This window comes from Abramis brama (assembly GCF_963993115.1).
Source record: "Abramis brama genome assembly, chromosome: 3".
Classification (NCBI taxonomy): Eukaryota; Metazoa; Chordata; class Actinopteri; order Cypriniformes; family Leuciscidae; genus Abramis; species Abramis brama.
The window spans coordinates 22,650,667-22,794,323 of NC_139965.1; the positions used below are offsets into that span (position 1 = coordinate 22,650,667).

The window sequence follows — 143,657 nt, forward strand, 5'->3', positions numbered from 1 at the left end:
TAGTACTCAATGTCAGCTTGTAGAAATTAAAGCGTAAATATCAACGTTAGAAAATTAAGTAAAACCAACTCAACTTTCTGATACTGGTGTTCCCATCATGCACCGGGGCATGAATAATTAATAAGGTTGCATTTTCCACTGTTTTCCAGCTGTACTTACACGGTTTTATCATTGTTTTTGTTGTTAGGTTTAGTAACTTGCTGTTTTGTGATATGTGGAGTTCATTTTCTACTCAAAATGATACATTCATACTCAAAAATTATCAATTGAATGTTACCATTATTGTGTACCAAGTATTGAGATCTCTGTGCTTGAATCCGTATCACATTACTTCTATTGTGCAGATTGTCTACACAATAGGCTATCTATTCATTATTTACTTAATAAAGCATACACTTTTAAATCATGGCTTAATTCAGTGTTATGTTGTTTGAGTAAAATGTACTTGAAACAGAGTATTGCAAAGTAAAAAGTAGAAATTACTCAAATTTAAACTGGCCAAGTTAAAATTATTTTCTTTGTTCATTTTACTTAACTCAGTTAAGTAGATTTTACATAATTCCATATCTGAAATTTACTTTAAAAGAAGAATTCTACTTTTTTTTTACTTGCAGACCCTTTTTCATTATTATCATTAAAGGTATTATCAAAAAAAATTCAGCAAGGATGCATTGAATTGATTAAAAGTGAGTAAAGACATGAATAATATTATTCATAATTAATGACATTAATAATATTAAAAATAATCACAGTTTCCATACAAATAAGCAGCACAACTGTTTTCAACATTGATAATAATACTAAATGTTTCATGAGCACCAAAATAAGCATATTAGAATGATTTCTAAAGTATCATGTGACATTGAAGACTAGAATAATGGCTGCTGGAAATTCCGTTTTGCCATCAGAAGAATAATTGTAATAATATTTCACAATATTACTGTAATTTAAACAAATAAATGTAGCCTTAAGAGTCTTCTTTCAAAAACATTAAAAATATATACTTTTGAGCATTAGTGTATATAACTTATTTATGTAAATGGCATAAGGAAAAGAGGGTTACTTTAACTCTTTGAGAGTGGTCAGGATTTTTTTTCTTGACAGTTTAATGAAAGTATTAATATAATCCATAATGTTGGATTACGCAATCTGTTTTTTTTCTTCTCAGGTCTGTTGGAAAGGTCTTAAAGTACGGCCCATGTTCTTATCTCACCTCACCTGAGGAGAAGACTGTTTCCCATATCTGTATCTAATCAGCATTACGTATACCACCTCCTCACCTAAGGTGCTTGACAAATATCTTATCCAGCCTATAACGGAAGATTTATGTGTCTGACCGGTTTGTCAGAGACTAAAAGATGTTTAGCTCTCAGCTAGTGTAGTAACATCAATTAACATTGCATGCATAAAATCACAGGTGATGGCATTATCTTTTTTGGAAATAGTAATCCTGAGTATCTTGTTTCCCTCTGCCTCTGTTTCACCCCACCTTGCTTTCCTTCGATTTGCTGCAAGACCAGTCTTGCTCAGGGTGTGGTGCGTCATTAGTGTTAGCTGTCAATCACTCTTTCATTGCTGTGCAAATGCTTCCTCTATTAACCACATTAACCTGACAGAAATGGACACGTGCTCTGTCAAAGCGTGGCACAGGCGCTCAGAAAGGTGGGTTTTGACGTCTGGGGTCTATTATAGAATATTTTCCTTTTTATCAATGCATTTTTTTGTTTGTTTGAAACTGGCTCCTTTAATAAATAATATAATTGCAGAGACCATTTAAGTACTAAGTCAATACACTAAATGTACCATATCCAACTTCCTCTTCAGCTTTTTAAAATTCATTATGACCACAAAAAAAAAAAAAAAAAAAGATTTTTCTAAGGGAAATTATGGTTGTCATCCAGAACATTTCATTATACCTCATTGCGAGCTATGAGGGAAGATCAGCGACTACTGCTTTGGCCTCATGCCAGTCTTTTGATGTAGATATGTTCTGTTGACAAACAGGAATCCATGCGTTTTATTTTATTTTGCTCTGAATAAATAAAGTGAAAAAAGTTATGAGGTTGGCCTACACACCTCCCTCTTAGAATAGCATCCAAATCTTGATAATAATAAAAAAAATAGCGCAAGATAGAATGTTGATAGATTTGGCAGAAACATCCTGCCTACGGTGTGCAGATTTGTCGCTATACCTTGTTTTGCTCTACCTTTTAGTTTTTATAATGTTTGTCTGTGCACAGAACACATGAGCTCTTGTAATACACAAACAGATGTTTCTGTTTAAACAGGTTTCATATTCTATTCATATCTTATAAAATTAGCCATACATTTGACAAGTGGAACTGGCAGACACAACAGAATGTTATCGGATGAGTCTGGCCACCCCCCTGTTATTGGTATTGCGTGACAGGCAATGCTCGTCTAGGTTGACTCACACACATGCGTGTCTGCAGCCCTGGTGGCATTTCAACCAACCGTAGCGGCTGTTTAAAAAAAAAAAGGGAAGAAAAATGTACGCCCACTCACTCACCTGTGCATACACAACGTCTGAGGTATGACTGACAAGTCAACACGCAAGTGAGCGATGAAACATGTTTTGATGTAGGCCTGTGAACAGATTGAAAATGAAATAGCGCACTCAAAAAGAAAAACATAGGTTATGTTATATTTGCTCACCCTTATGTCGTTCAACTTGCAAATAAATTGCTTGTATTAAAATAATTATAATACTGAGGAAATTCCGTTGTAAAGAGAACAACATTTTAATGAGCATAAACAAAACACACCGAACAACATAAATGCAGCCAGAACATGGCAGAAGGGTGAAATAATGAAATATTACTTTACATCAAACATTTTATCTTGTATGGGACAAAAATGTTGCATGTTGTTGGTGTGGACCGCATATATGCTCGTGAATTTTCATAAATGTTGGCCTACAGTATGTATAGCCTATAGGCCTTATTCATGGCAGAGGCGATTGTTTAGCGGGAATGAAAGCGAGGCTTTTTTTTTTACAGCAGATGCCATTGAAAACATTTTAAGTAGCCTAGCCTATATCCCTCAAAGCCTCGCTTTCTATCGCTGTTCTGCATTGTTTTCTTGTTTACACAGCCTAAGTGGAAATGCAAATACTATGGAATATCTATATTTCAGAGTAAATTTGTCAATTCATAGCCATAATTACCACGTTCTTCACATTCACTGTTTTTATTTCACCTGTTAGGCAGTGCAGCCTGTGCAGTGTGTGTGTGCGTGCAGGAGGGGAGCGGCTCCCTCGGAATGCATGTAAATAATACGCACCCCCCAGTTTCCAGAGCAACCATTAATCTCGTTTCCGGGTTTATGATGAAATAGTAATATGCTGTCAACGAATACAAAAAATGTAAAAAATATTGCGGTTTAACGAATTAAAAAAAAGAAAGAATTAAAAAAATATTATCATGATCATTCAGTCAATTTCATTCATTCGAATTTTGGCCTTAATCTGCAAACTGGCAACCCAAAATATACCATGGTAACAGTTTGTTTAAGCCTCAGTGGTCGTTGCTAAGTGATGGTATGTTTCTCACCAGAAAATTCAACACCCCCAGTCCCCCGCCCTCTTCTCGACACCCACATTCGCCCTCTTAACCCCCAGCATAGTCAGAAGTCGTCTGACGATAAGCGCAGCTCTTTTGAAACCAAAGTGGGCTTGATTTTCTCCCTTTAAACACTTTAAAAAATTGGTAATGGATAATGATTTACTTGCATCTAACTTGGGAACACGCCTGAACTGTTATCAAGGTTAATGAAAGTACGCGCTCTTCCCAGCAGCCCCCCTCCCTTCGCCCTCCGATTAGCCGCGGCGAGCTTTTACATTTTCATGAGAATGACATTAGGAGGTGAGGGGGTTAAACCCGAGAAGAAAACGGAGAGAAACGACGGCAACGCTAATTTTCCGCACAGCGGGAAGCGAGAAAAGGGAACAAAGTGGTCCAAGGGAGCCTCTCCGGATTCAGTGGCTTACTACGTACACCTGCGATCTCAAAAGCGACGGACAATGTGCCTCCGAAACGGCCAATTACGACCGAGACAACAACCAGTTTTCAATCTGGACAGAGAGGGTTATGTTGAGGTGGACAGTGAATTTGAGGGGCAGAGTAACGTTAACGTTAGATTATTTCGCCATTAAATCGTTCCATTCGGCCTGTTTCTTTAAATATTTATTCATCGTCTCTAACTTTTTACGACACAAACGTATTATTAAAACTACATAAATAATACAAAAGAAAAACTAAATAACTGCTTTAATTAAAAGTAAATTATGTGGCTTAAATGTTTAACACAAAATGTCTGAAAAGTTTGATAAATGTTTTTAAAAAAAATATATATATATATTTGCAGTCACATGAGATAATGCCTGATCATGGATTTTAAATTTGTTTGTAAATTGCAAATAAATAGTGGCAATTAAAAAAAGTTTATAATAAAAACGGAAAGGTTTTTCCTTTGGGCTTTAACATACTGTCAAAACGATCCCTGTTCACATGATCTGAAACAAAAACGTCCATTTATTGGCGATGTCATACACATGCCATGCGCATGACATAACTGTTTTCACAAATTCACGTTTTTGTGGTTTACAAGAGACAATAACGGTATCGTTTTCAAAAACTTGCACTTTGAAACCCTTTTTTCAAAAGTTTGCGTTTTCAGGCCGCCAAAACGCTGTTGTCATGTAAATGAACAGCCAAAAACATAAAATATTTTCTGTTTTTAATTGAAAACGTTGGAAAACGACCTTAGGCTGGTCATACACTTCAAGAATTTAAGCTTGGTTTGCAACCCCTAATGATCTGGGGAGTGTGGCCCGATTCGAGGCTTCTCGCAACCAACTTTTTGTCCAAAAAAAAATTGTTTTGTTATTACGATTATTTTACTGCTCCCGACCTCTTCGGAAGCTCACGCGATCCCAAATCTTAAATCAAACTCTTGATCGGGCTGCCTCTGACGTGTACCCGCGATAGCCAATGAGAGCGAGCAAGCTTCACCAACCGGATGTTGCGTGCTTCTATACCTAAAACTTGTCAGCCAAAAAAAAACAAACAAAAAAAAAAAACACTTATTTTACTGCTCCGAATTTTTTTTTTTTTTTTTTTTTTTTCCTTTGTTTTTTCTCACGCAGGGATAATTCAGCTGACGACGTTGATTATCCTCCATTTGTTTTCTTAAGTCAAGTTTGATCTCGCTAGTCTACTATCGACAGGTGTGTGGTCTCACGGTCCGGACGAATCTTCTAGTGTGTGCGGTTGAAAAATCCACAGCCAATCAGAACAGCGTGTGAGCGGGCTCTCGCGGCAAGTGCACACTCACAGCACCAGAGAGTAATCTTGACGGCACTCTCAAGAAAATGGATCAATCAAATTCACAAATATTACACCATTTAAACTTTTTTCAAATACATAGGCTACAGAGTTACTAAAACAATCTTTGCCAAATAATACACTTGTTGGTTCACAGTTTGAACGTTCTTGGTTCCATTTGTTTAATTTCAAGATCTGAGGTGAATTATCCATTGTTGCTTTTAGGCTACAGCTACAAAGCTGGGAGCACTAAATGATATTCAAAGTCACATTACACGCTTTTAACATTAAATAAAGCACAAACAGTACCTGAGATTATCACTGCCACACTTTGTGTTTGTTTTTCCAGCGCGACGTCGCAGAAAAACAGAAATCTTTCTAAAAATAGAATCGTCGTCGCGGCTGGTTAGGACAAAAACTGATTAACATGGAAAAGATGCCTTTTATCGCGTGCTGCGGAGTCGCGTCGTGTGTGTTAGGACACGGTTAGAGGCCACCATGTTGCCAACAAATACTTATTTATCTTGGTAGTTATGACACTTTCACTCACATCAAATTAATTATGGCTGACTGCAAACAGTATTTACCACCGAAGGGATTGGTAACAGAACTTTTGTCCCAGTGATGCTAAAGGTCTAAGATGACATCAAATTTAATTTGCATGTGACTTAGGAATCAAACAAACATTTATTTAGAATCAAATATTTATTTCAGAATGAGAAAACTTGAGACCAGACGTTGTATTTAAAGGTTTTATTCTGTAAAAACGGCCCTTATAAGAGCCACAAAAACCAAGAAATATACACTGTACAAAAAAAAAGGTATTTACAACCTAAATTAAAACCATAAAAAAAAAAAATTAAACAGCAAGCTGCAAACTCACTTCAATGGTAATGTAAACTGTTTATCACTGTGCTTAAATCACCATTTAACCAAAATATTAGTAACTAACCAAGCTTTGTTGCGGCCAACTTAATTTTTGACTGCCACAAAATGCCACCTACACACACTTTGAGCTCAAAACAAACCTCAAGACCTTGACATAACTTTGCATTTTGTTGTCAAAGGACAAAACAGAGCCCAACAGAAAATTTCAGTCAAGTCCACTGAACTCACTGGTCAACCATACTGTAATGGCAAAAGCAGACTTAATGCTGTGGTAGAATGAGAAAGACCAGATGAGGTAGAGAACCTAGTCTAACGAAGTGCATCGACTGACAGCGAAGATCAGTGCATTCGAGTTTGACCCATAAGAGGGAAATACTGGAATGCTAGGCAAGACAAACTCAACATTTAGCAATCTGTAAATATGGCTAAAATATTGAGCATTTACAGGAGTGCAATTTCATTGTAGAGACTACATTAAAAAAAAAAAGTTCACAAACGTATGTGCACACTGGTATGGTACATATGCATTTTCAGTTATTATTAAAGTATGAAAACAAAGCATATAGAGACTGAATGACTTTCCTCTCTTACAAATTGGGTAACAGTATCAAAGATTTCTAATTGGATGAGGCCATGTCAAAGCTGACCGATACCATCATTTTCATGCCATTTATTTGAAGAAAGCCCTGAGATTGTCCAAAACTATATTAATACCCAAATTTAAAGAAACTTAAAAGGTCAACTTTGACCAATCACTCAGTTATTCCACGTGCTGAGCCAGTTTGGGCATACAAGTGGGAAACAAAACAAGGGTTCACAAAACAACAATTTACACTCCTTAAGGTCTCATGTTGTCCATCACTGGCCATTGCGATCAATATTGGCTGACCTGTTTTGTACCCCAATTAGATTTTAAATCATGATTGCCCACTGCTGCATGAACAACGCATGTTCTAAACATTGCACAGAGCACAAAAGAATACTGTTTAAAAAAAAAAAAAAAAAAAAACTATTATCCATTCAGGAAGAAAGAGGATGCCTGTGCTAAAATATCTGGAATTGAGAAAAAAAAAAAGCCAACTTAAAGGGTTAGTTCACCCAAAAATGAAAATCCGGTCATTAATTACTCACCCTCATGTCTTTCCAAACCTGAAAGACTGATGTTCATCTTCGGAACACAAATTAAGATTTGATGAAATCTAAGAGCTTTCCATCCCTCCATTGACAGCCTACGCAATTACCACTGTCAAGCCCCAGAAAAGTAGTACAGACATCATTAAAGTAATCCATGTGACTGCAGCGCTTTAAACTCAATTTTAAGTGACGCAAAATATGAATCTCCAACATGTGTTCAAGAGAGCACCACAACGCATGTGTTGTGTTGACACGAAAATGGACGTTGTTACGTAACTGAGATTAAAATTTTGTAAATAAAGAGGTAAATTATGTTTTTTTTTAGGGCTGTGAAATGATTAATCGCATCCAAAATAAAAGTTTGTGTTCACATAATATATGTGTGTACTGTCCATAATTATTTTGTATATATAAATACACACGCATGTATATATTTAAGTTTTTTTTTTTATTTATACATAAAATATTTATATTTATATATAATACAAATTATGTATAAATAAAAAAAAATTCTTAAATAGATACATGCATGTGCGTGTATTTATATATACAAAATAATTATGCACAGTACACACACATATTATGTGAACACAAACTTTTTTGGATGCGATTAATCGTTTCACAGCCCTAGTTTTTTTGCTCAAACAAAGCACTCGCGTCGCTTCATAAATTTGAGGTTAAACCACTGGAGTCAGATGGATTATTTTAATTATGTCTTTACTACCTTTCTAGGGTTTGAAAGTATCAGTTGCGTAGACTGTCAATGGTGGAACAAAGCTCTCAGTTTTCATTAGTTTATCTTCAGAACACGAATGAAGATCTTTTAAAGTCTTGCGGGTTTGGAACGACATGAGGGTGAGTAATGACAGAATTTTCATTTTTGGGTGAACTAACCCCTTTAATTGTCCATAACGCCATGAGTTAGGAAGTTAAAGGTGATCGGTCATAGTGTGATGGCTGCAAAAACAGGAAGAAAACAGGAGACTGAAAAAGCTAAGTTTGCTAGACAGTTTCAGCAGACAACTTCAGATCATTTAAAGCAAGGAGGTAGTAAACAATCAGAAGGGTTCAGTAATCCATACAGTCTATGTGTGGCACTACAGGTCCCAATAAGGGTCCAACTAATAGGAGTTCAGGGAGCATTCCCCAAACTTCAGATATGAGTGAGGGGAACAGTTCCACCTAGATAGTGCTGTTGGACACCAGAGTAGGCCCTCTGGTTTGAGCTATCGCTGGCATCCCCACCTGGAATGTACATGCTAATCATGTCCCTCAGGTCCCCTTGGAAAGCGCCACGGTGGTGGTTTGGTACTCCAGTAGGTGAATGGGATAGGGGTTCTGATTTAACCATAGACATCACTGGACTGGGCTGCTGAGGGCTGCCACTATACGACATTTGGCTGTGGACAAAAAAAAAAGAGACAAAATAAGCCATTAAAATGTGATCAACAAAAGAAGATCAGGGCAGACGACACATGAACAGCTTTGAGAATCTGTATCTTTCCACATATAAAACATCTCTCTGCATTTGTTCAAAGTAATGAAGACAAGCAAATAACCGGTCTATACAGGTTAAGTCAGCTTAGTTGTGGTGAATCTGAGAAAATCTATAGGCAAATGCTAAATAAATATAGGCAATGATAAGAAAATCTATAAGCATATTATGACTAAATAAGCAGTTATGGTGAAAAAAATCTAGTCAAATGCTGAATAAACGCATTTATAAATCAAATAAAGTGTCATGTTCAGCACAGAAAGCTTAATTTACCAACTACAAAAAAAAACATAAGAAATTACTTTTATATAGCCTACTACAATTAATATTTTAAAAATCAATTTTGGTTTGATAATGCAAATTTAAAGAGACCAATATGAATTGTTCACAAATGTTTGATTCTTCAACTTTTTTTCACAGTTAAACACGACGAAAACTGAATCAGTTAACATAAATGTATAAGTTTGCGGGCGCCACACATAACTAACTTAGTTTTCTAGTTCCCCAATTTGTCAAGCTTCCCCAGTACTGTAACTGCACTAAAATCCCTTGATAAAACAAACCTGTAAGGGCTGGCGCTGTTCATGTACGTCTGTGCCGGCGGGTATTGGAGAGCTGACAGGTCGTAGCGGTGCAGTTGCTGCGGGTATCCGAGTGCCTCGCCCTGCATGCCCATATAACCACCGGCGTGACCCCAGCCATAGCCGTCCATTCTCGGGCTGCCACTCTGTCCCTGTGCCACGGCTGAAGCCAACAGGTTGCCGTGTGCGAGAGGATATTTGCCGACGTGATTGTCCTTCTTCATGAGAGCTTTGGTCTTACGCCGAGGTTTGTATTTGTAATCGGGGTATTCCTTCATGTGTACAGCCCGCAAGCGTTTGGCCTCATCGATGAACGGTCGCTTCTCCGCGTCCGTTAAAAGTTTCCATTCCGCTCCGAGGCGTTTGCTTATCTCAGAGTTGTGCATTTTGGGGTTCTCCTGTGCCATCTTCCTCCGCTGACCGCGAGACCACACCATAAACGCATTCATGGGGCGCTTCACTTTGTCCATAGGATCCCCGCCGGGTGGACAAGAAGTTTTTGATCCGTGGTGCGCAGTTCCAACCCCGCTGACCGGAGGAGGCATCCCTGGACTGTTCTGGTGGGGATGAGGTTGACCCGCGGTCTTCAGTTCATGCTCCATCATGCTATACATCATGCCTCTACTCACTTTGAGTTTCAACCACTCAATGCGTAAAGCAGCCAATTAAAAGTGTCCAAGCGAACCTAATCAGGTCAAACAAATCCGGCGCAGGTGAAGTCTCTTTAGCTACAGCCGGGATTGTCTCGCCAAATTAAACTCCAAAAAAGGAGCAATGAGAAAACGATTAATCAAAACATTTATAGCAAGTTTTTAAAACCAAAATAAAGTAAAAAGGTCTCGAAAAGTTTCTCAATCTCTGCTGTTTGTCTCTCTCTCCAACTCTGTTGAACAATATCCACAAGCCACTTGTTGAGCAGAAATAGTTTGCAGTCCACACTGAACCAATTGTATAATTGTATTCCACGTCTGTCCAATCAGCGCTCAACGCAACCCTTTGCTCATTTGCATAACAATGGTAGGGGTGTGGTGTTGTACGTCGAAGATCACTTGTTGCAGGAGGTAAACGGCACGCAGAGACAGCTAGAGACTCATTTTATTGATCAGAGAATTCAATTCTAAATATATATTACTGATAATTATTGCATATTTCAGTATAAATTGTCATGGCACATGTTTTTATAGACTTAAAAACAGACAAGCCTTTAAAAATTAGACACAAATGTTGTGTAGCTAATTTTGGACCTGGTTTCTTTGAATCACTTTCCATGACTTAATTAGTTTCACTTTGCACCTTTACAATTTCTTTCTCTTCTATTGTCATTTCTTAGCCCTGTCATGGTGGGGTCATGAGAAAAAATTCTGTGAAAACGAACAGTTTGTTTAAATCTTGTGCGTTTATTGAGCTGTGTTTTCAGGGTAAATTTGTGTGAAATGGGAATTATTACAGTACACACAATATATAATTACAGCAATGTGCCATTACTCCCTTTTATGACATGTGAATGTCAGAAACTTCTAAAGGTGTGGATTGCTTCTATAATTGCTTGAGAAAAGGTGTGGGTGCAAAGCTTTATGTTGTTTCTTTCTCTTTTTTTGTAGACACAGGTGTGAGTGCCTGTGAGTTTGCAGGTGCTTTGTGAACCATGCGAGCGGCTTCTGTTCGTGACTGACAGTTATGCCTTAATGCCAATCAAACCACAAATTGTGGGGCTTCATTCTTATAACCATGTCCAGAAAACATTTTTGGACAAATAGTAAACCTCTTTATGGAAAGTGCCCGACTCATTCTGCCGTCCGTTGTTTCTTTGTCCCATTTGGTTGAGACAGAACCTAGACAGCTCAGAGAATTTCTCAGAAATGTTAAGTGTAGCCCCCTACAAACACAGATAGCTCAAAGACCTCATGTTTGCATACACATGTGCTCCACATGCCTCTCTTTGACTGTTGTATTGCTTTTTAAAACCAGTGTTTTCATGGGTTTGAATATGTATGTCCAAAACAAGTTACAACACAGTTGTTTTTCCAAAGCGCACACAAAAGATAACCACCCATATTCAGCTGCATGGGCTCTAAGCTGCTCAAACACAGATACCTGAATGAACCTGTAAAGGAGAATCAACACGAGTGCTATGACTGAACTAAATAAATACGGCATCTAGACTGTTTTCGCTTATTTGATCTTTCTTTTAGTGTGTGCACGCTCTTTTCCCCTTGAATTGCAGATTTAAAAAATCAAATGGTCAAATAATATTTAGAGTATTTATGGATACTATGCTAAAATGTAACTTTTATGTAAATGTAAAATATAGAGTTATATTAAATATCTTAGTTATAAGTAACAAATTCTATCAATTATTACTTCTTAAAAAATTTTCAACGAAGAATGTGTTTATTGATCATCAAGATATCTAAGAAAGTTTACAGTCATTTCATTACAAACAAAAGAGAATCCTGATCAAAATATTCTTTTCTTAAAGAAAAGTATTTTAATGATATCTTGGACAAGCACTTTGTCAGAGAATATTCACTCATGACCACTGAGAAGCTTTAATATGCATGTTTAAAAGGACAGTGAATTTGGCATATATTTTTTAGCATTTATGTGAATTTGCATCAACAAAATTTGAATGGTTAATTGCAAATCAGTAAAGTCATAAAATTAACACACATTATATATAGCTTTATATATATATATATATATATATACAGGCTATATATATATATATATATATATATATATATATGTGTGTGTGTGTGTGTTACACACACACATATATATATATATATATATTATTTATTTATTTTTTGAAATACCATTTAGAATTTAATTAAACTTTAAGACAGATGGGATATCCTTTTAAGTTAGAGTGTATTTGTGTAATACCTTTTTTGAGTTGTTGTTGTTGTTGTTGTTGTTGTTTTAATCTGTGAACAATGAAAAATTAAATGCTAGGTAATTCATTGGGACAAATATGACATTTTGATTTGAAATAGGAAACCCAATAGAGTTAAAAAAAGAAAAAAATTAAGTGGCCCAAAAATGAAGAGACTGAGTACAATGGCTCGAAGAAAGGAGGACGGATGAGGAAAAGCTTGAGGAGAAGGGAGAATGGCAAAGATAAAGAAGAAAAGAGAGACTGAGAGGGGAAGAGGGCAACTTGGAGAGAGTGCAGTTTGTCCCTGAGTCCTCCCTGACAGACCGAGTGAATGGGGCCTCTATTCTCTCCCTTCTTATGTAAATGGGGGCTCCTAGCCATCCGTCACTGCACAGAAAGACCCTGGCAGGCCCTTTACGAGCCTCCTGCTCGCATAATCCCTGAGCCCACAATCATGCGCCCAGCAGGGGGAGAGGGGGAAGTGGAATGGGGGGGGGGGGGGGGGGGGGGGGGGGGTTACCATGCAGACAGTGAAAGTTTTTCGGAGGGCCACCTACACTGAGCACACATAATCAAAACATTTCTCATAAGGTGTATAGCCCTGGGCGAGATGGAGGGGAGAGGTTGTTATGCCTCCAATGGAGGGCTGTGATAGGAGGAAGAATGTTGGAAAAGAAGACTGAGGGTATAAAAGGGCAGGAAAGAGAGGGGATTGGTACAATGAATTGAATGAAGGGGACGTGGGACAGGGGTACATGATGCGGGAATTAACATAGTGTTTGCGTGATGGACAGGTGAATGAGGGCCTGCACTTTATGTCAGGGGATGTTGGTGAAGCGATCTCGCTGAAGTGATCAAAAGTTGCAGCCGTGGAATTACAATGACACAGGCCTTCAGGGAGTTCGGATAACTATTGGCACATATGTGTGAATAAAACATTTCCTAATACATCCCCATGTGCTGGAATGGCAAGTCCAATGGGATTGGTATGCATCCTGAGTTTGTGGCACAGCTGAAAGCTCCTTTCTCTCCTGTGGATACAGATGGTGTACAGATCTGCCCTCCTGTGGACGCACTCAGAACTTGCCATTTCAAGAAGTGCCCTTCTCAGGAGTTTTTCACTGAAAATGGACACCAGATTCAGCATAATGAATGATATGTGAACATTTAGTGCTTACATATCTAATTTAGGCCTGGTTTCACAGACAGGGTTTAGATTAAACCAGGATTAGTTTAATTAGGACTTGATTAGTAGCTTTTATAAACTTGCCTTAGCCTTAGACAAAAAACATCACTGGTGTGTATCTTGAGACAAAACAATAGCAGTGACATATTTTAAGATATGCCAGTGCAGGTTGCTTTCAGTTAAAACTGCTCAAACATGCATTTTAGTCTGGGACTAGGCTTAAAGGGGTAGTTCACCCAAAAATGAAAATTCTTTCATTTACTCACCCTCAAGTTGTTCCAAACCTGTATGAGTTTCTTTCTTCTATTGAGCACAAAAGAAGATATCTTGAAGAATGTTTGTAACCAGACAGTTGACGGTAGCCACTGACATAGTGTTTTTTGTTGGTTTGCTTTCTATGGTCAATGGCTACTTTCAACTGACAAAATTTAAATTTTTCGGTGAACTTTCCCTTTAAGCCTTGTCTGTGAACCGGGGGTAAGTGTACTTATTGATTGAGCAAAAGTTTAGTTTTGCCCAAATGGGAATAGTTACGTCAAATAAGATTTAAGAGAACATTTGCTCATTGATCGCAGTGCAAATAATTGCCATAACAGAAGTTAATTCCATCACTTTAATTGTAAAATATACATATTGTTACCAGCAGGTTTAGTTTAGTTAGGTTCAGTTTTTCAACATACCAGTATCTACATATCCTCGAAACTACACTACAATAAAAAATGAATCATGGCATAGTTTATTACTATTATTTGCATATATTTGAATTTAAGTAATCTGCAGGGTTTTTATTTTTTACATGTTGGCCTTATTCAAATTCCTTAGAATCAACATCAATGTTACTTGTGAAAACAATTAAATGGAATCCATTAAAAATTATGAACATGGTTCAAATATGGCGGGCTGAGGAACAAACAAGATTCAGTTAGTTAATTAGAGCTTATAGGATTGTAGGCAGGTATGATTTTGTATAAAGTAACACCCTTTTTTTGTTGTTTGTAATACTTTTTTTCTTGTCCTCTGGCACTGTTCTTATTTTATTATGCTTTATATTTGTTTCACTTTGAATGATGATCTGGTTCATGGCATTAATAAAAAAAAAAGAAAATAAAAAAAGATCCAGTTAGTTAAAATATGAGATTGGTTTACATAATCAGTTGGATCTATCGATAATAAACATAAACCTAGTTATTGTGTATTTAAAACATATTCAGTTTATTAGTTCTATTACATAAACCTAGCTTTTGTTTCATTCATGTATTACCGACAGCTATGCATCACAATCAGTTGTTTTTGTTGAGAGTTATAGTTCACCCATAATTCTGTCATCATTCACTCGTCACCTCGTTTCGCTCCTAACCTCCTAACCCGTAAGACTTTTGTTTATTTTTGGAACACAAATGAAGATCTTTTTGATGAAATTTTCTTCTGTAAACTTTCTGTACCTCCATTGACAGCCTACACAACTACCAAAAAGTTCAAGACATTTTGAAACTAATCCATATGAATTGAGCGGTTTAGTTCAAATTTTCTGAAGAGACTGATTGAATTTAGGCTTTTATTCACACACATGGAAGCTCAATCATGTTCGCTTGACTTGTAAGATTGAGATTCCACAAAAACCAATGAAGTTTGTTCTCGTGCATCAAGCAGGTTCGGTTGAGCTTGATTACGTTCACTGATCAATGTTTATATGTGAATAAAAGCCTAAATTAATCTGCTCATATAAAGTAATGGAGTCTCTTCAGAAAATTTGGCCTAAGCAGCTCAATTCATATGGATTAGTTTCACAATCTCTTTATGAACTTTTTGAAGCATCTAAATGGTAGTTGCATATAGCTGTCAATGGACGCATAGCTTCATTTGTGTTCCGAACATGAACGAAAGTCTTACGGGTTTGGAACATGAATGTGAGTAATTAATGAATAGTTTCAGGTGAACTAATGCTTTAAAACTAATTCAAACGGCCATGCAATTACGTCATTTTAAATGTTATTTATCTTAAATTTATACCTAAATATTTGAATGCATAAAATATTCTAGTAAAATGTATTATATTAACGGATTTAACACTTCAAAACATTAATTGTGGTACCATAAGTTCCAGAAGCCATCATTCCTGTTGTCTGTAGTTGTTGCTGTATGTTTATCATGTATACTATCGAATGATCAAACAGCCATAGGCCAGAAACACTGACTGGAATGTTGATAAAGAAACAAACAGCAAGGTATGATGCGTTTAGCCTCAAAATAAATGACAAGCTCAACCAGGGCAAGACCTATGGACGTATTACATTAAAGGTTTTCACTTGTTTGACAGATCTATTGATTTATTGTATAAAATAAAGACAATAAACAAGTAAGACAACTTAGCATGTTAAAAATGGGAAATACCTTTATTTCAGACCATTAAAATAAATACTATACAGAATCCAATGTAGAAAAGACTTAATACATTGCTTCTGTCTCAAAAAGGTTAATAATTATCACATTTGTAATAAATTTGTTTAAAAAAATAGCCCTAACCACCCCAAATGTAAACCCCACATCCAAACCCACCCAACAAAAGACAGGCATTTTTTGAACAATACGAAGACATAATGATCTCTATATACTCTACTACTGCAGTTTGGTCCTTTACATATTTAGACCCCTCCAACACAGTTTGGTGAGGTAGGTTATGGGAGCAGAACTCCTCAATAGGACTTTGATGCAGAGAAAAATCTGAGGCAATACAATGGTGGGTTACCCAGTCATATCAACCATTCCAAATTCATTTCCAATGCCTTCAGCCATTCATCCCGCCAGAGTAAAGCCTATTTACAAAAACCGAAAAAGCTACAGCCACGCACACAGGACAACAAAAGATGTAACAAGAATTGGACAGTTTGAGAAAATTACTTGACCACATTTTTCAATTCTAGAATCAGATTTGTTCCCACAAACCAACTTCCTTTTGAACTGAAGCATCTTTTTTTAAATCAAGCAGATCTTAACCAACTCAGATGCTTCTGTAAAAGGAAAATGGCAGTGACTTGCAATTTGGAATAAAAGTCCAAGTCCTCCATATAAAACACATGAATCAGTTTACATCCTTTGCCCTGTGCTAGAAAAAAAAAAAAAAAAATCTTCCAATGTAGAGTCACATCTCAAATATGGTTAAACCAACACTATCAAGAAAAGCAGGGCATGTCTCCAATCCATTATGCCAGTCAGTGCATTAACATTTACACCACACATGCAAATAAGCCCTGCAACACCTCCTTGATCACTAGATGGCACCATTTTAAATGGGCAAGATTAAATGAGCCTTATGAATATTGTATTCATTTTGAGTATTCAATGAGGCCAACATACTGGATTTATATATTTTTTTAAAAACACACCATCAGAACCAACAGTACTTGATTTGTGAGGGATTTGCATGAAAAGAGATGTGGGTTGGAATGAGACTAAAGAGGGGAGGGAAAGAAAAAAAAAGTAGGGAAGGAGGAAAGAATGGGGCAGGGGTCTTAGATCAGATCAGCAACGTTCATGGGCATTTCCTCCACAGTAGTATTGTAGAAGGTTTCAATGTCTCGCAGCGTGCGCTTGTCATCTTCGGTGATCATGTTGATAGCAACGCCCTTTCTGCCAAAGCGTCCACCACGTCCAATTCTACACAAATAAAAGCACTGTTACTAAACAGGGACAAAGGCACGAATCAGACAACCACCATCACAGAAAAGATTTTAGACTCACCTGTGAATATAGTTCTCCCTGTTGGTTGGAAGGTCATAGTTGATAACCAGTGAAACCTGCTGCACATCAATGCCTCTTGCCTAGAAGTAAACAAGTACTGTGAGGAATGGTAATGAATTGAAAAACAAAAAGCAGTCAACTAGCAAACCCAAGTTAATTACAAGCAACAGTGCGTTTGAAAATTGTAAATGTCAACTGCTTTATAGTCGTGTTGAGGGACTTGGCAACCCAGGCACTGTGGAGAGCAGTTAGAATAATCTCCCAAAGAACTTTATTCCCATCACAGCACAGCACGCTGGTGGAAGAGGGATCCTTGGTGTGACATCTCAGAACTGTGGGTAAAGAGGAAGATGAAAGGTTGCTTACCAGCAGGTCGGTAGTAATGAGGACTCGGCTGGAGCCAGAACGGAACTCTTTCATGATGACGTCTCTCTCCTTCTGCTCCATGTCACCATGCTATGAAGCCATAGAGTGCAAAAAGTTAAAACCACAAAGGCATTTTGGAAAACTATATAAACACCAAAACCCGTCACTCACTCACCAACGCAGAAACTGTAAAGTCCCTCGCATGCATTTTCTCGGTCAGCCAGTCCACCTTCCGGCGTGTGTTGATGAAGATTACAGCCTGAGTGATGGTCAGGGTTTCATAAAGATCACACAATGTGTCCAACTTCCACTCCTGAAAGACAGAAAAAAGCTTAGCAAATGGAGGGAGATAAAACCCTGCTCTTCCAATAGGTGGCGCTGTTTTCAGACTTAAGTCAAGATCATGTTCCCAGAGTCCTACAGGCTCAAAATGCACTGGCAAGCAAAACGCTTACCAGACACTGAGCACTGCAGAGAGTCTGGGATCAGTTGACACGCATGGGGATCATCACAAAACAGCATTACAACTTTAGTCACAAAAAACTAAACTAGAACTGCAAATGAACATCTTTGAAGATTTTAGGGTAGAGAAAGGAATATTTATTACTCACTCACCTCCTTCTCAACATTGATGTAGAACTGCCGGATTCCCTCAAGGGTCAGCTCTTCTTTCTTAACTAGGATACGAATAGGATCTCTCATGAACTTTGTGGTCACCTCCAGCACCTCCTGAGGCATGGTGGCAGACAAAAGAATCACCTGGGAAAAGAAAAAAAACATGCATAAGCTTACAAAACGAGTCAACACTAAGCACACCTTTTCATGTTATAGGATAGGCTATTTGTTAGGTTAACAAATGTAGTCATCGTGGTCAGATCTACAGAAATCTAAGCTGATCATTGTGCGGAGGAAGTTATGGACTGATTTCACAAACAGGGCTTAGATTAAGAAAGGATTAGGCCATTTAAGTATTTTATAAACATGCCTTCAAAAAAACATTACTAGTGTGCATCTTGAGACAAAATGGCAATGACACTAAGATGTGTCAGTGAAAGTTGCTTTCAGTTAAAACTCAAACATGCATTTTAGTCTGGGACTAGGGTTAAGCCTTGTCTGTGAAACCAGGGGTTAATGCTCAGCCAGCTTTCATCTACTTTGAAGTAAAAAAAAAAAAAAAACTGCACAGCAATTAGAAACTCATTTAAGGTATGAAGTGTCAGCTGCTTAATAGTCATGAAGAGGGACCCCGAGAGCCCAATCATAGTGGAGAGCAGAAACATTTCTCTACCAAAGATCATGATTCCCAATTCAGCATAGGAAGCTGGTAGGAGAGGGAACTTTGGTGTGGGCACCAAGAAATTGTTAACTGAAAAGTATTAGCTTACCTGAGTATCTGTGGCCAACTTCTGAAAGATCTCATAGATTTGGTCCTTGAAGCCTCTGCTCAACATTTCATCTGCCTCATCCAGCGCAAACATCTTTATATATTTAGGAGCTGAAATAGGAAAATAGGTGTCATTTCTAAGACATTAGGCATGCAGAATACTAATCTGTGAACCATTGCAATAAACAGAACAGGTAGTTGAGAAAACAATGAATGCTAGAACAAGTGCCCATAATCTGTACTTACAGAGATATCTGCGGTTAAGCATGTCAAACACACGGCCAGGGGTCCCAACCACTATGTGGGGCACATCAGCCTGAAGCTTCTGAACGTCATTACGGACATTGGTGCCACCGATGCAGGCATGGCAAGATGCCCCCATGTAGTCTCCAAGAGCCAGGACCACCTTCTGAATCTAAAGACGACAAAGACAGTTTAGCAAATAATAAAAACGATCTTAAAAAAAAAAACCATCTGTGCTCATGAGTCACTGCACAAGAAACAAAATGGATGGTGAATCATGTTATAAAATAATTTTGATGCGCATCTGTGCCCATAGCATGAAACAGTCTTTGTCTCACTGTGTTGAGCTGACTGGGATGAATATGGCCTTAATTTCCTCTTCCCCTAACAGATATCGGACTTTGCATCACTGACAGACGCAGCCTTGCCCAGTTGATAGGGGACATGCTTAAACTTTCCACACTTTTTCATTTGAAGACACAGAAGACAAAGACAGAATCTGTGTGCTATAGCAAACCTGAATGAGTAATGCTTTTCACCTGTTGGGCCAGCTCTCTGGTAGGAGCCAGCACCATTGCTTGTGTAGCCTTCAGGTCCACGTCAACCTGCTGCAGAATGGAGATGGCAAACGTGGCCGTCTTTCCTGTGCCAGACTGAGCCTGTGCAATGACATCATACCCTACAGACAGAAAACTGCAGAATATTAACCAATGGCCATTCAATCACATGGAGTTTCAAACTGACTGTAATGTTAAAAAGTACTAAGGAAAGCACTTGTGCCCATACCATGAAACAGTCTATGCCTCACTGTGTTGAGTTGACTGGGATGAATATAGGCTTTATTTAATCTGCCCTTACCAGATATAGGTCAGTGTCACTGACAGACACAGCCTTGCCCAATTAATAAGGGCATGAATAAACTGAACTCATAATCCAATAATATAAAATGACTAAGTATAGATGGACAAATAAAATTCTACATACCCTTGATACAAGGGAGGATTGCCCTCTGCTGAATGGCAGAAGGTTTCTCAAAACCATAAGCATAGATTCCTCTGAGAAGAGCCTCTCGCAGATTCATATCATCAAAACTATCGACAATCTCCTTCCAGTTGCTCTGAAAAAAAAAAAAGTATATATTTATAGTTTACGCTGATGTGCATACAAACGTGTTATTTTATATCAATATAATTATAGACAAATTAAGTGGCTCTTAGACACCAACCTCAATGATACCATCTGGCTCCATCCCCTCAGGGCCATTGTCTCTGGGTCTGAAATGAGAGGCTGTAATTAGTACAGCTTTGATGTAAAACTCATTTCACATTTTCCAGTGTTGAGATGTGAAAAGTCAGCTAAAGGACTAAACAGCAATTAATTGGATTTTATCCAATAATTCAGTCACTCGGTCCCCCTAAAGTGTTGGGGTTTATCTACACACAAACATCCCATACATTTATTCATATATTGTTAAATGTTTAATTAGTTCAAGTAAAAACGAAAACTTACTCAGACTCATGATGACTTGTGGGGAAAAAGAAAAGAAAAGGTTAGTCAGAATGACAGCCTCAGTCACTATTCGCTTGCATTGGATCATTCTCCATAAAACGAAAGTGAACGGTTACCAGTGCTGTCAGTCTGCCTAATATCTCCTTTAGCATTCCACGGAAAAGCCACGGTTTTGGATTACGATTATTTATAAAACATAGCGATATTTTACAGTTAAGACACTGACATCGTAAATTAAGAATATGACCAAGAGGCAGCCATTTTCAGTCAGCGCCATTAACAACGTGGCTCTAGTAATTCGTCGGAAACAACAACCGATCATTACAATTACAATGTTCTCTCTTATAAAAGCGGTTTAAAATAATACCGTGCGTCAACTCCGTATTATACCAATCCATGTATACATTTAATTATAGACCCAAAGTATTCAAGTAAGTTAATAGTTTCACAGACGACATAGTTTCCCTTTTCTTTTAAAATTTTAAAAGAATAATCAGCATCTTTAGCATTGTATATACATTTTAATAAGAGAGGCCTATGTGAGGATAGGCCTTGGGCCTACATCGCAAGAACACTCTATTGTCTAACTTAGCCCAGGAAAGGCACATGGCCTACACATTTTCTCCTTTGTAGGCCTACATCTGCGAACAAAACACATGTTTTCTATTAAATGGCACCTAATACGGGGATATTTGGTGAAATACATTAAAATTAACGTTAAAATGTAGATAATATGTTCAAAACGAGGATAAGGGAGTGACCATGTGCCGCATGGACGCGCCGGCCACACGAGGAACTGAACAAGCGCGTGAGACACGTTGCGTCACAAAAACCGGCATTCTAACGGAACGTCGAATAGACGTTACAAAAATCATTCGAAAAGACTTTCCAATAAACATTACGAGTATAATCTTAAGTAAAACGCATGGTAGTTACGCTACATGGTGAAAAAACACTTTTCTGGGTAATTTTTTACGAGGCGGGAACAGGGAGAGAACGAACGTGCCAAATCGGCTGATAATGCTAGCTTTTAAAACGTTGATGAAAAACAAATATTCTCTATTTTCCAAAAAACATATGAAATCAATAACACTGACTAAACATTTCCCGTTAAACGATCAGCACTTACATAGATATATATATAAAAAAATCTTCGAGCACGTTTCCTTACCTATCTTCATGTTCAGACGACATTATTACAAAGGACTGTAGACTGGCGGAAACGCGCAAATACTTAAACCGTGACGACGACCAAAGTCCATTGATTGGACAACTTCCCGTTCAATCAGATTATAGACCCGCCCAGCGTGTCTTCCAATTGGTCAATAAACGATTGGTCTCTCCCTATTATAAGCGCCTGTTTAAAGACGTCACCAAACGAAAAAAAGAGAACAAAATCCTAGCTGGAAGTTGAAAAATGCTATACTAACCACGTTTTTTCTTTAAGAAATGTGATGTTTGGTTTTCTAGCATCTACATTTTTAAAATGATAAATACCTAATTTTATATTAGTAAAATAAAATTCATAAATATAAAAGGTTTTGCTCACTTCCAGAAAATATAGTCAGAAGTAACGCTTCCCTTATTACCCAAGAGCTGCAAGTGAGTCATCTATTATTCACAGAGCTATTGTAAATAGTGGTTCATTTAATATGTGAGATAAATATGCTTTGAGAAGAAAAGAAAACAGCTTACTGGGATTATTTCCAGTTTCAGTAAGGGTGAACAAAGCTAACATGATGAGAATACTACCATAATAAATCCTGGCCATTTCAAAATACAACATTAATTACAATGTGACTAACAGAATAACAATTTAAGTGTTCTGATGATTACCCAGATCGTTATTTTCATAAGACGATTTATTAAAAACAAAACTGCAGACATGATTTGTCACTTGCATCAGGGCACAGTTACTCTCATCTTTATGCACAGAACAAATACAAAACCCAAAACAGAATCTTCCATTTAGGCAGTATGTCACAAGGGCAAGCCAGGCAGTCAACCGTGGATTACCTCAGATCTCTCAGTCAAGATGTTGGCCTCAAGTACGAAACCAACTGAAAAGGTTATACAAAATAAAAATAAAAGTGAGTGATGAAGAAATATCCTCATTGTGAAGTCTCTCAGGCTTTTTGGACAAATGTATCTCTTTCCTCACTGGTTGTGCAGTCTTTACACAAATATCACAGTGAGAGCTTGCAATGACACAGTTCTTTGTACATGAGTCTCCTCAGCTTGGGCATGTCCTGCTGACGGAAGCTGAAGGGCTGACCCAATGCGAGACACTTGCAGTACTAAAGAGGAGGTGGATAAATAAAGAGAAATAAAAGGTCAATCTTATGACATCAAACAACACATATTCTGACAATATGTCTGTGCATCTGATTTTTCTGTGCATTTGTGGAGTACAGTTTGTTGTATTTTGGAAGAAGCATGTTAAAAACTTCAACCCACCACAGTCTATTTTAATGGATTTTACTCTAGATAAACAATTATAAATCTACAGCATTGTGTCAGTTAATCTAAATCTTATCAACCACCACTCATAAAACCCCAGACCATGGTCAGCTATATGAAAATGGTGTATGTACAAACCTGCAGGACAAATGCCCCACAGTCACTGTCATTATTCTGTCTGCCAACATTCTGTAACATAAAAAAGAGGCTTTATTAACTGTCATTGACACATTTGAACAGCATTAGAAAAAAAAGAAAAGCCGTCACAACAAGTAGCAATTTTTGGAAATGTTCACTGCAGTGTCTGGACTTACCATTTTAAAAAAGCCTTTCCACCCTATCAGGAAGTCTCTCTTGTCTTTTATCATGGCTTCTGCCTGCAGGTATTGAAAAATATGCTGTGGAGGGGAAAAATGGTCACTTAGCTAATTAGAGTTACAAACACAAAGGTTAATTATTATATTGTTTTAGACATTGCATACAGGTTTAAAGAAATGTCATAGTTTGTGGAGAAGATTTTGAGTGTACTATAGCGCATACAACACTATATTTTTATGTGGCTTATACCTTGGGGCAGCGGCGATTAAGAGTTCGCTGAGAATCGAAGTATGTGATGGAGCGCCGTTTAATATCAACCGAGACCAATGACCAGTGCACTTCTAAATGAATGGGAATCAACAAAAGATCCTTCTGGAAGATGTCCACCTGAAACATGTTTGAACGTGTGTTAATAAAAGCAAGAACAAGAAAAGTTCTGCTGATTTGCTTTAAAGGGATGGTTCGGAGTAATTTCAACCTAGGGTCCTTTGCACCATGACCTCGAGCCAAACACCCCCCCAGAAGCTTTTTTTCCCTTGGTCGAACATTATTAAATTTAGAGCTTATTTAGAGATATCAGCCGAATGGCTTAGTGCAGGCGCTAATGGATCCAAGTTTGTATCTCGTAAATTGCCCCACTAATAATGCCCGGAATGGTACCAAACTTCTACAGTAGTACAAATAGGTTCTGTACTCATAAAAAAAGGCATTGGAAAGTTTGTAAATACATCAGGAGTTTATTTAAATAACACTTGCCTGATGGCTCATGCTACCGCTAACCTGGACGTCAAGGTCACTTCCGTGATTTGGGAAAAGCCTGTAAAAGTCCTGGCAGAAAGCGATGCATAAGGATGTAGTGTAACAACGTCCAGGAATGCACTAATATTTTGTTGGTAGTACCAGTTTGCAACAATTATTAGTTAACACTAAGTTGTCAACACTTCGGAAAAAATAATAAAAAATGCATCGCTTTCTGCCAGGACTTTTACGGGCTTTTCCCAAATCACGGAAGTGACCTCGATGTCCGGGTTAGCGGTAGCATAAGCCATCAGGCAAGTGTTATTTAAATAAACTCTTGATGTACTTACAAACTTTCCAATGCCTCGTTTTACGAGTACAGAACCTATTTGTACTACTGTATAAGTTTGGTACCATTCTGGGCATTATTAGTGGGATAATTTACGAGATACAAACTTGGATCCATTAGCGCCTGCACTAAGCCATTCGGCTGATATCTCTGAATAAGCTCTAACTTTAATAATGTTCGATCAAGGGAAAAAAAGCTTCTGGGGGGGGGGGGGTTGTTTGGCTCGAGGTCATGGTGTGCAAAGGACCCTAGGTTGAAATTACTCCGAACCATCCCTTTAAGTATTAGCACTGAAGAATGGATCCACCAAAATATTATCAGATGTGTACATGTATATTATCTTGCTATATACATAACAATCTTCAAAGGTTTGGGGTCAGTGAGATTTGTTTTTTTAAAAATGAACTATTATTTAGCAAAGATGCATTACATTGATCAAAGTGACAGTAAAGACATTTCACAAGCTCACACTTACAATACAATTATTGGGTGTAAGGTTTATTGCGAATTTTGCGTGCTGTCCGGGGGGAGGGCTCCGAGCTCGGAGTTCAGCCCGAACCCAGAGTACTCCCCCCTAGAAGTGTGGAGAAGGTGTGGTGGAGGGATGCTGCTAAACTGTCAACGAATTGAGGTGAGACTGCTGAATATATATACACCTCTTATTGTTGATTGCTGAGTGCTCTCCACTCGTGTTAATTATCTGAACGTGCTCCTCCCGAACTTTGTAAATAAAACATAATTTATAATGTTAGAAAAGATTTCCATTTCAAATAAATGCTGTTCTTTTGAACTTTCTATTTTTTAAAGAATCCAGCACAATGTTTTCAACATTGATAATGATAAGAAATGTTCCTTGAGCACCAAATCAGCATATCAGATATATTTCTGAAGGATCATGCGACACTAAAGACTGGAGTAATGATGCTGAAAATTTAGCTTTGCCAACAAAGGAATATATTACATTTTTAAAATATACTAAAATAGCAATATTTCATAAGATTATGTTTTTTTTAATTTAATCAAATAAATGCAGCCTTGATGAACACGAGACTTCTTTCAAAAACATTAACATCAAATTTTTTTAATGGTAGTGAACTTTTGTGAGGTAGTGAAGTTTACAGTTTTCTTACATTCTTTGTCCACCGTTTCACTCCATCATAACCTTTGGTCCTCAATTTGTCATAAAAGAAACTGTTGAAGAAGTGCACCTAAAAGTAAATGAGATGGCATTAGATACAAAAAAAAAAAACACTGAACAAGTGAATACAACTGAACTATAAATAAAGAAAAAATTCCATAGGAGAAAAAAGAAAAGAATATTCACCTTTTCAGGCACTGAATCCATCACAAGGTCTCCATACATGTTCATGATCTTAAAAAATCAGATGAAATAACAATGTGTGCATTAAGCAGGCATTGAGAAAGACTAAATAATGAAATGCTTCATGTATAACTCAAAACTGACCTGGTCATTGAGCCAATTCTGTCCGTAGAGGGTGCTAAGATCATCCATTGTGAGAACATGACGCTTGTAATTCACCCGGAACCCTTTCAACATGGCAGTCCCTGATGACCTCTGGTAGGATTGAATTAAATGTTGCACCACAACCTTCCTGTGGGCACATGGTAAAGAAAAGAAAAATACTTTAGCTTTCCTTCTAAAGATCTATGTGATACACAATAGATGCACAAAGACAAAGAACTAAACGAAAAAGAGTGTATTTGAGGTTGTGCATTAGTGAGACCTGTGAGTCTGAGAAAAGTCCTCATTGAAGATGCCCTGCAGTTCTTCGACAATATCATCTGTTTGTACAGGAATTAGACTTCCATACTTTCGAAGGTATTCATCAAGAAGACCTGAGAAATAAATAAATGCATGCATGAGGTACCACCACCACTGAGTTTGGGACATTTTACACATTTTAACACCAAGATCTGTGAGGACTGAGGAGTATTACATCCACTTTGGCCTGCAATCTTGGCATAAACCCTATATTATCTAAATATGCTGGACATGCTTCCATATCATAACCTAAAGATATAATATGAGATAGGATGTATGTTTCTGCAGCTTCTAGACAACAGGAGTTCTACCTTGGACATAAGCCCTGTGCTCCTCTGTTAGGACCATCTCCATCTTTTGAGTGGTTGGCTTCACGAGATATTCCCGAACCCCAGTCAATACTGAATGTGACTGAGAATCCCCATGATAACCATTGAAACCAAAAAAGGGATTTTCTGTGGAGAGAGAACAAACATTAATATAATGCAATTTCAGCTATAATTCTATTTACTTTAAATCAGTGGGGGGGGGGGGACCAATCAATCACTCCTTTACGACTGGCTGCACATCCACTGTCCTCGCTGCTGCGGCAGCTTGCGCTCGCTTATCAATGCATATCTAAATTCGCGCCTACGGTATCTTTGTAGAACTTCAAAAAAAGAAAAATAGATGCTGCAGTCAATGAGCAGCCGGCGGGGGCTGGCTGCAGGACGACTCAACTTCCACGGACAGTTTTTAATGTTTTATCAGACAATTACTACTCAAGATTTTGCTTTAGTATAATTTTCGGGACAATTAGGGCTGGATTCGGGACAACAGCTTAGATTTCAGGACGTCTGGTCACCCTAAACCTCCTAGTACTCCCTTGCGGCCCCTTGGGGGTCCACATACCCCAGTCTGAAAACCCCTGCTCTAAATAACAATGAGAAAAGGAAAAATCTCACCTGGTTCTTCTCCACTTGTCGTCTCCAAACCTATTTGTGATGAGCCCAAGGTGTCACATCCCTGTTCTTCTCTCTTGCTGGCATAAAGGCTATACCGGCGCCACCGCCTTGCCCGTCGATACCCTAAGTTGCCAACCCATTGCGCCCGCTGTCTCCACGTTTTCCAATTCTGCACAAGCCGGTTGCGTAACCTTGCACTAGACCGTAGTCTTCGCCAGCGCTTCAGTCTTTGCTGCCTAAGTCCAAGAAGTCGAATCTGGAAGGGATTCTCGGGAAAGTCTCTAGCTTGGAATTTGACCTCCCCTTCATGTGAGGACATCTGCTGCCGATAATTGTTAGCGAGCATGACTTGCGGTTGTGATTCAAATGGCATTTGCCAGTCTTCCACTTCATCTTTCTCTTCCCAGGAACCACACTCAGAATCAATCTCTTCCTCATCTTGTTCTTCTTCTTCAATATCTTCTTCATTCTCATCAAATCCAAGCTCTTCATCAACTTCTACCGGCTCTATGTACTCCCCAGTCCAGATTCGCTCCTTGTGAGCTATTTTGAGGTGAATGGGGCTGGTGGTGTTGGGAGGGGAGTTTGGATCCATTAGATCACCTCCCATGCCCCCAACACTGCTGGCTTCCTGGCTCACAGTCAAGGAGAGTTCCCCTTGCCAGCGGTTCTGGGCCAGGCTTCCACCACTGTCTCTCATAGTCCACTGGCAACCTGCTACCTGCGCCAGCTTGCCGTCTGCAAGAGTGAAAAAATGTGAATTGGGGTAAATTCAGTACCCTGAATTTTGTTTCTGATGCAGGTGGATAATTTGCATTATACAGAGATGTTATTTATGACTGACTGATAACTGGTCTTGTATAATATATGGTGATTGTCAAAGTGGAGAACATATAAGATATCTTACATACATCTCATTTTACAATTTAGATATAAAAAATAAAAAATATATTTTTTACATTTTGTTTTCATTTAGTCTTATTAAAAAGGATCAAATACAAAAGAGCAAAACACTTCGGACAGAAAGCAAGTATTAGAATTAACCAAACGTGATTCATGAAATTTGCACATATATTCATGCACAATGGTAAAATGCTACTATCAACAACAAAATGAGCGAAGATATTATACAGACTCACATCTAGCATGCCTAATCAAAGCCTTTCAATTGTCGTGTCATATCTAGAGAACAACACATATTTTGTGTGTTTTGCAACGACGTTATAAGCCGAATAATTTACGGTTGCTTACTAGGTAGTTTTCGATCTCTGGCATGTGCAAATTCGCTAATTAGCTGACTAGCTAACAGCTACCTACTGTTCAGTCTCTTGAATTATACCCACATATCACTCACCTTTTACGTGCAGTTTTAAACCAATGTAAATGAAAAACACACGCGGCAGCTTTGCCTTTATTTTCAATGATTTGGAGGCAAAGAAACCAGATTGTGCATTACGAGGATTTCCACCTCAATCAATGAATACAGTCGCGGTCTTTGCACGAAACCATGAACAGCTGCTGCGCGCAACTGATGACATCATTGGCCTCGTGTAATGGCGTTACAGACCCTTGCAAAATAAAGCATAAAAATAATACTCATATAAAGATACTTGCAACATGTTAGGATATAAATATTGGATTGAATCGTGTAATGAAGGAAGAGTAGTAAAATAAAAATGAGTGCACCCTTCTTCCACTCTTGTACCCTTCTTATAGACTAATTTAGATTTTTCTGTATCAAGTATACTTAGATATTTAATAGGTTTCAAAAAATAACATTTTAGTAGGTTATTGAGTAGGTCTTCAGTAGCTGAATGTAAATGGCTATCCTTCAAATACATAGTCTCATACTCATCTATTTTGTCAGTGATCTTTTTCTATGCTGCCAGTATCGTGTTTCCAGCCTGAAGTAAGATATGGTTAAGAACATGCTGCATATTTCTAGGCCTGAGTCACAATATGATGGGAAGGAAGAACTTAAAAAAAACTGCACTAGTCTGGCTAAATGATGAGTCCTCTGAATTGCAACATGCAGTTGACTCAAGAGATTCACAACAAATGGGATTTCCCAGAACTCAGCTGTTATATCTGTTATATCTTACTGATATGGTCCATTATTATATACAAAGTTTTCATCTTGTGTGTGTGTGTTTTTGGTTTTTGGTTTATTGACATTAAATTATTGCAGACAGCAATGATTGCATACATTTAGAGCAGATTTCATGCAGTGAAGTTGCAGTTAGTTTTATACAATCTAGTGGGTCATATATGCACATTTTAAGGATCACAAAAAAAAGATGGACAACTTCTAATGGTAAAGTTAGCATGGACAGACCATGATATTTCAATATTTATGATATATAGGCTACATTATAAATACAGAACAGGAAGTGAATTGTTCATTAAAGTTATTTTTTACCCTAAAGGGTGATTACGTAGGGTAATGTAATACATGATTTCACGTGATCATTTGCATATGTATGCGTGTGTGTGTCTTTTGTGACAAGAAGAAAGTCCATAAATATCCAGTCAAACTGGAAAGACAGGATCAGAGAGGCATGACTGAAAATGACACTGGGGAAAATAGTCTCTGTTTTCAAGTTCTTTTAATGATGCAGGGCTTTATGTAGTCATTTGTAAGTGTACAAATACAATAACTCCCAAGTTTCCTGTCACACCTATTTCATTTGTTATTAAACAATTGTTGATGCCTTTTATGTCAACAACTAATTTTTTTAATGTATGCCTATAACAAGAAATAAGCCCATATTTCCTGGACAGCTGAACACATGGCTGCTTTGGAATTTTGCGTTTATCCATTATTACCGCAATCTTAAACTCATTGTATAGCACCACATTTAAAATCATTTATTAGTAAAATGTAAATAAATGGAAAACCATGTTGTCAAACTACATAATATTCAAAATAAATATAAGTTGCAGACACAAATAGACACAGTGTAAAGTTTTATTTATTATAAAGAGTATGAAACAATAATAATACCTTTTTTTATAATTATGATGGGTAATCAAAAAAACAATAACGTGGTTTTCAAGTACAGGGGAAGAATAGTGCCTTTTTTAAAAGTAGATTTTTGAAATCATGTAGCATGATAAAATAAAAAAAACGGGGGGAAGGAAGAAGATAAATAGCTACACAATCTACATGATTGTCAAATTTGGGGAGAAAAACAACTGAATGATGTAATAGAAAGGTATAAATCCAGCAGGTGAAGCGGGGGAAGTATTGGTGAAGGGCGGAGGACGTGAGGAGGCGGTGTGACGGAGAACTCAGCACGAACGCTTTGAAATCACATAGAAACGTCAGACGCAGTCTAAAACACCTGTCCGTATTTTACAAACTCTTATACCTTCAGATAAATTATAGTCAGAATACTACTTTTTTATAGGCTGTTCTAGTATGGCGGATGTTAACATTATAAACATACGTGAAACGTGGACTTAAAGGACATCTTATACCAAGAGTGCATTTGACACGAGCTGAACAAGAAGTGATTCTATTGTGGACAATAACGTCGATCGTTTGTAAGTATACGCTTTTGTTTACTAAGTAGCATTCTTATTCTGCAACAAGTGAATTATATCTTGAAATAAGTAATATATTTAATCAAAGTGCATGAGAGTCTAAACTGGTTGGTCAAAACTAAGTATTTACTAAGGAATTATTTTTTGAAAAAGCGTCATTTCCGCTTTGGTGTTACGCTTCAAACACTCACCTGGGCACAGGTATCTATCTAAGTCGTCCTTATCTGTTGTAATGGCTGATTTATAGTACAAAGTGAAACTATGAGTAGGCTATTATTATTTGTACGTTTGCGTTCTGAAGCTGCATTAAAGACTTTCCTTCGTATCCCCTGCAATAAATCCCCTGCAATTTATTCTAGTCTATAGGATAGGCTATACGTATAATGTTAATCTTTATGCAGTTTTTCCTACCTACAGTGTGTGTAGTTTCAGTTTCAGTGTAGGCCTATGTGTTTTTTATATTTGTTGAAATTACACATTTTGTAAAAAAAGAAAAAACTGAACTGACATTATTAATGCTGTATTATTAATGCTGTCATCTGTTTTGCTATTTCATGTTTGTGTAAAAAAATAAAAAATAAATAATCCCAGCACTCATTCTGAATATTGAGTGGCCAGGCAACCTTAAAGACTAGGCCTACAACAAATCTCTCAAATAACTGTGATATAATAATTAGTACTACACTGTTAATTGGAAAATTAGTAATATGTAGTATGACCCCACATATTTATTTGTGACTAACCGGTCATAAGTCACCTGCATATGTTTGACACATTTCTATAGTTTTTGAAGGATTAAAGTCACACCTTTTAACAAAAATCCCAAACAAACAGAAGCTGTCATTTGTTTCAATGCGCTGGGTTTACACAGTCCTTCATAACTTTGTAAATGGCCACTCTTTTCTGCTTTCAAGACATTGCATTTGATGTAATGCTGTAGAATCTGTCTGATCTATCAGTTCACACCCAGTTTCAGACGAGACTATGAAATGTGAATGGAAACAACCAAGCACGGCTTCATCAAGTTGGCTAGTGGAAAACAGGCCTGAATGTTGCAACCTGTTAACTGAAATGATTTGTTGTGTGATAATCTTTCAGTGTCCTCTTCGAAGATCATTTTTCTCTTGTCATTCAGGGTGTGGATTTTGGGTGTGTAGTCTTAGAATCTTATTTTGACGCTCTCAGGTTACCTGCTCAGACAAGCCCCCATAGTTTTAGAGTGATCTCTTCAAGTATACTGGCTGATTATTCACTAAAGGTCATGTGTCTGACTCTGAGTTGGTCTGTATGTTGTCCTAGTTCTGTAAACACAAGAGTGCAGAGAGTTTCTCATTTTCTCTTTGTACGCATGCTGATAGAAGTTCACATATACATGAAGGCAATGACAGTTATTCTGCACATAACTTTTAAAACAATGCTTTGCATACTTGTGCATACAGTATGAAGCTGTTAGAGGGGGAGAGGGGAGATTTCCTTGCCAATACAAACAAGTTAGAATACTTTAGAGAGGTATTCAGTGGTCATTCATAGCATAATTGCTTTATGAGTTTAATTGCATTGCACAGGTAAATCATTCTCTTTTACACACACACGCCTGAAGTGGTTGGCCACATTCCTTTCTCCTCATTGGCATCTGCTGAAAAAAGTGGTTTGTTTGGTTTATAAACTTCTCTGCTTCCTTGATTCAAGTATCAGATTGTTTTGTCCCGTCTGTTGCTATGGTTATATCACTGTCAGTCATTGCTGTTTTGGATAGAGTTGTAAATCCAGAAACTTTGCAGCATGAAAAACAAAAACTTTTATTCAAATTGTATATGGATTATAAACAGAAAACGAGCAAAGAGCGCTCCTTTTATAATCACTGAAGCTTGGTGTTTTGCGCCATTTTGAGTAGATTGTGACTAACTTAAATGCCTCTGATTGGCCATTGCGTTCACATGCTCAACAGGTATGTCTGTGATTGGCTACAATGATCAACACTTCGAAAACACATTGTAAATAGAAACCTTTGAAGCTCTTCACAGAGCGTTTATAAGAATACACACAGGAGCATTCGAAAGCTGTGAAAGCACAGTTAATGTTAATGTCAGCATTTACGAAATCAAATCAAAAATTGTATCTGTTAATATTATTTAATGGACCTGAGCTAACATGAACTAACAATGAGCAGTTTTATTTTTATTAAATTATGTTAATAAAAATTAATAAACATTGTAATGCATTGCTCATTGTTCACTGTAAGTTAGATAATGCATTAACTAATGTAATCTCAGAGGACCTTATTGTAACGTGTTACCAAAAATACTATTAAATGTATTTTGAAAACAGTTTTAAATGTATATAAATCTTTATTTAGTTTATTTATTTAGTTAGTTGATAATACAGTTGAACTACAGTTGAAAATGACCTCAAACAGCCAAACTGGCAAATTTTCAGAAATGAGTTATGTGCACCATCCCTGTAAATCTAAACTGAATAAAGTAAAAAGGGATTAAAGCACCTTGCACTTTAAGAGGACTTTCTCAACAAAGCTCTCTTGTTTTTTTGGCTGGCTGCAAATTCCCAACAGGCATCCATAGCAACCCAGTGAAACCTCTGATTCTAACAGCCGTGCGGTGTCTGTTCAGAAGAGATATGTAAATGCAGTACTCTAGGTGTATATAACTAGTTTCTATGAAAATAAATCCAAAACTGTAAAGTGCTAACCAGAAAAATAAAGAATCTATTTCAATCGAGTAACACTCTCAGATTTTTTAGGCTTATCGTACTTCCTTTTTTGATCTTATCTCATTGCTCTGTTTGCCTCTCAGAGTTGCTGTGGGACAGTCTAATAATGATGGATCATGACACTCAGTGGCTGTACCAGCTCCTCGCTGAAGTGCAGCTAGAGAGATTCTACCTAAGGATGCGAGATAGACTCAATGTGACACGAATTGAACACCTGAACTACGTTAAAGAAGCAGATCTTGAACAGATTGGCATTAGTAAACCAGGTTTGTCTTGTAAAGCAGTTTTTTATTTGAAGATCATGTTATTTTGATTTGTTTTGTGTACTTAAATCTCTTTCAGGGCTAAATATAATGTTTCTGATATCATTATTACCTTTACAGTTTTTCACAATTGCTAAGACACGTTTCTTGAAGCCTTCACTCATTTTCTCACAACATTAAACAAAACCAAATCTTCAAACTAATTACATAACCCTCCTGACTTTTCTGGAAAAAATCAAAATCAAACAATTGGCTCAAATCATTTAACCTGTTCTCAAAATCAAAGCTTTCAGATCATACACACATCAGTCAATATATGAACACTACAGAACATTCATTAGACACTACATAACAGTATCCAGAGCATGTAGTAAAAAAAAGTATATTGTATACAGTAAACAAATTTTACAATTAAGTAAAAAAGTATAGTAATCACAACTTGGTAAGGTGAATATATTGTACAGTGTATGCATTTTGCAAGTATAGTGCTCTATATCCAGCACTTGCATACTGTAAAAAAGCCCAAAAGGTCAAAGAAAACTAAATGAAAAGCTTCAGTACAATCTTTTTTTTTTTTTTTTTACTGCAAAATCCAGTCCAGTACAGTTTTTCACAATTTTTAAAACACTGACTAAACTCTGTCCTCTGAACATAATTCTCAATGGCCAAAACCAATTTGTCAAATAAATCGCTCTTTCTTCAAAACCTTAAACAAGTTCATGCAGTTAGACACCATTTGCAAATCTCATGCATTCTTATTGCAAAACTCATTCTCACTCATTACAACACATTTTGCACTGTGATGCAAAGCAGTAACACAAGTGGCAAAAGTGAACAAAAGTGAAAAGTGTTTACACACAATGGCCCAAAATTGTTCACACTTGTTTGTAATGATGTGATCAAGCCAACTGTCCAAAATATAAGCCAGTGTGCACTGAATGTTGATACCAACTATGGAAAGACTGGATCTGGCACACCAGAGGTTTTTTTTCTTTGCCTGGCAAGGGACATAATTGCCTGTAATGTGGAAAAGATTCTCAGGCCGAACCCAGCATGAAGACGTGAGGCAGAATGAATCTCCCTTTTACCTTGATTTTTAAGTTGCACAACTCTTTTGAGTGTACTGCTGTTTCTTTGACCTTTTGGACATGAACTTGAAATATTTGACAAATATGTTTAGGCAGTTGAGCATTTGGTTCAGAGAATGGGGTTTAGTGTTTTAGCAATTGTGAATGTAAACTAATATACACTCTTAGAAAAAAGTTTCAATCGGGTTCTATAGCCATAGGGTTCTATATAACCATAGGGTTCCTGACTCAATTTTAAAGAACCATTTATGCCAAAAAGGTTCTATATAAGAAGAAATGTCTTTAATGATTGCAAAATTCTTTCATGTTTAGTATCAGTGATAAAGCATGTCTACAAAAAAAAGATTAATTTAAAAATGAATTAAAACTAAATCCATAAATTCATCCCATGATGGAAACCCCTACAAGGTTCTATATATTAAGTGCCTGACAGAACCCTTTAAAGTTCTATATATAACCTTTTATTCTAACTTGTGACATGTTTTGTGTGTCTGTTTGTTGGTTCTTTGTTTTGAATTATTTTCTTAGCGTTGTATTTATTAGGGTTTTCCTGTGATTAATTTTTGTGTGTGTGTGTGTCAAAAGGACAGCGACGATTATGGGTAGCCGTCAAACGTTACAAAACCAACATGCGACCACGGTCACAGATGCCGAAGGTATAGTAGTATTTGACATCTTTAAACACCCTCTCTGTTTATTCATTCACTTAGCCTACCTGTGCTAATCACTGTCTGTTTTCTGCTAGCCCTTCAATGCTCGCACCCCTGAGGGAAGTGAGCAGAATAGTGGTGTTGGGTCAGGCCAGGGGCCAGAGACAGGCCGCACGTTCCCCTCTCTTATCCAGAACAGTGAACTGATCTTTGGGGACAGGCTAGGCTCAGGTTCATTTGGGGTAGTTAGGAAAGCAGAATGGCACACACCGACTGGACGAGTGGTGAGTACTCTATACCAAAAATGAGTATCTACGTATGTCCTCTTTTTGTCTATCAAGATGCTTAAACACAGGAATAAATGTCACCCTAACTGTCATGTTTCCCTCTTTTTAAGTTGCCTGTAGCAGTGAAAACCTTGAGGAGTGGATCGTGCAGACAGGACGACATGGTGACTGAGTTCCTCCAGGAAGTTACAGTCATGCAGTCTCTGGACCACCACAACATTATACACCTCTATGGTGTTGTCCTTACTCATCCTCTTAAAATGGTAAACAACTTTTCATCAACTTTTTGCTACATACTGGCGGAACAATGTAACTTGCAGAAAGTACAATACAAAATACATTTTTTATATTAGTATAACATCTTGGTGCATACACTGCATTACTTTTCGGTCATTTGTATTTTACTTTACATTCTTTTTTTCTTTTTTTTACATTATTTTAATCCCTCTTAGATAGTGGAGTAAAATAAAACTGTATAAATTTGATATTGTTTAAAGATGTACACTACTGTTCAAACATTTGGGGTCTGTGTTTGGGGTCTTTAATTTGAATTTAGTTTTTTTATATATATATAAACAAGGATGCATTAAATTGATCAAAAGTGACAGTAAAGACATGTATTATGTTACAAAAGCTTTCTATTTCAAAAAAAGGCTGTTGTTTTGAACTTTCTATGTATCAAAGAATCCTGAAATGTTTTTTTTATCATGGTTTGCACAAAAATATTAAGCATTGATAATCGTAAGAAGTGCTGGTGATGCTAAGATGGATGACATAATTACACTTTTTCTTTTTTATCAGGTAACAGAGCTGGCTCCTCTCGGTTCTTTATACGACACTCTGCGTTTACGACAGGGAGAATATCCTCTTTCCCGACTCTGGCTCTTCAGCACACAGATTGCTGCAGGTATGGAGTACCTAGAGTCCAGACGCTTCATTCACAGAGACCTTGCCGCCCGGAATGTGTTCTTGGCTGCAAGAGAGGAAGTGAAGATTGGAGACTTTGGACTAATGAGAGGCTTGAATCTGAACAAAGACCCCTATATCATGACGCCACACAAACGCATCCCCTTTGCATGGTGAGAAACTGAGTTTAAGCACAAAAAAGAGTTCTGAGTACAATTTCAGAAAGCAAAGAGTAGAAACAGTGAGCTTCATTGTTTCACTATTACCCACTTAGGTCAACGATAGTAATTCCATCCTCCTTTCTGTAGGTGTGCTCCTGAGAGTTTGCGTGTGGGTTCTTTCTCTCATGCTTCAGATGTCTGGATGTTTGGTGTCACATTGTGGGAAATGTTCACTTACTGTGAGGAGCCCTGGTTGGGACTGTCTAGCAGACAGGTATATAGTTGGTTTGATGCAGTTAAACTGTAAAAAAAATGTGTGTTCTGTTTATGAAGTGCAGCTGTAAACGCCACTATATCCATTGGTGACTAATGGATGCGCGTTGTCGTGTAGATTTTGTGTCGTATAGAGCGGGAAGGTGATCGGTTGGAGAGACCTCCAGACTGTCCGCAGGAGTTGTACACTGTAATGCGCAAATGTTGGGCCTGCAGTCCTGCTGACCGACCGACCTTCTCACAGCTCACCACCATGGTAGCGGATGTAAGTGTTAAGCCTCTGCCTCTCATTAAAAAAATAATCTCATTAATATACACTACTGTTCAAAAGTTTTGGGTATATATTTTTTACCAAATAAATAACAGCCTTGATGAGCATTATCTTACCAACCCCAATCTTTTGAACAGCACCACTGTTATTGATATTACAAAAGATGTATCTAAACTCAGGATGCATTCTTTCTCTAATTTCTCTCTCTTTAATGTATTTTCAGGCACAGCCAATGGAGGTTCGTGCCATAAAAGATCTCATAGATCCCAGAAAACTCTGTCTACAGGCGAACGATCTAGTGACTGTAATAGACCATGGGTAAGAGAGCCCATGGGCAAACTATATTTTAATTGATTTTTGATTTGAATGTATTTTCTTTCTTCTTTTATTTACCCCCTTCTTTTTGTTTATTTTCTATATTGTCTATATCATTTACCTTATGCTCTTTGGCAGTATTGTTAACAGTCATGCCAATAAATCTTAGTTGACTCTGACTCTGATAAAGGTCGTTGTGGGTAATTATTAACCTTTCTCCCCTCCCTTTGACTTAGTAGCATTCCATTCATAGTTCAACCCTTAATTTCAATCAACAGAGAAGTTTTGTCAGACTCTCGTGCAAACCACACTTGGACAGTACAAAAATTCAACAAATTTTGAATTTGACAGAACAAATTCCTCATAATTTTATAATTACAGCTAAACTAGGTACCAATGACTTTAAACAGTTTTAGATACAGTATATATTAGTAACATTTGATACTATTGAAATAATTACCATATGCAATATGCATTAGCAAATAGATTTCCCAATATATTGAAGTTTGGAGTGCAAATTAAGAACACAGATGTTAAAGCCGGCCAAGACTTGACAGAGAAGGGAAGGTGCTGTGGATTATTCATCTAAATGTATTTGTAAATTAAAAGTAGAGAAACCAAATAGGGCTTTGTGGAAGTCATCTTAGATGCTATAAAACTGACTATATGCTATGCTCTTATGTTTCCTCATAGGCTGGAAATGTGTGAGTGGAAGGGGCAAAACCAGAGAACTCTAAGTGTTGGCTGGTTCCCCCCTGTGTTAGCTGCCCCTGCTCTCACAGCAGCAGCTTCTGTGTCTGGTTCGACACGCAGCTGGGCCACCCCAGAACGAACAGATGAGTGAGTGACAAATTTAAATGAAGTTGTAAACAGTATGGGTTGAATTTACTAAAGAGCTGAATGTCAATCTAATGGGACTGTTTATGTGACTTTTGCCATGTGAACTTTTCAGCACCAGACGTTGGAGGATTCCAGTAGCAAGAGAGAAGGCTGTCTCAAATCTGAAGAAAATGTCAGGTTAGAACTTAAAATATACTGTAACAAACTTCTTACTTTATCATTTTGAGTATTATTGAAGGCCTGAACGTACTGCAAAATAGGCTATTGTCTTGAAGGCTATACACTAGCATTCAAAAGTTATGGGTTGGCAAGATTTTTTTAAGAAATTAATTCCTGTATTCCTAAAGGATTCATTAAATTGATCAAAAAGTGACAGTAAAGACTTTCACATTGTAATAAAAAAATGTTTTCAAATAAACGCTGTTCTTTTAAATTTTCTATTTATCAAATAATTTTGCAAAACATGTATCATGTTTACCACAAAAATATTAAGCAGAACAACTGTTTTCAACATTGATGATAGTAAGAAATGTTTCTTGAGCACCAAATCAGCATGTTAGAATAATTTCTGACGGATCATGTGAAACTAAAGACTGGAGTAATGCTGCTGAAAATTCAGCTTTGCCATCACAGGAATAAATTGTAAGCCGTGCTGAGCATAAGAGACAAAATCATAAAAAAAATCGTACCAAACCTCAAATTTTGAATGATAGCGTATCCAATCCCATTCTGTGTCTTACTCTCATTCTTCAGGCATATCGATAAGCCTGGAGTCCATCCTTGATGTTTCAAAAGACAAAGGTCAAGGTGCTGGTGGGAATGAAGCTCAGAGACCCGACCCACGCAGACTCATGCAGAGTAATTTGATGAGAGACCCCCGCAGGTTTAGTGATGCTGTTGTCATCCCACCTCCACGCCCACCACCCCCCAGCATCAAATGCATCAGCCCACCAACCACCAGCTTCAAACCCCAGATGATGTTCCATGATCGGAGAACAGCAAACCCAGCTGGCTGGACCCCTCAAACTCATCCACAGCTACAGACACAGTTCCAATTCCAACCACAGCAGCAGTGTTTAGGGACTAACAACCTTGTCAGGATGGCACATCTGGCCAAGTCAAGCCCTCAGTTAGATGATGGCCTAGAGAGAGAGCAAGAGAAAGAAAGAGAGCGGGAGAAGGGAAGGGAGAGGTATCCACCACAAGTTAACAAGGAAGCAGTCATAGCGCAGGTATGCAGATTTTTTCATGTTCAACAATTTTTATATCTTATAAATGTGATTTCAGTACTATTTATATAAAATTTAATAAAGAACTTTTTTATATATATATATATATATATATATATATATATAATTAGTTTATATATATATATATATATATATATATATATATATATATATATATATATATATATATATATATATATATATATATATATATATATTAGTTTATATATATATATATATATATATATATATATATATATATATATATATATATATATATATATATATATATATATATATATATATATACACAGAGACTACCATTCAAAAGTTTGTGGTCAGTAAGGTTAAAATAAATAAATATAATTTTGCCGGTAGAACCGGTGTCCTAGTTACACCCCTGGTCTCCACCTCCAAACTTCTTTGCCCTTCACCATGTTGGTTCTGCCACCGCTCATTTCGTTTTATCCATATCCACCGGAATGCTAGCTCTGCCTTTTTGGTAATGTTTGCTACCAGCTGTTTCCTAGCCCTGCCATCAATCCCAAGCAGTCCAAGGGTCCTTCAAAGAGACCAGAGCACAATATCAGGTTTGAGGCTAATATGGATTATTTCCTCTGGAAATTTGAGCTGCTTCTTAAGGTCTGACCGCATCTACCAGTCGTTTGCCGTGGCCAGGACTCCTTTACTCCTCATCTCTGTTGTCTCACTCTCCCCAGACCTAAGGAACTGAATGAAACAAAGCCCCTTAAGAGGTTGTTTCGGCTTCTTTCTTGCCACAAGAGTTAAAATTTGGTCATGTTGCCACCAAAATTTCCCATCCACCAAACTTGACCTCTTGAGGAGTGGACATGCTCAAGGTTAGCTGGCTTTGTATGGAGGGTGGCCATGTATGGAGGTTTGATGGAGTAACTTAATCCAGTACTCTTCCATGTTCCAGATGTCCTGCCAGGTCAGAACCTTCTCCCGCACACTCTCCCACCTGCTTATTCATGGCGCTCCTCCGCCTCCCTCAATGCACTGCTGGCTAACCACATTGACCTCAATGTCCACCTGACGTACTCTTGGGTCTTTACTGTCTCGCAGCATCATCGACTGCCATGTTTTTGATACCTTATACTCCACCACTGATGTTACTGGCAGCTGCATCTTGCTGCCTGAACTTTACAGGCCTATGGAGCAGAAGCTTTTCGGAATGCCCTACCATATCCTCAAATAGTTGTACATCTTCCTTTCCAACCTCTCCACAGTAGAGACGGGTACCTCATAAATGAGCAGTGGCCAGAGCACTCTGGGTATGACTCCGTGCTGGTATCCCCAAACCTTATACTTGCCGTGTTAGCCGCTCTTCTCCAGGGATGTCATCCAAGTTTCAACTTCCTTAAACATTTCCATCACGCTTTGCTTGTCATTGAGGTCCGTCACTTCCCTAAGCTCTTCACTGGCTTTTCTTGGACTGTTGGAATGGTGTCCTGCTTGAACTTAAAGCGAAACCAATCCTGGACATGCCCTCTCCTCAACACCAAACTTCTGGACTTTGCAGGTGAGCGGTGAGCTTAACCAAGTCCTAGAAAAAAAAAAATTCTATTTTTGGCAAATGTAAAGGCCCTTACGCACCAAAAGTGAAATGAATAACCCTCAGGCTGAAGGAAATGCAAATTCTCGCCTGTACAGTAGAGGACACAGCTCAAACAAACCTTTCAGCTGTGCTGCAGTTCTGGATTTCAGAAGAATATGATGCAGGAGAAGAAAGTTCAACACTCTTACTTAAGCAATAAAAACTACAAAATTAAACACAAATATGATGTGTATCTAGTCATTTTTGCTTATTAATATATTTGTGTAATTTAACATATTTAATTCATTGATTTTGCATTTAACTCCTCTCAGTTGTGCAATACTTTTTGTGCAAGTTTTTGCTCACATTTAGTCTAGAACTACAATAACCGCCATGTTTACACAGCGCACACAACACCGCTGCACTTACTCCCGAGTTCTCTCAACATGAGGACAGAAGAGCTGTCAGTTAAATAAATGGGAAAACAAAGTAACTTGCGTATATGAAAAAAATATTTTTAAGTAATGTGTTTAAAAAATATATATTTTTTGTTTATTTTTTTGTGTAATACAATTCTCTTTTGTCATCAGGTTCAGGAGGCGGTGCATGGAGTGACCATTGAGGAGGTTCAGAGAGCTCTGCATCGCAATGACTGGAATCCTGCACGGGCGGAACAGCAGCTCAAAGTAATAGAGAATTAACACTTGTTCAAAGTAAATGATTTCATACATTACTTTGATTCTCAATGTCATTCACTGTCATTCTTTTTGGTTTTCCTTGCATCATCAGACAGACCAGCTCTATTACATGAATCAGTGCTCTCGTGAGGAATGCCAAAAAATCCTCGCCCGCTACAACTGGGACCTGCATGTGGCAAGCCGTTACGTCCTCCGACTGGTTAACAAAGAAAGAACTGCACCGGATAGACGAGGAGAAAGAGTTTAACGCAAGACAGTGTTAAGCGTTAAGATTGTTCATAATTATTTAGGATTTAAAGTTTGTGATATCACTGAATTGTCAAGAGGTCACACAAAAACTCTGATGAAGTTTCCATTCATCTCCAATGTGAAACTATCTATAGTAACTGTATTATTGCTTGATGGATAAACTGGTGATATCAGTTGTTATTTTACATCTGTTTGGAAAGACAGCATAATCGTTCGTATTAAATGCACAATGTTTTTTGTTTTTTTAACAGATGTCATTCCAGTTGCCATTGTAACTGCTTATTGTTAATTATTTACAGTTTTTTTTTGTATTCAAATAGTTTGTGATATGTGTATGTGTTAAATTCTGTGTAAATGTATATGACTGTTAGTCATGTTAGGAATATTTGTATATGTTTAATAAAGTAAAATTTGTTTTTTGCAGATTTCCATACAATTATTAGAAATTAAAACATACAAGGTTATGGCAAATAAAATGCTGTGTATTTTCCAAAAAGGGATGAATCGATTTTTCACCAGTATTTTAATGAACATTTTTCCACATAAATACCAAGTTAGCCTATATTTATCACAAAAACAAAGTGTCCCATAAAATGCTGACAGAAAACTACCAAAACGTTATTTTTTTCTTCAGTTGTAAAGCATTTGAAACATGTGCTTGTATTGTGACATTAAAACAAGACCTCATATGGTACAAGAATATTCATTAACAAATAAATGTCCTATTCATTTTACATCAATACTTGAATGGGAAATGAGGCTGAAAAGAAGAGTTGCTGTACCCAGAACATCCACAATGTGTCATTGGAGAGCTAAATCTGATTATGAAAGCTAAATACTAATTATGAAAAAGAGTGACAATAGAAACTGACACTTTCAAGAAACAAATCAAATTGGCCTCAGACATAAAATGTGGATTTGCATCAAGTCCTTATTAATCCTAACAATCTTGAAAGACTGCACACTGGCTCCTCAGAGACTTAAAAATGGAATTATGACAGATAAGTGACTTTGTTTGAGGTTGATTCAATTAATTTAGGCCCTTATGCCAAGTCTCTTATGCTCACCAAGGCTGCATTTATCTGATGATCAAAACACACAATACAATTGTAATATTGTAAAATATTATTTCATTTTAAAATAACTTTTTTTTATTTACATTACTCCAGTCGTCAGTGTCACGTGATCCTTCAGAAATCAATCTATTACTGTGATTTGGTGCTCAAGAAACATTTGTTTTATTATTATTGATGTGCTGCTTAACTTTTTTTTTTGTGGAAACCATGCAGCATTTCCCCCCAGGATTCTTTAAAGAATAGAAAGTTCAAAAGCACAGAATTGATTTTAAATATAATTATTTTGCTATACAGTCACTTTAATGCATCTTTACAGATATTTTTTTTTAAAATGTCTTTCAAAAAAATCTTACTGACCCCAAACTTTTAAAAGTAGTGTACATTTCGAAGAATACTTACGTTTGAACACAGATGAGAACGGTGCAAATATATAAAAGCCACAACAGTACATTTGAAGTTAAATCAATAAACAACTTTTGGAAAGTTACACAAACACAATTTTACATATCATATTGTCTTATGTCTTTCCTCGAATAATTCTGTAGCTGTCTCCTCTAATGCATTAAAGCAAATATCTACAGTAGGCTATTTGTATTAAGCAATACGCATATATTATTTTCTATGCAAAATAATTATACAATCAAGACAGTTGGGAGTTTACATTTAAGTCTTAAAAGGCAACTTCAAACTGAGGGGATGCCAGGGATGGGATGAAGAATGGTAGCAAAGGCTATTTACCAAAAAAAAAAAAAAAAAAAAAAATCCATAAAACCACCAACAAGTGACCCTCAAGGAAATGATTATAAATAGAAAAAAAGCATTTCATGCTGCCTTTAATAATTTTACAAATAAATTTCCACCTTTGTCAAAGAACAGGATGTCCTGTGAGGAAGAAGAAAGAAAAAGAATGAAGAGAGATTAGACCAAACAAAAAATCACTTCTATAATACTATGGGCCAGATTAATAACGCAAAATGGATCAAGACATGCCTTTTTTCAGTGATATATAAATGCGCAAAGTACATTGATTACCGCAAATCAATCACGTTGCATGATATATTTAAATACTCTCCTCCCATACATTTTGCGTCTGAAAGGAAAACTCCAACAAATGCATAACAACAAAGGTCAGCCACAAAAATAATTTTCATCGCTAATTTTTCATTGCATATCTTTAATAAATCCTGACTGTTTAATGCCAAAAGAGGGTTTGTGCTAGTGCAAACTGTTAGTAAATCTGGCCCAATTTATTTTAACACAATTCATTTCCGATAAAGTTTAAAATGCCAGATCTAAATGAACTTCTCTAGCATACAATTTATACAGCTAGATGTCCAGTGAATCACTTGAAATCCTTGACTTAATACTCACAAATAGGAAGCAAGCACCCAATAATAGAGTCTTCATTTTAACATCCATGTCCAGAGGGAATTGGATGCAAAAGTTGCTGGCATCAGTGAAGCATTTCTTTAAGCAACCACTTCGTTGTTTTATGATTCGACCAATTGACTTCCCACCATTCATGCCTTTTACCTAAAGATAGACCTTCTTAGTTGTGCAAATCATGCAATGGTATGCAAAATGTAAAACGCCTTAACATGTTTGAGTCAAAAAAAAAAAATTAATTCAAGGACTAGCATTGCCTGAAATAAAAGTTACCTCAAAGTTTATGTCACCACAGCATTTGAGAGGAAGGAAGGGCCCCTGGATTTTCAGTAGTACCTCATTGTTGGGACCCAGGATAGAGAATTTTGGGAAAAAGCAGGACCACTCCTGTTTCACATAGCCTATGGTAACTCCAAGGGGAGCCTGTACCTCAATCTGAGGGTGGAAAATTCACATCAAGTATTAAATAAGAAAGGAAAGTATGTGAAATGTATGCAATAAGTAGATGCATAAAGTTATTTGAGGCACCTACAGTTACAGGCTGTAACAGAATAGAATTGGTTTAAATCAGACTATCATTGAATCAATTAGAGCCGATACTGAATTCACAACATCACTTCCTCACTGAATCACGAGTCATTTTTTTAAAATGAACCGGGAGTTGTGATGCATAGGTTTGTGAGACTTTACATCTCTCGTTGTAGTTCATGTTCTAAAACATTCCTTTACAAAGCAGTAACTATTGTTAAAAACTTAACTATACAAACATCTTTATTAAATGATTCTGCTTAATGTCACTTTAGGTGCCAATGGCATCCTCGTTGATTTGGTGTTGAGGTCTGAAGCCTTTTATGTTGGAGCTCCTTCCAATTTCTCTATTAAGACATTTTAATTAGATGTTGCATAACCCTTGATAAGACTGATAACGTCTTCTACCTCTTGCAGGAAGCAGCGCATTGGTCTTATCATCCGTATGACCTCTTGGCCCACGTTGTTTTTAATTCGCATTTGAAAACAGCGCGCTGAACCACAGATATTGCGTGTGCAGCAGTCACTATTTTCTTTGGCGTGGTAGATCTCTTGACCGATGCTGTTCTTGATCTTATACTGGTTGTTGGTCTCAAAGCCAGTGAACACTGTAGACAAGTATGATCAAAGTTTGTCAGATTAAAGGGATAGTTCACCCCAAAATGATATACTTTGGAATAGTCAATAGTTTGGAAGTCAATTGGTGTCGTCAACTGTCTGGTTATCAAGATTCTTTTAAGATATATTTTCTTGTGTTCAGCATGAGAAAGAAACTCATACAGGTTTGGAACAAGATGAGGGTGAGTAAATGATGACAACATTTTTGGGTGAACTATTCCTTTAAATATGGCACAGGTAAAAGTATGCAATCTATCAGAATTGATAAAGGTGTGGACAAAAATGCTTTTAAACATTGGCAGTGCTCTAATATGATTAAACAAGAAACATGAACATGGCTTGGAGAAGACTCACTCTCTATACACAATACTTTTTGGTGGATAAGGATCTGGTCTATCTGAAATGCACAAAAAAACGAAACAAAACAGGTTGTAGCCAGACACCACACTTTAAGACAAATGTATTGATAGAACAAGAGAGAGAGAGAGGCCCACCTCCATGAGGTACTCGAGACCGGGCGGGACTCCAAAAGGTATAGCCAGCGGTGGAACTGCAGGTGCTAGAGACATTTACGAGGAGGATAGAGATATTAGCCTTCCATTATCTTTACAGCATTAATCATTAAATACATCCATTCCACACACAATTTCCATATGGCTTTAAAATAAATAACATTTGAACATCTAAATATTACAGCTCTGCAGGAGGAGCCGGTGCAGGACCTTCAGGCAAGAGATTTGGAGGATTGTTTTAGACTGGAGAGTCAAGTTTGAGACAATAATAACACTCAGTTATACATTTATTCTATGTTTACCTGCATATGGATGACCCTGGTGAGGTGCTGGATTGCTTGGACCAGTTAGATTCATGACCAGCTGAACTGGAGCTGGTTGGTTCACTGGCTGGAGCTCAGCAGGAGGAGCCGGTGCAGGACCTTCAGGCTGAGGCATGGGATTTGGATGGTCATTTTGGGGTGGACAACCTAGTTTAGGATGACAAGACATCTTCTGAGTTTCAGATCACAGACCTTCCATCTTTGAACACCAAAGCTGAATCTGAGTGAGAACGAGATTTGAGAGCTACAGTGGGTGGTAAGATTTTCAGTGAATGATCCTTTTTTAGGATCAAAGCTTTTTCTAAGCAATGTTGAACTTGGTGGTTAGAAGGTGATATATAACTATTCAGGGACGTATACAGCAGAGATAAAAGAACGTTGAAACCACTCACGGTTGACAGACAAAAATGTTACAACATAAGCACGTTGTATTACATAGAATGTGCCAAAACTTGTTAATGCGCATTTCCTGCCAGCCACCAGTTGTTTAGACTGAAAAAATGTAATTCAAAGAAGACAATTCACTTCCAGACAAATCACATAGCAGTAATCATCTGCTAGAGAAAACAATGGCACAGTAAAACTCTGACTGCTATAAATAAAGACATTATTATTATGGTAACACTTTAAAATAAGGTTTTATTTGTTAACATTAATCACATTAGTTAAACTAACAATGAACAATACTTCTTTAGCATTTATTAGTCTTAGTCTAATGCATTTTTAAGATCAAATGTTGTATCTGTTAACATTAGTTAATGCAAGTGAACTAAAATAAACGTGAACATTTTTAACAAGTTACATTAAGAAAGGTTAATAAAAGTTAAAACCATATAGTGATCCTTGTTATTTCACATTACTTAATGCATTAGTTAATGGTAACAAATGAGACCTTTTTGTAAAGTGTTACCATAATTATTTAAAACGAATAAAACGTCAGTACCTGGTTCTGACATTTCGACGACAAGTCTGTTTGACTGCACGATCACCTTTTGTTAGAGAAGCAGCATGACCTCTGTGGTGATGGAGGGAAAATAAATAAATACATTTTTACACAAAATTGAGTCCAAATGAAGGCAGAAACAGTAGTGTGATTTCCAATGGTAAATGATCCCTTACCTATGAAAACTCTGCACAAAGTCTGACCTCTTAGGATGCTCCACGAAAAAGCCCAGTTCCTTGGTGTTGGAATGATTGTTAGGATAAAGGAATTAATAATATTTTGTGATTTCCTTTCGTTTAGCGTATGCATATATAAACACAAATGTTTGTGGCATTATCCTATATGCACTTGTACTTTCTGTTTTTATAGTATCCCCTCCCCTTTTCTTACATATTCAAATTAACAACCTGAGAAAGGTGCAAGTTTTTTTTACTAGTCTCAGCAGGTGTGAGATGTGAGATAAGAGATTTTAACATGCATAACATACAAAGCACCACAAAATTAATGAAGTAATCTAAATTAGTTATTAATCTAGTGTTATTAACGTCAGATCAGACTTCTATCCATCTATTCATTCATGTAATTTATTATGTAATTTAATACAAAGTGTTGATCTAATCTGAATTTGGGACCTGATTTTGGTCAAAATGGATACCCAGATCTACAAAAAAAACCAAAAAAAAAACTACTTAATGGTTTATCTAATTATTCATTTTTTTGTGCTAATCCTTTCAAATATGACCCTGGGAACGCAGTTGTAATGTAGGTTAGTGGTTCTTAACACATTAGGGGGCCTCAACTGAGCTCTAAAATATTTATTGTGAGTGTGGTGGGGCCTCAGACATTTGTGAACAATGGGAGGATTAGATCGACTGATGAAGGTTAACCGGTTGTACCAAACAAGAGCATCTTGTTGACATCAAAAAATGTCTCCTGTAGTCTTTGTGTGTATGTTTGTATGTGTGTATAAAGGTAAACCTTAAGAAACATTCTTGTTTTGTTTAAAAAGATTGATACAGATGATTTGTTTTTTTAAGGTAGGTATTGTAAAATTGTAAATTTTAGTTATTTTAGCTTTGACTGACATCTGAAGTCCTTTATTTAGGTACATATTATGAGGTTAAAAAACCTCAGTAATATTCCGGCAGCAGTTTCCAGAGAATGTCTGTTAACAAGAGAAAATGTTGTTGAATTAAAAACATAGATAATCTGTAAAAAAAACTAAACAAAACTGATTTCACTGTAACTTGCCTCAAACCTTTTAAGTTTAAAAACTAATATTTATACTGTGTAAGTAATGTGAGTATAATATTGTGAAATTACATTTCTTTGTTTCAATTCTTTGAATTCTCATTTCTTTGTCACCAAAAACATTTATTCTCTATTGAGTTCAACTATTTTCTAGTAAGTGCAATAAACTTTCACTATAGTTGAGTGAAAATCACTCGTTTCATTAAGTAAATTTGGCTGTTTTAAAGTAAATTACTGTCTTCTCTGGAAATAATTTAACAGATTATTTTTTTAATTCGACAGTACTTCTCTTTTTTAACAAACATTCTCTGGAAAATCTGCCGAAAAATTACATTTTTTTAAAACTTTTTTTCCCCTACAGATCCATAAACTGAATGTACAGTTTATTACTGTTAAAATACAGTGTCTTTTTATCTTAACCCCATCAAAATCCTCAGTGTTAAATGAGCATTGCTCAGTGTGCACACTACAGAATGTTAAAGTAACACTGAAGCAGTGTTGAAGTTAATGAGATATTATTTAACATTAGACACAAGATTTCAGTCTATTTTGTCATTTTATTAATATTTACTGCATTTCAAAAATACAGGAAAAATACACTGCATAGCTACTGTAAATTTTTTATTTTTTTTAAAGTGCACCAATATGCCTGTTTTAGAACTTTCCCTAGATCCAGTCATAAAAAACACAAATCACCAACATATTATACGTTTATTATATATGATGTTACACTAATATCGCATATTATAGAAATGAATACAAACACATAGACAAAACGACACATATGTATATTGATTATGGATGGGTAGACCAGGGAGTTTTGTAACTGTCAGTTGAACAAATTAGTAATTAGCTACCGTGGTGGTAAATTTGATTAACATAGAAAATTTGTGTTAAAAAATGTTAAACTGATGTCTTACTATTATTGTTACAATGTATGTAACAATGTGAGTGATAGCCTACTTACTTTAGAGAAAATATCAAAGTTTAAGGAAAATAGTGACCAAAACACAGACGTTAAACAAAAAGTGTTAACACTCCTCACTCTGCATATTTTTATAATATTATCTATATTTAATATATTCCCATATTGATAGAAGGCTAGTCTCTATATAGCAAACAAGGACAAAAACATTGCCATATGGTATGTAACGAGAAAACAGAGAGACTTAATAGTTTTACTTCGTGTTTAGAATAATTTCCTGAATTGTTATTTGTATTTCAAGATACTCATTTATTTATTTAATTGGGAAACATTTAATATTTAAGACCATCCTAAGATTTGAGAGCAGTTCAATGGGAAGTTGGTTTTCCAAGCGCCCCCTGTAGGAGTACTATTTCTTCACTATTTCTTCAAAAAACCCTATTAGTCAATACAAATTGGCTTTCTACCAGTTTTAAGTAACATACACACAGAAAACCATGCAACTACTTGGTTGTTTAACTTGCTAGTTGTACTGCCCACTTCATCATGCATTATTTGGCTGTGTAGGAACATTTGTGTACAATGACAAAAATGCTTTGCATTTAGCACAATAAAAGTGAATTTCCTTCTAAAAGACAGAAAAATATACTTTATGTATGAGAAAAAAACAAAAAAACATGCATATGGTATTTCTAAGAAAGAAAACTTGACGAAAACATACAAATGTTAGCTGCTTGCGCTGTAACAGTAATTTGTTCAGTGATTTATTCTAGGCAGTGACTGTTTTAAAGGCACCAGTGAACAGTTACTCATGATACCTCGGCTGTCACTGTAAATATTGCTGGTCATGTGAACACTATAAAATGACCATGAACATGTCCTTCGGTTTCACTGCAGTGGCAGTTTTCTATAAGGTTTGGTTACTTAAGAAAACACAGGAAATAAAGTAAGTCCAGACTCAGAGGACATCCACAGACTGTGGGAATTTCTTCAGTTTAAAAAAAGACCTGAAATGTTTGCAAAGTGATGCGAGTTAGTTGAAAATATGTTCCTTTATAAGTAACTTTTCAGGAGCTCTAAGAGAACACAGTATTGCGCTGGTTTGTGTCTCCAACTTTTTCAAAGAACATGAAATCCTATGAAAAGAAAAAGAGAACAAAATCAAAGAGTCAGACCAGATATCCAGTGGGGAAGAATGTGTTATTTTATATTGATCGTAGTTGCATAATGGTAAACGATCTGTGCTCTTATGCATACTGGAATGCCCTCTTAGGCATTACCTAGCACTTCAGACTACCATCTAATGTGTGGATCATTAAATGAGTTGTTAGTTTAATACTCACAATAAGGAAGCAAGTGCCCAAAAGTACAGCCTTCATCTTAACATCCATGTCCAGAGGGAACTGAATGCCAAAGTTGTCCGTGTCAGTGAAGACTTCCTTTAACAGGCCGCTCCACTGCTTACTAATTCGACCAATAGGCTTCCCACTACCGTCTTTGCCTTTGAGCTAAAGAAAGAAAAAAGACTTTATGGTGAGAACCCACCAGCTTTTGCTTGGTGTCGTCATAACTTTAAATTTCAATCCAATTCTAATTAGCTACCTCGAAGTTCACATCACCACAGCAGTTACATGCCAAGCAGGGTCCCTCGAGCTTCATCATAGTCTCCTTGTTGGGCCCCTGGATGGAGAATCTTGGATAACAGGGGTGCCAGTCCTGCTTCACATACCCTATGGTCGTTCCAGGGGGGGCCTGAACCTCCATCTGAAGGTGACATATTCAAAAGAAGACATCGTTATTTACAGTTTATACATAACAAATGATAAAATGAATAGCAATGTCCAAATAGATTTTTAAGCTAATAGCTATGTGTGCCGGTAAGGTTCTTAAAGGTTTTTGAAAGAAGTCTCTTATGCTCACCAAGGCTGCATTTATTCGACTGAAAATGTCAAAAACACTAATAAATTGTGAAATATTATTACACTGTAAAATAACTTTTCTATTTTAATATATTTTTATTTTTATTATATTTATTCCTGTTCCTTTTCAGCAACATTTCACTGTGTTGCTTTATAGTTTTGTGGAAACTGTGATACATTTTTTCAGGATTCTTAGATGAATAGAAAGAACCGCATTTATTTTGAAATATTAATATTTTTAATGTCGATATAATAATTATAAATGTCTTTACTGTCTCTTTTGATCAATGTAACGCATTCATTTCTTTCAAAAGCTTACTGACCTTAAACTTTTGCATAGTAGTGTATACGTAAACTAAATGAACAGTGTGACTGTTGACCGGAGACTGTCAGACTCATTCTTTAGGTCCATACGGACTCTATGCCATTTATAACTCATAAGTCACACACATGTTCCTGTCAGTAGTAGATCACACAACATGTCCTTTAGATGGGTCACTAGCTGAAACCCAACACAAAGATCAGATCCTATTAATAAAATAATTGATGATTCACAAATGTTTTAATATATCAAACATGTTTATTTCTCCACTTTCCTTGTAGATATAAATTATAAAATATGAAATAGTATGGTTAACCTATCCAAACCTGTAAAATGACGTCAACTGATTATCCATATGTACTAGTTTTTCTGTATCTTAAAGGGGTGGTATAATGCACTTTTCGAAAGATGTCAAATAAGTCTTTGATGTCCCCAGAGTGTGTATGTGAAGTTTTAGCTCAAAATACCTCAAAATACATATATTTTTATATAGCATGTTAAAGTTGTCACTTTTTGAGGGTGAGCAAAATCGCATCGTTTTTGTGTCTGTGCCTTTAAATGCAAATTAGCTGCTGCTCCCGGCACAGAGGGCGGAGCTTCAACAGCTTGTGTCCTTTTACTCACACAGACATGCACTGAACATTTCAAAAACGTTCAGCCTTTTATGTTCAAACCGGATTCAGAAAGATGGAGAGACTCAAGAAGTGACAACGTGTAGAGCAAGATTTCTGATGAATTTGTGTAGCTTATGTGTAGTTATCTTCTAGTCATTAATTAGCATTATTCTGTCTTGATAATCTATAAATCTCATTCCCGGGGGCGGGGTTTATGTACATTTTATGGTTGGTGATGTCACCAACCCAGGAGGAATGTCGTGTAGTCCCAATCAGCCGTTTGTTGTAGTCCTTAAAAAACTATTTCTTTAAAAATAAAATATCTCGCTTTGCTTTGAACTTTGAGCGTTGTAACTTTGCAGATGTTGTTTATGCTCAAACAGCAACATCACACACTAACTAAAGTTAGAAAAGTGAAATCATAATCAACCACCCCTTTAAGTCGGTTCGAGACTGGGTCCTCTTACTCATTTTCTATGACCTCTGCAAGTATGGGGAACTTTGTCTTCAGTGAACTCTGTCAAATGATTGAACTTCAACTTTGACTCCTGGTCTTCATTGAGCATACTGGTCTCTTTATGTGGCTTAACTGTAATTCCCTCTCATATTATTATTGACAAAACATTTATCCAAAAATACTGTGTCGAGTCATAATTCAACACACCCACTTTATGCAATCTAGGGTTAACCTTACATTAGCTTTCATATGACTTGTCTGTTAGCCATACCTCTTGCAGGCAGCAGGGGCACCAACAGGAGACACAACGGAAAGGTCGGATGAGTCGAATGACCTCTCGGTCAGTGTTGTCTTTGATCTTCATGTCAAAGCTGCGCAGGGCACCACAGCAGTTGCGTGTGCAGCAGTCATTTTTTTCTTTGGCAGAGAAGATCTTTTGACCGAGGCTGTTCTTGATCTCATACTGGTTGTTGGTCTCAAAGCCAATGATTGCTGTAGAGGACCGGAAAGTATTCAGAGAAGTTAAAAAAAAAAGTTTACAATTAAACTATGAGTTAAAACAAGTCTCTGGTTTAAGTCTCTGGTTTAAACAAAGTGTAGCAACAGTGAATAAAATTGTCTCAGGGTTAAAAAACAGAAACGGGCAGCATGTGCTTTAATGCACATACTGCACTGAAATATAGTAAACAGCTTCAACTACATATACATAATAAACAAAAAGACTTACCCTCTAACAACTCCACTTTCTGATGAATAAGGATCTGGTCAATCTGAAATGCAAAGAATATACTAGTAACAAGAAACAAGAAAAATAGCGATGTACCTTTCCTACAATTTTTTTTTAACTCCCCTTCTATAAAAAGATGAATGTTTTGTGTAGTTATTACATTTTTGAAGGTATCATATTTGTACATGCAACTTAGCAATTTTTATTGTAAATAAAATAGTAATTTCATACATTTCAACAATTTATCATCAACTACAGACGCAGCATCTATTGCGTTCACCATGCTTTCACACCGACACGCCTCCCAACTTAAGCCCCTTTCACACAGAGATTCTGGAAAACACACGGATAATGTGTCCCGGGATTTGTCCCTTTGTCTTTGATTTTGGTTCATTCACACTGCCAGTGATTTTCCGGAATCTGTGAGTGCGTTCACACACATTCCGTAAAATTCCCGTAAGGACACGTGACGTCAGGATGTGTGGTAGAAAGGCCAGTCTAATTTTCCGCTACCGCTCTTTCCATTGTAGTCGTGTACTTTGTGGATTTTTTTACGCAGCGTCTTAAGTTTACTAATGATCTGCGCTTTCGATCTTGAGAAACCACGCTCGAGAATTTTTTTCCGGATTCGGTCGTACACTAACGCGTACCGTTCCACTAAGCTGGCGAACGATCTCAGCTTCAGCGTGGATAGCAAGGAGCTCCCTGGTCTCTGCTTGCAGACATTTTTTTATTCCTCGTTGATGACGAACACAAACTTTCTTCTAAGAGCAACAAAATACCCCTTACAGCATTGGTCCTGGCTTTTGTTCACACAGGACGCGTTCCAGGACTGATCCCGGCAATGTTACTAGGTCCCCATCCCGGCATCGATCCCTGCATCAATCCCGGGACGTGTTTGCGTTCACACTCTAGGCACTCTAGTCATTTTACGGCAATTTCTCGGGATCAACGCGCTGTGTGAAAGGGGCTTTAGAAACTCTTGGCACAGAGAAAAAAATCCAAGATTCCCTATCAGAACTATGACATTGTGGTGGCATTCATGGGAGTTCAACTCGTAAATACAATCTTTCCGACATGACTTTAACGCACCAAAAGACATGGCCTACCTGAGTGAGGTACTCTAGACCAGGTGGTACTCCAGCAGGCACTGACACAGGTGCAGCTACAGGTGCAGCTACAGGTGCTAGAGAAGGTTGATAAAGGAACATCACAATTAGTCAGCTTATATAATGCAAAAAATGCTTTGCATTGTCTTCATAGTATTAAAGCTCATTAGAATGTGTAGATACTAGAAAAACAGCACATTTTCATTGAATCCATACTATTACAATTATTTCAGCAATGATTTGTATAGCTTTTTAAGTACTTGTATATATACACACTACTATAAAATAATATATCTTAAGTATATAATATTATATACTAATATATAATGTATATATAATAGGATATTAGTATACACATTAACCTTTTACCTACCACCGTTTTTCAAAAACATATTTGTAAATTAAGTACAAATTAGACATGTTTACCTCCATACGGCTGGCCCTGGTGCATTGCTGGACTAACTGGACCAGGCTGATACATGACTGGCTGATCTGGAACTGGCTGGTACCCTACTTGAAACCCTGCAGGTGGGGCCACATATCCTGGATCTCCATAACCTCCCATGGGATAGGGGGGCATGGATTGTCCGCCTGGCTGGGGCATGGGATACGGAGGCTGGTGTGGAGATGGGTAGCCTGGTTTAACACAATTTCGAAAGCAAAGAGAGAAAACCATAATGTTAGTATATTGCTTATTTAGCTTTACTATGAAAAGAAATAAGCAATGTTGTAAAAATCTGGAGGGAACAAAGTTTAAATCATAAGATACAGTATCTGGTCTTGGCTTTTTGTTTAGTTGTTTGTTTGAATCACACATTTGGTACATGCAAGTCTGCTAGATTTGTGCCGTGTTATGTCATTAATGGGGATGTTTTTGTGCAGATTATGGAGTTGGTTTCGTGTTTGTATGGCTCTTTAAAATTGTGGCTTCAACTCTACACATCATAGTCTTTGAGCTACTCGGTTGTTGATTTACTCCCGCCTGTACTTTGTTACTTTGCATAAGTCAGCCTTTTTTTATTCTTAAATCATAAACAGACATCCTGAAACGCTGTAGAAAGTCCTGAAGACTTGGAATGTATTCTTCCATTCAAGCTGTCAATGAAAATCCCAACACCATGTCTAATCACTGGGATATGATCGGAGTTGGTATGCAGTGGATTGTAAAATGACTGGAACAACTGACCGATTTATTCTCTTTCAATCAATAAATACAGACACACAGAAGTATGCATGTATGCTGGGTAATTCTTGTATGATCAGATTTGAGATGTTTAATGCAGGCCTCCCATGTTCGGTGGACTGGATCTATTTTAGACTGCAGCGTACATGTGAGGCATTCCAATGGGAAAAACAAAAATAGCCACCAATAACAGAAAGGGTCATGAATAATTCATTGTAACAATATTGACTATTTGCAGTCATTATAAGAACATCATGAACAATGCATGTAATTGTGAAATAGAGAAGATGGTAAATATTTAATCACATCAGCTCTTTTACAACAACCACACAATGTTTTTTTCAGACATATAAAGTAGATGAATATGAGGCATCAGGAATTAGGACAAATATGTCATTCATTTCTGTATAACAAACTTTATTTTATTAAAATATATAATTAATCAAAAATCATTACCTCAAATTGCAAGCCCTTAAAACTTTATCATAAATAATGAAGGCCATCTAATATACAAAGCACCTTTTCTGATTTTTTTTTGTTTTTTGTTTTTAAAAAGTAAGTTAGTAATACAGGTTGCATGCAAAAGTATTACAACCCCAAATTATATAATATTATTTTTGAGAATAAGTTATAGCATACTTTTGAACCCCATCAAAGAACCCCATCAGAAAAGCAGTTCAGCAATACATCCAGTTGGATCTCTCTACCAGAGAGCAAACTGTTCTCGTATACACAATTAGGCCTACACATTTTTTTCAAGATTATAAATCTTGTAGTTGGTTTCTTGATAATGATGTAGCAATGTTGAGCCAAATAAAGGATAATTCTTTACTTGCACCCATCTACACAACCACTCAAAAGTTGTTGTTGTTGTTGAAAAATTAATACTTTTATTAAAAAAAGGATGCATTAAATGAATCAAAGTGACACTACAGACTTTTACACTGTTACAACATTTTTTTTTTTTTTTTTTTTTTTTTACAAATGCTGTTCTTTTGAATTTTCTACTTATGGAAGAATCCTGAAAAAAAATTACCATTGTTTCCACAAAAATATTGCTAACATTGATAACAATAAGAAATGTTTGTTGAGCTCTAAATCAGCATATTAGAATGATTCTGAAGAATCATGACACTGAAGACTGGCTCCTGATGGCAAAAATTTGCTTTGCAATCACAGGGATACATTAAATAAAAATATATATATAAAAATAGAAAAGTTATTTTAATGTTTGTGCGGTATTTTATCAAATAAATGTGGCTTTGGTGAGCATAAGAGACTTTTTTCAAAAAACAACCCAAAACTTTTAAATGGTAGTGTATCGTCTTGCTTAATGTCGCTTAATATTTGATACGTCTAACCCTCCCCATGAACAAATCCAGACCTGCCATTTTCCTACGAAAAAGCTCAGCTTTTGAAATATTCAAATCTTTCACCAGCCTTTTGGGGGCGGAATGAATCTGAACGGAATAAAGCTCTTTCATCACAAAGGTCTCTCATTCAGGTGCTGTTGAGGCACAACCCTTAGCATCATGGGACATTATTTGAAAGGTGCCAGCTTTGTGATAGATTGCTGACTTCTAAAACCAAACCACATATCTGCCATCCAACATTATGGGGCCATTGAGAGAAGCCTTTAAAGACTCAGCATTAAGGATGTTGTCTATAATGTACCTCCACAATCATACATGCATGATCACAAATTATTATATTTCCTACCTAGACACTGAGACAGAAAAAAAAGAAAGAAAATGCAAATCACTGCAAAAAAACAAAAACTATTCAATGTGTCTAACTGTATCTATTCAAGACTGACAGCCATGGGGCAAAGAAACAACAGTGCCTTTCACTGCCATCAGAGAGAAGAACCTGGCGTGCATCAATACGCCTGAGGTCCTCAAAACAGGCTTGCTGACATTTTGCTTAAGGGGAGAAAGTGTAGTTTATTTAAAGTAAATTTACTGTTATTTTAATATGCAGTTTCCACAACAATTACTGACCACTCACACAGGGGAATCACTGAATTAAGAGATTGTTGAACCAGTAATGGTTAGAAATTGCACCAATGTGGCGGACCGCATTCATGACACATTGCTTGTTGGTGAAGTTATGAAGCTTATTGATAAATGGCAAGGGCGCTTTCTGTGTCGTCTGGCAGACCAACTGAGCTCACACTGAATCTAACCCCTCAATCGTTGCTAATTTGATCCTCCAGACCTGCCATGTGGAATTGCAACCTGCTTCCATCATGTTATCTTACTCTTCATGAATCACATCTCCATTGCACAAAGCATTTATCATTCAGACTAGCACAATAAATTGCCTTCAGACATCCGCTATTCCAATTAAATGAAAAGAGAAACATAAGAAAATGTGCGTACACTCTTAAACATAAAAAGTTCTTTATTGCCATCGATGGTTCCATTAAGAACATAGTTTTTAATGGCACAGCTACAATCCTCCCCCAACTCACTCATCAAAACAGACTTCCTGCATAGTATGACGGTATAATCCTTGACCGTCCCTAATAGAACCATTGACATTTACATCACATGTTTTGTGATTGTATTTTTTGAACACTCCCTTCTTGCCATTCCTGTTTTCAGTGCTACTTAAATAAATGAGGTAAGCTCTTTTGCAACAGAATGATCTACTTTCTTAACATGGACTAAATAGTGTCAGTCTGCTTGGTGAAGCTATCTTGAATTCCCCAGATTGTTAAGAACACAGTTGCTCCAAAGAATGACTCCTAATAGGGTTAAGGAATCACTTGACTGCCGATTTAGCAGCAAAATGCAGTCTGGTATAGATGGGACTTGGAATATTTTTTGTAAGAAAGATAGAACACAATCATCTGCTCTGAATTAAGAGCATGATACATTTATGATAGAGCTGGGTCATTTCCGGGATTCGGTGCATTTTGTGTCCCCCATATAAAGAACATGATCTTACTACCGTAAAATAATGAACAATATGAATTTTAAACCAGTCTGAATCATAAATAACACCAATTGAACTAAGCATATTGAAGTAGATAAAAAATAATAATTTGATTTTACAGCATTTTGAACCACCACATATCACCATTTTTTCCTGTCCCCAGGCCTGTACCCCATTTTCATGATAAATACAACAATTACTATACATGTTTTTTTTCTAGGTTTTTATTTATTTATTATATATAGTTTGGGTATATCAGTAATGATTCTCTCTAATGTATATTATTTTATTATTTTTTAAATGTATTTAATAATTTATTAAATCAGTCTTTAACTTTCCCTCAATGTATTGTCCACCCTGTTATTTTTGACTATTTTCCCTTTAAATGAAAGTTGAAAAAATTAATAATAAACTACATCATATCATAAAGCAGTCATCACTTCTTTAAAGGGATAACAACTTGGGCAAGTGAGTGAGATCCTCGATTATTTTAACTGTCTATTTTTTACCAATTTTATCTTTCAAATTTGATGTGGTCAACCTTGGCACTGGCAGAATGTTAAGGGAAATATACATATATATATATATATATATTTTTAATTATATTTTTAAAATTACAGTTTTAAAGACCATGTAGTTTTTTATTTGATAAACCTAGTATGTTAGCTTGTTCTAGCTCAGACACTGTGCATTGACTGATTTTAGATCACCCTATCATGACTACACTTACATTTATTTGTGTTTGATTTTCTCCATTTTATGATGGCCAACAGGCACCGAAGAGACCACATGTTTACAGATATCAGTTTTTTATCATCAGACAAACTTGTTGTACAATAATAATAAATAGCTAGGTAAAACTAAAGCCACAGCCATTTCCTGGTGTAAGATCACAGACATCCCCCACATACCATATAGGCTGTGGAAACTCATAAATGTGGAACACAGCCACTTTTGTATGGCTACACTTCCTGCATTCCTTCCCCACTGACCTCTAGCGAAAATGTTTTCACCTTCAGTTTCACACCTTCATTGAAACAGCACAAATCACACTTGAGAGGAAAAATGTAAATAGACAGTGTGTGGACAGTTTTCGACACAATGATTGACAATGAGTTACAGGAGGTGGGTACTGTAGGGCAGCTATTGCAAAACTCACTTGGTTGTTTAAATCATTACATGCTGCATTTCCTGAACTACAAATCCACAAACATGCTGTTGCATTTCAAGGAAAATACAAACAGATTATTATCATCATTACCTGGTCCAGACATGTTGAAGACAGATGTGTGATTTTCAGATCCAACGCCTGTATAGCCGCACCTCGATCACTAAGTGGGCGAAGAAAATGTAGGGAAGTTGTGTTGTGAACAATACAATCGCTGGAAACAAGCAGAACAGGTCCAAAAGAACAGAAGCTCAACTTGAAATGAAAAGACCCAGGTTTACAGGGAGAAATACGGAAACCCAACCGGATCTTAAAGGAAATTCGTGGGCAAGATTCGAGCCAAACATTAAACCATATCTATCGTGTTTATTTTTTTTGTGTTTAGTTTTTTTGTTAGATGGCGAGAAACACACTGAAGCAATAACACTATGACGTCAGGTCAGGTGGGTGTGGCGACGGATATTAGATTGCGTTTATCTTACGAGTAGCCTACACTGTTTCCAAACAAAACGGCAAATATTGCCAAGCATTGGCGAAAAAAAGAAAAGAAAAATGAAATGAAGAAACTGATCCAAAACCCTTAACGTTACCCTAAATGTCTCTCGAAAAAGAGACTATTTAATCAAAAATAAATCATTTATTGTATATAGCCAATTAACAATTTAGCGAACAAAATTACTGCAAAAGCGTTTCCTTTAAAACGTAGCCTACTCTGTATAGCAGAGGCTTCAAAAAGGGTAAAAAATATACATATAAATATATAACCCACCACACTCTCACTTACATCTCAGCTCTTGGGGCAGGCTTGATACTCCTCAAACAAACCTTCGGAGGAAATCTCCACAAAGTAGTTATTGTTGTCGCAGTGATTATTCGGATTTATGGAAAGAAGAGAGTTTTAAATAATTTTCTTCACTTTCGCTATAAGTTACACTTTTGCTAAAAAATAAAGACTGTTTGTATCGTTTCAACACTACGCCCAAACATGAAGCATTCGTTTTCTTTATGAATCAAACTCCTCCCCTTTTATGACGCATTCGATTAGAAACCTGAGAAATCCACGAGACTTCTATTAAGCAACTAGATTAACTTTTAAAAGAAAAAGAGGACAATTCTGCGCTTATTGCAGTGTTGTCAGTAAACGACAAAGAAATGGGAAGAACTTGAGGATTTTCTTTTTAATTTGTAATTTGTTCTTATATTTCATACCCCACAGCTTGTTTAAACACTTGCGCAGTTTGACTTTATTTCCTGACACACTCACGCGTGAAAACCACATAACACCCACAAATACATAAATAACCATCAGCAACACCTCCAATCTGCTCCGAAATTAGATACAATACTCATACCACCACCTTCTCTTAAAAAAGGTGTTTTGAGTAAAAGCTTTTCATAACTTATATGATAAATGATAAATATAATTGTTCGCTAAACAAGACATATTTTATTGGTCAAACATGGTAAAGCCTTTGATCATGTTGGCTAGTTGGAGAAACTTGAAGTTTTAGTCACAAGCATTTGCTTTACCACGTTGGTGTTTATCTCCCCCAATAGGAGGCACAACTGAGCAGATTCTGTGAAATATCACATCCATTCTGACATCCAATGATTACTAGCTGTTTTTAATCATCATTTCACACATTATAGACCCAGCATTTATAAAAGAAAGGGCTGTGAATTTGTATATGTGATGTGAATATGTGAATGTCAAGACTCAAAAGTATGCCCAGTCACAGTTCACAGTAAAACAATACAAAAAATTAATAACAAATTATGTTTAGCAAAAAATTACAATAAAGTACGTTTTGGAAAATATATTTATTTTTGCTTGTTGACGGGAGAATTCAAGACAATTAAGCACATTGCAGAGATAATGTCAAATGTTTGTTACAAGAATATTTTTGTTATTGTACCACCTTGTGGAAATCCCTACTATACACATACATGCCAACTGAAATTAGTTTTTTTTTACCAGTTGACATTTGATAATAAAATATTTTTTGTAAAAATTGCACTCACAAATAAGACCAATGTTGGAAACATTTTAAAACAATGTAAAGAAAGATTTTACAAAACAGACACTCACCATAAAAATACTAAACACAGATAAACATTGTCTGTCGAAGCATTACAAAGAACTATGCAGTAAATCAGCTTCAATCAGCTCCAAATCTTCAATCTTGCTCTCAGTTTTCAACTTAAATGACTGCATTTTCCACAGAGATTAACAATTTTGTTTCTATCTGTTATGCCCTGTCATGATTGAATGTTTGGTTTAATGTTCTGCATTTTGTTTTGTAATATAACTAGTAGACTGCATGTACACACAGTAGTCACTAAAAGAAAAAGAAAAAAAAGAGCATGCACTTTTCACCTCCTCGCATCCATAAGACAAAGCTGAGAGCAGGCTGTAAACCAGTAGACACATATATTTTCAATTTAATGAATTGCAAATGTAGTGAGCAGTACTGTAGAAAAAACTGATCCATACCTTGGATGAAATCATAGTAGTGCAATATGAACTCTGCATATTACTCAAGATCTTATTGAATCGCCATATGAAGTGCTGAAAATTGATCACCCATTCTATCATCTGAAACGTTTTGGAAAAACGTTACTGCGTCTACAATAAATGTTATAAACAAAGCAAATATGCAGCCTAAAATAACATGCATATTAAAAAAAAAGAAGTATTGATTCTGCAAATAATTTTCACAAAAACGCTTATATTGGTGCTGGCACTGGACTCTTTGGAATTGTATTGTTCTAAATTTGGAACTCTAGGTACTTATAGGGGAGAAACGAGAAGGCGGGATTGTCAAAAATAAGCACACACACTCATTTTACACTAATTAGAGTAATCAGTGGCAACAATTTGTTCCCAATCTCTGTTGACAGACATCTTGGCGGATTGCAGCGGCCCTGTTTAGTAAAGGTAGTTTATTTTCACCATGGGTTGTCTGTCAACAGCTAGTCTATGTCTGGTGGCCCCAGTTGCCCGAAATAGCGATAATTAGGATAGGGAGGGAAAAGAGGAAAAGAGAAAACGTGTAAGACTGCTGGTAGGCCATCCACAGAGGCCTCTCCTCCTTTTTTTCTACTTGCTTCTGTGTGTGTGTTTCCTCTGTTAATACTACGACCATCCCTAATGAGACAGATAGAGACCGTTCTGGTGTACGTGGATGAGAATCCAGTGTTTTGAAACTGAAATTGGGCGAGACAAGATTATCTGATACCTGAACAGGCCACACACAGAGTCTCCAAATGACGGAACATTCAGAATTTGTATGAATGTCAACTAGCTAAAATGCACAGGGTTGCATGTTGTCTCATAAAATTACTAGTGATGCATAATATCAGAACCATAACCATTATTAGTGGATATTAGAGATTCATTTTATATCGGTTGACATGTTTAACTATATGCTAGTTTCTCACATTTTTACATTTGGATTACATTTACTCGTTTAACACTCTTTAAAAAAATCACTTATAAAATTTTACATTTTAAAATTACTAATAAAATTCTTTAAAAACACTAATTAATAACACTAAAATGTAATCTTTGAAAAATCTCAAAATGAATGTCCACTTGCCTAAATTCACTTGTAGCATATGATCAATTTAAATTTTTTATGTTTTATTTATTATTTATTTTGTGAATATTTATTAATATATTTCAAGAATATATGGTCGATTTTTAATATCGGCCATTTGTCAGTTTTTGGTCATAACATTGAACCCTACAGTTCTACAGTTCTTGACTCAGTTTTGAAGAACCCTTTATGCCCAATAGGAGAAATGTGTTAAATGAGTGAATAATGCTGCATGTTTAATGGGTTATTTTGATTTTTATTGATTATTGAAAGTATTTTTATTAGCTACTTCACAAAATTGAATTAAAATAAAGAAATTAATCAAAACTCTATTAATTCATTAATTAAAATGCAATCCATAAAATAATGCCATGATTGGAACCTCTAAAAATATGACGTGCCTGACAGAACCCTTTAAACGTTTTCTTTGTCAATCAGAATTTGAAAATCAGTGCAGAAATCACATTGTCACATTTACTTACAAAATTGTTTAATTAGGAGTTAACACTATATAGCTAAATTAAAACCTTACACACCTTTCAGGGCAATATGTATATACATTTTGAATCAATAGTTTATGTATTGTGCATACTATGAAACATAAGAATATCCCACACATGTCATTATGAAATACTGACTTTTAAGTGTCTCGTAATATTCTCTGGGTGCCCTCGAAGTAGATATTGTCTTGTCAACTTGTTAACCTGAGTTTGAACTAGAACATTTTAACAACAACCAAAATGATGCTTTTATCATGTTCTAATCTTTTTGGAGGGTGGGTGAAGTCATGCTAGACACACCGACTCCCTTTATCCATAATCTCCTGGTCATCCTATATAAACCCACCCCAGCTTCAGGTCTACAAATACCCAAAACACACATGCCCTTGACAAAGAGGACGGCAAGGCAACATACACAGTCAAGACAGGACAGAGCAGGATTGTCAAACAACCCCTGAAGAAAGGACAGACGAATTCACCAAGAAGGTAAATATGAGAAACACAATATACTTTTATTAGATTCTGAATTTTATCCTAATTATTGAGTTGAATTTGCCACATTTTTCTTAACATGTGGCCAGTGAGAGCCAACAGAAACACTGTGTGAACTAGAAGTTTGATCAACTTCCAATTGTGCTCACTGTGAACAGTTTATCGTTAAAGCAAATATTTTAAACAATTTTCCTCAATATAATATTTGGTGTGATGTTGTACCCTCAGATGATGTGCTCCAGGTGTTTGCTACTTATTCTGGTTGTCTACTTCTTGATGGACGAGCTTTATGCTTTCCTGATACCAGACAGACTGCGAATGAAAAGAGTAAATATCACATTACTTATACGCTTCATTTATCCTCTTCTCAACATTTATATACAGTTCTGATGTGTTTTAATACAGCATTGAAATAGACGCATTTTAAAATATATCAGATATATTAAAAATGCATCTAAATCCCTGCAGAGCAATCACAGGTCGGATCAGGAGATGTCATCACACATCTATGAGCTCTCTGATCTGGCAGACTTGTTCCCAGGAAATGAAGGTGAAATGACTCGGGACTGGGATCCCAATCCGGCCAAGTCTCCTGCCTTCTTTTCCCCTTTGGAACATATCAACGTGCAACCGGCAAACAGCAACCGCCGCAAAAACAAGGATAAGAGGTCAGTTGGAATCTTTACGCATGCAGTTATTTTAAGTATTTATTCCAATAAATATAACATTTTGAAATAGTTTTGTTATATATATTTTTTTTTGTAAATTGATTTCAAGTTTTTTTTTGTGCAACTCTTAGTTCTCTGTAGCAGCTATTCTATGATGTTAAGCTCAAATTCACACTTTTTCTACATTTGTTCCACCATTAGGAGGAGGATCACTATTCCTCTGGACCCCATTGGCAGCTCCTACTTGTCTACTTGGAAAAGAAAGGTATTTTCAGACAAGAGAAAACTTCATGGTGGCTTGGCTGCATACATTTGAAGTAAAGACTGCATATCCTATCAATGTTAAAATATTTTTTTTTCCCCTTAGGAGGAACCTGGAGAGCATGACGCAAAGTGATCAAGCTGACAGATTACGTATACCGTTAAAAATGACAATATATTATGTTGTGTAGTTTTAGTTCTTTTTTGGTTTCTATTAAGTCATTGCATCTCAGGTTTATGAACTGTGACTTATTTATTTGTATTTATGTTTTATGAATATTAACTCATCAGCTCCCTCTAGTGGGGTGCAAACTGACAGACGCTGTACTGGTGTTGCTGCAAAATAAAACATTAATGGATAAACTACTGAGTCTTGTCTAATGTTCTTTCAACTTATGTTAAAATGCATCATGTCTCTGTGAATTAAAATAAGCTAGATTAGGAAAATAAGACATTCAAAGCCCAATAAAGAAAAGTTTTATTTCTTCAGGTAGTTAAAGAAAATGATATCAGATGCAAAAAATATACCTTTTGCTTTGCTTCTCTCTTCACTTTCACATATGTACACTTCTCAAAATCTGTGCTATTTACAGACTGAAACATTAAGCAAGAGATGTTCGGTTTATGGGGATTTCCAGTCCCCCTTGCTTCACAAACAAACAAAAAAATCCAAACAATGGTCTCCAAACTAATTCAAATGAAAGAGCTCTTAGCATAAATGAGTAATCTTCACCAGTTCTCAGAGTTTAAAACCCCCAAACAATTCCTGAAAACAATTACAACCATTCCATTCGAAGACAGCTTCAGCAAAGCTCCTAAATCTAGCCTTCACATCTTATTAAACTGAAATCTTCCAAAATTCTCTTTAACACATTGAAAAAAAATAACACTATGTTGTGCAAGTGATTAAAGACTGAACAGTTCTGATAGATTCTTCGACAAAGTACATGGGTTAACATACTGTACATTACCAGTAGAGTTAGAAGAAATTAATGTTTGATATATCAATAATTGCAACTGAAAGGATTCCCTGCTTAAATGACTCATATAGCTCTTTATATTTGATCATCTAATATATGTTAGCTGACTGAAGTTCATTTGGGTGTGACATAAACATCAATTAAAAGGGTGTATGATCACCAACAGGAAAGGCATTCAGACTAACACAATACATCTACTATTCTTCAAAAAAAAGCCATTTATCCAAATTAAACAAAAATTATCAATTGGACAGTTCACCAAGAAATAATGAATTTTCTAATAGCAGTGGTGTCAACAATCTCTCATATCATATCTTTGGCAAATTCATGACAACATTTTCCTGTAATTTGAATAGTTTTATTTTATTTTAAGTAGACTATTTTAAATTGTAGTATCAATACAACCAATATAGTATACATTTGTGGAAACTGTAGGGTGGAAACGGTGCCCTCTAACTTTTCCCACAAAGGAAAATAGTGCCAGCCAATCATTTCAAACAGATGTCAATTTGACGTGACAAAAGGATAGTTTACAAACGAGCCGTCACATTTGAGCCAAACAGAATTCACGCTACTCATGGTCAAATACCAACTCAGGAGGTAAGAGATTAATTCAAACATTATTTCTCCATCTGTATTTGAGACCTCTGACTGCAAAATGTAATGAGTAACTATTTGCCAAAACTAGAAATGCAAAGAAAGTAGAAAAAAAAAAAAAAAAAGGATTTTGAAACTGAAAATGGTGTCGGATACAAAAACTGGAGAACCGGGAACATTCAGAGCTTGGAGGAAATGAACACCCTCATCTAAGTGTCTTTTTTCTGACTTGACCGCCGAGAGTCTCTGCATTTGTGGCAATTAAATATGTCAGGCACATTAGACTTCTTAATTTTGGCGCAAGAGAGGTGCACCCACACGCTGCACTGACTACATTCAATCATGGGCCGTCCTGCAAAGGGTTTACCGCAGTAACAGGTGATTAAATCCCACGAATCGTCCCCTGTAAGGAAAAGATATATAAAATAAATAAAATATATATATATATATATAAAACAAAAGAAAAACTAAGTCCTACACATAAAAAAAAAAATATGTGTGTATATACATATATATATATATATATACACACACACACAAACAATTGATCTAAATCTTCCTCGGTCCCTAATAAACTAACCTGACTCCACCATTATGTCTTCATCCGCTATCCAAGTCTCGCCTTCACTGGAGCTCATATCGGCCTCTTGGGTGGCCTCCTCCTTCTCCTCTTTCACCTGTGCCTGTAGTCTGCGCTCAGTCATTGCTCCCGGGTCCGAATGCTCCTCTCCATGGCCGAGACCATTCTCAGAGTCTGACTCGCTGTGGGCCGAGCTCTTAAGCTTCTTAAGGGCTTTGGACTGTTTGGGGTTTTTACTGCGCTTGATCCTTGCACGTTTCTCGCCACCACTGCTACTGCTACTGCCAGCGCCTGAACCTAGAGAAAGACGCTTCAGCTTCTTGTCCTTTTTGCGTTCAGCTTTGCTGGCCACTTGGTCCTCATAGAAAGAGTCTTTTAAACGCATTTTGTCCATCAGGGCACTGTCAGATGAGAGCCGCCGCATACTCTTGTTGCTCTTATTGGCACGAGCCTTGCGAACGAAGGTGTGGATGGTGTGCAAGTCCGACGTGCCGTGACTCCAGCTGGGAGCCATGTTAGAACTCGCTCCACCTAAAACACTGCCTTCTCCTGAAGCACCAGAGTTATTTGGAGAACTGGAGGATGCTGCCGACCATGGCCTTTCCTGCCGACAGAAACGGGCACACAAATCTCAATCTGGATGGATCGCATGAAATTTGGAATTAAAAAACACCAAAGCCATCACTGACATCTAGAAATACAGGTTCAAAAGACCAGTCAAAAGTTCAAGAGGACATTCAAAAGAAAGTGTACATTGACAGTACGGGTTAAATCAGGAGGGCCCAATCCTGATCCTGCAGGGCCAACAATCCTGCAGAGTTTAGCTCCAACTTGTCCCAAATCACCTGCCCAGAAGATTCTAGTAATCCTGAAAACCTTCATTACTTTGGTGCAGATGTGTTAAATTAGGGTTGGAGCCAAATTCTGCAGGACTGTGGCCTTCCAGGAGCAGGACAGGACACCCCTGGGTTGCACTCGGTAAATCTGCAGGTTATCACTGTTATCATCTGCTGGTCATCATTGTTAATTTCATAAGAATTGATTTTTCAGATGATAACTAAGTTGGAAAATCTAGCAGTTAACTGATTAATTGGCTGATAGTTTTTAAAGTAGTTAAAAACTAAAGCAGTTAACTGATTAATTGGCTGACACTGTTTTTTTAAACTCCTGACTTTAAAAACTATCAGCCAATTAATCAGTTAACTGCTAGATTTTCCAACTTAGTTATCATCTGAAAAATCAATTGTAGGTTTACTTCTACCAATCAAGGGGCTGGTTGCACCAACTGTGCACAAGTTACAACTGAGCCTAGTTTTGACAAGGAGGCACAAAGTTACAACTTGCCCACACCTAAATATTTTTGCATTGCACCAATAAACTTAGTTGAAGGAACTCCAAGTATAAACTAAATATTTACAGACGCCTTAGACCAGTAGTAACGGTTGGAATTAAATAACAGATTTACGCCAACAAGCTCTTGTTTTACCTGAGAGACTTATGAATGGCTGGTGCAACCCTACCTAGCACATTAGTACAGGCTCCATGCCCTGAAATGGATGTCAAAATGTTGGGAACTTTGGGAACATGAATTTTGCAAGGGCTTTGATACATAAAACCACACATATATGTGAAACAATGCTCCATTCTTACCTCCTTTGGAGAAGGGATGTAACCTGCATATGCAAGAACAAAACTGCAAAACTTGTTGAAGTCCTCCACTGTCCTCTTTCTTCTCTCTGATGGCTGGACATGAACATCAATCATTAGCATTGGGACAAGCACTGCCATCTGTAGGGTGAATTTTTTTATTTCCTTGTTCGACTTACCAGAGTCTCTGCTTTACACTTCAGTAATGAATCTATGTAGCAAAAATAAGGGGAAAGAATAACATTAATTCGTGTCTAAACAACAGGTTTGAACGAAAGAACGTTGCACGGAGTAGATTCGTGCCGTTTTCAGTCGTACAAGCCTGGTGAAAAGTGCGTTTTCGACGGTAAGCTAACTAGCTAACTGTGCTGTTCCTCGCGACACCCTGTTGATCGAGGCGTAAAATTCAAGTGCGCAAAGCACCATTTTACATCCAAACATCCACACGGTTTGAGGGACATAAACTGTGGAGAAAACTAGACTAATTTAGCGACATACACAGTAAGCTAAACCGGTGATAAAGGAAAAAGGACGCAACAGCAGCATGTGGCTTAAGCATTAATTCTCGACGTCGAAACAAGTCAAGACAACTTCACTGGTTTGGAAACTCTTATAAAATCATATATGGTTGATTATGGAGTATTTACAAAAACCAAATCAATAAGTGCTAAGAGGAGATCAGACACCATCGACAATACATTTAACGTTACCGCGGCAAAACAATGGGTTACAGTCAGGCAGCGAAATGCTAACGTTACAACGCTAATAAACACAATACAGTGACCTGTATTAAAAAGGCAACATCTTTGTCTTAAATGGCATAAAAATATCAGATAAAACCCCGAACTGTGTATTAAACAAAAGCCATTCAACTGGCATCGGGTTAAAATGACCAACAGCAGCAACTAACGTTAACGTTACTTTAAAAACAGAGCTGGTTTAAATGTTAACGTTACTTGGCGAAGACAAAATGCGTAACTGCGGTTTTTGGAAACGTGCACATTAAATCGTTTAAACAAAAAGCAGTGGTTGGACATCAGTAATGTTTTTTAATCATACTTGTTACTGCCCAACGACTAGCTACAATCAACTCGACTAATTTTACTCCATTGCACAAGATAGCAACTTGGCCAATCCCTGTATGAACCAGCTCGTCAGCGCAAGTAAAATGTTCACTACTACATTACCACGATCATACACTACAAAGTGACAGGCAATAAATCAGGCTTACTAGAGAAAGCAGACTTATAAACTAAAGAGTATGTTAAATTACTACAGTATTAAAGCTGCTAACTGCTAAAGCTGCTAACGTTAGCTGACTCTGCTAAAACTGATCGTTAATGGGTGTTGCTTATCACAACATGGTTAAAGTTTAAATATTTAAAATCAAAGTCAAGATTTTTCCTTACCTTGGTGCTCGGACATTATTTCAAGCATTGTCGCCTAATAAACTCGATCCTATTCAGTTGGATGACACCAAACAGCGTCAATCTTCGCCCGGCTTGGGCGCAGCAAGCCCCGGCTGACCAGCTATAGTCTGGTTAGCTGGGCATCAGAATGACTTGTACGACGGTTTTACAAACGGATCCAATGGAATATCGCTGGATCTTGAGTCCCTGGAAGGATTAATTAACTTAATTTTGGTCAGCAAGTAGCGTTGCAAAAATAATCCAGCTTCTATTACCTAACGGACCACCAAGTGAAAAAGAACCAATAATAAAACCAAGGATCCAGCATTTTTTTTTTTTTTTTTTGCAAACGAATGTTAGTAATATAAATAAACTCTGCGTTCGGGCTATTATCCTTTTTGACGAAGGGGGAAAACGACCAAAGTTCCCAAAAAAAAAAAAAAATTACGTGTGCGTGTCGCCTCCGGCGCGCCTCACCAAAGTCGACGATGTCAACTGACTCAAGAAACCCCTTGCGGTGAAATTGCCGTTGCGATGTAAAATTTTCCTAAGTGTTAATGGGAAATGTAGTTCAACCAATGAGATTTCCCGACAGACTGGACTGAATGCAATGACAAATAAACAACAATACCCATGATTCATTGCGCTAGTCGCTGTTTTTATGGGAAATTGAGTATATCCGTTGCAAATCGTATGGTTTGTGTTTGCATTGTGCACATGATTAAATTAATAGTAATACATTTATAAACTATCATCCTTCTATGCAGATGTGTGGACATTTCAATATCCAAGTAAGATCAGTAGTTAGACAGGCTTTACTTTCCTGTTCTTGTCGGTTGCCAATGACGTTTTACCATTGAACATAATCCAGAGGAATGGCTAGAAGCTGTTTGCTATGAAATAACCATTTTACATGGAAAGGGGGCGCTAGGGGGCTTAGAAAGCATTGGTTCACAGGAGACGCCTCTTCTTCTACTGTTGTTTAAATGGCGGTTGCATAGGAGACGCTGGTAAATAAAATTATTTAAATCTAGGAAATAGCAAGTACGGGTCAAATAAAGCTATATCGTTAAATAAAATATTAAAACTTAATAATGTCAAAAAGCCATAAAAAGTCTTAAATATCTTAAATAGCATAAAAAGTCTCAAATGTTATCATTTGTGGAGCCATTCAATTTAAGAATGGAAAGATTGACAATTCTAATAAGTGAAATGTCACCATAGGCTGCCATTTTAATTCAATTGTTGATATCAACAATTGATTTCTTACTAGTTGAAATTCCAATTTCACATATCAGAAATACAATTCTTACTAGTTAATCCTTTATTTTCGATAACAAGAATTCAATTGTCACTAGTTGAAATGTCTATTCTTGATATCAACAACTGAATTGCTACTAGAAAGAATGTACATTTTTTATATCAATAATTCGATTTTCATAATTCGAGACGTTGGTGTCCGTGCCGGAGATGGTGGTGTCCGTGCCAGTGTCTGTTCCGAAGAAGTTGGTGTCCATTCCGGAGACGATGGTGTCCGTGCCGGAGATGGTGGTGTCCGTGCCAGTGTCTGTTCCGAAGAAGTTGGTGTCCATTCCGGAGACGATGGTGTCCGTGCCGGAGATGGTGGTGTCCGTGCCAGTGTCTGTTCCGAAGAAGTTGGTGTCCATTCCGGAGACGATGGTGTCCGTGCCAGAGATGGTGGTGCCCGTGCCAGTGTCTGTTCCGAAGAAGTTGGTGTCCATTCTGGAGACGTTGGTGTCCGTGCCGGAGACGATGGTGTCCATGCCGGAGATGGTGGTATCCAGGCCGGAGACGTTGGTATCTGTGCCGAAGACGTTGGTGTCCTTGCCGGAGACGGTGGTGTCTGTGTTGGGGACTTTGGTGTCCGTTCCGGAGACTGTGGTGTCCGTGCCGGAGTCGTTGGTGTCCGTTACGGAGACGTTGGTGTCCGTTACGGAGACGTTGGTGTCCGTGCCGGAGACGGTGGTGTTTGTGTCGGAGACTTTGGTGTCAGTGCCGGAGACGGTGGTGTCCGTGCCGGAGTCGTTGGTGTCTGTTCAGAAGACGTTGGTGTCCGTGCCGGAGACGGTGGTGTCCGTGCCAGAGTCGTTGGTGTCTGTTCAGAAGACGTTGGTGTCCGTGCCGGAGACGGTGGTGTCCATTCTGGAGACGTTGGTGTCCGTGCCGGAGACGATGGTGTCCAGGCCGGAGACGGTGGTGTCCTTGCCGGAGACGGTGGTGTCTGTGTTGGGGACTTTGGTGTCCGTTCCGGAGACGGTGGTGTCCGTGCCAGAGTCGTTGGTGTCTGTTCAGAAGACGTTGGTGTCCGTGCCGGAGACGGTGGTGTCCATTCTGGAGACGTTGGTGTCCGTGCCGGAGACGATGGTGTCCAGGCCGGAGACGGTGGTGTCCTTGCCGGAGACGGTGGTGTCTGTGTTGGGGACTTTGGTGTCCGTTCCGGAGACTGTGGTGTCCATGCCGGAGTCGTTGGTGTCCGTGCCGGAGACGGTGGTGTTTGTGTCGGAGACTTTGGTGTCCCTTCCGGAGATGGTGGTGTCCTTGCCGGAGACAGTGGGTGGTGTACGTGCCGGAGACATTGGTGTCCGTTCCGGAGACGGCGGTGTCCATGTCGGAGACGGTGGTGTCTGTGGCGGTGTCCGTGCCGGAGACGGTGGTGTCCTTTCCGAAGACATTGGTGTCCGTTCCGGAGACGGTGGTGTCCGTGCCAGAGACATTGGTGTCTGTTCCGGAGACGGTGGTGTCCTTTCCGAAGACATTGGTGTCCGTTCCGGAGACGGTGGTGTCCGTGCCAGAGACATTGGTGTCAGTGCCGGAGACGGTGGTGTCCGTGCCGGAGTCGTTGGTGTCTGTTCAGAAGACGTTGGTGTCCGTGCCGGAGACGGTGGTGTCCGTGCCAGAGTCGTTGGTGTCTGTTCAGAAGACGTTGGTGTCCGTGCCGGAGACGGTGGTGTCAGTGCTGGAGACGGTGGTGTCAGTGCCGGAGTCGTTGGTGTCTATTCAGAAGACGTTGGTGTCTGTGCCGGAGACGGTGGTGTCCGTTCCTGGTATGGTGGTGTCCGTGCCAGAGATGGTGTTGTCCATTCCGGAGACGTTGGTGTCCGTGCCGGAGACGGTGGTGTCCATGCCGGAGACTTTGGTATATTCCAAATTTTTTAATTTTGCCGCATTTTTTTCTCATAGAGTGTTGATATGGCATCTAGTAAATACACTAATATAAGTTTCATCATGCTAGCATGTGTGGAAGTATTTAAAACAAGGGTGTTACAACTAGCCCCGCTTTAGGTTGTGCCCCGCTCTCCCCTATCCCTGGGGGTAGGTGAGGTGATAGAAGGGGGTACGCGAACAAAATGCGTTTATTTAGTTCTACCCCACCTTAAAATAACATTAAAACTGAGCATGTATTTCTAGCTGGTAAAATGCTGTAAATACATGACATCCGATCAAATTACCTCATCTTTTGCAGTCAAAACTGACTGCATTCACTCAACAATGCTGCCTTGGCTAATCGCGCTATAGCCTACTGCTGTTCTCGACCATGTAGCCTACCTTTGTAAAATTGGGGATTTAGCACTTACTAGCATGAAGAACAAATATAGACAGACTGTGCATAGAGATCGATTTAAGATTTAAACTCTCTTTGATACAAAAACATACCCTGTGTGAGTTCCTGTGTTTAATGTTGATCATATTAATCGAATATCCACACGATTGCAAATGTAATTTTAAACAGTATTGTCAGTATTTTTTTCAACAAAATAACAGCTCCACGAAAGCCACAGCAGAACAGCAGCACACAGCAGTGTTTGTGAATGAATCTGTAGCTTTGAACAAATCGTGAGAGTCAATGATTCAATGACTTATTCATAATTACAGCCATTTGCTTGAATGAATGACTGACTCGACTCACTCATAAAGACAGTGACTTGCCGCCACCTAATGGCGGTTATAATTTGATATTTAAAAGCATAATTTCGTTTTTTACCATCATTGCATATTTCTCTATTGAACATTTTTTTATTTATTTAAAGCATTATTTATATTATAAAGAAAATTGTAAAGGTAAAAAATGCACTGGAAAAATCGATTTAAGGGGGCAAATATTGCGTATTTTAAATGAAAACGGTGGTGCGTTGAACACCCTGTTCTGATGACTTAAGAGTTGCAACTATGGCAGCTGAGAAGGCCATTCTTTGTGTTCTTTTTGAAGAATTTTCGGAGCTTGATGAAATCGGTAAATACACGTTTAATACTGCAAAATACGCTCGATGTTACAGTCACTGCCCTTGCCGTCCAGAATAAAAGAGAACATCCCAATCGAGTGAAGGAATTTGTGGAAACTGACAAAGCAAAAACAAACAAACTAATAATAAATAAACAAGGAGGCGTTTCTCTGACTGGATGATCTTCCTCCATTTTTGGCCTATACTGGCGCTAAAACAGGAGTGTGGGAAATGTTCTCATTAATATTCATAAACTCATTACCATAGCTATTCTTACCTGTAAAAATTTAGAAATACATTTCTAGATATCTGTAATACTATTTTCACTAGTTAAAATGCTAATTCTTGATATCAACAATTGAATTTCAACTAGTAAAAACTATAATTCTTGATATCTGTAATTGTATTTTCACTACTAATCATAAATAAATATTCTTCCTAATTTATTGAAAAGCTATGGAGCCCCTAAAGGGACATGGTGAAGGAAAAAATATGAAATGGAGGAAAAAAACATGTCAGTGCTTTTGTGTTCTCTCGCAAATGTTTTGAGTTCTCCAGAGAAACTTTGCGTTCCCTCGCAAAAACTTTTGCATTCCGCAGAGACGACTTTTTATTTGCTCGCAAAGAGCTCAAAAGGTTTTTCAAATTAAAAGCTCTGACTGTGTCTTATACTCTCTTGAGTAGGTACAATACTTTTAATAAGTAATTACTTCATGACCGCTAAAAAAGTATGTTCTATCTATAAAGTATGAGAGTGTGTAGTATGAATGTAATCTGGACGTGCTACATTCGACATCATTGTCATGTGACCTACCAGCGTCAGTTTTTTTTGTCGCTTCACTGCTATTCATGAATCCCATGGCCACATGGGATAGTAAAGTGTCCATCGTATGCACACTTCATAATCTTGCCGGAATAAGTAGGTCATCTGGATACTTTTAGCCTACTCTTTTATGAGTACTATACATTTTTTTTGTCTAAAAAAAATAATAATAAAATATAATCAAAAGGCTGAAAATCAAGGTTTTATTAAGTTATTTGTAATTATATCGCCATTTCAGCTACGCTGACATAATGTGACATAACATTCTTTTTAATCTTTGTTTTTGCTGCAAAATTGTTATTTCTGACTTTATGAGCCATAGAGCGCCCCCTGTAGGAAATAAAATGATACAAGCTAAAAATGCATAAACCGCTCTATTGATTTTAGTTCACTGACCAAACCCCTTAACAACGAAATCAGCTATTGCTTCCACGACAGTTTCCACCTCGAATGCTTCACACAGACAGTACTGTAACGTTATTGCCTTGACAGGGCTCTTGATCACACGCAAAGGCACGTATAATTGTTGAAGAAGATAATGTCCGAGAAGGACCTTAAAACATCGCAGGACCTGACTGTTGTGGTGAGTGTTTGATTTTCACCGAGCTACAATGCTGGGTCGTGCACTTTTACAGCCGTCTATAATATTTAGTCACGCTCACTCCACTAGCCAAAGTATACATTGGTGTATAATATTGAGAAGTGTTAATTAAGTGTTGTGATTTGCCTGACTTCATTAATCGTTGTGTCTTGAACTCGTACTGACAGATCACTCTAACGAGTTCCTAAAGGAAATGTTTTCTTTCTTCATCAATCTTAAGTTAAATTAGAATGTAGATATAATTTATTTTCAGGAGGGTTATGAAATGAGAGCTTTCTTTATTTCAGTGTCAGGTATCTTGTGTGATTACAGTTACACGATGATGTTGAGAGAGGTTTCCCTTGTTACTATGGTTTCAGTTCCACGCGTGGGCGGAGAGCATGCCCTTAAACTGCTGTTTTTACTCCTGTGTGGGAAGCCCACGCAAAACCCACACGATTCTAGATATTTCTTTTATGCTAGTTGTTCATTCACAATTTTAGTGAAACTGCTCAGGTTTAGTCTGATTGCTTGTTTCGTTTTTACGTTAACATTTTTCTTTTTTCTTTTATCCAATTCAGGTACAGACATTGCTGCAGCAGATGCAGGACAAGTTCCAGACCATGTCAGACCAGATCATTGGGCGGAATATCCTTTTGCATATAGTAATTGCTGACCTAATTGTAGCTGAATTGAGTGGAATACACTAGCTATGTATTGACCTGATTCATGCTTCCTAGCTTGATTATGAGATGATAGGTTATTCAAAAACGATTTTGTCTTAATTCTAATACTTGATGAGATGAGTACGCGAATCGATGACCTGGAGAAGAACATCTCTGATCTCATGACTCAGGCAGGCGTGGATGAGTTAGAGGAGGAGATAAAAGTCTCTGAGACCTCTGGAACCGCTTGAAGGCAATGACCAACACCATCTTAGTAAGTGTAGGTGGTGCTATTGCCACTTTGAAGATACCTTGTTACCATTTAGAGAACATTTGACATTACATTTGGATTCTTCTGCTTGTGAAACAGTATATAAAGAAAGTCACATTCATAGTCATCTTTTTTTTAAAACAAAGTTATTCGTAAATTTAAGTCTGGTTGTTGTCTTGTGATCTTGTATTTCTGTTTTGTTTACGTTTGCTATCTTTTCCCTTTCAGACTGCCAAGGAACACAGTGAAGACCTTCTACTGCAGTATCAGAATTTTTAAATGAAATGTGAATTAATCCTTTTTTAAGCAATTCATTAAAAATGGTGCTTGCCTATGTGTATTACATATTATATTACATATTGTAAGGTTAATTAGATTACTGGCCTGAAGATTAAGATATTAAAATCTTCTTTTGTATTTATTCATTGTAATGACAGGGGGAAATCATGTGGTTCTTGCATGTTTTGCTGATTATTAAAAACCCCATAAAACTACTTGATGATCACAGTTTTCTTTCCTATTAAAACAGAAAATAGGCAGGGGTGTATTGAAGGACACGTCCCTTGTTATATAACCAATAGCATATAGCAAATTATTTAAATAATGCCATGCAGTGTAAATATTATTATTTTTGCATTTCATTGACAAAGAATTTAATAAGAATACATGGCTACATTTAAATGGCCTTCAATGAAAAGTTTATGCAGCCAGTCGGTGTGGTTATTATGGCATCTACCAGCAGGGGTTAACTGGGCCAAACCAAAGTCCCAAAAGTTTTTGGCCAAACCTTCACTAGCGACTAAGATCAAAGACAGCAGATCAGCTAAACCCCTGTAGATGTGAATTTTTATCAATCTGTTTATCTTATACTGGCATCAACATTTAGAGGGAATGAGATCTATTATGGGTTTGCCAATTACATTTTTGACAACGGCCAGTTAGATACTAATGAATTGCAGGAAGAATGGCTTGTTGACACATAAATAATGTTTTAAAATGGAAATATTAATTGATTAAAATCATTGATTGTATTACTTGCTGTTTACAAAAATGAAACTGGGTCTATTTTACCATACAGATTGTTCTACAACCCTTTTAGGCACATATTTTAGATTTGGATTATAGTATCAGACTTGTATACTTTGATTTGAAACCTGCTGACAAGATCATTTAAGTCCTTCTGGGAAGTTCATATTTTATGAGTTGGGAATTCTGTTGGGAATTCCCTTCTCTTAATTAACTACACAAAAACACATCAAGGTTTTTAAACTATACTTCTAGAAAATGAAGAACAATGAATGTGCATTAGTGTTTTATTTTTTATTTTTATGTTTTTAATAAATTTATGAAGGCACTGTAAACTTTATAGTTACATATTATATTTCAATACTATTATATTTTGTGCAGACAATTTGCTTATTTTGTTGTAAATAAAACAGCTTGACAACTGCTAAATACATAAACCGCCACGTTTCTCACGAACACGCCCCCAAATCGTAAACTCGGGAATTCTCACTCGTATTTATGACGTTTGTGGTGGCATCGTAAATACGATCTTTCCGACAAGATTTGAATGCACCATAGGAATGCACCATTAGCATGCTAGTGTATAGCCTGCTAATGCTAACCCGAAATCACCACGTTAGTTCCCTTGCCAATAACTAGCTTACTGACTTCCCCCCGCTCAGCCACACAACATGCGCATTTATCAGCACATTACATGAATTCCGCACAGGTAAAAGCCTCATACAATAAATTATTCATAATTCCACCATATTGCAAACACGAGTCGATAAAAGCTGTGAGATTTAACCGAGGCAACGGCTCTAGGTGGTAACCTACCGTTATTACTGGGTTTATTATTTGGACTCTTTCTGCGACAAAAGCACGACTTTCCTAACATAGTAAACAATTACTCATTAGCTAGGCTATGTATAATTATAGATGAGGTGTGCTAGCTCGAAAATATTTTTGCATGAATAACTTCAATGAAAGTAAATTATAAGACTTATAAGAATTGTATATGACTTACTTTATTGTATATATTTTTATAATATTTTATCAAAATTATCTGGCTATACTGTCAGGCCAACAATACAGTATATCATACAATTATTATGGCTGAGATGGCATGCAACATTCTGAAATCATGTCTTCACAAATAAAAAATGACCAGTAATGTCCACTTGGTGGAGCTATTTCGTTATTGAAACATTTTTTCTACAATTGTTGTTTTTTCTACATCGATATTGCTATATCTATTTAAAATCTTGTTATAAGATGCACATTCAGTGACGTTGTTGTTTGAATTGACGAGGCAGAATCAATTAGCTGTCAATAAATGTTCACATTAAAGTCAAAATTGCAAGATTCTGTCTGAATTATTCCTTTAGGGAGTAGTCCCAAATGCTTTGTTTTCTTACAAAATTTCTTTCAGAAAATGATCGAGTAATCCATGTGGTGTTTTGTGTCTTGGTGATAGTGACATCTTAGACAAAATATATCCTACTCATTGCCAATGTGTTATAATGTTTGTATGCATCTATATAGTTGCATTTGTGCAACAATAGGGTATACAGTACATATATCTTTTTTATTTTTTTATTTTTCAAGAGTTGGAAACTAGATTCCCTTCTTTTTCTCGAAGCTGAAAGTCTCAACACACTTGATAGAGGTAATTTTATACCTCAGCTGGGAGTACACTTTCCCTCTGGAGTCTGGATGTAACATAAAGTGGACCATTTTCTTTTGGTCGCTCTCTCTCTCTCTCTCTCTCTCTCTCTCTCTCTCTCTCTCACTCTTTTTTGCCCTTCACTGTGTGAATTTATCACAACAACCCATAAGACAAAACTCTTCAGCCTTTTGGATTTTGCAGTTTTTTTCTTTACACTTCATATCCTATAGCATTACACATCCCTTAGATTTAAAGAGAATCTTTTTTTTACTCTCTACATTTGACATTTAATGTCTGTCTGTATGAGTGTTGATATGGAAAAAAGATAGAGCACCATGCATTTTGGCCACAGATGTGGTTAAATAAGATCTGTTTATTCAAATACCTGGAAGGGGAGATATAACAGCCCGATGGACAATCTAATCTTGGCTATCTAATCTACTCGCTTTGTAATATAACCAACTGCTTATAAACTGTGGTTCTCTTTCCCCTTCTGTGGCAGGATGTTTCTTCTCTTCTGATCACTTTTACATCTCAAGTCGTCATCATGATCCATTAGAAGTGTCATGGGAAGCATAGAATAACAGGGGAGTGGCTGAGCATTTTCCTCTTTGGGACTCCACTCTATTACATGGCTAGAATTTAACTGAGGTCATAATACATTCAGTGATGTTACTTTTGTTAGTATTTTATATTTTCTGAAACAGATTAAACATTCATTCAGACATATTCACAGTTATTCCTCTTTCCCGAGAGTAGGCCAGGCACGTTATAATGCATAAGACTGATTGCATACTGGTTACAGACTGCATTTGATGAGGGTCAGAGGTAATCAGGAGAGCAGCCAAAGCTGTTCTGTTTGAAAGCCTTTTATCAGAGGTGCATGTGATGTGATCCAAGACATAGCCTGCTTAACTACGGTATTAAATTGCTTTTGTGATCTTGTGTAAGAACAATGTAGTCTTTTATGCTGTTCAGAACAAGGGCACAGAGAGGTAGATAAAACTTCAGATAAAATTTCCAAAAAGATTTGAAGAATAGATGGAGGAACTATACCATTCAGTAATATGAAATGGACTTTCACTGGGGTGCTGGACATACAACGATATTAGCTGTGACAGGAATCGACTGAGGATGCAAGTAATCTTATGTGAGAATATGATCGCCTCCAGTTCAACACCATTTTTGGGCTCTGCTGTAAAATCAAAGCGGGTTATTGCACTTGGTTTTCTTAGTTGCAGAATGAATAACTATGGATTTAAAGACCCTATGCATCTGGGGGGCAAAGACCCCCGTTGTCAAGAATTGATTAGGTACCACGTGATCAGCTAAGGTCATCTAGCCTGTCTGCTTTTTCTTTTTTGTGGAATGACATATTTTTCGGAATGAATTCATGTAGCACCTGCCTTGCAGTTGGCCTATATTTCATTTTAAAATGATTTAAAAAAAAGTTTAATATATAAAAATAGCAAGAACAAACAAGTAAACCATTTAAAGCATGCCCAACATCTGCATCTATGGGGCATTATGACTTTATTAATTACATCATCAATTAAAATCTCTTTTCAGACACCTTGTTTGACCTGAGGGGTTGACTTGTCTTTTTTATTCCTTAACAAATGCATGCCTTGTGGTAGAATGCTTCTAGGGCCAGAAAATATATTCTGCAATGAGAAAATTCCAGTGATTAATTTAGCTCACCTGCATTGAATACCTTCATAATAAGACAGATACTCACAATAAAATACATAACCCAACCATTGTTCTTGCAATTTATGCTGAGGGCAGCATGTTCACCAGTTTATACTGAATTGGAAAACAGCAGATTCCCCGCAGGGACATACATCTAATTCAACATTCTCGCCTAAAATTAGATATTTTTCAAGAAAAAAAATCTCCGAAATATGTTTTCAATACTGAAACAGCAAATATAGGCTACTTGCTATCAACTTAAAGTCACTGCCATACATTTTTTGCTAATGATCGATTCCACTTTACTTCAGTTTACTTAAAAAAAAAAAACTGTGCAATGTAGTGCCTTATTCAGTGTATGTCCATGAACAACACACATAAACAACATTCGTTTTTGCTAAGCATATATATTTAGGAAGGTTTTGTCATCAATCTAAAAAAACACCTTCAAATGAGGACCTAAACACACGGCTATAATTTTAAGTGAAGAAGAAGAATGAGGACGTTTTGTCAGCTATATTCATTACGGTAGTTTCCCGGCGTCGCGCGCGAATTCTCTTCTGTTGCTTACGGTAACTGAGTGCGTGTGCGTGTGTGGCTTGTGTTGGTTTTGCGATTGTCACAACTGTAGCACGCGAGCGCACCGCATTCAAGGCAGCAAACAGCCGATTGTCTGCGATATAAGGTAAAATTGATCATCATTTCTTGGTCTCATGAAATGTTAGCTGCAATTTTAGTTATTTTAAATTAAACTCAAGCATTAAAGATCGCTGTTGGTTTTATTCAAAAGGAGGAAAAGTGTTATTTAGGACTATTTTCTTTTTGAAGGCAGCAGGGAGGGTGTTCGTCACATTCTCTCAGTTTGGTCCGATTAATAAAACCGTGAAAACAACTTACGGTAATTAGCCCACACACTTACCATTTTAAAGTATTTATCTGCTTTAGTTCTAGACTAAAAAGAACAACTGATTGTCATTGAAAAGTTAGGGAATAAATCAACTTTCTTCCAAACTCGGCGTGCTCCGTCCGTGCTGTCATAATACATCTCGTGTACTGGCTTTGGCCAGTTTTTCTGTCTTCAGGGCGAACATTTTGCATTTGCAATAGGTACAATAAATGGTCATATTAATGATGAGTAAAGAAGGTGATGGAATTAAATTGTTTTGAAAGCCAAGTACACAGAACAAGGACAGATGTCTGTTAAAGTCACTTTTTGACGTTTATTAAGTTTTTTTTTTTTTATAGTAGCCTAGGCTATAGCCTACAATGTTCCAGACATCGAAGAGACACTTGCAGTTGCCACTCCCCCTTCGAGAGATGTCATATCTTTACTAAAAAATACTAAAAATCGTCATCTGATATATGTACATTCTTGATGTGACTTTTAAAACTTCTATAAACAATAGCATAATTTTTAGTGTTTTGTTGTGTTTTTCATGAAGTGTTTATACAATTACAATCTGTCAACCTTCAAACTTGAGTAGGCTATACACTCCTTTTGTTTGATGTATTTTTGGGTGTTTTAGGTTTGAGTATGTTTATATTTCTGTTATGCAGGCAGAATTACTTTATGATTTGCAATTGATTTTGATTACAGACATGCTACGCTATAAATTTTTCAACATTAACTACTTTTATTTTTTTAAGAGATTGGGGTGGTCAGTTACTGGGATGGACAGTAATGTTAATGTTGTTTTAAAAAATCCCTATCGCCACTCTGCTATCTTATAATTAGCTGTCGATGTGTTGGATCTAATTTTTCAGTGGACTAAAATTGTAAACCGGCCTTACAGTTAGACTTTTGTATATGGCAACAGAAATCAGTGTAAACAGTCTTACCTGTTTTTCAGTATAGCACAGAATCGTATTTAAAGCACTCAATGCATCAGTGTTTAGGGACAGTGTTTTAAAGAGTAAGCATAACAGTTGGTCACAACAAGGTCTTATTTTGCTTGCAGTGATTTGGAATAATTGTGTAGTTATGTTTAAATAGACAGTGATATGTGTGTGTGTATAAAATAGCAAATAGCCTAGCTTTGATTTCCCTTTCAGTACCTTTAACAATTTTACAGTATAGCTTCTAAATGAAATTGGCACATAATGTGACGATTCTCACCATGGAAGTACACAGCAGGAAACACTCCTTAATTAGGCCAGTCCCCTGTGTTCTGACTTCTTTAACCTGCTTCACATTAATCAATCATTTTCTCTGTTCTTCAGATCTCTGTAGATGCGTGTTGGAATGTGTATCTGAGTATTTACCGGAAGACGCTGGACCGTATGTTCAGAGAGTGGGATTTTGAATTCTGCGTCCATCTCAATTGACTAGAAGTAAGTTGTTTACATCTGTGTTTGTTTCATATTTTGATAATATTTGTAAAATAACGGCATGTTTATAATCAGGAAAATAATGTGACTGCATAGCGTTTTAAGGTTTTCATAAAATCTAAATTGTATACATTTACCATTAATATTTGTCTAAATACGATGCAATGTGTAACACGAAACACGCAAAAACATGAAGGTGGTACTTCAAGCTTGAATTGCTCTGATGGAAAATCCCTTTTTATGGAATGTGCATACATGTCAGGGGCCTGATTAATTGCACTAATTGTTTTAGTTAATTAATTTCAGTGTTAACACATTAAATTGCCTACAGCCATAATTTTGGTCACATCGTGGGTCAATAAAATCAGGACCCTTTAGATAGTATTGGATTAAATGCTTCCGAAAGTCTCTTCAGACATTGTGTCCTTTTGCTGTAGAAAAGTATTTATGTGAGTCCTTGTACTGAGTCACTGAGGAAGATGCATGCTGTGCTTCATGAAGTGAAACATTAACAGCTCTGATTGAGGTAATGGCTTTGTGCCGATCATCAGTAACCCAAGTCTAGAAAAGGGCCAGAAGGAAAATTTGTTCCCATCACCAGGTGATTTCCATTGTAAATTTGCAGGAATAAGGTTAGGAGTGTGAGGGCTGTGTATTTCTATTACAGTAGAAAGCACATTTTCGTTTTTTTTAAATCTACTATAGTGCTATATGCTAACAGCTTGTCATTTGATTTCGAGGTTGCTGCTGGTGAAGGAAATATGCAGCAGTTTTTAGGGTTATAAAACTATATGTATCCGAAGCTGCAAATGAAAAGTGCCACTTTTTAGCTTCCTGTTGCTGTCAAAATCAGATCGAAGCTTAAAGCCAATGATAGTCTTATCTTCTTCACAATTAACCACCCAACCCACCAAGCCGTGTCACTCAGCTGCATCTGGCTTACTAACACTCCCATCTCTCACATAAAAGCCCTCGTCTGTCGCAATCCATGAATTCCTCTCACAGTTTTTGTTCAACCCTTGTACTTCAAGTCATTATACGGCACTTTGTGACCTTTCTTATAATACTTTTTGGTAAGAAGACATACAGACAATACGTATAAACAAAAAGAGATAAGCACCCAAGCTTTTCCAGATGAAACACACCTTGTTTATTGAGCAAGTTCTAAAAATGTGTTACATCATCTGTTTAAATCTGGTTTGTTATGGCCAGTATTATAAAGTAATAGAGGTACAGATGATTGATAGATTAAGGTTAATGATAAATGAGGTTTTTATGTGATGCTTAGTTTCTAATGTTTCCATTCATGTGGCCAGTGTTTACTTTTACAGTACCGTATTCAAATAATACAGCAAATAATTTTGACTGAAGTGGCAGATGATGGGTTTTCATTCAAAGGAGCACGGTGAAGTATTGCTCTCAATATAGGCTGATTGCCTGTCTGTCACATATTACGAAGGGTAATCATTTGACTTAATACATTTCCCTTCAGACCAATAAAGTATCTTTCTATAAATACCCAATTGACCCTCCACACATATTCTCCATTGTATAAGACATGAAGATTCCTTTGGCATGAGAAGCTCTATGCCACTTAACCAAATGAAAACGGGTTCAAAGCAGTCCTTTGTGAAACAAAGTGCAGAATGTCTGTAGCCTTTAAATATAAACCAAATTGATTTTTCCCCACACATGGCCATGGAAAAGAACACCCTCAACCCTTTCACTGTTCGACACAGATGACTGCACACCAGAAAAGAGGGCTTTTCATTCTCTAGCCTAATTAGCTTTGGGGGTCTTTGTCAGGAACCTCTTTGACAAGAGCGTTTAAATATTTAGCTGTACTAATTTCATTTTATAACCATAGATGTCTAAATGTGCAAATTTGGCTAAATGCTGAGCATTATTCTAAAGCTGCAAGTACATTTGTGTATATCTTTTCCCACAAGGACCAATCTGTTCACACAGAATCATTTTAAGATTATTAATGCATGATGCAATCTTAAATAATTTTAAGATTATTAATGCATGATGATTAGTTGCTTGTTGGCTGCGTGCAAAATTATTACTGTATAGGACAATTCTTTAGAAATGCGAGTGCTTGGATGGGCATTTACCTAGTTTTGGCCCTAGAGACTTTAGCCCAGACGTGTTGAAATTGGTAGGATGATTTGCTTTAAAATCACTACTGAAAAATTGTTAAACTGATACTGATTTGTTGCTGTCAATGTTTGATCGAGAAGCAGGCTTATAATTTAATGATTAAACAGTTTCTTTTGTCAACCTGGTGTTTATATTCACTATTCAGACATGAAAGTAGTGTAAGCAAACGTTAAAGTTTGTTATTGGCCCATCATAGAGGAAGACTGTGGGAGACAAATTTCATGTGGGTGAATCAAATAATGGCTGCGATAACTGAAAATTCTGGTTTGGTCAGCGTTTTTGCCAATATCATGAGAACGTTACTCAGTGTTCTTATATTTTCATCATGGCATGGGTCATTAATATCATTTCACAGCTTTTGTATTTCTAACATATTTGATGTTGTTTTATGAATGCTGTTGTTACCCCACAAAAATATCCACCACTTATATCCAGCTTTGTTGATTATAATGGGAACAATCTAATTTAGTCATGCCACATTTTACTGCTCGCTTATAGTGTAGACATAGCATTGGTCAGAAAATGTACTTTATTTCATATTACATTGTAAAGTGAAGTATCTGAAATTTACTCAAACTGGTATAAATAATACAGATTTTTCTACTTCAGGATCAATAATACCAGTGTTATTTTAGTATCATTGGTATACTATATATTATTATTATTAATATTTTATTTTTAGTTGATGTATTTGTAAAATTGCATTTGTACTTATTTGAACTAACATGTAGAATCAAATTAGAACATTTACAACGTGATATTTCTCTTTTTGTAGTAAATATAAACTTATGAGAACTGAATGAATTTAGTACAGCAATGTGAAGTATCCTTTCTTTAGCTTTTTGTTTAAGTGTTCTGGTGTAAAAATTGAAGTGTTCATTGTTTATTTCTGCTGATGAATCACCTCTTAGTTTGGAATATGAGCATTATGTCAGCTCTGTTTTACTTCACCAGGATTGTACTGCTCGTTCACATTATTTTCACTGAGGTGACTCAGAGCAGCTCTTGGACTTTCCAAGCTTTCGCTCACATGCCAGCTGCCAGGAGGCACAATTCCCAGAATTACTATGTAGGGCTGTCCCCTGGCCAACGATTTTTCTAGTCGACTAAAGTAGTCATTCATAAGCTATTAGTCGACTAATTGCATTGCATCATAATATATTGTGATAAAACTGCTTTTCTTGACAACTGAAATGGAACCTTCATACATTGAAGCTTTGACTAAGAATATATTATTAGATATTTAACAACCTCCATCTCCTCATTTTCTGTGAGCTTGCACTAGATGCACTTGTTTCATTTTAAGGAACCTTTGCACTCCAAATATGTGATTAGGATGAAATGTTTAATCTGTCAGATCCCAATTCATGTAATATGCATGACTATAAATCCCACCCAGATCTGCACTGACCTTTCTTTTCTGCTGAGTATGAGAGTGTGTTGTCATGGCGAAAGCTTGACTGATGTGTAGACATGAGATCAAGATGTTCATCTCTGCTGTTGGGGCTTTGAAATGTCTGTGTCGTGAAGGCTTCTCCACATTCAAACCCTGCTATTTTCGCAAACCTCTTTATACTTTGCATGGATGCAATGATTTCTTAAGCAGCAGGAAGCAGTTAATGACTAGATTACTGCCAAACTGTTTGTTTAGGGTCAAGAGAGGTTACTGAGTAACAAGCCTAAAAAGCTTAATGTGTAAAATCTACTTTAATTAATTGATTTGTTGAGAAATTTGTTATTGTAGGCCAGTTGAAGTTGATTTCAGCCAAATGTTTTTTTGTAGCTTCAGACTATGAATCCATCAAGTCTGAGGATATCAAACACATTTGATATTTTGAGCTGATTTTAGAACATATTGCTTTCAACAAGTCATATTTCTTCATGAGTTTGTTGTGTTCAGAACGACCTGAAAGTCAGTGTGTGATCCTCATTGGTTTAGTGTATGATGTATAGTTTTTCTCTGTGACCATTTACAAAGTCGGCAAGTGTATGATGCCTTTTGTTGTTTAGATTTTACAAGTTGTGTAGCGTATCCCAGCCTTAAGTCACACATGTTTGGAACTACATAATCGTTTCAGTAAATTATGACAGAATTTGATATATTTGGCAAATGATTCCTTTTTTTTAAAGAAGGGTTTGTTTTATGTGAATTTTATGTTTATTATCATTTCATATTTACCCTTAAAGCAATAGACTGAATCATTTTAAAAGTTAAATGACTGCATCTCTGTGATAATTCCAGAAAGTGTAATATAAATGAATTTAAATAACCTACTAAAAAATATATAGAATGGACATAAATGTATATTTGGTCTGAGCATGTAGCGAAGTAGAATGACTTTGCTAATGCAGTAATATAGAGTACAATATTGCTAAGTTGTGCTGTAGCGATGTATGTGTAGGCCGGTCTTAGTTCAGATGGGGTCTCAAGTATTCCAGAGAGGCTAGTAATGGAAGCGGTAGAAGGCTTCTTGATAATGGTAATAAGTTAAGAAGCCGCACATTGTCCTGGGGGGGGGAAGGGGAGGATCAGGGCTGAGATGGAGAGTTATTCAGTGATGTCTTGCAGCATCTTCTTGTCTGATAAATGTCCTGTAGTTATTGCACAGCCTAGTTCACACTGTTGCAACAAACGCCTGCCAAACTAAAATCATCCAACATTTATACAGGTTGCCGTTTTTTGGTGTTTTGCACAGAATGTTCAATCAGTGTTTATTTATAAATGTCTTCACTTTTGTGCAATTGCATACTTGCTAAATATATAAATTTATTTCAAATAAAACACTTTTGTTCTCAGTTAATGTGAGAAATTTAAAGATGTTCACCTTTATCTTTAGGGAGAGGTGGTTGTTCTTGCACCAAATTACCAGGCTTCATCATCATTTCTGTTATTCTGGTGCTGTCAGCAAAATAGATAATTACATAGTTTGTTGTGGGTACATTTGAGTGTTTATTACTCCCTCATTCAGATCTGTTATAGACAATTATCTTACAAATCCATTTCCTTTCTCAGATGATTAGTGGGCTCATATTGTAAAAGGGAACAAGTCAAAATACCTTTCATTTTGCAAACAAATTGATGAATTGCCAATCTGATTTATGTAACATCGTAGTGCTTTTTTCTGTTGTCAGTTTGTTTAAATGAGTTGGCAAACTGCTGTGATTAAGCAACACATTGTAAGCGCACGGCTAATGGAGAATTCAAATGTTTGCCCTCTTTGAACGTAAAGACAATGACATCGAGGAAATGATATGATTAACATTTCAATAGAGGGCACATCATTAATAACAGCCAGCCTCAAATAGCTGATTAATAATTAGAGAGGCATGATCCCTGAATATATTTATGATCATATGAAAGGCACACAGTTTTGCGTTACTAGGCAATTGAAGCAACTTAATGTTTGTTGTGAAGATAATGATATGAGATTGAAGAACAATTGGATGAGCTGTCATGGATGGCAGACTGTGCATAAAAACGGATGGAGCAGAAAGTTTACGTTTTGCATTCATAATCGTGCTGTATTGTACAGCCTGGAGGGTTTTTGAGTTTATCTGGTTCGAAATATCAAAATTATAACTAGTGAAATAAGCAGGGGGTGAAATTTAGTTGTAATTTTGGTTTTCCTGTGCAGGTGGGATTGTAATGTATACTGATTCAGTATAGGGTGCCGATAGAAATGATGAATATATCAAATAAATATTGTTTGTCGCTCATTGTCACATCATTTTGTGTGTAATAAGGTGCATGATGACAGCTAGAGAAACGGATATTAATCTGCATAGTGTCTAGCTCAGTGTTAATTTGGCCAACTTGGCGTTCACATTGGCATTTTAACAGCGAACTTAAAGACGAAGGGATACGTTCACAACCTGATTGGTTGGCTTTTATTACCGAACATTCCAAAACAATGCTGTGTGCTGGGCTAAATGCGCTCATTGTATGTGTGTAGCCTACATATGATAGTATTTTGACCAGCTGAGAACTCGTGAAGAGCTTATAAAAAGTTTAAAGGAGTCAAAACAGCAACAGGAATCCCTCTGTGTCACACACACAAACGAAGATCTGCTGCAAGGAGGTTCTGTTGTCTGTACCAAACTGTGATGGGCAACATCGCGACTATGAAAAGAAAAAACGGGTATGCTTGAGCATTCTGTCCTTTTTAGGATCGCATCTTGTGACATCATGTCCCGTTCGAACTGCACTGGAGCTTGTTTGGTGCGCACCAGGTTTCGGATGGCAGCATTCGCACTTATTCAAATAAACCTCACTAACAGAGCAATCGCACCAGGTTTCATTATAATCAAACCAAATATGCCAAGTGTGAACACACCCTTAATATTCATCAGTATTATAGATTTGACGGCCGGACACTATTGGATGATAACGGAACTGAGCTGGACGATGACTTCACTATTTTTCTGCAGAATTGCTTTATGGATGAAATTAACTAAATTAATAAGTGATGATCTTTACAATATAACTGAATCAACACTTAACTAACTTCAGCTGAACAATGACACTGTTCTTTTAGAGCTACTGTACATCCGAAATGAACATTTTCCTCTTATCACTGTAAAGCTGCTTTGAAACAATCTGTATTGTATAAAGCACTATATAAAAAAAGGTGACGACATTGTAAAAAACTATTTTTAGAAGAAAATAAAAATGCTGGGAAAAACCCAAAGAGTTACTTGATTATTATTTTTGGGTTTATTTAATATCATCACATCATAATGCAGATTTGCTATCACAATATAGGCCTACACTGAAAAATACTTGTGATTCAGTCACATCTGCATTTTTCCCAGCATGCCAGCATTTTGACAGCAGATTAATAATTAATATGGTTGCATTTATGTGTATCTCACTGAACATGATTTGATACTTCAGGTTTATGAGTGTTGCTTGGTGACTTTTTGTCACTATGTTCTATTGTTTAGTATTAGCATATTGTCCTGGAACATTGCAGAGTTGTAATTCTATGTGAAAGACCATAACAGACTTATACTAGAGCTGTTTAAGTGAAAGTATAAATGAAGACTTCAGATGCAAAAGCCTCTAAGTGCCATCTGAAATTTTCTTCTAAAATGAGCATTTTTTTCAAGCTCGTATGTTTAAGTTCAGTAATTTCACTTTAATGACAATTAACAATTTCAGATGGCACTTAGAGGCTTTTGCATCTGAAGTCTTCAAATGTTCTTATAGAGTTAAAGCCAAAAGCCTGTTTAACTTTCATGATGTCAGTGGATTTTAAAGGGTTTATATCTCTTTAGAGCAATAAATACAATGTTTAGATTTTAGCATTTAGTTTTTATTATTTTATAAAAAGAAAAAAAGAAAGAAGCCATTTAGGACTGGCTCCTGTTGTTAAAATGCCTCAATAAAGTAAATTTGTGGTCCATTTTGGCAAGTGCCTGCAGTTTTTCTCTCTCTCTTTTTATTAGCTGCCATACTCAGTTGTCTAATGGAAATGAGTTGAGTAATGGAGTAGAACATCAGTTCTAACCCTACAGACTCTTTGGGGCTGCGGCTTCGGAAACATCATTTCATCATTTTGCAGTAAGCAGCATCTAGTGTCTCACAATAAGTTGAGCAGCTTTAGTTTGTGTTTCTGTCCTCATTAGACTGAGGGCTAAAGAGCTAGGATCAACATGAGGCAGCTGCTGTCATGAATCAAGCTTCATTCATTAACACCAAGCTAATCAATTAGATTAGACAGGCTTTGGGTTGTTCAATAAGCAGTCTGCACAAGATATCAGAGAAACATGTCCTGTTCCCTTCTGTGCAGCAGAAATTAGCTGTCTTTGAACCTCTTTCAAAGTGTATTTCGTGCCCTGAGACATGTCAGGTAATTTCATGTCTAAATTATCTACACAGAAGGATAATAACATAATACCATTTCCTGTTACTGATGAGACATTATGTGGTGTTCTTCTCACCTAAAAATGTAATTCCTTTAGGCTGTTCAAAGCTCATTGACAATAAAAATGCAGTCATGTCACAAGGTCATCGCTGTCTCCTTTGGTGTTTGCTTCTAAAAATAACCCAATATTTATGGCCATTGTTTGAATATAAAAATTCAGATTTGGCTCAGTAAAGGGTCCGTGTACTTTTTCGTTCATTCATTATTCTATTTCGGAATGAAAGATGAAATTTAAAAAAGGGTGCAGCTTGGTTTTTTGTTTAAAAGAAAAAAAGCAGAAATGGCTGTATTTTGTTTTCCAAATGTATTGTTGTCATCAAATAATAGTATTAGAAAATTGGACGACATTTCCGATCGGTTTTTAATTTTTAATATTTATTTGTACGTTTATTGTATTTCATTTGACTGATCGCATCTTTACCCGGAAGTAAATTACACCGTCGTGCGAAGTATATACACTAGATAGATGTCGCCTTGGCTACGGCAGTTCATTGGAACGAATGCGTTATAAATGAATGAATGAATGAATGAATGAATGAATGAATGAGCAAAACTTGGCCACTAAATATTTAATAGGCTAATCAATTATTTTAATGATCACAATTAAAGTTTTAATTTTATTAAACTGAACAAGCGCAACATTCAGCATTCAATCAAATATTCTAAAAGATGTATTATTAATAATAATGTTATTTCAACATAATATCTCGTTATTTCGACATAATATGTGTGCGTGCAACAAGCAAGATGTGCATTTGAAGAGTTCAGATGCAAAAGCCTCTAAGTGCCATCTGAAATTTTCTTCTAGAATGATCATTTTTATCAAGCTTTCAATATTTAAATTAAATAATTTCACTTAAATGGCAATAAATATTACCTATTAATTGTCATTTTACTTAACTTAAATATACAAGCTTGATAAAAATGAGCATTCTATGAGAAAATTTAAGATGACACTTAGAGGCTTTTGCATCTGAACTCTTCATTTGTAAATCCGGTGACGCGTGCAATGATTTTTATAGTGTTTTCTGACAGTGTCGACTCGGCTGCAAAGATGAAGTTGACGATCGCCATATAGTGAACGCGCCTATAGAGAGAAATGCACATAATGGATTACATAATCACAGAGTAGCCTTTTTGTTTTTTCGTTTTGAATTATTTCGTTTAAAGACATTTCAAGCTTTGTGTATTTTATGTATTTCTCATGTCTGTGTGAGGCATACAATGAGTTTCGTTAAGTTAGGATGAGATGCGCTCCAGTTAACGTGCAATGCAAGTGACCGCGCGGGCGCCTCCATGATAATATTATTGTCTGTTGTATTTGCTTATTATTTATTAAATCCAGGCAATTGGTTGATGAAAAAATGATTAAAATTAAGATACAATTTATACAAAACGAAACTCACTTTAAAGAAAGGTTTTCTACAAAACAAAACTTAATGAAGTGGTCAAAATCATGTCTGACCTGCTCCATGTCTCTCGATATATTGTGCAACCTATCTGCTGTTCACTTTTCATAAATCAACATACATGGAAAAAAACATGGAAAAAAAAATAACATTATAATATTATAATAACAAATATGAAACTAAATGTGCTTATTTAATGGCTACAACAGTATAGGCCTACAGACTCTCTATTTGTACAAATTTCTGCACATTCATTTAATTCTGAATTTTGCACACACAAGTTGAAAGGCATTTGTTCAAATCAAGTTCAGGATAATTGTGCGTTCATTTATTAATCATTATGATACTAAAATCATAACAAAATAGGCTATGCTATGTACAAAAAATTAGATGAGCCAATGAACTGCCGTAGCCAAGGCGACAACTATCTAGTGTATATACTTCGCACGACGGTGTAATTTACTTCCGGGTAAAGATGCCGATCAGTCAAATGAAATACAATAAACGTACAAATAAATATTACAAATTAAAAACCGATCGGAAATGTCGTCCAATTTTCTAATACTATTATTTGATGACAACAATACATTTGGAAAACAAAATACAGCCATTTCTGCTTTTTTTCTTTTAAATAAAAAACCAAGCTGCACCCTTTTTTAAATTTCATCTTTCATTCCGAAATAGAATAATGAATGAACGAAAAAGTACACGGACCGTAAAGACATTTATAATTTTTTTTCTATTTCAAATAAATGCTGTTCTTTTGAACTTTCTATTAATCAAAGAATCCCAAAAATGTATCACGGTTTTCACAAAAATGTTAAGCAGCACAACTGTTTTCAACATTGATAATATTAAGAAATGTTTCTTGAGCACTAAATCAGCATATCAGAATGAAGTGACACATGCTACATTTACATGGACACTTTGTTTTTTCAATTGGAATGAAATCATTCCGATTGATGAATCCAAACGTAGTGTTTACATGAACGCTAAATAAAGTGATTGGGTTGATGTTCGCGTTTGTGTCACAACTTCACAAGCTTCAAATCACACTTTATTTTTTGACATGAGCACAGTGCACGAATATACAGTTTCTCGCTGTTTGCACTTACTATTTTCCTAAATTGATTCTTTGTTTTAAAGATCAGACTTAATATTTACTTATTTCGGGTCCAAATTAGGAGACTACGAGCACATGAAGCTTTGTGACGTGCTGCTTATATTTATTTAGCAGTAAAAACTCCCCTTCCCGCACCCAAAACAAGGCGTCTATGGATGAAAGTCTGAAACAAGGACTAGTGGGACGTTGTTCTGCTCCACTTCACAGGCCCTGTCCCAAATGGCACCCTAAGCACTCACAGTTTTCCTACGAGTTCGCACTTTTGTGACGTAACGGCACTTTGACTGTCGGGAAGAGGTCTGTGGCGGAGCTCACTTCAGTGCGGGCTCAGCAAAAGTAGGGCTGGGAATCACTGGGTACTTCACGATACGCGATACATTGTTCACGATACCAATAATATCACGATATGGCGATACTGCGATAATCGATATATTATCAGTAATAACTCACAATATATCATGTTTTAAGAAATAAAAAGTTTTTTTTTTTAATTAGGAAAATGAATCTCCATTTAGTTTTTGGATGAAACCATTGCACACGTCATTTAACGTCATTGCACACACGCAGTACTTTCCAGTTTCGTTTTTTATCCGATCAAGTGTTTATGTGTCCTCTTGATCGGATTAGAAAAGGTTTAAACCACATCTTACAATCCAAAATTAAATTTGAATTGGGTTTCGCCAATTCATTCTGATTGATGTTTCCAACTGTGCGAGTAGTCCGATTACAATCAGATTATTAGGGTCCTGTCCATGTAAACGCAGCTACTGGCATCACAGGAATAAATTATATTTTTAAATATAGGCTATTAAAACAGATAACAATTATTCTATATTATAATAATATTTCACAATATTGCAGTTTTAGTGGATTTTTGGTCAAATTGATGCAGCCTTGGTAAGCATAGGTAAAATATTTCAAAAACAAACCAACCCCAAACTTTTGAACGGTATTGTATTTAATAAGCATGCAAGAGACAGGGAATATGTAGAATTTTGTGAATGAAGGGGATCGGAAGGGAAATCTGTGGAGTTTTACACACATACATTCTATATGAGTCTGGTTATAACCTTGATGTTGCTTTCTTTTCTTTTCAGTCTTTAAAAATGTTTAAAGTACATCCCTATTCAGCTAAAACATTTTCCTCTGAATCTTTGTGTGTGCAGCTGTGTGGGAGAAATGTTTATGTATTTTCACAATGCAATGTTTATATATTTTTCTACTGCTGTCTTGTTTCGTTTAGCCTGTGTAAAACTTACTGATAGCTATGATTATTCATAGTTACAGTTGTGAAACAAAATGACATGCTATTGTTAAATTTCACAAACCCTACATATTACTAGTTGTGAATTTTTTTTCTCCATAACTGAAATGCTAGGCACAAACAACTCTGAGAGAGTGCTCCTGCTGATGTTATCGTTTTTTTAGTCCCTCTGACAGCTCATTGAAGTGCCTGCTTTCCTCTGCTGCCATGACCTCCACACCACCACCTCTTATGAAGAAGCACAGTCAGACTGATCTTGTGAGTCGCCTCAAGTCCCGCAAGGTTCTGGGTGTCGGCGGGGAGGATGATGACGGAGAGGTGCACAGATCAAAGGTAACGTCCCACCTGACTGCATCAGTTTTATTGGCAAAATTTACAGACTTTCAGCTGTTTGCAATGACCAAATCAAACAAAAGTAATTGAAATAGCTCAACACAACAAATATTTCAAGTGGTTTCCCCAAATTCAACTGAAAATGCAACTTTTAATGACTTCTGCAGTCTCAAAATCATCCAACCTCTTTATGGCAAGCATCTTTAGTACTTAGTAGAAAACCCGTTTGCTGTTATGACCTGCTGCAAACGAGATGTATAACCAGACAACAGCTTCTGGAACCGTTGCTGAGGAATCTTAGCCAATTCCTCATGAGCAATGGCCACCATGCTACAACCACTGCCTTCAAATCCCACCGGAGATCAGAAGTCAGGTGACTGTGATAGCCACTGTAGAATCTTCCAGGACTTCTTCTGCAACCAAGCCTTGGTGGAATTTGAGGTAGGGATCATTGGGATCATTGGGAATTTGAGCTTGGGATCATTGTCCTGTTGGAAAACCAATGACGCCCAAGCTTCAGCTTCCTCACTGATGGCATGACGATTTTCTCCTAGGATTTCCTGATACTTCAATGAATCCATCTTGCTTTCCACACGCTGCAGGTTCCCAGTGCCAGAGGATGCAAAGCAGCCCGCTTCATTCTTCTTCCTCCAGACATACCGCTGATCCATAGGGCCGAAAAGTTCCACAGAACAGAATCCCAAAACTTCTGTCTTATTTTTATGATTCTGTGCACTTTTCTTGTGCTTTTAGGTCAGTAGTGGTGTACGTCTTGGAGTTCTGGCGTGGAAACCGCATGCACTTAGTACTCGCCTTACTGTGCAAGCTGAAACCTCAGTGCCTGTTGCCACCAAGTCTTGCAGCAGGTATTTTGTAGCCACTCAAGTTATTTTTTAAACCTGCCTTCTCAGAAATCTGGTTGCAGCCATTGATAGCCCTTTTTCTGTCCTGTCCAGGTAGTGTAACCACCGTTCCTTTAACTTTGATCTTGCAAACTATGTGTAATTAAATAAATTAAATAAACTAAACTAAGCTAAGCTAATTTTTTTGGACCATTCTTTTGACTTAGCCATGTTCCTAACATGCAGACAAATGTGGCACTCAACAAACCTAGCCAGTTGAGGTATTTCATGTGTTCTAGCTCAAGCAAACCTGGTGCAACTAATAAAGCCCTTGATTAGTTGCATCAGGTGTGCTTGAGACAACACCAGTTTTGCAGATTTGTGCTGTTTTGAGGGATTCTATTCGGGGGTTGGATAATTTTGAGACTGCAGAGGACATTAAAAGTTGCATTTTCAGTTGAATTTGGGGAAACCACTTGAAATATTTGTTGTGTTGAGCTATTTCAATTACTTTTGTTTGATTTGGTCATTGCAAACAGCTAAAAGTCTGTAAATTTCTGTATGTATACATCTTATTCATATATTCTTTCATTCAACAGCAACCACAATCAAAAAGCATTTAATTTATTGATTTATTTATTAATTGAATAATAATAAACATTTTGTTATTATTAATAAGTATATTAATAATTAATATAGTATTCTATTAAGTAAAACATTATTATTATTATTATTATTATTATTATTATTTTAATAATAATAATATAAATTAAATATACAAATATTATTTTTGGATTGTTGGATTCTAGCTGACTGTTTTCTGCTTTCTGTTTTCTGAGATGCTGCTGTTTATCATTTATAGACTTCTGTTGAAAGGAATTTATAAATTATAGAATATATTGTGTACAGAGCTCTCTTGCTATATGGGAGGTAGAAATACATCACTCACAAACCACAAATTTATTGTGCATTAGGAACACACCTGCTATGGGGGAGGTGGCTGACTTGATGAGTTGTGGCACAGTGTGGAATGCCAGCTCTGATTTAGGACAATAATTGTCCCCATACACTCATCCTGAAGCCAGTGTGCAGTCATGTTGCACGACTATGAATAAGGGATGTGCGCAACGACTAATTTCATTAACGTTTAAACTGAAATTTTGCAACCGACTAGTCAACCTTTAAGAGTTTTCTCTTCCTTAGGTTGTTGATATAGCAACTGTTCAGGTGCCAAGTAATTTTCATTCATAAAGTTTCTCCTTCAATCTGATATAAAATTTAATATTGTATTATTGTCGCCCTTAACCGGTAGTATAACAAGCCTATAAGCATGATTAATGGTTATATACTAGTTTGACATGACATGTGTGGGCTTACAAAATACTCCCTCACCTTGCTCATCTTCCGAGTGGACATTTCTCTGAACCTTCCACAGAGAAAACAAACACATGCAAAATTGGAGGTAAAATTAAATGATTTGTTCCCGCTCCAGAAATACACTATTCAAAATAATATATTAATTTTAAAATGTAACATTAACATGAGGGTAATTTAAACGTAGCCTTTGTAAAAAATAAAAAGGAAAACATTAAATGTGCAAAACAAAATGAAAACGACTCTCACATCCCAAATATGAATACCTCACAATGAAAGCTTATTGGCACCACTTCCCATCTCACGCTCAGCACTATTAAAACATATGGGGCTTTGAGGTAGTCCACATGAAACATGGGCGGCACTCAGACACAGCTGCCCTTTCCGCCCCTGCAATGTGCATCAATCCTTGGGTGGGGTCACAGAGAAAGATCTAAGAGAACATCCATTAAGGGGCAGTCACCCATCACCCTCTGTTTCAACAGAGATGGCTCAGCTAGCACCATAATGGCTGGAGATGTATGCATGAATCCAGCTCCACATGAGCTTTCAAGAGATGCTACAGTATATTAATAAATCAGCAGTTTCACCAGTCAAAGTAGATCTTTTGGGTGCAAAATTTTTCTGAGCAACTTGGTGGTACAAAATGATTTTGCTCTTCCATTACTATTTGAAGACTGGCACACTCATGATCATGATTTTCTGTTTATCATACCTAATATGGGGCGTGATGTATTCGAAGTTCTCTGTTTAATTTCTCCATTAGTTTGTCACTTAAATAAGCAGTTCCTGTGGTCAGATTAACATGCTGTGTAGAAAGGGTGCAACGGATCACAACACTCATGGGTCAGATCATATTACGGTTTTTGAGTCATGGATCGGATCTATCAGGGAGAGGCAATCGGTATCTTCCGATCATTGTTTTTTTGTTTTACAGCTTTTCGGAATTGCTAAAAAACCCCTCTGTTCTCTGAACCAAATTCTCAATGGCCTAAACCAAATACATGCTGTGGATGCTGTGTTCACCATTTTTCTTATGCAGTGGCATAATGAATGATCTGTAGTGTTTATAAATTGACTGATGTGTGTTTGATCTGAAAGCTTTGTTTGATTTTGCCAGAAGAGTCAGGGGTTTTGTGAATGTAGTTTGAAGATTTGACTGTGGGTTTAATATTGTGAGAAAATGGGTCAAGGTATCAAAACTTTTTTTTTTTTTTTTTAAATAAAAACAAAACAAGAATATGGCTTGATTTTTAGTTTTTACGTTCAGGGGTAAAAAATGCATAAAGAGCTTAAATATTCGGTCTCTACATGTGAGCCGGAATGAAATGCTGATTTGTCAACTAAACATCAAAACGTGCCATCATCAGTTGTTCCTCAGTTCCTTGCAACAGAATAATAGTCGTCCGCTGCTACAGTTGTACGGATTCTTAAAGCTTTTATTGCAACTACATTTCATCTCATTCTCATAAAACAACTGGACTAACACTTGACCGGTTTAACATCCCTTGAATGTTTAAATTGGCATGACTTAAAATGTGCAAATGATAAACTTTAATTTACAGTTAATCCACGTCAGATGCGTGGCAAACCGCGTGGCCAGGTCTGGATCAATACGATCCGTTACACCCAAACTGTTTTATCATCTGCCATTACAGGTCTTATGAGAAAACAGAGTACTCCCTGTACCCAGCAGTTGTTGAGATGTGTTAATCCCCTCAGAAACAACCAGAGCGAGGTGTCGATTGAGTGGTGGTCTCCATAGAACATGACATGCTCTTGTTTCTCGGTGCGACATGCTTTCTGAACACCATTTCTCTGTGAACACTTTTCTCCTGAGAGGATTCAATGACCTGCCGTACTAGCTGTTTTCTAAATACAGCAGCATTTGTTCATAGTATACATTTTTTGGCAATTTCATTTGAATAAATTGCAGTAAATGTTCATGGTCTAATATTACAATAAGCGAAACCTTTGCAAAACAAAAACAGCTGATGTCAGCTCGTCTGTGACATCAGTTTTACTCTAAGCCATTATTACTATTTAGGCACTCCTGAGAGACTAAAACAGACGCTGTGAGAAACGCCCCCATACAAACACACACCATGTACCAGGGCACACGGATATTTGTTCTTTAAAGGGGCCTACCACAGCAACAAACACGCATTAGGACTAAAGAAAATACAATTATATGCAGTCCACATGTTTGCACTGATAAAACTAACTTTATTTTTTTGAGTTGCTATAAAGCCAAAACAATCTCTGTTACTTTATTTTCCTATTATCAATGTAAAGCCGCTTTGGAACAATCTACATTGTTAAAAGCGCTATATAAATGAAGATGACTTGACTTGACTGATCAGGGCCGCATTCTGCAGGCCACAGCAGTCACTTTCCATCAGTCCCGCTCACCTTCCTCGATCACATTCTTGCTTCCCTCTATGAAATGACCTTTGGCCTAGAGTTCAGCTTCCCATCAGAAACGGATCAGGTTTTCATCAACACTAAATTACCCACGCTGCGGAGGCTTTTAGTGCAGATTGGCGGAGAGGGAGACGGATAGATCCCTCTCTTTTAGGGTGGGAGAAGAAAGAGAGAGCTGGCATGTTTAATGGCCATTAGGGTGTATTGGGGTTTTTTTTAGGCATGGAAGCCACGCACATCATTTTGAGATGGAAATGGAAAGGAGCGAGGTAACAATAATTGTGCTAATTTCTTATAGAGCACATCAAAGTAAGGGAAATGCCTGTTTATGTGTTTCAAAGATAAGTAAATGGACATTGCTACTGTAAAATTAGCCTACCCTTCGCTAAGCCTGCACCCATGGTTAGTATTGCTGGATCTGACAAGCTTTCCTGTTAGTACTTTCACTGCTGTTGATAACATCTAGATTAGCTGTGAATTTAAATATTTCATCTACACATCTGGCATATGCTGCTAACTATCGAGATATACTGAACTAATGCTGGACGAGCACAAGTTTGTTAAAAAATATGGCAGATGGCTACAGTTTTCCCAGGGAAGGATTGGCCAGTTAACGTTTTTAAGACCAGGCTTAGCGATCCACTGCCCTTCTTAACCACCTGTTTCCTTTTGCCCACAAAATGTACACTACTGTTTGGGTCAGAAAGATTTTTTTTATATTAAATTGGTACTTTTATTCAGTAAGGATGCATTAAACTAATCAAAAGTTACAGTAAAGTAACATTTTAGGATGTTACTAAAGATTTCAAATGCTGTTCATAAACTTTATTTAAAAAATCCTGAAAAAAATGTTACCATGGTTCCCCAAGCATATTAAGCAGCACAACTTGATAGTATATGATAGCACAACTTGAACAGCATAATTTGATAGTAATTAAGCACTAAATCAGAATATTAAAATATTGACACTGAGGAGTCGGACTGGAGTAATGATGCTGAAAATTCAGTTTTGCCATCACAGAGTAAATTACTTTTTTAAATTGTAATAATATTTCACAATATTACTGTTTGTTTTGTATTTTTAATCAAATAAATGCAGCCTTGGCGAGCATCATTTTGAGTTGGTTCCTTAAGAGCTTTAGCACTCTTTTAAACAGCATTCTCCTACAAAATCCCCTGTCACTTATATAATGATAAGAGTTAGGCTACCCAAACAAAGCATTATATTGTACCACCTTCCACATCCTTATCTGTATGTGTCTGATTCTGTCTGAAGGAGCTGTGCTCCCATGTGGCCACAGCCTGGATTACGAACACAAAGCCATCATTGTGAAACCACCTAGCCTGCTGTCAAAATACACACATTAAATCAGAACAAAACTCAAACTTTCCTATCAGTCCCTCCAGATGCTACACCAAACTTTCCATATTTACAAAATAAATATGTGTCCCTCTACATGGACCATTCAGTCTTGGCAGGCTTCTGCTATCAGCAAATTTGATAATCCCACTTTCTTAGGCCCGTTTTCCTAAATTTGACATTTTCCTTCCATGGGCCTGTATTTTAGTGCGCCACCTTGCTCTACTATATTAATATAATATTATAAGTAATAATAAGTATATTATAGTAGTAGTATATGAATGAATAGTTTATTAATGTGTCTTATTAATTATTACATTTCTAAAAAGAAGTTAGTAAACTGACTAAATTTGACATGCTAATATTGATAAATTCTCATTTTGCAGATCAGTCAGATGTTGGGTAATGAGATGAAGTTTGCTGTACGTGAGCCCATTGGTCTCCGGTAAGACTTTAAACATAATCAGTCTCTTCACATCAGACCACTGACTTCAAGCTTGTCTCTGTCTTTTCGTGTGACATCAAACATCCTACTAATTTAATTGCTCCAATGTTCTTTGGTTTTTTTTGTTGGTTTTTTTGTTTTTTGCTGTTGTTGCAAATCCTTAAAGGTTTTGATTGTGGCTCATTTGTGTCTTATTAGAGGCCAGTTGGTTTGATGTGTAATGTCTTTCATTCTCTCATTACAGGATTTGGCTCCTCATCTCTGCAGTGCTGTTCACATCGGCATCCTTAATGGTGAGCAGTTACTTCAAAATAGTTCATGCTCCAAAATGAAGCAATGCTCAGTGTTTTGTGTAATTATTTACGCTACTGTACAATAGATTTTCTTTTAAAATAAATTAATACTTTTATTCAGCAAGAATGCATTAAATTGATCAAAAGTGACAGAAAAGACATTTATAACATTACAAATAATGTTACAATTATTTTTTTAATTTATAATCGACATTTCTCATTTCGCTGTCATCTTGAAGGGATTTTTGCAGCTTTAATGCCTCTACCTAGAGGTCCCATAACATTACAGTCATTATGTGACCACGTTCTCTGTGTTGTAGGCCCTGGCTTTCCCCAACCAGCTCTATGAGATAATATTTGAGCTCACCACCACCAGGATCTCCATCAGGCTCTTCGGCGGAGCCCTTCTATGTATGTTCAGGTTTTTTTTTAACTATACACATGTACATATGCATTTCCATGTAACATAGAGAAACAAACACAAGAACAAAAACAAACAAATAAACAAAAAATGCTTCACAGTATTTTACATTGATATTCAGTACCACCTCTTTTCTTAGTCTTCTATTAACACCTTTCCAACTCCAACACGTTTTAAGAACAATCTGAAAGGTCCCCCTTGTCCATTGACATATTTGTTACCATTTCTTTTAGCAAATGTACTATATTTGGTGCTCAAATACTTTTCCAGTTTAAAGAAATGAGCCGTATTGCTTGAAGAATACATATATTTATAAATATATACTCTTTCTTTTTTAACTTGATCTCCTTAGGATATAAATAAAATAAAAAAGTAAAGGTGACAGCAGAATGTTAACATCAAGGATGTTCTCTATCATTTCTTTCACACCTTTCCAGAAATACTTCTTCACACTCCATACGCAATGATATAGTGTACCTTTACACTCACTGCATCTTAAGCAAGTGTCAGGGACATTTTCATTATATGTATGCAATACAACTGTAGTTATATAAATCTGCATATACGTTCAGGTTTAATTGGATAAGGTTAAAGATTACGTCTCCTCATTATAGACTATATATGAAAAAGAACATATATACAGGGGTTAAGATGATGACTGATGAGTGCACAGCTGAACGTGATAAATGTCCGTGACAACAAATGAGTGACATAGGCAGGTGATGACAAAACATAATGAGTCCGAACTAACCTGAATATGACAAAGGGGATACTTAAATGCACGCTTCTCCACATATTATTGTAGCATATGTGCACTTCTTTACACTTAAGCTTTTTCCACTCTCAATTTACGCATAGCAAATGCATAATGTAAACACATTTGTGCAAAGCTGTCTCCCACTCACAGGAAATATTCATGACTAGATGAGCTGTTCACTGCCAGATTAGTATGATTTCACGAGGTATGAATATTTTATGCCTCGGTTTAAAAAATGGATGAGTCCATACAATTCCATTTAGCCACATATAGGGCAGGGCTTTCAGAGTGCTGGGTAGTGCTATTGCACTAGAACTAGTAATGACCCCCTGCTGGTCCCAGGAAGCTTCACAACAACAGCACATGCCAGGCACACCCCGTGCTTGAGCTTACAGTCAGCCGTAGGAGGTCCTGTATTATAAAAGATTGCAGGGGTGGCTTATGGGTATGTGAAAGTGTTTTGTGGAAATAAAATCCCTTCCCTCCCTATGCCCTTATTTCATTATGAGCAGCAGCCTATTTGTCTTTTCTCCATAATAGCATAACGCAGCCTCTAATTCAGCATAAAGAAGTTTCCCGCCCCAATTTGTTTAGATTCCAGCCCTAACCAGTGGGTGATAAAATATTATGCTAATGTGATTATTACATACATTATCTGTCTATGAATGCTCAGTAGTAGGGTGCTGCAGCCCTGAAGGCTTTGCTGTGTGCACACATGATGTTAGTATACAAATTTCAAATGGGCTGTATTTTGCGGTCAGACCCCTCACTAAGCTCCAGTGGTCTTTATACAGTGTGACACCTGGTTTAGCTCACAAACAATTCATACCCCTGTGGCGCTGCAAGGTGTGAGTGTTCTTCTGTCAGATCAATGGCCAGTTGAGTGGTGGGAATTACTCAAGCAAGGCTGGAAAAATAGTGCTGGCAGATGGCACTTGGCAGGGTTGAAGAAACAGTTACCCTCCTTGCCATCCATATCCGCAGTGTGGGAGGAGATCAGAAGGACTCTGCACCTTTCCCTGAACAGAATCAGAACCCACACCAGCATCGGTCCTCTGATCTTGGGCCAGATTTCAAGCTTTTTAATTCCGAGCATAAGTGCTTGGGTTTGAGGAGATTCCGCATTATATTTAATAGATGAGCCCCTTTTATTGTTTCTACCTGACTGAACTGATGAACTGACTCTGAGTGTTTCCTCTTCCCAACAGGTATCTCATTAATCCTGTGGAATGGCTTGTACACACCGGAAAAGGTCATCATTCAATGGACGCTACTTACAGAAGCGTGTTACTTCGGGGTGCAATTTCTAGGTGAGAGAGGGATTTCATTTTTCTGAGAACAGTGGGCAGACAGTGCTAAGGGGGCAGACCCATAATTAAGGGACATTTAGAGTGGAGAAAAGTTTATTTAGGCCACTTCAGAATGATTAGCAGGGTTCAATGATGAGATTTGTTTTTACATGGTATATATTTTTTTAGATATTTTTTAATGTATTTTTTTTATGTGCCAGAAAAAAATATTTCTTAATATTTACTTAATATGTTATGTTTTATTTATTTGTATTAATATTATATTTTTCTAGCAAGGACTTTCATTAGCATTAATAATATTAAATTAAACAGCAATTATGTGGCTACATAAGCTGTACATTTATATACACTTACTGGAAAACAATGCAAAGCATTACAGATTGGTTCATAATTGTAACCCATTCTCCAGATGCTTCCAAGCCTATCAGAAGTTGATCAAATCTGGCTTGAAACACTAGGCCATTCTTATTGTTGAGTCCTGGTTAGCAGAGAAGGTCTGGAATACTCTTAGCTCTTAAGGCTGTACTGCCCTCTTATGGCAACCAGCTCTCTTAAAAATACAATCCAAGCATAGGGTTCAAATTAACCAATAAACTCATTACTTTGTGCTAAATATAAATTGAGGAGAGTGATCACACTTACTGTATTTAAGACTGTCACATAATAAAAAGCCAATGGGTTGAAGGTGATGCTTGTTTTTGGTCATTTTTTGTCTTGAAGCTGTAATTAAGACTGACTGTAATTATTTTTTGGCCAAAAAAATAAAAAAATATTCTGTAGTATTAAAATTTCTTTAAAAACAAAACAAAAAGGCCAAATGACAAAAGAACTGATTCCAATGTTTGTGACATATAGCCTATGGTACATTCATCTACTGGTACAATCATCTCGTGGTAGATTCAGATTTTTTGATTGATTGATTGATTTTTTTTTTGTCCATTCCATTCTGCCCTTTATGGCATTATTTAACCAATGCTAAAGCATGTATTTCCATAAGAGTGTGGTGTATCATTGTCTCGGCACATATTTTTACCAGTTAAATAGGTTTCTGAATTCAGTTTGGCACCATTTTGCTAGATGTCTATATAATACTTCTTTGTCTGAATTAGTCTCTATACACATTTTTTCCCCAGTGACATCCATCACTCTCTTGGAGATGGGCACAATGTGCAACGGTGCAATCATTCTTCTTGTTAGTGAAGCCTTCTTCCTCTCCATCACCTTGAGTTACTATCATCACCTTGGCCGGCGCTCCAAAAAAATGTGAGGGAGGCCAGCTACCATGTGTTCACCAATCTGACAAAATCTTGTGTTAGATGGGTGGGTTTGAATAGCACTATTGCCTGGACCAAATGAATTTACACTTGACTGAAAATCAACCTCTGTTTGTGGGAAATTTCCATTTTATGTAAGCACAGTATCAGGGTTATTAATCTCATTAGATCCAGAGGGCCTTAGATCTTGACTTTTGTTACATTAAGTTCACAACAGTGGCTATAATTATCTGACAGCTTACCTGTTTGTAAAAGCTTTTTCTGATAGTATATATTGTATGGAGGGTTGATGTATGGCACATACCGTGTGTGTGTGTGTGTGTGTGTGTGTGTGTGTGTGTGTGTGTCAGGGAATTTAGTCTCCCAAATGTTCAAATTGTTTTGGCAAGGTGACCACAATTCTGGTCATATTATGTAAGAATGCGTTCAACAACACCACAGTACAACCTCCAATAATGTAAGACAAAGGGTAAAACAAGGAATAGCATACATACAAAATTAAAAGAGGCCTACATTAAAATTTGAATGTATTGAAGAACTAAAAATTGTAAATTGTTACATTTACATGTAGTTACTAACATTTCTAATTAATTTACTTTTCAATTTACCTACATAACTCATATGAATTACAAGTTTTAAAATTCCAAAGTGATAAACATTACAAAGTAAAGCCTTTGCAAATACATTACTTTTGAATTTGGACTCCCAACAGTACATTTTGTGATATGGTAAAACAATAACGGATGTAGTATTAAATTGTATTTAAAGTGTGTATTTCAGAAAATACCTTATTAACTTTGCAGTTGTATTTATTACTGTCTTTGACAAATCCATCTATTTGTGGCTCCAAACAAAGAAATTCTACCCCTGCTAATTCAGGCGTAATTAGTTTACTTTTTCTGCTTTACATATACCTAATGGACATTTACACAACAGGTACTAAAGTAAATAGTGTAATTTATTAATTTAGCACAACTCCTCTTTTATTACGGATAAAATCCTTTTTTTCTCGTGTTTTCTCGGACTCGTTGTATGATCTGCGTGTTACTCATGGTTTAACTTTTACAAATGTAACTATATGTATTAAAGGGACAGTTCACCCCAAAATTGAAGTGCACTATCTACTTTCATTTTGTTCCAAAACGTATGATTATCTATAATCTGTGGAGTAAAAAAGGAGTATTCAATCTGAATTCATATGATGGTTCCTGTGTATCTCATCATCAACAGCAAACTTCGGAGAATTTACTTTTTGTTTGAACTCTTTTTAAAAACTATCATTATGCACAACAATAGTACATTTTAGAATTGTATTTAGTAAGAAATACTTTATGCCTTTAGTGATCTTTGCATGAAGTCAACAATGCAGATCAGCAGTAGCTTTAAAATGTAGCACTTTCATAAATATAAAATATGTCAGTAAAATATATAGTCAGTGATTAAAACTTCTGTTCAACTTCCACATAAAAAAATGTTAGCATGTTGAAATTCTATTCTATTTATTCACCTCTTATAGTCACTATAATGTAGCCATAATTGAGAATGTTGCAGCTCTTTTATCACACCATCAACATCTGGGCCAACATCAGCTAAATTTAATTGCGATTAATAATAGTATAAATGATTATTCTATAATTAGATATAGCAAGTGTCATTCCTAATAGTATGCTTCCATCAATGAACTGTCATTTGAGATGTGACCAGTCACATTACCCTTCCATAGATCTCAGATGCTGCTTCCAGTAAAACACAAATGGCTTTGTTCCAAAGGGAAATCAATAGGATTAGATATATGTATGCGTTGGAGATAGCTAGATAGTATTTTAGGTGTTTGTTAAGAGGTGGTCTGATTAACCCATTTCATAATTTGATATTAACTGCATAACTTCAGAAGTAAACTGCTGTTTGTTTATTTATACTGTGCATCTCTCTTTTAATGAACTGTTTAGTAATACTCTGTTAACTAGCAAGACAATGGACCATGATTCGATTGTCAAGTCAAAGCACAGTTAATGATTATACAGTAGATTTTGGTCACTTTTTGCTCTGTAAATATTTGAATGATTAAGGAATGTGTAACACTTCTTAAACGTCTGTAAACGTGCAATTTTTTTTGTATTTTGTTTTTGTTATGGACAAAGATGATTACTGTCAGTTTTACAATCTTTGCTTAAGTTTCTTATACACACGTTTGGTTTGACAGTTACTTTTTGTACAGTGAATGTGCTTAATTAATAAATCTGTAAAGTTTTTCAAATGCAAAAAGTATTCTTGAATCCTGGTCTGATTTCTTCCCACAGGAGCATTGATTCTGTTCCATATAAAGGTGTTGAAAGCTTCGATCAGAAGCAGTTTGAAAGTTTTAAAATCGGGTGAGGTCTAGTATATATTATCACACACATACCCTAAAATCATATTGAGGCCACTGAACTTTTGCTGAACATACAGTGAGGAAAATAAGTATTTGAACACCCTGCTATTTTGCAAGTTCTCCCACTTGGAAATCATGGAGGGGTCTGAAATTGTCATCGTAGGTGCATGTCCACTGTGAGAGACATAATCTAAAAAAAAATATCCAGAAATCACAATATATGATTTTTTTAACTATTTATTTGTATGATACAGCTGCAAATAAGTATTTGAACACCTGTCTATCAGCTAGAATTCTGACCCTCAAAGACCTGTTAGTCTGCCTTTAAAATCCATGTCCACCTCCACTCCATTTATTATCCTAAATTAGATGCACCTGTTTGAGGTCGTTAGCTGCATAAAGACACCTGTCCACCCCATACAATCAGTAAGAATCCAACTACTAACATGGCCAAGACCAAAGAGCTGTCCAAAGACACTAGAGACAAAATTGTACACCTCCACAAGGCTGGAAAGGGCTACGGGGAAATTGCCAAGCAGCTTGGTGAAAAAAGGTCCACTGTTGGAGCAATCATTAGAAAATGGAAGAAGCTAAACATGACTGTCAATCTCCCTCGGACTGGGGCTCCATGCAAGATCTCACCTCGTGGGGTCTCAATGATCCTAAGAAAGCTGAGAAATCAGCCCAGAACTACACGGGAGGAGCTGGTCAAGGACCTGAAAAGGGCTGGGACCACCGTTTCTAAGGTTACTGTTGGTAATAAAAGACGTCATGGTTTGACATCATGCATGGCACGGAAGGTTCCCCTGCTTAAACCAGCACATGTCAAGGCCCGTCTTAAGTTTGCCAATGACCATTTGGATGATCCAGAGGAGTCATGGGAGAAAGTCATGTGGTCAGATGAGACCAAAATAGAACTTTTTGGTCATAATTCCACTAACCGTGTTTGGAGGAAGAAGAATGATGAGTACCATCCCAAGAACACCATCCCTACTGTGAAGCATGGGGGTGGTAGCATCATGCTTTGGGGGTGTTTTTCTGCACATGGGACAGGGCGACTGCACTGTATTAAGGAGAGGATGACCAGGGCCATGTATTGCGAGATTTTGGGGAACAACCTCCTTCCCTCAGTCCCGCATTGAAGATGGGTCGAGGCTGGGTCTTCCAACATGACAATGACCCGAAGCACACAGCCAGGATAACCAAGGAGTGGCTCTGTAAGAAGCATATCAAGGTTCTGGCGTGGCCTAGCCAATCTCCAGACCTAAACCCAATAGAGAATCTTTGGAGGGAGCTCAAACTCCGTGTTTCTCAGCGACAGCCCAGAAACCTGACTGATCTAGAGAAGATCTGTGTGGAGGAGTGGGCCAAAATCCCTCCTGCAGTGTGTGCAAACCTGGTGAAAAACTACAGGAAACGTTTGACCTCTGTAATTGCAAACAAAGGCTACTGTACCAAATATTAACATTGATTTTCTCAGGTGTTCAAATACTTATTTGCAGCTGTATCATACAAATAAATAGTTAAAAAATCATACATTGTGATTTCTGGATTTTTTTTTTTTAGATTATGTCTCTCACAGTGGACATGCACCTACGATGACAATTTCAGACCCCTCCATGATTTCTAAGTGGGAGAACTTGCAAAATAGCAGGGTGTTCAAATACTTATTTTCCTCACTGTATGTCCACTGGCCTCACGGAAGTGCAGTCCTGCAAAGCCTTATAGTCCAGTCATTTTATGAAAAAAGGTTGAACAAATTGCAACAGAAGCAAACTCAACTGTTTTTGTTGAGGCTGGTTTAAAGTACTTCTTCCTGCCTCTATGTATTAATGCTCTGGGGAGCCTAAATGGGTTCCATTCAGACCTTAAAATTAAGTATTTTACTGTTATATGTCAACAAGATTCAACAAGACATTTTCACCTGGCTATACTTACCCAATGTTTAGATCTGTTGTGGTATTTATGCAAATTAGCACATACGTAATTAGATTATGCACCGTTTGTCCATGTTAACAAACAATTAAAAAAAACTTGTAATACATTGTTTGTTTGTCTTGATGTAAGTAATCAACTCAGTAATTTTTGATGGTGATATCTAAAGGTTAAAATTTTTACCCTATTCACGTAAGAAAAAGAATGAATAGGCGAATGAATAGGCTATATTTGGGTCTTTTTCGAAACTTTCCCCCTAATGGGATTCTTCGGGACTTTTTTTTTTACTTACTCAGGACATATTGAGGATACAAAATCAGTTGAGTTTGCTTCTGTTGCAATTTGTTCAAGGTTAACCCCCATTTTGGCTTAAAATGACTGGACTATTAGTCATGAAAAATTTATAAGCAATGGCGATTTTCATAACAGGACTACACTGAAAATAATCCATCAACCCTCAAAGTGAATGCTGCTTTCTCTTCAATATTTAGTGTTATAATGACTCTGAGTGAGGGGCAGTTTTAGCCTAGGTGTTGGTTTGGCTCAATAACTCTGGGCTTCCCCTTTAGCCCACATGCTGTTATGTATCCCCATTTCAGCAGATGACATTCCTGCTTTCACTTTCTCATTGACGATTGGTGGTAACTTAAGATTTAGGAGCAGATTTGTTCATTGCGTAGGTATTTTTGCAGCTTAAAGGTGCAGTAAGCGATTTTTGAAAAATGCTGTTGAAAAGTGGATACACGTATGTAACCAATCAGCGGTTATACACTCATGATGGGGGAGGAGAGAGCCAAGTGCACAGCACATACATTAGCAGAATGACTATAGAAAGAGAGAACTACTGCTTGTTTCCAGAGGCGGACAGAGTACACAGCTTCATTACTTGAGTAAAAGTACAGATACCCCTTGCTAAATTTTACTCAAGTACAAGTAAAAGTACTACAGTCAGATGTCTACTTAAGTAAAAGTACTAAAGTACTTGTTTTTAAAAGTACTTGAGTATCAAGAGTACAAGAGTACATTTTCTAAATATTGCATTACTACTGCCACAGTGCTTACATTGGTAAACACAGCAAACACTTGAAGCGAAAACTATGACTTCCCTAATGAATATTCATGAGTCTTCCCCTACCATCCTGGGGAAAAAAATACTCCCGGGATGGACCTGCTGCGTCTTCGTCTCTTATCTAAATCTGACCATGGAGTTGACTTTGGCGGAAAGCTGAAGGTGATTGCTGATAGGCTGTCCCAATCAGTGGCGCCTGCACAATCCAATCACATTTGAGAGGGAAACAACAAATTGAGGGTTTCCGAGATGTTTCTTTTTTCCTTTTTTTTTATTTTTTTTTTTTAGAAGTAGTAGTAATGGGTACTCACAGTTATGGATAGAAATGTAGTGGAGTAAAGAGTACAATATTTGCCTCTCAAATGTACTTGTGTAAAGTCATGAGTACTCCCCAAAAATGATACTCGAGTAAAGTACAGATCCCTCAAAATTGTACTTAAGTACTGTACTCAAGTAAATGTACTCCGTTACTGTCCGGCTCTGCTTGTTTCTAGCCTGGCAAGCCAGACCTACATCAAGATGTTAGACATCAAGATGTTACCCTGGCTGCAAAATACATTTTGCTGCCGCTAGGGTGCGTCTAGATTTCTAGGCTAGCTTGTTTCTGGCTCGTTTCCAAAGACTATATACAGGTGCTGGTCATAAAATTAGAATATCATCAAAAAGTTGATTTATTTCAAGAATTCAACTTAACAGGTGAAACTAATATATTATATAGACTCATTACATGCAAAGTGAGATATTTCAAGCCTTTATTTGTTATAATTTTGATGATTATGGTTTACAGCTTATGAAACCCACAAAATCAAAATCCCAGAAAATTAGAATATTACATGAAATCACACAGTAATTACACAGTGATACCATGGTCATTGAACCAGGTTTTGGTTATTTTGGCAGTGTGGGCAGGTGCAAATCCTGCTGGAAAATGAAGGAAGCATGAAGTGCTCTGAAAATGTCCTGGTAGACGGCTGCGTTGACTCTGGATTTAATAAAGCACAGTGGACCAAAGTCCTCTTTTCTGATGAGAGCAAATTTTGCATCTCATTTGGAAACCAAGGTCCCAGAGTCTGGAGGAAGAATGGAGAGGCACACAATCCAAGATGCTTGAAGTCCAGTGTGAAGTTTCCACAGTCTGTGTTGGTTTGGGGAGCCATGTCATCGGCTGGTGTTGGTCCACTGTGCTGTCCACTCAACGCAGCCGTCTACCAGGACATTCTCAGAGCACTTCATGCTTCCTTCAGCAGACAAGCTTTATGGAGATGCTGACTTCATTCTCCAGCAGGATTTGCACCTGCCCACACTGCCAAAAGAACCAAAACCTGGTTCAATGACCATGGTATCACTGTGTAATTACTGTGTGATTTAATGTAATATTCTAATTTTCTGGGATTTTGATTTCGTGGGTTTCATAAGCTGTAAACCATAATCATCAAAATTATAACAAATAAAGGCTTGAAATATCTCACTTTGCATGTAATGAGTCTATATAATATATTAGTTTCACCTGTTAAGTTGAATTCTTGAAATAAATCAACTTTTTGATGATATTCTAATTTTATGACCAGCACCTGTAGATCATCACTGCGGGTTTCCCCTTGTCAAGGGGTTTCACTTTTCTTTTGCCTCCATGTGGTCATATATTTTGTATCCAAAAGGTTTGTAGGCCTACTGACATTTTAGCAGGCGGCATTAGGCTACTCAAAGTGAATGCATCTTTTACTTTCAGTATTCATTGTTAATCACCGCTTTGAATGAGGCAAGATTTATGATGTGTCCTGAATGTACTGCTTGCTTATAGATCAGGTGGTCTGGATTTTCCCTTGTTGGGATTTCCCCCACATGTTGTCATTTATGTTTCCACGTGCAACAAGTTTGTGTCCTCCATTTCAGCAGCTTTCTCATTGACGACTTCAAGTGAGAAGCAGGTTTATAACTAGGTAGGTAACAGCTACTTTTTGTATTTTTTATCTCTTAAAACTTCTGCTGAACAAACACAATCTCATATAGGCTGATTCTAACGGGATGAGAAGCTTTAGTAGCCTGACCTCCGGAGGAGAAAGCGATTTCGCTAGCGATTTTTTGTTTTTGTTTAGTTTTGTATAATAAAACGTTTAGAAATGCTGTCATATAGGCTAATGTACAAGCCTATATACTTACTTTAAATGGGGTCTTAAAATATGTAGCCTATTCGCATAGGATCAGTTGACAAATGTTTATGGGTCAGTTTCTTTTTTTTTTTTATTGTCAATTTCGTTTGTTAAATGTAACGATTTTTTAAAGATATTTTTTGTATTTCTTAGCAGTTCACTGAGGCCCCCAAGTGGACAACGCTGGTTGAGGAGCACCGTTGTAAGGCATATCCACACGAGGGAGACTGTGAGCAGCTTCTCTAACTCCAGCCTGCTCACTCGCACTAGACTCATTAACGCTGGAGGAGACGCGCAGCTGACATCTATTGTACTTTTCTCATTTTCTCATCCCGACACTCTACGTGAGTATGCTTTCAGAGCTTGACATTGAAAGTAATAAATGTTTTGTACCTCATACTGAATAGTTCTTTACATCTCAAACTGAAATTGAACTTACGACTGAAATGAAACGTTTAAATAGAAAGTGGTCATGAGTTGGTAAATTAGATTTATTTTCAAGTGTTTTAATAGCAGAGCGAGTTTTCATGTGTTGGTGTGTCATGCAGTATAACATATTTTCTGTCAGTAGCTATTACTACAGTAATGGAGTTAACAACACTCGCCTGTTCACTCTATTTAAGTTTTCTACTTTGGATTTAAAGGCTAATTAAATTCTGTTCACAGTTTAGCCTACTTCTGCGTTGTTTCTCGCACTCATTGTCATAATTTCGCTTTCAGTTTATAACAATTTGATCCTTCAGTCCTTCTGGGAAGAGCTATTATCAGCCGAGATAAAGTAGCAAGCATGTACCTATTCTTCACACTCCTCACAATAATTTGCTTGAGTTATTTTTGTTCAGGGTTATTAAAAAGCCCGTTTCCCCCGCCTGCTCATTGTCCTTTTTTTTCCATTTTTTCCCCCCCTTCAATTTAGTCTTTTTAGGGAGCTCTCTTTGTGAGGATGTTTAATGCACTGGTTATGAACTGTAATATGAGATCTGTCGTATGTAGGTCAGGTCGGTTTACAACTGTAAGTGATTTGGCACGTCAGTTGAAATAGACTTTTTCTGTTTGGAGGCGAATAGGAATTTGATTGAGGTGAACTAAGTAGCTAAAGTTTGAGTCTGTCTGCCTACAAATTAGGTTGTGTGGATTAAGTTGAACTATACTAACTTACAAAATAATGCATTAATAGCCTAATAACAGGAATATGTTACACTAATACTTTATTAACTCAAGTTCAATTTATAGTCAGTTGTTTTTGCGTAAAACCAAGTGTGTGCATCCATTATATTTATTTTACTTTTTTTATTGTTTAGAATTAGCTGATTGCAAATGCACCAATAGGGGGGGAAAATAATAATTGAGATCTTTACTATCTCTCCTAGACAACAATAAGAAAATATGGAGCTCAATTGAAGACTTATTGTTAATAATCTTGAGAAAAATACCTCAGTAATCTCACGTGTCTCCTCTAAGATATCTCAGCATTTCAACACATTCTATTAAAATCAGGCCTAAACGAAAACACTTTGCATCAAATTGTCCTAAAACCAAATGATTTGGTCTTTGATATCCACTTTATTTTTTTATTGCTCCTTTGGTCTTACTGTATGTCAACAATTGTCTCATTTAAGTCTACCTTCATTTCTTAGAATTGTAGGACAAGCATCTGAGACAGTTAAGTTGATACAATAAAACAAAACGAATCTGAGCTTTGCGCGAGTAAACTCTAAACAATAACACGAGTAAACTCTTCAAGTTTGCCTGCATTCCACTGATAGGTGATGTTTCAGACAGAAACATCTGTCCCTCCCTGTTGTTTAAAAGTTGTTGCTTTTTTAAACCATAGTCATCATTCATCATAAAATGTTAATAACTTCTCTGGGACATTTTAGTAGCTAATCGCACAGCCCACTTTAACATGACTGGTGGCATCAAGTTGGTCTTTGTGTTCAGGTGGAGAGAGATTAACCGTCCTAATGAATGTACGCCTTGTTTCTGGCTGAAGTAATGGTGGAGAGACAAGGCCATTGGCCCCTGTGGGCTTCCCCTTATTTGGGGTTTCGCTTTTCTTTTTTCTGCATGCTGTGTGGAGTGTGAGACTGTTTAGTCCCTCAAGAGGGGTTTCTCTGCACCCCTTTATGCCAGCCCGCATCATGGTTGCAGTAGCAACCTGTTTGGCATGTGCACGTTCAAATAAAATTTTCATGAAAATGACAAAGCATAGAAAGGGGTTAAATTATCAGCTTTAGGCTTCATTTAGTTGCTTAGTCACTTGCAAGTAAGCTCAGACACTTTATATAAAGCACACTTGCTCAATCAGCATTTGTTAATTTCCACAACAGTTGTGCACTTGTAAGTTTTCTTTGGATGTTAAAGTTGAGGATGTCATCAGTTTGGTGGTAACTTTAAGGCTACTGGGCTCCTGAGTGTGTGGAGTTTCTCCTTTTGTTCGATTTGAAAAGCGTGGCTGAAAGCTGCCGTTGTGGTGGTGGGAAATCAAAGCTGGTCCTATCGCTGTGAGTGTGGGGGAGGGTGGCTGGAGAGTGGAGTGTGAACTAGACTAGAGCCTCACCAGTGTACACTGTGTAGATGAGCTGAATGCTGATGAACCTCAAAGGATACTTGCTCGCAGTGGCTGTACTCATTTTGCAAGCATTTAATTGGTTTTCAGCTTTAAAAACCCCTAAGATGAGGTTTAAAACTAGTCCCAGACTAAAATACATGTTTGAAACGTTTTAACTGAAAGCAACTTGCACTGGCATATCTTAAAATATGTCAGTGTCATTGTTTTGCCTCAAGATGTACACCAGTAATGTTTTTTTTTCTAAGGCACGTTTATAAAAGCTACTTACATTTCCTAATTGAACTAAGGCCTAATCCTGGCTTAATCTAAGCCCTGTCTGTGAAACCAGGCCCTAATGTTATTTTGCAATGACAGAGATAAGATAAACTTCTGCTGATAAACTGTTTCGGTTAATATATTTGATCAGATCTTTCCCTGTGGTGATGTGCTGGCCTGATTCAAATGTTAGTGCGTTGTGACACACTTTTTGTCTGTCTGACTGAGATTGGATAAGCTACATGTGTGTTGGCACTCTTTTAAGTAGTCATAATAGCTCTGTGACCTTCATATGTGGTATATCAGCTCAATGCTGACCTTGATCAGAAGCATAACAGTGTTCTTATCAAGGTTGAATTTGTTTAAAATCTCTTTTGTTTATGTCTCGTGTAAGACCCTGTACAGATATTAGGAAATTCACTTAAGGTAAAAATAAAGCCTTGTTTCTCTCTGTAGAACGAGGAGGAAGTGCAGGTAATTTGATTCCACAGACTTTGTCGCACGGGACATATCAACGTCTGAAAAAAACCTTACGATCTCTCCCAAGGTGGAACATTTTTTTAATTGAGCTGGTTGGCCTCAGCTCAGCAGCACTGTGATTCTTCTCTTCAAAACTAAATTGAAGCAAGCAAGTTAAACAAATGTTTGTTTATTCGAGGCTATTCCTCACAAGGTTAGTTCCCCATGAGCTGATTAAAAACTACGTAGAAGTTAATGTAAGTTTGCTTGTGAAGTGTTTTTTTTTCTTTCTGTAAGATAACTTTCTAAAAAGAAAACGGCACTCTGTGGACAGATATTCGCTTTTGGGATATTTTAGCTTTTTTGGTCCATTTTTTCTTTCTATTTTAGACACTTTTATCCAAAGCAACATTTTGAGTGTATTTATATACATTTAAACACACACTTTGGGGTTGGTAAGATTTTTATTTTTGAAAGAAGCCTTTTTAAAATACAGTAAAACAGTTATATTTAAATATTTATATTTAAAGTTATATTAAAATATTTTACTACAATATAAAATAATTGTTTGCTATGTTAACATATTTAAATATGTAATTTATTCATGTGATGGCATGAATTACTCCAGTCTTTAGTGTCACATGATCCTTCGGAAATCATTCTAATATGCTGATTTGGTGCTCAAGAAACATTTCCGATTATTATCAATGTGGTTAACGGTTGTGCTGCTTACCATTTTTTCAAGAATCTTTGATGGATAGAAAGTTCAAAAGAACAAAATTTACATGTAATATAAATATTTATAACATTATAAAAGTCTTTACTTTAATACTGGATAAAATTATAAATTTCTTTAATTAATATGAAATATTATTATTATTTTTTTTTTTTTTTTTTTTACTGCCGCAAACTTGTAACCATAAAATATTCTGCTGTTTATATATTGACACTCCCATTCAAAGGTTATGTTCAGTGGTTTAATTTATATCACTATAAAACTGAAGTGGTTCTTCAGATGTAGTATCTCTGAGTGGTGGAATGAAAGTCCACCCATTCATCTCCACTGCAAGAAAGCTTTGAATGAGCTCCTGTGTTTGTCTATAAATGGCTCCAGCAATGCTGTTTTGTCCATCTGTGGCCTGATCTGCTTTGTGTTGGTGCTCTATATCTGCTTATCATTACTCACAATTCTTTCGCCCTCTCTGAGGTCATTGGACGTGGCGAAGTGTGCCACGCAGCACACAGACCCACAAATAGCACGAGAAGTATAATACTAACCTATTAATGATAACCAGAATGTGGGTCATTATCTAAAAAGAGTGCTAACAGCCATCACACAGTCCAGAGGAGAGTATTGACATATCCTGTGGATTTTAGTTCTGTGTGCTCCATATTGATCTGATGGTGACAGCATGCTGTGTCTAAAGGCAAGGGGATGCTGTATTGAATTTTTTAAACTCCAGCAAACATGTAGCATGATGAAAGAGTACGTTTGCTTACAGATTCTATTTTTTATTTAGCTCGCATCACTAATCCTGCAAAAAAAGTTATTGTAAGCCATCTGTTTATCTGTTATGCCCTGTTGCTCATTTGCAAGGGCGTAGATTTGGTTTGAACATTGGGGGGGTTGAAGTTTGGGTCTGCATATTTTTCATGTGATCATGGTATAAATATTGGGGGGGTTGTAATGCATAGATTCAACCCCCCCACAAACTACGCCCCTGCTCATTTGCCATTTTTCTTAATCTGTGAAATAATTTACTTCTGTTTCCCTGTTTTGGATTTTTACAGGTCAGCAAAATGGGGAAAGGATGCATCGCTGCCACCAAGTACTTCCTGTTTTTCTTCAACTTAATATTCTTTGTAAGTCTCACTTTCTAGTATTTAAAGAACAAGGAAAAGTTCAGTTAGTTGAATCATTTGAATGTCAACTGCTTTGTGCTTTGTTATTGTTCCTTGAATAGAACTAATAAAAGTAAGATCACTAATAGAATGTTAGCATTAGATGGAACACTTTTCAATAAGGTTCAATTTGTTAACATTGTTTAATGCATTATGTATCATGAACTAACAATGAACAGTCATTTTTGACAAGGTTGATGTGAATGTATAAGTATAACCTATATTATTCATTCATTTGTTAGTTTCTAACACACTAATGTAAAAAATGAACCGTGCCGAAGATTAGTAAATGCTGTAAAATGATTGTTCATTGTTAGTTCATAATACCTAATAGATTAACAAAAGTAATCAAATTGAACCTTATTATTAGTGTTACTACATTAGGCATGGGTGATCTGTTCTGGGCAAGTTTTCCAAATGTTCTGAGGACAACTTTCCCCCAGCTTGTTTCTTTTTATAAATGATGATTTTTAGCTCACTGCTAAAAGCTGATGTCCCAGTTTTCTCAGTTTGACTGACATTCACTGAACCAGTGATAACTTCGCTGTATTATAAATAAGTCATTACTGTTTAAGGTCTTTCAGTTCATGGAAAAAGCCACATGTTTATTAGTTACAGGTGCTTCATAGCAGCCTTGTATCTCTCTGTCGCAGGAATGCACTCTAGTTAACATCCAGATGAAGTGTTTGCCATTTGTTACCCAGACAGTTTACTTTTTCTTGGTCTCAGAGAGAGAAACAGCCTGTTCTCCTTTGTCATCCTTGGGCTTGTTCCATGTAGGAAAAAAGAAATCTCTGATCCAAGTTTATTCTCTGCAGGCGAGGGTGCTCGGGCTTAAAGGGTACAGGAAGAGTCAAATGATCATTTCCAAGCATTTGGAATGCAACCAGTATGTTTAAATGAGCCAAGCAAAATGTTTTATGAAAGTCAAAAATATGACGACAACATTATGAGAGGAAGGTCTCAGATTGGTGGTTGCTATTTTTTATTATTTGCAAGATCCTTTTATCTAAAGTGACTTAAAAATTAGGAACATCATAAGCAATTTATTATAAGAGCCATCAGTATTTGCAGTACATAAAGTTTTAAATATACGACTAGATTTAGTACACAGACTTGAGCAGAAATGAAATACAGAAAAAAGAGTGAAATTTCAAAGAATGAAATTATTTCATTTTATATATATATATATATATATTAAAATAGTTCATCAACAAGTGTTGCTGGATTTGCCTTTGTCACTTCCCATTCCCAATTTTCCTGTTTCCATGCACCTTATTTGTGAAGTTGCACCAGAGTAACTAAAGAATCGGTACACAGAAGTAATAAACCTTAGTTAAACTCGGTTAAAAAAGCATTTTGACAAATGATAGCGCACCAGCATGTGCCCTGGTGTTATAAATGAGGAGAGTAGATGGAGCGCTTGTTAGCGAAGACTGTGGTGCTGTTGGACTCCTGCAACATCCGCTGCGCTCCCCCTCCCCTCCAGCCACTGCCACGCAGAAGCACAGCCCAATCAGTCCCAGATGTGAGAAAGAGTCTGGAACCCCGCAGTTAGAGATCAGGGAACAGTTCATAGCTTCCTACGGGCCAGGATTAGTGTGTTTGTTACATACTCTCACACACAAGCACACAACCTTCCTGTCTTTCAGGGAACACATTAATACTAGAGTTTCCAGCTTTAGCTCTGTCCAAGAGATTTGGAGTGAACAAGTTGCAGCTTGTAAACTGAAATGTGGGGCCCCTCGTTCCCCTCCTGTCCTACACTATATGATTGATTCTCTCATTCCTTTTTTCTTTCCTCTGCCCCCCCTCCATTCTTTTTTGTCTCTCTACAGATCTTCGGAGCTACGATTATGGGATTTGGACTGTGGATCCTCCTAGACAATCAGAGCCTCATTGCAGTGTTGCGTAAGTTTCTGCATAAAATGTGTGCAACAAACCATAAAATGTCATGTAGTTAAAGAAGCAGGAAAATTATGCTCCTAATAACCTAAATCTACTCTCACAGCCATTTTCACTAGGATGGTTTGAAAATGAGTTCACATTAATCTAAAAGGCTATTTAATGCCCCATGGGATAGATCCTTTGCTTTTAGTTGGTTGTAGTAAAATCCAGCGGAAGTGGTGATAAGAGTTGGTCGTTGATCTTGTCTTTTTATGCTCTCATTAGTGAAGTTTTATCCCGTTGTACCTTTGAATGAAACCTTCTGGGCTTGTGCACCAGTGACTCCACTTTTACAGGGCCATCTGTCTCTCGTTTTGCTCTTGTTTGATGATAACCATTAGTCTCATCTTAAAGCATATGATTCAGGCTTTTGGACAGATTGTTCACGATGGGCTCTGTATTTTTCATCACTCCTCCCCCTGCACATTTTCTGATCTATTTTCCATCCCAGAGGCCATTGCAGGGAGCTCTGGGTCACTAGGTCTGGTCTTACAGACACTGCCAAGCAGGCTGGAGCTACATGTTCACAGCTGGCTCTGGATCAGCCATTGAGTTCACGGCTCTGTGCGCGAGCCAGGCAGGGCCTGTGTGTGACATAGCACGTCTGAGGCAGTCTGCAGGTGCTCCCTCGCTGCCACACAGGGCTCTTTTAGCGGCTGACTCATTAGCATGCATCACGTCAATGCTCAGATCAGGCCTCTTGTTGCATTAGACATTGGAAAGAACAAATTAACACTGGTGAGCAAGTATATCCAAGTAGGGAAAAGAATGAGCCTCTATCTGCCTCCGGTCTTAATCAGTTCAAAAGTTTGGTAAGATTCTTTAAAGTTTTTAAAAAAGAAGTCAAAAATGCTTACCAAGGCTGCATTTATTTAATCAAAAATACAGTAATACTGTGAAATATTATTACAATTTAAAATAACTGTTTTCTTTTTTAATATAGATTTTAAAATGTAAACTATTCCTGTGATGGTAAAGCTGAAATTTTAGCTTCATTACTCCAGTCTTCAGTGTCACACAATCCTTCAGAAATCATTCTAATATGCTGATTTGGTGCTCTTTGTGTCAACAAAATTACTGAAAAATGTGGTCAATAACAAAGGGTTTTTGATTTTATCAACAAAAAAATGCACCTCATTAAGATATTGTGAAGAAAAAAATAACACTGCAAGATATTAATAGTGCAATGTTTTGAAAAGATAAAATCTAGAAAGAATATGAATTTAAATCCTTAGACAATAATGTTTTGGATTGACTTCCTTATGCGGCGTAAGCTGAAACGGATCAGTGAATGTATGCTGGTTTAAATTGGCTCTTTCTCATCAACTAAATTTAGAGGCCATTTCAGTCCAAGTAAAATTGACAAATAAATGAATATAACAAAAGAATGTGTGCAAATGAACAATGCTCAAAGCACATTGACAGTCCCTAAATTTACAAAATGATTACAGTAGTTGACTTGGGAAAAGTTTTCAAAGGTTGTCTTGTAAAATGTAGTGTGCCTGACCCAAGACTTGAACCCAGTCTGAGTGGCTGTGCTATAAAAAGTTTTTTGTTTGATTGATTGTTCAGAGCAGAAAACTGATTGTAAGAAAGCCCAGGCTCACGCCATAGCACGATACCAACAGCAGTGAATCTGTCAACCTTTAGTACTCCTCCTATTAACGTCATAATTCTTCTGACAGACACATTCCTGCAGTGCACAGCGGTCGCATGGCTGTTTGTTGGGACTCCCAGCCATGCATGCAAACAGTGAGCCCTTTTACCCATCGTAAAAAAAAAAAAATTTAAAAAAAAGGTTTCTGAAAATCATTGTTTTTCTAATCCAGATGCCAGTGGCCTTCACCGGCTCACTGATCCCTAGAGGATTTTCCTGTTTCCGTTAGATACCATTAGGCACTTCAACAGCATGGGGTTGTTTGAGATTTACAGTACTGAAGTTAGAAAGGCCCACACATTTGAAGCTGAATTGCAGACACACACGTTTAATGCTTTTATTTGTAATGCCATTGCCCATTCTTGGGGTTTGGGTATTGGATGGAATAATTGAAACCGAATTGTTGCATTCGGAAATGGTTTCCTCAGCCAAATGCTTTGAACTTGGTGACTGCTGAGCACAGTGGTCGAACTTACAAAGGCATTTGCTTTGTTAAAGGAAAAAGGTCTTGTTCTTTATTCTTCTATTGTTTATGGCGACAGAGAATTTCGATAATATTTACCACATGGTACAAAAGAGCCTTAAATCACTGTTTCCAATTTAAAACACTCTGCCATTTTTTAAAAATCACATTAACAGCTGTTTACCAATAGTTAAGTCAAACATTTCAGAACAACCAACTGCTGTGAATCTTGTAAGAATTTCTCCACAACGAACAGAATGGGCTGAGATGATTCCCTAAAAGATAACTCACTTCACATTGTTCCTTAGGATGCTAGATTTGTTTGCTTACTTGTGACTAATTGCAGTCTGCTGGTTCACAGTTTCCACCTTCTAGGTTTCCCAGTATCTAGTTCTCTCTTAATCATTAATTATTAAATAGCCTGAATTATGTAAGATATAGATCGTGCCTTCTCAACCGTGTGAAAAGATGAACTCATTGTGTTATTTGTGCTTTGACGAATGCTGTAATCATCAGGGTTGAGCTGGTCATCTCATCTAAGTGCTGGGTTTCGTAATGATGATTACATCAGGTCACATGATAGGCCATTGTATCCTCTGCACCCACAGTCACACAGCGCTCTGCTCCACACTGTGGTATTGTTTGTAAGGCTGTCTGTGGTAATGTTGTTTTTGCTGGGGAGCCATTGAGGTATTTTGAGGCTGGATGATATGACAGAGGCTTTTCAGTATGGCGTTCTGACAATACACATGAAAGCCTGACTGAAGCAGGACCAGTTGGAGAATGTGCTGCTTCTTTGAGGTAAAGCCACAGAATGTCTGACTCAACTGTTCAATGGCGTACAGTGAGCATTGCACTGTACTATAGTTCGTCACATCAAGATTGCAAGGGAGACCTGCTAAACCCATCTCGACGTTACACAATGCATATTCATGAGGACAACCCGAGACTGTATTTACTGGCTTGGAGTATTTGACACCAGAATTAGTTTGTAATGTGCAACAAACCATATAAAAAGTGTTGATGACACTTTAGCATAAGGTTTAATAAGGTTAAAGCATTTACTTATCTAGATTAATGCTAATTTATAACTATAATTGTTCATCATAATTTTTTTTCTAATTTGTACAACTTGAAATGTTAAAAATGTAAACTACCCTATAAAAGATAAAACTTTTTTTTTTAAAGTCTCTTATGCTCACCAAGACCTGATTTATTTGATCATAAATACAAACAAAACAGTAATGTTGTGAACTATTGTTATAATCTGAAAAAAATGAAAAGAAATTCTAGTGTATTTTAAAATGGAATTGATACTTGTGATGGCATCTTCAGGGTCACATGATCCTTCAGAAATCATTATGATTTGGTGCTCAAGAAAATGTTATTATTATTATTATTATTATTAATGTTAAAAACATGATTAAATGTATTTTTGTGGAAATGGTAATACTTTTTTTCAGGATTCTTTGATGAAAAGAAAGTTTACATCAATTAAATGCTTTGCTTAAAAAGCAAAAGTTTCTTTAAAGGGACTGTGTGTAGGAATTTCTCCCATCTAGTGGTGAAATTGTATTTTGCATTCAAACGAACAATGCTCTCCAGCGCCTCACTTTTTCAAATGCTTTCAATGCGCTTTCATTGGTTACCCGTAAGCCAATCACATAACGTTTGGTTATGCCGTGTGTTATGCGCATGCTCAGCCGCATCTAACTTGCACTGTAAACACATGTATGATGCGAAAACAAAACCATCGAGCGAAATACCGGAGTGAACATGGCTGTGAACGACTTTTGCAGATTATGTGAAGAAAATCTACGCATCCACGGTACAATCAGCGTCTACGTCACGGCTCTCAGCCCGCCCTCTGTTTGTTGATTGGCCGGCTGTTTTCAGGCCGGAGGAAAACGGAAAGCTCTGACGCTGTCTCAGACTGAGTACAGAAGCAAAATAAAATTGAGCGGAAGTACGAAGTCTGACGTAGTCAGGCTAGGTGAACAGGTTTGTTATTTAAAACAAACTGAAACTTGAAACAACGAAAAAAAGAATGTTACAGTATGAATTACTGACTGAAAAACATTAAAACTCGTTATTTTTTTGAAGTACGTGCATTAGATATCATCATCATCATCAGAGCCTTCTCTAATGTTACTTTACTCAATAGCTGCTATTCATCAAAGAGCCTGTTTAACTTTTAACTATAAATGTTCTACTGTCTATATAATAAAGTACACAACCAAGCAATGAAAAAAAGCTTGTAATTAAGACCGTAACATTGACTTACCTGTCGAGAAGAAAGCAGGCAACTTCAGCGTCTCTTTTGAAAGCTTTCTCCTGCATTAGCTATCCGGACACGTTTCCTTTTACGGTCTATTTTGGACTTTTTCGACGACGAGGACTCATCCTGTGACTCAGCATATGTATGAATGAACGGTGTATAAATAACCGTGCAGTGCAGCCTTTTAAACTTGCCGCGGGAGTGACAAGCGCCTCTCTCTGTTCTGCTCCTCCGCTTCTGCTGGCTTCAGTCACGTGACACTGGCTCTGAACGAAAACGCGTTGTGGAAACGCGTTGGCCTAGTACTTTTTGTCCCTTACTGCTATTATAGTTTTTCAAGATGGCGGAACTACATGGAAGCCTCCGTGGACCTACCCGTCCCATGTTTATAAAGATAATAAATTCTTCTTTTACGAGGATTAGTTTGATCATTGGCATAGGTATTTGTACATCATTGAGGGCATATTTATTAATAAAAATATTATTAGATAATAAAATACACATAGTCCCTTTAAAAAAGCAAAAAAAAAAAAAAAACTTTTACCGACCCCAGACTGCTTAATATGTAGAAATTTACATTAACCAAGATTAATAAGTGCTGTAACCGTATTTTTCATTGCTATTTCATGTTAACTTATGCATTACCAATGTTAATGTTTAGAAAGTGTTACCAAAGTGTAGAAAATAAGGGCTGTTTACTGAGTTACTTCTAATCAACACAATTATGAAATGATTCGTTTGTAACCAGGATTGTGTTTGTGTTTCTCACTAACAGAGGATTCATCCATGGTCCTAAAGGTGGTCTCCTATATTCTGATTGGCGTGGGCTCATTCTCCATGATTCTGGGATTTCTGGGCTGTCTGGGGGCCATATACGAGATCCGCTGTTTGCTCGGATTGGTAAGACACAAAAATGAACCAGCCCTAAATGTTCAGCACTATTTTTATCTATCCTAATTGAGTTTTATTTTGTGTGTGTGTAAGTCATGTTTTTTATGTCAAAGTGGAACTTTTGCTATCATGTGGAAATTTGCCTTGCTAAGCAGTTTCATGTCACACGATCCGAGTATACTGGACAGAACCAGCTGTTGCGTTTCTGTTGCACATATATGCAGACTGTGCAGTACATATGTGAGACCGACATATGTGGTGGGGGTGCACATGGATCTGTGATATCTGAATGCACTGTCTTTTTCTTTCTCTACAGTACTTCACCTGTCTGTTGCTCATCCTCCTTGGTCAAGTGGCTGCTGCCGTTCTCATCTACTTCCAGCGTGATTCGGTGAGTTAGTGAACGCCCTAATGTGGCTGCCGTAGAGGGATTGCTCATGAGAAAATTCATCAGTCATCATTTACTCACCCTCATGCCATTCCAAACCTGTAAGACCATATTTCTTCTTTGGAATGCAAAAGAAGATATTTTGAAGAATGTGTGTAACCAAACAATTGTGAATCCCTTTTTTTCTATTGTATGGTCTGAAAATATAGTTAAAGTCTATGGGAACTAAAATAGTTTTGTTACAAACTTTCCTCTTTCGTGTTCCATAGAAGGAAAAAAAAGTCAAACATGTTGTGAACTAGATAAGGGTGAGTAAATGATGTCAGAATTGTCATCAAGCCTGTCATCAAAATTGGAGTGCAAGACACTTATGGCTTGCATGTTCTGTGCAGTTAAACACTTCGGAAAAGTTGAAGCCAAAACTCCATGTGTTCCATTTTCCAGCTAGAATTTCATTGTGAAGGTTTTGTTTAGATTTCTGGAACAGCTGGAAAAGAGGTCAAGAGAATCAGTGGCTGAAAATGAAATGATATCGCCCCCTATCGCACATACCAAAAAATACACTTGGAGTCTTTGCAGGGCATTTGAGGATCGCTGTTGTTGAACAGACCTTCACTATGATGACCCATGAGGGGAAAAAAAATCACACAGGAGAAAGATGAGCAAAGGGTTGACCACAAACAAACACTTCACTCACACACACTTCACTCACACCTCCACCTAGGTCAGCCAGCAGCAAGTGTGTCTGAGGACACTATAGGAAGCATCTGAGCAGGATATGCAGTAAATCATGAAGTATTTGGAACAGGTAGATGATAGACTTGGTCCTTTTTTTGCTCATCTTTCATTTTGGACATAAATGCAAAACGGCTTGGAGGCTAATACAGAAAATTTGCCTCCACTACAAATGCAACACGTGCTTTTCTAATGGAAAAGGAAACGCTGTTCCATTTTAGTAGCTTAGTAACTTTTTCCTCAGTCAGCAGTGTGAATCTCATGTCAAATACCTGGGGCTAGAAAAATAAACCACTGACCCTTTTAACTTTCATTGCAGTTGAGGAAGGAGACAATCGAAATTGTGTCCCAAGTCATAGAAAACTACACCGGACAGAACAAAACCGCAGAGCAGGCCTGGGACTACCTACAGAGAACAGTGAGTTGAGAATGGGCGAAACTCATGTGTTGTCTTTAATTCAAGTTTGAGACGTGTATTAAATGTCATTCGAATGTATTGCCATGAAAAACACTCGGTTTTTGTGGGAGGTTCAAGCTTAGGAATGTAGAAATGCTTGTTGGGTTGACCGAGTTTAACCTTTCACAACATTATGACTGTTCCCTGTTCATTTTCTTGTATGATGGAGAGATTTTAATGGGTTGAATAATCCTGGTTTATCGTTTAGCCAACATTATAAAATGCTTCATGCCCTGTTGTTTCTTGTTTGTGTGTCTCAGATGCAGTGTTGTGGCTGGCTTGGAAGGGAGGACTGGAATGTGAACCATATGATACAGAACAGTTCAGAGAATTTGTACTCATGCTCCTGCCACAATGCTTCCCTCCAACCATTTAATGTCACAGACAGCGGCTTCTGTTCGGACGCATCTAATAAATTGCCCACCTATGAGACGGTATGGGAAATCTTAGTCACTTAGTCATTTTAGCGTGTTAAGTGAATCTCTCCATGTTTCCCTATATTTTCGTGTAATTCTGTGTTGTTAAAACGATAGTCCAACCCAACATAAAAATGTGGTTACAAAGCTGTATGACTTTCTTTCTTCTGTGGAACTTTGTGTTAACCAGTTTCGGGCCCATTGACATTCTTCAAAATATCTGTTAAACAGAAGAATGGAAATCATACAGGTTTGGAACTACATGAGGGCAAGTAAATGACAGAATTTTTATTCTTGGGTGAACTATCCCTTTAAGGTTGTTTGAAATGGTAGATAAATAAGATCTACTTTTGCTGAACACCGAGGGCAAAGTTATTAAGATACCGGTTTCTTTAATAATGTTATGAATTTTGAGGTGGATGATTTCAATAACAGGTTAGTTCAGGTGAATAATGTTATGACAGAGTGTTTTTCTGTCTTCATCAGGGCTGCATGGATAAGGTGGGGAGCTGGCTCTTCACAAATTATGGCATTATTTTGGGAATCTGCCTTGGTGTGGCTGTCATTGAGGTATGTTGTATGTCCTCCAGCCTAGGCGTCATGAACAATACGCCTGTGTATTACTAAGAAACCGTAGGGTGTTTATTATCAATGCATTTTTTAAGCTACATTGGGCAATGAAATGTAACATGACAATTTTCTGTAGATTACACATTTTCATTTTGATCTCAGTGTAGTGACTTTTCTCCCCCCCCCCAACAGCTCCTTGGTATGATACTTTCTATGGGCCTTTGCAAGACTGTACACCAAGAAGACTACACCAAAGTGCCAAAGTACTGAGGAGGAAACACAGACACTTGCACACAAATGTATTCAGTCCTTCCTTATTTGCTTGGAACAACAGATCTCCCTCTTTTTCTACAGTATATACAGTGTTTCCAAAAGATAAAATTTAGGGTTGTGTTTAGTCATGAGATTTCACTCTTTGTCAGTAACACTATCGCCTGATATATATATATAATCAAGCCTTTTTAGTCCAGTTTTAATAGCCCATTGTAATGACAGTCTGAAGTGCAGAACATGAAAGCTGCCCACGTAAATTAATGAAAAGCGTATGAGTCCTGGTGCCCCTCAAATGTCTATTTATATACAACAACACTTTTTAACACCCAGGCTGGCCTACAACGTATTTGCTTTGATATTTCTTCATTATAGTGACCCAAACTATGAGTTAATAGCCTATTAAACTTCGGTTTATGCTTTATAGACAACGGAAAAACCACAAAGGCCTGCTTTTGTTCAAACAAGGGACTTTTCTTTAGCATGTGTTTGTTTTGTGTATACATAGACTGACACAATCTCCACCCTGCCCCAGTGGCATGTCCCAAATAACAAAGTTGGCTGTGTTATAGTCTGTCATTTATGTTTGTACATCAGTGTTGTTGCCTTTGTTTATATTTTTTAGTGTGTATATAATTTTAGCTTTCATTTGCATGTTGATTTTGACAAGTCTTGGGAGTCAAAATGTTCCCTTTTTTTGTACAGATGATAAATTTTTATCTTTTTCTACATGCTTAATCTGAGCATATCTGTATGAGCATATTTGTAAGGAAGTACAATATAAAGCTATTCCTTGATGATGTGAACCAAAATGAAGATTAGCCCCCAAAGTTGACTGCAGACTTGTTTTAATTTTATTTTTGATTGCATTGATCCTAATTTAACTGGTTTACTCTGACACCGCTATGACTTTAATTGTATACTTGTTATGACAAGTATAAATGGAAAAATGCTAACAGTGTTTTCTTTGTCATCTTTAATAGTTCTGTTAAATACGTAAAACTTAAAGTTCTTAATAAAAGGTAAAAACTTATGTTACTGTTTTAAAAAAAAAAATCATTTTTTTTAATACAGGGAATATGGTCCCCAATCAAGTAATTATAAAATGATAAAAGTATTGTAACTACATGTACCTTTCTTAAGCTGAATGTGTTACAATAAATGACTCACCACACCTATTTGTGCTCAGTGTGTTTATTCACCATGTACTTTTGCAAGATCTTCGCTAGGTGGCGGTAGCACATCTGTTGTGCTATGGTTCACATCTACTCTATGGTTCAACTTAATAAAGTGAACTGGGAAGTGGTGGTCAACATCTCACATTTGCATAATAGGCAAGTAAATAAAAACATACCCTGTATTACTAAATCACCACAAACAAAACTTTAAGAAAACTGCATTACAAAAATCTACTTGTAAAATATCATTGCTTGTGCTTTTTGTTCACTTCTGCAGCAGATGGTGGTCTTCCTCAAATGGTCATGGTGGTCTGTGTTTCTCCTCAGTGTTTATGTGAGGTATTAAATGGCATAACCCACCCTTCTTTCTCTCAACAATAGAGGGTTCATTGCCATCTGTTGCCCCCTTCATATCCGGCCTGCCCTGCCATCCTGTTTTCAGAAGACCATGTCCATTACTTTCCAGTCTTGCCCAGGCGTCACACATACTCATGATCAATTTCTCTTTTATAGAAACATGTCAAGTGCTCTGAATGTAGTAATAATAATAATAACAACAACAATAATAATACAGATAAATGCATCATACTATGGATTTTCATGCTGAAAACCTTCAGTAGGCTACAGTGTGTTCTTTTCTTTTTTTTTACCTGAGCATTTAGGGTATCCATTGATCTATGGTAATAATGCAGCTCAAAGAGGATGTCGGTTTCCTCTCCCAGCCTTCTGATAATGTTCTGTTCCAGGTCTCCAGAGCTACACTTGTAATTATAATGCTGTAGGGATGACACTGGAGCTGAGCTGTCTTTTGTCAGAAAGCAGTCTGGAATAACGCTCTGATCATGTACTGCTAGTCTGCCAAACAACAACAGCTGCTGCTCTTTGCTGTAAAAGCTTTCATAGACAGCAGAATTATTTCATCATGTAGCTGTATACAGCTGTAGAATGCTTATGTTTTTATTAAGTAGTTTTTAAACTGCATTTTATAAGCAATATTTGCAGTCAAACATGGTCTCTACGAGAAAGAGCAGCTGACAGGAAGCCCCAGAGACATACACGAGACAGAGCTGTCATTCACACACACTCACTCTCTTGTGACCGAGTCATACTCTGCTCACCCTCATTGAATTTAATCTAATTTCACTTCACAGAGATGGCTAATGAAGGGGAGGAGGAAGTCCACTAATAAAATGAGAACCAAAGGGAAGTTCAAAAAGTCAAATCAGCTCTGAATTACTACTACATTATGACTCAGCCCGCATTATTTTTGCTTTAAAAATAAATAAATAAATAAATTCGTGTTCATTATATTATACGGTGCCGCATTGCTGCCACATATTTCCCCCCCTCAATTATGTTGTAGTAACGAGATCTTATGTCGTTAAAACGACATATTTTCTTGGCCTTATAAGGACATGTGTAGTCATGTACAAAATATGCTTTTATCCACATAAAATTGATAGCCTATCACGCCTTATCACACTTCTACGTTCAAAAAGCTTAAGCAAATAGTACATTTACATTTAGTCATTTAGCAGACGCTTTTATCCAAAGCGACTTACAAATTAGGACTAAATTAAGCGAGTCATCATGAAGAGGCAAAAACAACGCAAGAAGTGCTCAAAATACGAAGTTCAGGCATTATTCAGAGTAGCATAAGCCCGATAAGCGAGGTTTTAAAGGGAAAGGGAAGTTTTATTTTTATTTTTTATGAGGTTAAGTGCTCACGGAAGAGATGGGTTTTCAGTTGTCTTTTGAATGTTGTCAGGGATTCTGCATTCCGGATGAGGGTGGGGAGATCATTCCACCAGCATGGAACTGTGAATGAGAATGTTCTGGAAAGTAATTTTGTGGCTTTCTGTGATGGAACCACGAGACGTCGCTCTTTGACCGATCGTAGGCTTCTGGTAGGGATGTAGACTCGTAGGAGTGAGTGAAAGTAGGAGGGAGCTGAGCCTGTGATAGATCTGTAAGCAAGCATCAATGCCTTGAACTTGATGCGAGCAGTGACGTGGGCCCTCTTGGGCTTGTTGAAGACAAGACGAGCTGAAGCATTCTGAATCATTTGTAGAGGTTTAGTTGCACATGATGGAAGTCCGGCCAGAAGAGCATTGCAGTAGTCAAGCCTAGAAATGACCAGGGCCTGGACGAGAAGTTGTGTTGCATGCTCAGTAAGGAAAGGCCTGATCTTCCTGATGTTTTGCAGTGCAAACCTGCATGATCGAGCTGTCTTTGAAATGTGATCTGTGAAGGTCAGCTGGTCATCAAACGTTACTCCAAGATTTCTGACCGACCTTGATGGGGTGATTTATGATGATTCTAGCTGGATAGTGAAGTTGTGCTGTAGAGACGGATTGGCAGGGAGGACGAGAAGCTCCGCCAGACAGCTTGAGATCCGTGCAGCTACTGTGGGATCATCTGGTTGTAATGAGAGGAAGAGCTGTGTGTCATCAGCATAGCAGTGGTAGGAGAAACCGTGTGCCTGTATGATGTGTCCCAGTGATGTGGTGTAGATGGAGAAGAAGAGGGGACCAAGAACTGAACCCTGGGGAACCCCTGTGGTCAGTTGATGTGCTCTGGATACCTCGCCTCTCCATGAGACCCTGAAGGACCTACCTGTGAGATAGGACTTGAACCAGTGGAGTGAAGTTCCTGTGATGCCCAGTGATGAGAGGCTGGACATAAGGATCTGATGATTCACAGTGTCGAAGGCAGCAGACAGATCCAGGAGAATGAGGACTGAAGATTTGGAAGCAGCTTTTGCGATCCGTAGGGCTTCTGTGACCGACAGTAATGCAGTCTCAGTTGAATGCCCTTTCTTGAAGCCAGATTGGTTGACATCCAGCTGGTTGTTTAGAGACAAGAAGGATGTTACCTGGTTGAAAACAGCTCTTTCAAGTGTTTTCGCAATGAATGGTAGGAGAGAGATAGGTCTATAATTCTCTACAGATGATGTGTTTAGTGTTGTTTTTTTAAGCAGTGGAGTAACCTGAGCCTGCTTGAATGCTGTAGGGAAAGTGCCAGTATGTAGGGATGAGTTGATGATGTGTGTGAGTGCTGGTAGAAGTGTGGGAGAGATGGCTTGTAGAAGGTGTGAGGGGATGGGGTCTAGAGGGCAGGTGGTAGGATGACTGGAGAGGAGAAGTGTAGATACTTCTTCCTCGGTTAGCGGAGAAAAGGAGGACAGAGGGATATTGGCTGTGGAAGGGGTCAGACTGGGTTCCTGTGTGTGTGGAGCTGAGAACTGACTGCTGATAGTTGTTGTTTTGTTGGTGAAGAAGTTCGCAAAATCGTCAGCAGTTAAAGAGGAGGTGGGTGGTGGTGGAGGTGGACAGAGGAGAGAGTTGAATGTCTTGAAGAGTGATCGTGTGTTGGAGGAGCTGTTGATCTTGTTGTGGAAGTATGAAGATTTTGCAGCATGAACATCAACAGAAAAGGAAGAGAGGAGAGATTTATACATACTCAGGTCAGATGTGTCTTTTGATTTGCGCCATTTCCTCTCCGCTGCCCTGAGTTTGGTCCGGTGTTCACGAAGAACTTCAGATAACCAGGGGTTGGAGGGAGTAGCGCGTGCTGGCCTGGAGGAGAGAGGGCAGATATTGTCTAGAGAAGATGGTTAGAGTGGAGCATAAGGTATCCGTTGCGGTATTCACATCCAGAGATGAGAATTGTGAGGGTGGGGGAAGACAAGATGACACGGCAGAGGAAAGGTGGGAGGGAGAAAGTGAGTGCAGGTTTCGCCTGAAAGTGACTGGTGGTGGGGTTGGAGGTGCAGGGGTAGAGAGTTGTAGACTGAAAGTAATGAGGAAATGATCTGAAACATGGAGAGGTCTCACCAAAATGTTGAAGTCACCAAAGACTAGAAGTGGGGTGCCGTCCTCAGGGAAAGAGGAGAGCAGCACATCCAGCTCCTCTACGAAGTTACCCAGCTGACCTGGGGGGCGATAAATGACTACAATATGGATCTTATTGGGAGTTGTAAGTGTAATAGCGTGATATTCAAATGAGTTGTTGTTGCATAGAGAAGAGAGTGCTGAGTATTTCCAATTGTTAGAAATGAGAAGCCCTGTGCCCCCACCCCTCCCAGACTGGCGAGGGGAGTGAGAGAAGGAGAAATTGCTAGAGAGAGCAGCGGGGGTTGCTGAGTCTTCTGGACGAATCCAGGTCTCAGTCAAGCCCAGGATACTAAGAGTAGAATGAGATGCAAAGGCTGGAATAAAGTCAGCTTTATTGACTGCTGACTGACAATTCCACTGACAATTCCACAAGACGAGCTGAAGCATTCTGAATCATTATATTCTTTGCAAAAAATATATTCTTTGATTCTAGTACCAGCCCCCAATCAGGCAAAATTCATCAATGAGGCCCTTTTAAAAAAATATATTTTATTTAGGCCTATAAGTTTTTTTTATATAATATATTATATTTTGTTAATAGGCTATATCTTCATTACCTAGAGATATAATTAAACAAAAAGTAGTCAAAACACATCTAACAGAACAACCTAGTGTTTATTTTTTACAACATTGTGATTTTTTGTTTAATTAACGAAATGTCACTCTTCGTCTTTATGACAAAAGATACAATACAATACAAAAATCTTCAAGATACAGCCTACAATCTTCACATGTATAACGGATTGTCACCTTATAAACAGTCCTTTGTGTGGTGGAATAAGCAATGCTATATAGAAATATATGGTTAGTATCTTAATTTAAACTTTATTTTATTATTTTATTAGTCCATTAACTTATTATGCTAACTCAACTAATTTAATGTAAAGAGCTGGATACTAATTACTAATTAAATAATGTCAAATATTAATTGTAGGCTATTGATTAGAGTTGCCATAGACTAAAGATTTTTCTAGACTAGTAGTCATTCTTTTAAGCAATTAGGACTAATCGCACATTTATATTCAATCCTGGGTGAATATAGCCTTGTGGTCAGTACACTCTGGAATGACATTCATTGCTTTTCAGCGTTCAAGTCCCGGTTCGTCAAACTTTCTTGATACTATACTGTCCTATCATAATAAAAGGCAAAATCAGCATTTATTAAGCCATTACATCAACACCTCTCATAATGGGAGTGGGGGAATGAATTCCGACAGCTGAAATATTTGTCCTCAGATTCTGTTCCCCCTATGTTTATGTAAGGGTTGCCCGACGAGGTGACCATTATGTAAGGGTTAATGCCCTTCGAGGTGTCCATTATCAGGTATTATACCATGGTCTGGGTGAATACTCGATTCTGATTGGCTGCAGGGTGTCCGTTAAAAAGTGATAATGGACACCTAGGAAAGGCGTCCCGTCAATTTGCCTGATGACAGTTCTAAATGATTGCGCTGGCTCAAACTCACTGATCAACTGCTGCGGTCGGGTCGCTGTGGCCACGTTGCTTGGCAACGCCTGTATACGGGAGATATTAAATAGTGCGCTCGACTTAATAAATAAAAACCCTCACGATTTTTACTCTAAAACACATTAAAGTATTATTAATTGATTAAATATTTCTTTCTTTCGTAAGTAACCATGGTATAAGCGGGTTAATGCCCTTCGAGGTGTCCATTATCAGGTTTTAACGCTGCGCGTCGGACGGTTCACGCCTCGCCGTCGTCCATTAAAACCTGATAATGGACACCTCGTCGGGCATTAATCCTTACTTAATGGACGACGTCGGACGGTTGCCTCCGCCGAAGTCCATTAATACCTGACAATGGACACCTCGAAGAGCATTAACCCGCTTATACCATGGTCACTTACGAAAGAAAGAAATATTTAATCAATTAATAATACTTTAATGTGTTTTAGAGTAAAAATCGTGAGGGTTTTTATTTATTAAGTCGAGCGCACTATTTAATATCTCCCGTATACAGGCGTTGCCAAGCAACGTGGCCACAGCGACCCGACCGCAGCAGTTGATCAGTGAGTTTGAGCCAGCGCAATCATTTAGAACTGTCATCAGGCAAATTGACGGGACGCCTTTCCTAGGTGTACATTATCACTTTTTAATGGACACCCTGCAGCCAATCAGAATCGAGTATTCACCCAGACCATGGTATAATACACAATTAGGTTCTAAGATTTATCACATTGCAACAAATTGTTATCCTCAATAGCCTAGTGGTAAAAACCCTGACAATATTTTATTTTAGCTTTGGGTGACCCGAGTTCAAGTCCCGGTTTGTCAAACTTTCTTGATACTATACTGTCCTATCATAATAAAAGGCAAAAAAATATATTCTTTAAACTGATGGAAGCTCCATCCACACACAGAATATAATAAGCATATTTTAAGCCGATACATCAACATCTCTCATCATTGGGGTGGGAGAACGGATTTCGACAGCTGAACTATTTGCTGTCGGATTCTGTTCCCCCTATGTTTCTTACACAATGAGGTTCTAAGATTTATCAAATTGCAGCTAATTACTATCCTCAATAGCCTAGTGTTCAGTGCCCTGACAATTTTTTTTTTTTTAGCTTTGGGCGACCCGAGATCAAGTCCCAGTTCGTCAAACTTTCTTGATACTATACTGTCCTATCATAATAAAAGGCAAAAAATATATTCTTTAAACTGATGCAAGTTAAGCTCCATCCACACACAAAAATAAAATCAGCATTTTTTAAGCCATTACATCAACACCTCTCATAATGGGAGTGGGGGAACGGATTCCGACAGCTGTTTTTTTTTGCCGTCGGATTCTGTTCCCCCCATATTTCTGACACACTGAGGTTCTAATATTTATCAAATTGATGCTGTTTAAGCTAAATCCACACACAGAATAGAATAAGCATATTTTAAGCCGATACATCAACATCTCTCATCACTGGGGTGGGGGAATCAGCATTTTTTAAGCCATTACATCAACACCTCTCATAATGGGAGTGGGGGAACGGATTCTGACAGCTGTTTTTTTTTGCCGTCGGATTCTGTTCCCCCCATATTTCTGACACACTGAGGTTCTAATATTTATCAAATTGATGCTGTTTAAGCTCCATCCACACACAGAATAGAATAAGCATATTTTAAGCCGATACATCAACATCTCTCATCATTGGGGTGGGGGAACGGATTTCGACAGCTGAACTATTTGCTGTCGGATTCTGTTCCCCCTATGTTTCCCACACAATGAGGTTCTAGTATGTATCACATTGCAGCTAAATACATAGCCTAATAGCCTAGTGGTTAGTACACTTTACACTGACATTCATTGCTTTTCAGCTTATTGCGACCCGAGTTCAAGTCCCGCTTTGTCAAACTTTCTTGATAATATACTGTCCTATCATAATAAAAGGCAAAATAAATATATTCTTTAAAATGATGCAAGCTAAGCTCTATCCACACACAAAAATAAAATCAGCATTTTTTAAGCCATTACATCAACACCTCTCATAATGGGAGTGGGGGAACGGATTCCGACAGCTGAACTATTTGCAGTCGGATTCTGTTCCCCCAATGTTTTTCACACAATGAGGTTCTAGTATGTATCACATTGCAGTTAATAGCATAGCCCAATAGCCTTGTGGTCAGTACGCTTTGCACTGACCTTTATTGCCTTTCAGCTTATTGCGACCCGAGTTCAAGTCCCGCTTCGTCAAACTTTCTTGATAATATACTGTCCTATCATAATAAAAGGCAAAATAAATATATTCTTTAAAATGATGCAAGCTAAGCTCTATCCACACACAAAAATAAAATCAGCATTTTTTAAGCCAATACATCAACATCTCTCATCATTGGGGTGGGGGAACGGATTTCGACAGCTGAACTATTTGCAGTCAGATTCTGTTCCCCCTATGTTTATTACACAATGAGGTTCTAGTATTTATCAAATTGATGCTGTTTAAGCTCCATCCACACACAGAATAGAATAAGCATATTTTAAGCCGATACATCAACATCTCTTATCATTGGGGTGGGGGAACGGATTTCGACAGCTGAACTATTTTCCGTCGGATTCTGTTCCCCCTATGTTTATTACACAATAAGGTTGTAAGATTTATCACATTGCAGCTAATCGCTTAACCCAATAGCCTAGTGGTCAGTACACTTTGCACTGACATTCATTGCTTTTCAGCTTATTGCGACCCAAGTTCAAGTCCCGGTTCGTCAAACTTTCTTGATAATATACTGTCCTATCATAATAAAAGGCAAAATAAATATATTCTTTAAAATGATGCAAGCTAAGCTCTATCCACACACAAAAATAAAATCAGCATTTTTTAGGCCATTACATCAACACCTCTCATAATGGGAGTGGGGGAACGGATTCTGACAGCTGTTTTTTTTTGCCGTCGGATTCTGTTCCCCCCATATTTCTGACATACTGAGGTTCTAATATTTATCAAATTGATGCTGTTTAAGCTCCATCCACACACAGAATAGAATAAGCATATTTTAAGCCGATACATCAACATCTCTCATCATTGGGGTGGGGGAACGGATTTCGACAGCTGAACTATTTGCCTTCGGATTCTGTTCCCCCTATGTTTCTCACACAATGAGGTTCTAGTATGTATCACATTGCAGGTAAATAACCCAATAGCCTAGTGGTCAGTGCAACCTGCACTGACATTCATTGCTTTTCATCTTATTGCGACCTGAGCTCAAGTCCCGCTTTGTCAGTCTTTCTTGATAATATACTGTCCTATCATAATAAAAGGCAAAATAAATATATTCTTTAAAATGATGCAAGCTAAGCTCTATCCACACACAAAAATAAAATCAGCATTTTTTAAGCCATTACATCAACACCTCTCATAATGGGAGTGGGGGAACGGATTCCGACAGCTGTTTTTTTTTTGCCGTCGGATTCTGTTCCCCCCATATTTCTGACACACTGAGGTTCTAATATTTATCAAATTGATGCTGTTTAAGCTAAATCCACACACAGAATAGAATAAGCATATTTTAAGCCGATACATCAACATCTCTCATCACTGGGGTGGGGGAATCAGCATTTTTTAAGCCATTACATCAAAACCTCTCATAATGGGAGTGGGGGAACGGATTCTGACAGCTGTTTTTTTTTTGCCGTCGGATTCTGTTCCCCCCATATTTCTGACACACTGAGGTTCTAATATTTATCAAATTGATGCTGTTTAAGCTCCATCCACACACAGAATAGAATAAGCATATTTTAAGCCGATACATCAACATCTCTCATCATTGGGGTGGGGGAACGGATTTCGACAGCTGAACTATTTGCTGTCGGATTCTGTTCCCCCTATGTTTCCCACACAATGAGGTTCTAGTATGTATCACATTGCAGCTAATTACATAGCCTAATAGCCTAGTGGTTAGTACACTTTACACTGACATTCATTGCTTTTCAGCTTATTGCGACCCAAGTTCAAGTCCCGCTTTGTCAAACTTTCTTGATAATATACTGTCCTATCATAATAAAAGGCAAAATAAATATATTCTTTAAAATGATGCAAGCTAAGCTCTATCCACACACAAAAATAAAATCAGCATTTTTTAAGCCATTACATCAACACCTCTCATAATGGGAGTGGGGGAACGGATTTCGACAGCTGAACTATTTGCAGTCGGATTCTGTTCCCCCAATGTTTCTCACACAATGAGGTTCTAGTATGTATCACATTGCAGTTAATAGCATAGCCCAATAGCCTTGTGGTCAGTACGCTTTGCACTGACCTTTATTGCCTTTCAGCTTATTGCGACCCGAGTTCAAGTCCCGCTTCGTCAAACTTTCTTGATAATATACTGTCCTATCATAATAAAAGGCAAAATAAATATATTCTTTAAAATGATGCAAGCTAAGCTCTATCCACACACAAAAATAAAATCAGCATTTTTTAAGCCAATACATCAACATCTCTCATCATTGGGGTGGGGGAACGGATTTCGACAGCTGAACTATTTGCAGTCGGATTCTGTTCCCCCTATGTTTATTACACAATGAGGTTCTAGTATTTATCAAATTGATGCTGTTTAAGCTCCATCCACACACAGAATAGAATAAGCATATTTTAAGCCGATACATCAACATCTCTTATCATTGGGGTGGGGGAACGGATTTCGACAGCTGAACTATTTGCCGTCGGATTCTGTTCCCCCTATGTTTATTACACAATAAGGTTGTAAGATTTATCACATTGCAGCTAATCGCTTAACCCAATAGCCTAGTGGTCAGTACACTTTGCACTGACATTCATTGCTTTTCAGCTTATTGCGACCCAAGTTCAAGTCCCGGTTCGTCAAACTTTCTTGATAATATACTGTCCTATCATAATAAAAGGCAAAATAAATATATTCTTTAAAATGATGCAAGCTAAGCTCTATCCACACACAAAAATAAAATCAGCATTTTTTAGGCCATTACATCAACACCTCTCATAATGGGAGTGGGGGAACGGATTCTGACAGCTGTTTTTTTTTGCCGTCGGATTCTGTTCCCCCCATATTTCTGACATACTGAGGTTCTAATATTTATCAAATTGATGCTGTTTAAGCTCCATCCACACACAGAATAGAATAAGCATATTTTAAGCCGATACATCAACATCTCTCATCATTGGGGTGGGGGAACGGATTTCGACAGCTGAACTATTTGCCGTCGGATTCTGTTCCCCCTAGGTTTATTACACAATAAGGTTCTAAGATTTATCAAATTGCAGCTAATTACTTAACCCAATATCCTAGTGATCAGTACACTCTGCACTGGCATTCATTGTTTTTCAGCTTATTTGTTTATGCTTGCAACGCCAAGGTCATGGGTTCGATTCCCAGGGAAAGCAAAAACTGATAAGAATGTAAATTTGTGCCTTGAAATGCAATGTAAGTCGCTTTGGATAAAAGCGTCTGCCAAATGAATAAATGTAAATGATGCAAGTTAAGCTCCATCAACACACAAAAATAAAATCAGCATTTTTTAAGCCATTACATCAACACCTCTCATAATGGGAGTGGGGGAACGGATTCTGACAGCTGTTTTTTTTTACCGTCGGATTCTGTTCCCCCCATATTTCTGACACACTGAGGTTGTAATATTTATCAAATTGATGCTGTTTAAGCTCCATCCACACACAGAATAGAATAAGCATTTTTTAAGCCGATACATCAACATCTCTCATCCCTGGGGGGGGGGAACGGATTTCGACAGCTGAACTATTTGCTGTCAGATTCTGTTCCCCCTATGTTTCCCACACAATGAGGTTCTAGTATGTATCACATTGCAGCTAATTACATAGCCTAATAGCCTAGTGGTTAGTACACTTTACACTGACATTCATTGCTTTTCAGCTTATTGCAACCCGAGTTCAAGTCCCGCTTTGTCAAACTTTCTTGATAATATACTGTCCTATCATAATAAAAGGCAAAATAAATATATTCTTTAAAATGATGCAAGCTAAGCTCTATCCACACACAAAAATAAAATCAGCATTTTTTAAGCCAATACATCAACATCTCTCATCATTGGGGTGGGGGAACGGATTTCGACAGCTGAACTATTTGCAGTCGGATTCTGTTCCCCCTATGTTTATTACACAATGAGGTTCTAGTATTTATCAAATTGATGCTGTTTAAGCTCCATCCACACACAGAATAGAATAAGCATATTTTAAGCCAATACATCAACATCTCTTATCATTGGGGTGGGGGAACGGATTTCGACAGCTGAACTATTTGCCGTCGGATTCTGTTCCCCCTATGTTTATTACACAATAAGGTTGTGAGATTTATCACATTGCAGCTAATCGCTTAACCCAATAGCCTAGTGGTCAGTACACTTTGCACTGACATTCATTGCTTTTCAGCTTATTGCGACCCAAGTTCAAGTCCCGGTTCGTCAAACTTTCTTGATAATATACTGTCCTATCATAATAAAAGGCAAAATAAATATATTCTTTAAAATGATGCAAGCTAAGCTCTATCCACACACAAAAATAAAATCAGCATTTTTTAGGCCATTACATCAACACCTCTCATAATGGGAGTGGGGGAACGGATTCTGACAGCTGTTTTTTTTGCCGTCGGATTCTGTTCCCCCCATATTTCTGACATACTGAGGTTCTAATATTTATCAAATTGATGCTGTTTAAGCTCCATCCACACACAGAATAGAATAAGCATATTTTAAGCCGATACATCAACATCTCTCATCATTGGGGTGGGGGAACGGATTTCGACAGCTGAACTATTTGCCGTCGGATTCTGTTCCCCCTAGGTTTATTACACAATAAGGTTCTAAGATTTATCACATTGCAGCTAATTACTTAACCCAATATCCTAGTGATCAGTACACTCTGCACTGGCATTCATTGTTTTTCAGCTTATTTGTTTATGCTTGCAACGCCAAGGTCATGGGTTCGATTCCCAGGGAAAGCAAAAACTGATAAGAATGTAAATTTGTGCCTTGAAATGCAATGTAAGTCGCTTTGGATAAAAGCGTCTGCCAAATGAATAAATGTAAATGATGCAAGTTAAGCTCCATCAACACACAAAAATAAAATCAGCATTTTTTAAGCCATTACATCAACACCTCGCATAATGGGAGTGGGGGAGCGGATTCTGACAGCTGTTTTTTTTTACCGT

At 37.3% G+C, this 143,657-nt stretch overlaps 11 protein-coding genes across 14 annotated transcripts; 5 read left to right on the top strand and 6 right to left on the bottom strand.

Moving 5' to 3' along the window:
* Positions 1-8,249: 8,249 nt before the first annotated feature.
* sox19b (SRY-box transcription factor 19b) lies at positions 8,250-10,335 on the bottom strand. The gene is made up of 2 exons (XM_084109570.1): positions 9,426-10,335; positions 8,250-8,767 (listed from the first exon to the last, which is right to left on the bottom strand). Exons 1-2 carry the CDS (start codon positions 10,058-10,060, stop codon positions 8,521-8,523), a joined length of 882 nt encoding a protein of 293 aa, XP_083965696.1. The 5' UTR covers positions 10,061-10,335; the 3' UTR covers positions 8,250-8,520.
* Positions 10,336-15,873: 5,538 nt separating this feature from the next.
* eif4a1a (eukaryotic translation initiation factor 4A1A) lies at positions 15,874-22,002 on the bottom strand. Of its 2 annotated transcripts, XM_084108887.1 has the most exons (12): positions 21,919-22,002; positions 20,748-20,762; positions 20,464-20,512; positions 20,223-20,355; positions 19,778-19,917; positions 19,242-19,410; positions 18,997-19,106; positions 18,227-18,370; positions 17,787-17,924; positions 17,612-17,701; positions 17,246-17,325; positions 15,874-17,161 (listed from the first exon to the last, which is right to left on the bottom strand). In XM_084108887.1, the coding sequence occupies exons 1-12, from the start codon at positions 21,939-21,941 to the stop codon at positions 17,017-17,019; spliced, it is 1,236 nt and encodes a 411-aa protein (XP_083965013.1). In that variant the 5' UTR covers positions 21,942-22,002; the 3' UTR covers positions 15,874-17,016. The 2 variants fall into 2 exon arrangements, with proteins under 2 accessions (XP_083965013.1, XP_083965014.1); XM_084108888.1 differs by lacking the exon at positions 20,748-20,762 and having other exon boundaries at positions 21,919-21,956.
* A 376-nt stretch (positions 22,003-22,378) lies between these two features.
* On the bottom strand, positions 22,379-28,897 carry senp3b (SUMO specific peptidase 3b). Its single transcript, XM_084108306.1, has 11 exons — positions 28,694-28,897; positions 27,340-28,077; positions 26,707-26,850; positions 26,358-26,469; positions 26,078-26,225; positions 25,937-25,984; positions 25,743-25,820; positions 23,775-23,912; positions 23,522-23,605; positions 23,346-23,396; positions 22,379-23,044 (listed from the first exon to the last, which is right to left on the bottom strand). Exons 2-11 carry the CDS (start codon positions 28,037-28,039, stop codon positions 22,934-22,936), a joined length of 1,614 nt encoding a protein of 537 aa, XP_083964432.1. The 5' UTR covers positions 28,040-28,077; positions 28,694-28,897; the 3' UTR covers positions 22,379-22,933.
* Positions 28,898-30,585: 1,688 nt separating this feature from the next.
* On the top strand, positions 30,586-42,927 carry tnk1 (tyrosine kinase, non-receptor, 1). The gene is made up of 14 exons (XM_084108227.1): positions 30,586-30,885; positions 33,696-33,878; positions 35,549-35,619; positions 35,709-35,897; positions 36,011-36,163; positions 36,702-36,979; positions 37,115-37,241; positions 37,359-37,505; positions 37,735-37,829; positions 38,520-38,666; positions 38,779-38,843; positions 39,420-39,898; positions 42,044-42,139; positions 42,243-42,927. Exons 2-14 carry the CDS (start codon positions 33,719-33,721, stop codon positions 42,396-42,398), a joined length of 2,163 nt encoding a protein of 720 aa, XP_083964353.1. The 5' UTR covers positions 30,586-30,885; positions 33,696-33,718; the 3' UTR covers positions 42,399-42,927.
* Positions 42,928-43,095: 168 nt separating this feature from the next.
* On the bottom strand, positions 43,096-48,067 carry LOC311079071 (phospholipid scramblase 1-like). Of its 2 annotated transcripts, XM_084108231.1 has the most exons (9): positions 47,963-48,067; positions 47,787-47,858; positions 46,823-46,990; positions 46,503-46,567; positions 46,363-46,405; positions 45,799-45,998; positions 45,136-45,297; positions 44,848-45,009; positions 43,096-44,358 (listed from the first exon to the last, which is right to left on the bottom strand). In XM_084108231.1, exons 2-9 carry the CDS (start codon positions 47,797-47,799, stop codon positions 44,299-44,301), a joined length of 873 nt encoding a protein of 290 aa, XP_083964357.1. In that variant the 5' UTR covers positions 47,800-47,858; positions 47,963-48,067; the 3' UTR covers positions 43,096-44,298. The 2 variants fall into 2 exon arrangements, with proteins under 2 accessions (XP_083964357.1, XP_083964356.1); XM_084108230.1 differs by lacking the exon at positions 47,963-48,067 and having other exon boundaries at positions 47,787-47,927.
* A 1,667-nt stretch (positions 48,068-49,734) lies between these two features.
* plscr3b (phospholipid scramblase 3b) lies at positions 49,735-61,434 on the bottom strand. Of its 2 annotated transcripts, none has more exons than XM_084108229.1 (9): positions 61,171-61,434; positions 60,495-60,564; positions 55,537-55,746; positions 55,111-55,187; positions 54,002-54,044; positions 53,546-53,766; positions 51,565-51,726; positions 51,306-51,470; positions 49,735-51,098 (listed from the first exon to the last, which is right to left on the bottom strand). In XM_084108229.1, the coding sequence occupies exons 2-9, from the start codon at positions 60,505-60,507 to the stop codon at positions 51,039-51,041; spliced, it is 951 nt and encodes a 316-aa protein (XP_083964355.1). In that variant the 5' UTR covers positions 60,508-60,564; positions 61,171-61,434; the 3' UTR covers positions 49,735-51,038. The 2 variants fall into 2 exon arrangements, with proteins under 2 accessions (XP_083964355.1, XP_083964354.1); XM_084108228.1 differs by having other exon boundaries at positions 61,186-61,425.
* Positions 61,435-64,894: 3,460 nt separating this feature from the next.
* Positions 64,895-66,531, top strand: LOC311079073 (uncharacterized protein). The gene is made up of 5 exons (XM_084108233.1): positions 64,895-64,986; positions 65,221-65,319; positions 65,461-65,660; positions 65,862-65,925; positions 66,028-66,531. The coding sequence occupies exons 2-5, from the start codon at positions 65,221-65,223 to the stop codon at positions 66,055-66,057; spliced, it is 393 nt and encodes a 130-aa protein (XP_083964359.1). The 5' UTR covers positions 64,895-64,986; the 3' UTR covers positions 66,058-66,531.
* phf23b (PHD finger protein 23b) lies at positions 66,383-71,636 on the bottom strand. Its single transcript, XM_084108232.1, has 5 exons — positions 71,135-71,636; positions 69,905-69,936; positions 69,729-69,821; positions 68,079-68,682; positions 66,383-67,901 (listed from the first exon to the last, which is right to left on the bottom strand). Exons 1-5 carry the CDS (start codon positions 71,160-71,162, stop codon positions 67,708-67,710), a joined length of 951 nt encoding a protein of 316 aa, XP_083964358.1. The 5' UTR covers positions 71,163-71,636; the 3' UTR covers positions 66,383-67,707.
* A 4,337-nt stretch (positions 71,637-75,973) lies between these two features.
* Positions 75,974-78,208, top strand: hsbp1a (heat shock factor binding protein 1a). Its single transcript, XM_084109895.1, has 4 exons — positions 75,974-76,781; positions 77,360-77,426; positions 77,573-77,717; positions 77,943-78,208. Exons 1-3 carry the CDS (start codon positions 76,737-76,739, stop codon positions 77,692-77,694), a joined length of 234 nt encoding a protein of 77 aa, XP_083966021.1. The 5' UTR covers positions 75,974-76,736; the 3' UTR covers positions 77,695-77,717; positions 77,943-78,208.
* Positions 78,209-82,668: 4,460 nt separating this feature from the next.
* Positions 82,669-109,387, top strand: tp53i11a (tumor protein p53 inducible protein 11a). The gene is made up of 8 exons (XM_084109558.1): positions 82,669-82,765; positions 84,301-84,411; positions 96,459-96,627; positions 103,014-103,072; positions 103,317-103,365; positions 103,686-103,776; positions 105,752-105,853; positions 106,987-109,387. The coding sequence occupies exons 3-8, from the start codon at positions 96,502-96,504 to the stop codon at positions 107,118-107,120; spliced, it is 561 nt and encodes a 186-aa protein (XP_083965684.1). The 5' UTR covers positions 82,669-82,765; positions 84,301-84,411; positions 96,459-96,501; the 3' UTR covers positions 107,121-109,387.
* A 4,920-nt stretch (positions 109,388-114,307) lies between these two features.
* cd82a (CD82 molecule a) lies at positions 114,308-131,086 on the top strand. The gene is made up of 10 exons (XM_084109805.1): positions 114,308-114,442; positions 114,806-114,996; positions 119,730-119,801; positions 121,679-121,751; positions 126,961-127,085; positions 127,393-127,467; positions 128,519-128,617; positions 128,917-129,090; positions 129,559-129,642; positions 129,835-131,086. Exons 3-10 carry the CDS (start codon positions 119,739-119,741, stop codon positions 129,910-129,912), a joined length of 771 nt encoding a protein of 256 aa, XP_083965931.1. The 5' UTR covers positions 114,308-114,442; positions 114,806-114,996; positions 119,730-119,738; the 3' UTR covers positions 129,913-131,086.
* The last annotated feature ends 12,571 nt before the right edge of the window (positions 131,087-143,657 follow it).

Coding starts and splice junctions, on each gene's coding strand:
- sox19b (XM_084109570.1), bottom strand. CDS start 10,060: ATGATGTATAGCATGATGGAGCATGAACTGAAGACCGCGGGTCAACCT. Junction 8,768..9,425: donor AACAGCGCCAGCCCTTACAG/GTTTGTTTTATC, acceptor TTTTGTCCACAG/CCAAATGTCGTATAGTGGCA.
- eif4a1a (XM_084108887.1), bottom strand. CDS start 21,941: ATGTCGTCTGAACATGAAGATAG. Junction 19,918..20,222: donor AATCCTCCCTTGTATCAAGG/GTATGTAGAATT, acceptor TTCTGTCTGTAG/GGTATGATGTCATTGCACAG. Junction 17,162..17,245: donor AGGGAGAACTATATTCACAG/GTGAGTCTAAAA, acceptor TTATTTGTGTAG/AATTGGACGTGGTGGACGCT.
- senp3b (XM_084108306.1), bottom strand. CDS start 28,039: ATGAGAGACAGTGGTGGAAGCCTGGCCCAGAACCGCTGGCAAGGGGAA. Junction 23,913..25,742: donor TGAAACGGTGGACAAAGAAT/GTAAGAAAACTG, acceptor AACATGTTTCAG/GTGGACATCTTCCAGAAGGA. Junction 23,397..23,521: donor GGAAAGGCTTTTTTAAAATG/GTAAGTCCAGAC, acceptor TTTATGTTACAG/AATGTTGGCAGACAGAATAA.
- tnk1 (XM_084108227.1), top strand. CDS start 33,719: ATGATGGATCATGACACTCAGTGGCTGTACCAGCTCCTCGCTGAAGTG. Junction 33,879..35,548: donor GATTGGCATTAGTAAACCAG/GTTTGTCTTGTA, acceptor GTGTGTCAAAAG/GACAGCGACGATTATGGGTA. Junction 38,667..38,778: donor ACCCCAGAACGAACAGATGA/GTGAGTGACAAA, acceptor TGAACTTTTCAG/CACCAGACGTTGGAGGATTC.
- LOC311079071 (XM_084108231.1), bottom strand. Junction 45,298..45,798: donor TGCGCTGCTTCCTGCAAGAG/GTAGAAGACGTT, acceptor TTCCACCCTCAG/ATTGAGGTACAGGCTCCCCT. Junction 45,010..45,135: donor GTGGTGACATAAACTTTGAG/GTAACTTTTATT, acceptor GTCTATCTTTAG/GTAAAAGGCATGAATGGTGG.
- plscr3b (XM_084108229.1), bottom strand. Junction 53,767..54,001: donor GAAAGTGGAGTTGTTAGAGG/GTAAGTCTTTTT, acceptor GGTCCTCTACAG/CAATCATTGGCTTTGAGACC. Junction 51,471..51,564: donor GTGGTGATGTGAACTTCGAG/GTAGCTAATTAG, acceptor TTCTTTCTTTAG/CTCAAAGGCAAAGACGGTAG.
- LOC311079073 (XM_084108233.1), top strand. CDS start 65,221: ATGATGTGCTCCAGGTGTTTGCTACTTATTCTGGTTGTCTACTTCTTG. Junction 65,320..65,460: donor ACAGACTGCGAATGAAAAGA/GTAAATATCACA, acceptor AAATCCCTGCAG/AGCAATCACAGGTCGGATCA. Junction 65,926..66,027: donor TGTCTACTTGGAAAAGAAAG/GTATTTTCAGAC, acceptor TTTTCCCCTTAG/GAGGAACCTGGAGAGCATGA.
- phf23b (XM_084108232.1), bottom strand. CDS start 71,162: ATGCTTGAAATAATGTCCGAGCACCAAG. Junction 69,937..71,134: donor AATAATGTCCGAGCACCAAG/GTAAGGAAAAAT, acceptor TTTGCTACATAG/ATTCATTACTGAAGTGTAAA. Junction 67,902..68,078: donor AGACATAATGGTGGAGTCAG/GTTAGTTTATTA, acceptor TTTTCCTTACAG/GGGACGATTCGTGGGATTTA.
- hsbp1a (XM_084109895.1), top strand. CDS start 76,737: ATGTCCGAGAAGGACCTTAAAACATCGCAGGACCTGACTGTTGTG. Junction 76,782..77,359: donor CGCAGGACCTGACTGTTGTG/GTGAGTGTTTGA, acceptor TATCCAATTCAG/GTACAGACATTGCTGCAGCA. Junction 77,427..77,572: donor AGACCAGATCATTGGGCGGA/ATATCCTTTTGC, acceptor TAATTCTAATAC/TTGATGAGATGAGTACGCGA.
- tp53i11a (XM_084109558.1), top strand. CDS start 96,502: ATGACCTCCACACCACCACCTCTTATGAAGAAGCACAGTCAGACTGAT. Junction 103,073..103,316: donor CGTGAGCCCATTGGTCTCCG/GTAAGACTTTAA, acceptor CTCTCATTACAG/GATTTGGCTCCTCATCTCTG. Junction 103,366..103,685: donor TCACATCGGCATCCTTAATG/GTGAGCAGTTAC, acceptor TCTGTGTTGTAG/GCCCTGGCTTTCCCCAACCA.
- cd82a (XM_084109805.1), top strand. CDS start 119,739: ATGGGGAAAGGATGCATCGCTGCCACCAAGTACTTCCTGTTTTTCTTC. Junction 121,752..126,960: donor GAGCCTCATTGCAGTGTTGC/GTAAGTTTCTGC, acceptor TCTCACTAACAG/AGGATTCATCCATGGTCCTA. Junction 127,086..127,392: donor TCCGCTGTTTGCTCGGATTG/GTAAGACACAAA, acceptor CTTTCTCTACAG/TACTTCACCTGTCTGTTGCT.